This window comes from Canis lupus, chromosome 1 (assembly GCF_011100685.1).
Source record: "Canis lupus familiaris isolate Mischka breed German Shepherd chromosome 1, alternate assembly UU_Cfam_GSD_1.0, whole genome shotgun sequence".
NCBI lineage: Eukaryota > Metazoa > Chordata > Mammalia > Carnivora > Canidae > Canis > Canis lupus.
This window is the reverse complement of record NC_049222.1, coordinates 21,680,322-21,824,500: the sequence shown is the minus strand read 5'-3', so window position 1 is coordinate 21,824,500 and position 144,179 is coordinate 21,680,322. Positions and strand designations below refer to the sequence as shown.

Genomic DNA, 144,179 nt, shown 5'->3' with positions numbered 1-144,179 from the left:
ATGCACATGAGAGCATGAGCAGTGGGAGGGGAAGACAGAGAAGGACAAGCCGACTCCCCACTGAGTGTGGAGCCCTGTGCGCTGCTCAATCCCAGGATCCTGGGATCATGACCTGAGCCAAAGTCAGATCCTTAATTGATGGAGGCAACAAGGCAGCCCTCACTTTCTCCTTTTCTAAAAGTATTATCCTTGAGTTTACTCACTCAGATGTCTCACTCGGATGTTACTCACTCATTCAACTTAGTCTTCAATTATTTTAACTTCTAGTAATGACATATATAATTATTTTCTGTTAGTAATTATCATCTCATTTTTTAATGTTTCTAATTCTGATTTATGCTGTTGTTTTTCCCGATGTGGTTTCATCTCCTGAATATCTTGTAGCTAATTCTAAAATACTAGTTTGTAGTGTTATCTTTTTGTTCACATGTTTTATGGCATGCTTTATATTGGCTGGGGATGCTAGTCTTCTCCTTGAAAGAGGGTGTCAACTATGTCCATTCTGACCTCATTTTGTACTTTTTTTTTAAGCTTTTATTTATTTGAAAGACAGAACATGAGCAGTGAGGAGGGGCAGAAGGAGAGACAGAGGCAGATTCCTTCCTGAGCAGGGAGCCCAACTTGGGACTCGATCCCAAGACCCAGGAGATCATGACCTGAGCCAAAGGCAGATGCTTAACCAACTGAGCCACCCAGGTGCCTCCTCAGTCTGTACTTTCTAATTAAATTCTTTCCAGCTTATCTCTTTACTCAGGCAAAAGACCTTGAGGGCAGAGCATCCCCAGATAAAAAACAAAACTAACCCCTCAAGAAATAGGAACTGCCCTGATGCCAGCCAGCCCCTGCATGACTGACCCCTAAGACAATATTCAATCTGACCTCTACTGCCCACCTGCACATACCCACTGACCTTTGTCCCACATTCTCCTAATATAAACCTAGAAGTATTTTTGGCACTTGGGATTTGAGATGTTAGTCCACTGTTTCCCCAGTGGTGGTCTCACTGAAATAAATTCCTTTCTTGTTTCATCACCCCCTTTGGATTTCTCTGCCTTTTGGTCAGTGGTGAGTGGCCGAACCTGGTCTGTTTGGGACCCGTAGAGCCAGGCACTCTTATACCCCTGAACCCTGGCTACAGCCTCTTCTTTTAATAGCATTGCAAGGAATTTGACCTCTATTCTTTTTGTCGCTCTTTATGTGAGCTTAGTTTTCTTGAACTACAGTGAAAAGCTTGGTCTGGATAGCATTTCAAAACCCACAGCTGCATAAAATTCCCTTTGGTGATGTTTTCCTGAAGGGTCACAAAATATGACAGCCTACGTTTTGACTTGGTTCACCTGCAACTTTGACTTGGACATTCTCTCCCACTTTGTCTCCATTTTCTCTGTACAACTCAATTTAAAATACGATTCCCATGAGTCTATCTTAGTGTGGGGCTCTGTCCTAGAAGGAGGCTTCCGTTGGTCCGTTCTGAGAACTCAGAGGGCAGAAACTATGCAAACTTCTTTGGACATTTCCAAAGAGCCCTTGCATTTATTCACTATTGGGTGTGCAGAGGTCCTCTCAGTTTCAGCTACTGTGCTCAAACAGATCCTCTTAGCATTTCAGTGAGGATCCGATGGCTATTTGAGGATTATCTGGGCCATAGCTGCCCCAGGGCGGCTCCTATACACCTACTAACAGGTGCATCTTGTAGCCGGCATTGATTCATCTCCCTCTATTTAAATTTGGAAATTGATGAGGATATATATGTTATCCATGGAGTTTTGATTTGCTAATCAAGTTTGTGTGTTTTTATAAGGAGAGGAATGAATTTGAGGAGATTCAAAATCTGTGCTGCTGCTATTACCTGTTTATAATCGAAGACTCCTATATGTTAATCTTTTTAAGTAAGTTTCTCGAGGTATAATTTTCATGCAACTTATATAATATACCAGTCTATAATTGTTGACAAATGTATACAGTTATGGAGCCACCACCACCGTGAAAACGTAGATCAGATCCATCACTTCCAACAATTCCTTCATTAAGTATGCCCCTTTTGGTGTCATCTATCCCAAATCTAGCCCTTTGCAACCACTATCTGTGTGTTTGCCCCGATGGTTTATTTAGCCTTTTGAGTCTGGATTCTTTCACAAAGCATAATGCAATTGAAACCCACTCCCCCCATTTTTGTTGGTACTGAATCCTGTAATCGTAGTGGATGTGGCTTTCTCAGACATCCAGTCCTTTCCCTAGTGTTTTGAGACCTTAGTCTAGGTCCAAAGCGATTTCTACCCCTTCCCCAGTATAGGGTGCCTTCCTTACACTCTTGCCCCATGAGGGGTGGGTGGGGGTACAGGTATGTTGCCCTTTCCCTAGCAACTTCAGCCTTTTGTTCCTCCAGAACAAAGGAGCCAAATGGACTTCTGCTTGGAGGCTTTGTCCTCTCCTGCTTGCCTTCTTGCTCCTGAGTGCCAGTGACTTCCAGGAACGCCTAAAGGCAGGTGTGAATTTTCCTCAGGGGTCAATGCCCTAATGGTTCTATACCCTCATGCTAGCCCACATCCTGCCTTTATCTATTTGAAAAACTTTCTGCCTTCTTACAACTTGCATGGAGGCCTTGTCTTCCTGTCATTGTCACAGGAGAAAAGGGTACTCACATGCTGCTTGTCCTTGGCGGTACACATCTTAAGAATTCAAGCTCTTTGGCTGCACTGCAACCTCGGCTCTTTAATGGGTTCAAGAAAAGTTGTGACTTTGTACATTATCTGGCTTTTCCTGTGATTAGTTGGAGGCCATGCCCTTTCCAGTTTTCTACACCTTAAGTGGAAGCCAGAGATGTCAGTATGTTTTTAATACATCTCTTTTCTGCTTTATCAGACAGAGTCGGGTCTTTAGGGACATAGCTAAGAGTCATGATAAATGAAATGAAAAAAAAATTTAAAGGATCATCAAAATGCACTGCAGTTGAATTTAAGTTCCATTCAATCTGATGTGATTGATATTAAAAATAACTGATTAACTATCACTACCCCTCACGCTATCCACATTTTGTGATGTTTCACAATTATCTAAGAAGGCTTCACAAACTCTGACTTCTTGCAGATTTACTACCTAAATGGGTCAAAACAATTTGTCAGCAAGAACATCCTTTGTTTCTTTACAAAGAAAGAAGGAAACAACTACAGCAGTTCGTAATTATTATAATAACACAGCATGGCCAAATTTAACCTTCCTTAAGACCTTTATTTTAACCTGATTGCCCTACTACCGACAGGTTACTTGGCCATAAATTCACTTTTTTATCAGAACAGAAACGGGGACAGCACAGTACCTCGGTGTATCCACTCCTGCATGGACAGCACTCTGAGCTTGTAGGAGAACTGATTTGATGAAATTAGTTGGGTTTAATGGGTTTAATGGGTTTATTTGCGTTATTTCTTTTTGCTATTTAAAAAAAAAAAAATTGTGTTTCCATGGAAAACTATGCCTCATGTATAGTGTACCCTTCTCAGTTATCATGTTCTAGCTGTGTTGATGGTCTTTTTTCATTGTCCATTTGTCAAACCATTGTAAATTGTAGGCAACTGATAATAATTTTGACTTCCTCCACCCTGTGAAAAATTCAGTTTTGTCTCCACTTGCAATTTATTACAACATTCCATTATTCCACATAAATGTGTGGTCTTTTGACTTTTCCATTGAATAGTTTAAACATTTTCCCAGTTCCCTGAGTAAAATATCATGTCATAGGAGTTCAATATTTTATATCTGTATGAATCATGATTTTGTCTTTTTCCTGAAAATTATCCTATCTCACCAATATCACTTTTCTATACTATCTTTTTGCTGGGTCAGTCTTACAGTAGCCCAGCATTGTTATTTATCAGAAGGTTCTTTATATTAAAGAAGATACTACTTTGTGAAGACATGGGTCACAAATCAAGAAATCTTAAATACAATTAAAACTGAAAAAAAAAATTGAATCTCCTTGTGGCTCCAGTCTTTTGGGGAAATTGTTGCTAGTGATTTATGCATTTTAAGGGCCTTGCAAACTGTCACTGATAGCTTTTCGGGCTTTAAACAATTTGTAACACGTGTTCAATAATGTTTGGTAAATTTAATTATAAATATGAAATTTAAAAGTAGTTTTCTACTATATTCTTTAAAAAAATTGGTTAGTTAAATCAAAATAGTCAAGCCTAATTTTTATCATATTAAAATGATATGGGGGACGGACAAGGAAAAGCAAATATACTGAATTCAATGAAAAGTAGTTATATAAAGCAACATTAACTTAAAAATAAAAACCAAACTTTGAACATAGTCAGAACTACCTAATCCCTTAACATTTAAAAGGTTTGGGGGAGAAGTGGCAAAGCTTATTAAAAAAAAAAAAAAAAGAAAGAAAGAAAAGAAAACAAACCTAGCTACTGTTTCCTCCCCACTGAAGCAGAACTGTGAAATTCAAATGGAAAGAATGATCCTGTATTTCTCCTGTGAGGGAATGTGAAGAAGAAAAAGATGGCAAGGCCATCTTAGTATTTCCTCGTCTTAGTATTTTTGTTAACTAATGTCTTTCTGTCTGTAATCAGCTTCTGTATAGGCATTCCAGTTTACTTTTTTCCCTAGTCATATTTTAAAATTAAACACAGATTTTTTTCTCTCTCTCTTCCTGGAGAAATCTGTTTAGTTTCTCCCAAGAGAGATGAGCAGGCACTGGAAGTCTGGGAAGGGACCCAGGATGCAAAGCTGGCAGCCTATTTGCCTGTCAGGGTAATTTAGCACTTGGCTCTATCACGGAGATTATGGTTAACTTTATGATGTAAAAATCCTTTGTTTACTGAAGTAAATCAGCAGAGACTTAACATTTTTTGAATATTTATAGTGTTATCAGTTTAAGCAAAATATTCTCTCTGATTCTAACATTGTCACAACATTAAGAAAGCATCTGTCCCACCTAACCCGTTCTGTTAATAGAGAAGAGGAAGTAGAGCAAGAGAAAGACAAAAAGGAGTCCTAGTCTATTTGAAAATTTTTAAACTTCTCAACTGCTTCAAAAATGACTTATCTTTAATTGCTACTCTTAGTTTAGGAAAATGGTAAATCATGATTCAGGCAGATACAGAAATAATCCTGTGTTAAAAGATTTTACTTTACTTATTCGGTATGAGGGAACCAAACAGATGTTATTACTGGTTCAAAAGAAAAGTCAAAAGAGTACAAAATTATATCATGTAAAAGAATGTCGAGATGAATTCCAAATGGAGACAAAACTGGATTTCCAGAAGGGAGGAAATAATTAAAATCACTACCAAACAGCACATTATTTACCTATCTATTAGTTACCTCTAACTGATAAATAATTGAAAACTATTCAAAGGCAATGAGCAGAGCAAGAATTAATAACCTGGAAGAAAATGCTGTAGATAGTGCAGTTTTCTATTGAAACATATAGAAAAAATTCTGCAGCCATTGCCTATCACTGTAGAATATAGAGAAATGAGACAAAGAGGAGCTGGTGATACCCAATCATTACCAAAGGGGGTTATATTGTACTCAATGTCACTTTTTTAATATTTGCAAAGAACACCCCCCAAAAAAGTTTTATTGATCTACTCTTTTCTTTTAGCACTTCTCCCATGTTCCCAATTTCAGTTTTAATTACTTCTTTCTCTATAAGCAAAGGAAGACGAAGGAACCAACAGGCAATTTGGTGTAAAATCAAAGAGTGAATACATAGTAATAAGAAAATAAAAACGCATACAGTTATGAATGTATTCTGTACTAAAAATCTGCTACTTTGGGGAAATAAGCTTTTCTGAAAGAGCCTCTATTAACTACAAAAAGAAAATGGCAGAAATAAAATCAAGTAAAGTATATTGGGGGTCAGTGATCCATTGCAAATTGACCATCATGAGCTATAAAGGAACCCAATATTAAGTAACAGTAGGCTGGTTTGGATTATGTATTGGTTTATTTGGTTGGTTGATTAGATATTTGTTTTGTTCCACTTTTATGGACACCAGGGACTCTTACTTTACCAGATACCTTCAAGGATAAAAGCTAAGGAAATGAAAATGAATGGGAACTTAAGTGATTAGAAAAAGACCAAAATGTATTTTGAAATCCCATTTTATACAGAAAAAAACACATAGATTATGTTGACAAATGACAAACGATCGGCCTTTTGAAATGGCTGAATTAGATTAGAATTGATTTGAAGATTTTGTGTCAGTGGAATAAGGTAGAAGGCTGAGGGGCAACAAAATCATGATTGGAGATCATGTGTTTGCTCAGGTGGATTTGGGGGTCTTAAGTGGGGCTACAGTGACCTTTTAATATTTTTCAGGTAACTCAAAGATCCTTTAAATCTGCTATTTAAAGTATATATAAAGAGTTCTGGGCAAATTTAATCTATTTTATTTTACTATTATCAAATGGAATCATACTTCTCATAGGAATTGTATGAGAAACCACTACATCCATTTCTTGGCCTGCAAATATAATTTTAAACTACCTAATAAATAGGGGAAGGTGTTTGGAATGGGATGATAAATACTTATGGCTATGTCCATGGTCGGCATTGCTAATTGAGCCCGGCATTCTTTACTACTCAGCTAGGATGTGTTCTCAGAAGTATTTATTTAATACAAGGCTCTAGTCACCTTCTACTGCTAAGCCCTTGGGGTTGGCAGGCAAGTTTAAACCTGTTTGCAACCACTGACAGATTATCAATAATTGATTATATACCACAGAGATCAGAAGTTAGAAGAGCCTCTAAATCCAACACCTGGCTGAGAAAGAATATGAGTTCTATCTTCTATGTTTTCACAAATAGCTTGTTATTAGTTTCACATCGCCTTTGGTTTAAGGTCCATTTAATGTTCTAACAATGATTACTGATCCCACAGAGGCTCCTGCAGGGGTCGTGGAGTAGTATCCTAGGAAACTTGAAATAGCAAGAACTCAAAGGATGGTAAGTGGGTAAATCTGACAATTCCTAATTGCTCAACATCTATATTTAGCTTCTCACAATGGGAGACCACCTCCTCTAAAACTACTCAATTTCAAATTTAGTAGTTTCCCTTCTTTCTTTCAAACTGCGATCAGATGCCATCTGATGTTGGCAGATACTGCCATGTTAAGTCAGCCTCCTATTACCACTCTGCCACTAGGCTTTCCCTGAAGCACGGGGTGCCACAGCACACCAGCTTATCTCTCATATGTGACAAACATGTGTATCTATGGTGATTCATTGGCACCGACTCCTGTATCACTTTTCTTGGTAGCATTGCATAGCAACTCAGCAAACAATTATGATTTTCATTCTCATTTTTCATTCCTAAATATCATCATTCCTACATCTTCTACATGTGCATTTTGGCTCATGTTGGCTTTCTTTTCATGTTCATTTTCCATTTTGCCATTCCCCAACAATTAGAGTCGAGTATTAATCTGTGGGTCAGTCACAAGGTGAGGGTAGTGACACGGGAATCATCCAAGCTGGATGGTGCCAGTGACTTAAATTATGTATTTTATCACATAAGACATATGTCACTAGTCTCCTCTCTACAAAATAATTCTGTCATTGTGTTTCCCTGGAAATTAGCCACAAGTCCCCCTTTTTCTTTCCTTTCAATTTTGTAATGTGAGTATTTGAATCTCCTTTTTTTTTTTAAGATTTTATTTATTTATTCATGAAAGACACAGAGAGAGGCAGAGACACAGGTGAAGGGAGAAGCAGGCTCCCTGTGGGAGCCCTATGTGAGACTCAATTCCAGGACCCCAGGATCACGCCCTGGACCAAAGGCGTCGCTAAACCGCTGAGCCATCCAGGCTGCCCATTAATTTGTTAAATTTTAAAAGGGAAATTATATTTGAGCATCTACTGTTTTAGAACTGAAAACCATAACTTAATCAAAGATCTTAGTCTGTGAAGTCAACTAGATAACACACGTGCACATGTGCGTGCACAGCACACCACACGTACACACACACACACAAAATAGGTGGATGTTACAATGGAGTCAATGTGTTCCATACTTTTAAATAAAGCAGATACAGAGATGAACTCCTGACTTCCTCCTCTGTAGAATTCTTCATCTGGAAAATCACAGGCTGTTAAGGAAAGAATAAAATTGAAAACTCTAATTCAGCTTCCATTCTAAGACATTAGCTAAACACACCAAGTGCACAAAAGTACAGATAGCTGTAAATTGAGGTGAAGAAAAGAAAAAAACAAAACAAAACAGAAACAAAAACAAAAAACCCACCAAGCAATGGAACTAAAACGAGAGGAAAAAACTGTCTTCTGCATTACACACAAAGATCCCCTCGGGATATCTCCCCTGCTGGTATTGAAAAACAAATACAGTCTAGCAATTCTGGAAAGAACCTATTAAGCCAAGAGAGTGTCTCACTACCCATCAGCATCACAAGTTCAAGAGCCCTCAAGCTCCTCAAACAGTTCCTTAAAAAGAGCAATGAACTGAGAAAGCTCCACTGGGGCCAAGGATTCTAGGGAGCTTCAGAAGTAACCAAAAGCAGACATGCCCACCCAGTGCCACAGCTCATTAAGGCGTTTTATATTCAAGTGAAGTCAACAGGAAAAGATCACCAATCTTTTCATGTGAGATGTTTTACCCCAAAGACTGTAGTGAGAGATGAAGAGGGACACTATATCATACTTAAAGGATCTATTCAACAAGAGGACTTAACAATCCTCAATATATATGCCCCGAATGTGGGAGCTGCCAAATATATAAATCAATTATTAACCAAAGTGAAGAAATACTTAGATAATAATACACTTATACTTGGTGACTTCAATCTAGCTCTTTCTATACTCGATAGGTCTTCTAAGCACAACATCTCCAAAGAAACGAGAGCTTTAAATGATACACTGGACCAGATGGATTTCACAGATATCTACAGAACTTTACATCCAAACTCAACTGAATACACATTCTTCTCAAGTGCACATGGAACTTTCTCCAGAATAGACCACATATTGGGTCACAAATCGGGTCTGAACCGATACCAAAAGATTGGGATCGTCCCCTGCATATTCTCAGACCATAATGCCTTGAAATTAGAACTAAATCACAACAAGAAGTTTGGAAGGACCTCAAACATGTGGAGGTTAAAAGATGCTATCCTGCTAAAAGATGAAAGGGTCAACCAGGAAGTTAAGGAAGAATTAAAAAGATTCATGGAAACTAATGAGAATGAAGATACAACCGTTCAAAATCTTTGGGATGCAGCAAAAGCAGTCCTAAGGGGGAAATACATCGCAACACAAGCATCCATTCAAAAACTGGAAAGAACTCAAATACAAAAGCTAACCTTACACATAAAGGAGCTAGAGAAAAAACAGCAAATAGATCCTACACCCAAGAGAAGAAGGGAGTTAATAAAGATTCGAGCAGAACTCAACGAAATCGAGACTAGAAGAACTGTGGAACAGATCAACAGAACCAAGAGTTGGTTCTTTGAAAGAATTAATAAGATAGACAAACCATTAGCCAGCCTTATTAAAAAGAAGAGAGAGAAGACTCAAATTAATAAAATCATGAATGAGAAAGGAGAGATCACTACCAACACCAAGGAAATACAAACGATTTTAAAAACATATTATGAACAGCTATACGCCAATAAATTAGGCAATCTAGAAGAAATGGACGCATTCCTGGAAAGCCACAAACTACCAAAACTGGAACAGGAAGAAATAGAAAACCTGAACAGACCAATAACCAGGGAGGAAATTGAAGCAGTCATCAAAAACCTCCCAAGACACAAGAGTCCAGGGCCAGATGGCTTCCCAGGGGAATTTTATCAAACGTTTAAAGAAGAAACCATACCTATTCTCCTAAAGCTGTTTGGAAAGATAGAAAGAGATGGAGTACTTCCAAATTCGTTCTATGAGGCCAGCATCACCTTAATTCCAAAACCAGACAAAGACCCCACCAAAAAGGAGAATTACAGACCAATATCCCTGATGAACATGGATGCAAAAATTCTCAACAAGATACTGGCCAATAGGATCCAACAGTACATTAAGAAAATTATTCACCATGACCAAGTAGGATTTATCCCTGGGACACAAGGCTGGTTCAACACCCGTAAAACAATCAATGTGATTCATCATATCAGCAAGAGAAAAACCAAGAACCATATGATCCTCTCATTAGATGCAGAGAAAGCATTTGACAAAATACAGCATCCATTCTGATCAAAACTCTTCAGAGTGTAGGGATAGAGGGAACATTCCTCGACATCTTAAAAGCCATCTATGAAAAGCCCACAGCAAATATCATTCTCAATGGGGAAGCACTGGGAGCCTTTCCCCTAAGATCAGGAACAAGACAGGGATGTCCACTCTCACCACTGCTGTTCAACATAGTACTGGAAGTCCTAGCCTCAGCAATCAGACAACAAAAAGACATTAAAGGCATTCAAATTGGCAAAGAAGAAGTCAAACTCTCCCTCTTCACCGATGACATGATACTCTACATAGAAAACCCAAAAGTCTCCACCCCAAGATTGCTAGAACTCATACAGCAATTCGGTAGCGTGGCAGGATACAAAATCAATGCCCAGAAGTCAGTGGCATTTCTATACACTAACAATGAGACTGAAGAAAGAGAAATTAAGGAGTCAATCCCATTTACAATTGCACCCAAAAGCATAAGACACCTAGGAATAAACCTAACCAAAGATGTAAAGGATCTATACCCTCAAAACTACAGAACACTTCTGAAAGAAATTGAGGAAGACACAAAGAGATGGAAAAATATTCCATGCTCATGGATTGGCAGAATTAATATTGTGAAAATGTCAATGTTACCCAGGGCAATATACACGTTTAATGCAATCCCTATCAAAATACCATGGACTTTCTTCAGAGAGTTAGAACAAATTATTTTAAGATTTGTGTGGAATCAGAAAAGACCCCGAATAGCCAGGGGAATTTTAAAAAAGAAAACCATATCTGGGGGCATCACAATGCCAGATTTCAGGTTGTACTACAAAGCTGTGGTCATCAAGACAGTGTGGTACTGGCACAAAAACAGACACATAGATCAGTGGAACAGAATAGAGAATCCAGAAGTGGACCCTGAACTTTATGGGCAACTAATATTCGATAAAGGAGGAAAGACTATCCATTGGAAGAAAGACAGTCTCTTCAATAAATGGTGCTGGGAAAATTGGACATCCACATGCAGAAGAATGAAACTAGACCACTCTCTTGCACCAGACACAAAGATAAACTCAAAATGGATGAAAGATCTAAATGTGAGACAAGATTCCATCAAAATCCTAGAGAAGAACACAGGCAACACCCTTTTTGAACTCGGCCATAGTAACTTCTTGCAAGATACATCCACGAAGGCAAAAGAAACAAAAGCAAAAATGAACTATTGGGATTTCATCAAGATAAGAAGCTTTTGCACAGCAAAGGATACAGTCAACAAAACTCAAAGACAACCTACAGAATGGGAGAAGATATTTGCAAATGACGTATCAGATAAAGGGCTAGTTTCCAAGATCTATAAAGAACTTATTAAACTCAACACCAAAGAAACAAACAATCCAATCATGAAATGGGCAAAAGTCATGAAGAGAAATCTCACAGAGGAAGACATAGACATGGCCAACATGCACATGAGAAAATGCTCTGCATCACTTGCCATCAGGGAAATACAAATCAAAACCACAATGAGATACCACCTCACACCGGTGAGAATGGGGCAAATTAACAAGGCAGGAAACAACAAATGTTGGAGAGGATGCGGAGAAAAGGGAACCCTCCTGCACTGTTGGTGGGAATGTGAACTGGTGCAGCCACTCTGGAAAACTGTGTGGAGGTTCCTCAAAGAGTTAAAAATATACCTGCCCTACGACCCAGCAATTGCACTGTTGGGGATTTACCCCAAAGATACAAATGCAATGAAACGCTGGGACACCTACACCCCGATGTTTATCGCAGCAATGGCCACGATAGCCAAACTGTGGAAGGAGCCTCGGTGTCCAACGAAAGATGAGTGGATAAAGAAGATGTGGTTTATGTATACAATGGAATATTCCTCAGCCATTAGAAATGACAAATACCCACGATTTGCTTCAACGTGGATGGAACTGGAGGGTATTATGCTGAGTGAAGTAAGTCAGTCGGAGAAGGACAAACATTATATGTTCTCATTCATTTGGGGAATATAAATAATAGTGAAAGGGAATATAAGGGAAGGGAGAAGAAATGTGTGGGAAATATCAGAAAGGGAGACATAACGTAAAGACTGCTAACTCTGGGAAATGAACTAGGGGTGGTAGAAGGGGAGGAGGGCGGGGGGGGGAGTGATTGGGTGACGGGCACTGGGGGTTATTCTGTGTGTTGGTAAATTGAACACCAATAAAAAATAAATTAAAAAAAAAAAAGAAAAGAAAAGAATGTGAGCGATCAAGCACCATTAAAATAAGAAGAAGCTAACATAGAACTGGCCAGGTCTTACCCCGCAAAGCACATCGGACAAAGAGAATTCCTTACTGTGGAGGGCCCATTCTCCACTTCATCACCAGCCAGCCTGAGCCCCAGCCCGGATCCGGATCCACAAGCACAAATGAGTTTGATGGGCCCAGCTGTTGAAAAAAGCAGCCTGGAAGAGAACGAAGGGGGGCAGGAGGGCGGTTTGCCGCTTTTAGGCCTTATCCAAGTTTTAGCTTCTGTATTTATTAGCCACGTGGCTCAAGGGAAAAAATTCAGTCTCCATGCCTGTTACTTCACGTATAAATGAGGTTAAAAACTACTTCGCTGCCTTCTTCACTGCATATAAAAGTATGTTGTAAACTGGTTGGTTCTGTTGAATTGACTGTTTTCTTTTTTACATATAATTTAGGATAATAAAATCAGACTACTTGGATTTATAGGAGCAATACACACATATACTAACTATACCAAATTCCACGTTTCTGTTCAGATAGCTGTCACAAGGCTTGAGTGTCACCTAATGATCTAGTTACCATTCTAGCATATCACAAAAGTATACACTCACTCACCTATTATAGCCCCTTGAATAATGCCTAAAGGACATCGTTTCTTTTACTGTTCCCTTTTAGCCCTCACAGGATGTCCACACCTGATATCCTTCAGCCTTTCAAGTAGGGGACACCCCTTAGCAGACTAGATTCAGCCAGCAGACATGAGCAGACCACTTTGATGTCTCCTCTCTCCTACCCGATGGCCATCCAAGCCAAACTGACCAAGCCAAACAGCAGATCTTGAATGATCACGAACCTTTGGAACTATAAGAGAATTCAAACTTCATTATTGGTTTAAATAATTTTAAACCTAATTTCTATCATCATTAATCTTCCCCATATGATAAATGAATAAGCAAATGCTTTGTCTAATTCAGGATACATTTTAAGACCACACATTTCAGCTGGTCTTTGTACAGCCACATCCTGGCAGACTGTAAGCCTCAGTGGGTGATGGCCCCGTGAGGCCAAAAAAAGACCTGCAGACGGTAATCAAGACGTAGTTTCATTGGAAGAACTTACATACGGGGACTCCAGAAGCAGCTGGCTAGACAAGGCATCTGCTGCTGGCATCTATGTGCAGCTAGTTTTTATATCATAGCAACTCAACCTAGCAACTATCAGTGGCCCTTCACTCCTCTTTGCATGGCCAGCATGGCCAAGAAGAGTAAAGCCTGGCTGCTGGAGACTATTCCTTAGAAAGGAGATGCTCTGGGTTGGCCACTCCAGGAGTCCCTGACCTTGAGTATTGAACAACACATTCTTCTGCACGTTATGCTTGATGGGAATATAGAGGGAGGACGGGGTCTTTACAGATTCAAGATAGTGATGAACAGGGGCATTCAGGAGACACATGCACAGTCTCAACCCAGCATATACCATAGAGCTGTCACGTCTCTTACGTCATCCCCACCCCCAAACTTTTCACTGTGAAGTTCAGACATACAGAAGAGTTGACAGGATAGTACAATGGTCACCAATGTACACACCACTTAGATTCAAACTTCGTTTAAATTTTGCCATGTTTATCATATATATTATATTATATTATATTATATTATATTATATTATATATATTATGCACCACATTTTTTGATAAACTTTAGACACTGTGATATTTTATCCCCAAATACTTTACCATGCATCTCCTAAAAGTTATTTTGCCTACTGAACTGCAATTTCATTATCATCTAAGAAAATTAGCATTTTTCCTGATATTTCTGAATAGTCTATGTCAAACTTTCTCAGTTAAATACAAAATTCCTTTTAAAACTTTCTTATATTTTTTGCATTCCTAATTTTTCTTAGAATTATACCTTTTATACTTAAAAAAAAAAAATCTAAGGGCCCAACCAGGGTTTACATATTGCATTTGGTTGCTATGTTTTTTAGTTTCTTTTACTTTAGAATGGCCTCCTCCTGCTTACTTTTTTTTTTCCTTTCTTACTTTTTTTTTTTTTTTTTTTTAATAACATTGACTTTTTGAAGGGTTTGGGCCAGGTGTTCTTGTAAACTGGAAGTAAAAGATTTATTTAGATTCAGCTAATTTTGATGCACATTAGGGTAGGTTATACCATTCTAAGTAATTTAGTAATTTAAGATTGATCCCTTGGTTAAAGTGGTAACCTCCTGATAGTTGTAAACATACATTTTCTCCTTTGTATGATGACTTTTCCATACAAATTTAGGCATAGTCCAATAATCCCTTGCCTCAGCCAATTATTTCATGGAGGGTTGCATGACATTGATTTCTAATTCTGTTCTTCCTTCTGCATTTATTAGCTGTCTTTTTCTTTGTAAAAAAAAAAAAAACAAAAAAAAAACAAAAAAAAAACAACTTTCTGTAATCAGTTTGAAATTAAATCTTTACTCTCAAAAAGACAAAGTAAATGATTAATTCCTTCCCTTTAATTAGCAATTTTCAGAGTAAAGATTTAGTAGAAGATTTACCTCCAAGGGTGGCAAATGAGTTTTATTCTTTTGATTAGCACTATTGGGTTCATAGATTTTAATTTGTTCAATGCTTTACAATCAATTAAAGTCATTATTCTTTTTGATAATTCAAATTATCACAAATTTGGCTACTGGGAATCCCAGCAAGTTCAGTCTTTGAGTGCTTTCTTGTTTTCTGAAATGAAATATCCTAGGTTCACCTGCTCCAGACTGACAATCACCTATTTCTCTAAGGAGCCCTGGTTCCTTCTGGTAGGGAAACTAGGTATGGTTCATCACTACTGGGATGTCATTCCTTCATGAGCCATTTCAGTGGGCAGACCTAAGAAACATGTTAAAAATTACAAATTCAAATTGAAATTTCTAATCTCTTTTATCTTCTCCCAAATATTTTGTTCCAAAAATTTTGCATCCCAATAACACTATCATGTTTACTTTTTTATCCTAAAATATTTATAAAAGTTTCAAATTAACTAGACAAATAAAACTAGTAGTAATGAAACTAGTAAATTCAGTGTTTCTCCTTAGAATATATCCCACTAAGAAAGTACTCTCAGAGTGAAAGTTAACTCAGAATTATTTTTTTCCTCTGCAATTATGTTATCAGATTTATATATAGTTTTATTGTTTCAGTTTATTTTCAGTTATGTGGTTTTTTCCTCTTTGAATTTATCCAAGTCTTGAATACATAAAACATTTATTTTTCTCCTTCCTTATTTTATCCATATATACTGTACTGAACCTTGGTTTTTTCCCTTAAAAATGCGTTCTAGAGGGGTGCCTGTGTGGCTCAGTCTGTTAAGCATTAGACTCTTGGTTTTATCTCATGTCATCCTTTGTAATGGCTGAGGAATATCCCACTGTACACATAGACCACATCTTCTTTATCCATCATCTGTCGATGGACACCGAGGCTCCTTCCACAGTGTGGCTATTGTGGACATTGCTGCTGTGAACATCAGGGTGCAGGTGTCCCGGCGTCTCACTGCATCTGTATCTTTGGGGTAAATCCCCAACAGTGCAATTGCTGGGTCGTAGGGCAGGTATATTTTTAACTCTTTGAGGAACCTCCACACAGTTTTCCAGAGTGGCTGCACCAGTTCACATTCCCACCAACAGTGCAGGAGGGTTCCCCTTTCTCCGCATCCTCTCCAACATTTGTGGTTTCCTGCCTTGTTAATGTTCCCCATTCTCACTGGTGTGAGGTGGGATCTCATGGTGGTTTTGATTTGTGTTTCCCTGATGGCAAGTGATGCAGAGCATTTTCTCATGTGCTTCTTGGCCATGTCTAGGTCTTCCTCTGTGAGATTTCTGTTCACGTCTTCTGCCCATTTCATGATTGGATTGTTTGTTTCTTTGGTGTTGAGTTTAATAAGTTCTTTATAGATCTTGGATACTAGCCCTTTACCTGATGTGTCATTTGCAAATATCTTCTCCCATTCTGTAGGTTGACTTTTAGTTTTGTTGACTGTTTACTTTGTGGAGCAGAAGCTTTTTATCTTGATTAAGTCCCAATAATTCATTATTGTTTTTGTTTCCCTTGCCTTCATAGACATATCTTGTAAGAAGTTACTGTAGCCGAGGTCAAAAAGGTTGTTGCTTGTGTTCTGCTCTAGGATTTTGATGGATTCCTGTCTCACATTTAGATCTTTCATCCATTTTGAGTTTATCTTTGTGTCTGGTGTAGGAGAATGGCCTAGTTTCATTCTTCTGCACGTGGCTGTCCAGTTTTTTTAATCATTCTGAACAAATGTGTATTAGGTATCCCTCATGTAAACAGCATCAAACTGAGCTTTGTTTGGGGAGCTTTCTAAAAACCTTTTTATTAAATAAACCTTATATTCATTAAATTAAGCCCATTTGTATTTACTGATAGAATTCATACATTTGGCTTCATTTCTATTATGTTATTTTATTTTGAATATTTTGAGTGTATTATGTTTGCTGTATTTTTCACTATTGGTTTTTCCTTTGCCTTTTAAAATTTGCTTGGTATTTTAAAACACATATGTGTTTATATATATAACTTTTATTACTCACTTTACATAATGCTCCTCCTCACCTTTGTTATTACTTAATTCAATATTATTCCATTTGTTAGCATTAAATGATATCTTTATTCTCTTGCACTGCCCAAGCAGCATTCACTGAGTTTCTTATACTCTCCCTTTGCCTCTTTCCTTTCTTCACTCAGTTTTAAGTTGTGTTATTTCCTTCTTTAAGAGCTTATGGCATTTATTCCATCTTAGAACCACTTTTATTTTAGGATTATATTTGTGGTGGAACTTATTCAACATCCCATAGTTCTCTGGCCAATTTCCTAATAATCATTTGGTTAAATTTAGCTCATCCTACAGTTAATTCCTTGGGGAAGGCTTATGATTACAATATTTTTGCCAACTTTAAACCAATTTTTGTTTAGCCTTGATAGTAAAAGATGAGCTAGCCTGGACATAAAACCCTTGGCTCTTTCTTAGATTTAAAATGTTGCTATTTTATATTTACTTTGTATGTTCTTATTGAGAAGTCTTTTGTCAATTGTATTATTTCCTTCGTAAATTATTTGGATTTTTATTGTTTGTTTGTTTGCTTGTTTTTGGCTTGGATGCAACAAGAGGAAATTTATTTAAATTTACTTTACTTATCTTTTGATTTTACTAGAATATATCTAAGAATTGACCAATAGGTCTTATCTATCTGAATGCATTTAGTTAGATCTTATTTTATTTAATTGTATTGAGAGAGTTTCTTTAAATATCCTTTCAAATATTAGTTCCGCCATTGTTGTTTTCTTTTTCAGCCACTCCAATTATGTACACAGTGGATCTTCTTTGCCTGTTTTCTCAATTAGTGACTTTTTATGTGATCCTGTTGTTTTCTTTTATGTTATGCTAAAACTCTTTTTATTGGACTTTTATCTCCATAATTGCATTGCTATTTTCTATGCCACTTATTATAATTTAATCATATGCTATTATCCCCTGGTCATTTAATTAATATATTAATAATTAATATAGTTTGCCACATATTCTAATATATTCTTATATTTTTCTTCATGTTTTTGAGTTTGATTATCTCCCTGTTTATATCTTCCTGTTTTTTCATTTCTTTTCTTAATTATCTAATTATATTTAATTTACAGTGTTGAGTTATAGCTTTTTCTTTTCATGCATTCTTCCTGTTGTTATTACCAGTGTTTTTGTCTCCTGCAAATTTTGAGTTTCATATTGTGTTTTCTTCTTATATAAATTCCATGTGGATATTAAATTCTCTTCATTTAAATTTATAATTAGTTTTTATTGGAATAGTAGGCATTCTAAAGGAGGAGGTTGGTATGACTTATTTGGTTTCTTAGTTTAAAAGCATCTTCTATTGCTCTAAGAAAGTACAATTTCTTTAATTAAAAATGACATTTATTGTTGATTTATTTTGGCATTCGTCTGATTCTTAGTGTCCTGTTTTATCATTGATTTTAACTACCATTGCCTCCTTCTTTCCCTTTACCACCATCCCTTCAAGAGGCACCTCCTCCTTTCAACGTGGCTCCCTTTTCCCCAGAAGTGTTATTTTTTTAGGATCACTCAATCTGTTCAATAATCCCAAACCTTTTCCCATTACACTCTTTAGGAACCATACTGTCCTACCAGACTGCAGAATTGTCCCTCAAGTTTTTCAGACTCAGGGTAGGACCCTTTACTTCTAGGAATGAAACCTGGTCAGTGTTATCTGTGTTCTATTTGTAGAACATCACTGAACTTTCCTGCCATGAACACAGTTACTGCCTTATTGCCAAATGGGCTCCAGAGATCACTGTGCTGGTTTAGAACATTCAGTTTCCTTCTTATATTTGAATTTAATTTCCCAGTATTCTCTTCTTTTAGTTACAGTGTAGTTATGGGGTATGGCTTTACTGAAATTATATTCAGAGACTATAATTTAGTCTTCTGCTATCATACTAATGGTTCCATACTCTTAAGTCTCTTTTAATGTAGCTCAAATTCCTCTCCTCTTTTTTCTTTTTTCTTTTTTTTTTTAAATAGCATTCACGTGTTGAAGAAGCCAGAGCAGCTATCACAAAGAATGTAAATACCTTTGAATACCTTATAGAATGATCTGATTGTTTTTTTGTTTGTTTGTTTGTTTTATTTGGCTTATTTCTGAATTGCAATACAAAAATTTCTGAGGGCTCTTCATCTCACTGTATTAATAGCTTCACACCTTCTCTCTTATACCCTATAGCTAAAAAACAATTCCTTCACTTCTTTATATAGAGCAGTTTAACTATTTTTTGGTTGTGGTCTCGTGTACAGCTATATCCTGGGATCTCACCTTTTACATAAAAGGGTTTATTGTAAATAAATCTTGAGAGGAGTCAATTCTCTTCATGAGATAATTTTGGTAGTGGCTTCTGAATAATAATAATAATAATAATAAATAATAGCTAACATTTATTGTTATGTTTTATCATTGCTATTGGCAGTGGTGGTGGTAGTAGTAACTATTGTTAGTGCCAAGGCTATACAAGTACTTTATAAATATATTCCTAACACCTCTATCAAGTAAGTTATATTACATAATTTAATAAATTAAAAAAGAAAAATCTGAAACACAGGAAAGTTAAGTCAGTTGTGCAAAATTATATAGGAAGTTAAGTGAGAGGAATAGGGCAAAATTTAATTTTAGGTCCTGTGGTTTTATAATTCTTCCCACCTTAACCACTGGCATGTACTCCCTCTTCATACATTTTCTTTATTACACAAGGATTGCAAATCACTTTTTAGGATATGTATGTGTACTGAGAAGGGAAGGCTATAACATGTATATACTGATCTGAATTTAAGCAAACAAACTGTCAAGATCACATGTATGCTGGTATATTAGTATAAGTGTTGTTTTTTTAAAAAAAGATTTTATTTATTTATTCATGAGAGACACACAGAGAGAGAGAAAGAGAGGCAGAGACACAGGCAGAGGGAGAAGCAGCCTCCACACAGAGAGCCTGGCGTGGGACTTGATCCCAGGTCCCCAGGATCATGCCCTGGGCTGAAGGTGGCGCTAAAGTGCTGAGCCACCCGGGCTGCCCTAGTATAAGTTTTTTAAAAATCATCTTTAATGATTTAGGTCATTAGAGGTATAGAAGATGATATAACTAATATTCATTAAACAGAGATATAAAATAAGAAAATTAAGCTTAAAATGATACTAATAAAAGCTAAGCCAGAGAGAAAGAACAAAAACTTTATTTTAAAGATAAATATTAAATAAATAAATAAATAAATAAATAAATAAATAAATAAATAAATAAATAAATTAGGGCATCTGGGTGCCTCAGTGGTTGAGCGTCTTGTCTTTGGCTCAGGTCGTGATCCCAGGGTCCTGCGATCAAGTCCCAAAACAGGCTCCCTCAGGGGAGCCTGCTTCTCCCTCTGCCTGTGTCTCTGCCACTCTCTGTGCCTCTCATGAATAAATAAATAAAATCTCTATAGAAAGATGATGGATAGATATTCAGCAATCAGAGAAGCCTGTGGACCCAGGTAGTCTGTGAGGTTGCCGATAGTTTTGAGGTCCATATGACATTTTGCAGAGTCTTGCTGGGACCTTTATTAAAGTAGGAAGGTTAGGGCTGATTGAGACTCCATCTAGAGTTCTAGTTTCACTCAGCTTGACTCAGTAAATTATTTAAATTCTCTGTGCATGGAGATCCTTAATCTGAAAACCAGTGAAATAATAGGATTTACCTCAGAGATTGAGGATATGAACGAGTTAATACGTGTAAAACACTTAGAAGCATAACTGGGGTATAGTAAAGAGTAAGTGCTAGCTACCATCATTTTTGGAGTTCATTCAGTTTATCAGGATGCCTACTCAACATTAAACTTACTTTCATCTTTGGTTTCATGGTCCAGGCTTCCACATCCCTTCAAATCCTGCTGTGTTCTGTTAAGGGAAAGTTGTGAAACTAAACAGAAAAATAAAGAAGGGTACAAATAGACTCTGCTAAGGTCAGCACTGTCTCATTACTGAACTTAAACATACCAGCCCCTGGCTCTTTTTTCCCAACTAGAAAGTCCTCCTTTCTTTATTTTGCCTAGTTCTACGCTGTGTATGTTTATAGGCTTTGCTCAAGACCCATGACATTTTCCATCATCCTGGTGCCCTTGGTGATCTCCCTGCCCTGCAGTGCCTACTCTCAGAATTTGTTGTTCATGGTCTAGAATTTAATGACACACTCTACTGTCTTTTCTCATCTTTTTTATTTTATGTGTGTATTTCCACTACCATTTCATGTATGTACATCTATTCTCTGCATCTGGAAAAATAAACTCTGTGGGGTCAGAGACACTTCAAACTTGTTTACAGTCCCTACAGCAGGGGTAAAATGCCCCCTACTTGTAGGTGTTTAGTAAATGATATTTATTTGTTCCCTTTTTTTTTTTTTTCTAGTTTAAATAGAATCAGAAAAAGCTTAGAAATCTGGTACTCAGGGATCCCTGGGTGGCTCAGCGGTTCCGCACTTGCCTTTGGCCCAGGGCGTGATCCTGGAGTCCTGGGATCGAGTCCCGCATTCGGTTCCCTGCCTGGAGCCTGCTTCTCCCTCTGCCTGTGTCTCTGCTTCTCTCTCTCTCTCTCTCTCTCTCTCTACATCTATCATGAATAAATAAATAAAATCTTAAGAAAAAAAAGAAATCTGGTACTCAGCTAGCCCTGCTAATGCCTTTGTATTAGACTGAGCTCATCCCTTTTGCAGTTTTGTACTTTAGGATGTGTGACGTGTGAGGCTGAGAGAGGTGGATGCCCTCGGAAAAGCCAGTCCAAGGTTTTCTGGAAAATCAACAGGATGTTGGTGTTTAGCAGCACATTTTCTTTATGACGCCACTGAAGAGGGTTGCTTCACTTCTGGGCCTGATTTTGGTATCATTTGAGAACTAACTCACCACCTTATTCTTTCAGGACACTAGTTCATCCTGAAAATGGTTTTGAGCTTCCAGATCTCAGTTCTTGAGGACTGAAACTCTTGTCCTGCACATCTCTTATTTTGGTCCTGGATGAGAAAGGAGAACTTCTCCTGGACGAGAAAAGAGAACTCCCTTATATAGGACTTCTTTTGTTGCCATTGCAGTTATCATTTACAGTGTATTATACAGAATGCAGTGTGCTTTCTTTAAATAAGAAGAACATAAATCAAGCTTAGATTTTATAGTGTTATTGACTACCATTAAATTGCAATAGCCAACTCTACCCATATGGCTTTGAGAGAAAGAAAAAGTGTGTGTGTGTGTGTGTGTGTGTGCGTGCACACATGCCTGGGGTTGGGGACCAGGATGTATAGCAAAACTCAGAACTCAGCACATCTAGCTATCAAGTTCAGGCTGTAGGTTTATGGATTCAAACGTACCAAGTTTCTGAAGTCTCTGCACCAGTGCCAGCTCTGAGCTGATGTTATTCTTAAATAAAATTAAACACTACAAGCCAGAAGCAAAATGTAACAGATATGCCAGCTGTGAGCATACTGTTTGCAGATTGAATTTGGGACCAAAATCATTACATAGTATAATTTATGACAAGTCAAGAAACTGTTTTGACAAAGGTCTTATTAAAAAAATAAGCAGGTACAAAGAAGATCTCTCTTCATTGTAGAGTGCAAACGTTCTACAATGCTTTCTTCCTTCTCCCAGCCATCTCAGTTTAGATTTAGTCAAAGTGGACAATAATTTTCTTTACTAGGAACAAGCAGGACTTAGACAAATAGAAGATACATATCTTTATAGATGATAGATAAATAGATGTTTACATATTTGTCTTTATATAAATAATTTCTTTTTTTTTAAAGATTTATTTATTTATTTGTGATAGACATAGGGAAAGAGAGAGAGGCAGAGTCACAGGCAGAGGGAGAGGCAGGCTCCATGCCGGGAGCCCAACGCGGGACTCGATCCTGGGACCCCAGGATCGCGCCCTGGGCCAAAGGCAGGTGCTAAACCACTGAGCCACCCAGGGATCCCCTAAATAATTTCTTATAATTACAATATATATATTTTTTCTTCAATCTTTCTGGGAACAACAGTCTCATTTAAATAGGTAGAAGGGAGAAGGATAAGGATTAAAACCTTGATTATTTCCCATTTTCCTTGACTGTGAATTATTTGTCCATTTGAATAAATAGGATATATTTAGGCAGCTGAGCTGTACATGTCACTAAGTATTTTTTTAAAGAACCTGTAAATTGCATTTGCAATAATCTTGAACTTAGGGGTGAGGCTATATAATAAAACTGGAAATGGATCCTAAAGCAATTATATGAATGATTCTGATAGTTTTCACCAATTATTTGGGTAGTTCATATATTGGTAGACATGTATTCAGTATATTAAAACTAGTCCTGGAATGAAAATGTTGCTTTAGGAAATTGAACACAATTTTATTAATTGCCTACTATGATATTGCTACTGAGTGAAGCACAAGGAACACAAAATTTATAAGATGCTGCCTTTCTCTAAGTGGCTCAGCGTCTCTTGGGTTATTGCTGTAAGTCCTTCATTCCACATTTCATATGCAGATCGTCCAAGCCTTACAATGGGGTTATGCCCTGATAAACCCATCATAAGTTGAAAATAATATAAGTTGAAAATGCATCTAATACACCTAACAAACATTATAGCTTAGCCCAGGCTACCTTAAACAAGCTCAGAGCGCTTACATTAACTTATCATTGGGCAAAATCATCTAACACAAAGCCTGTTTTATAATAAAGCATTGACTATCTCATGTAATGTATTGACTACTGCACTGAAAGTGAAGAACAGGATGGTGTGTGGGCACCGAGGATTGTCAGTGTACCAGCTATTTGCCCTCATGCTCATGGCTGACTGCGAGCTGTGGCCACTGCCCCTGCTCAGAATCACTGGAGAGGATCCCACTGCATATCACTAGCCCAGGAAAGGATCCACATTCAAAATTCAAAGTATAGTTTCTACTGAATACACCACTTTTGCACCACCATGAAGTCGAAAAATCCCAAGTTGGACTGTCGTTAAGTGGGGATCATCTATATATGCAAGAGTAAATCTTTAGAGAAGTCATAAAAGCATGTGATTTAAAGACAGCAACTATCCTTAATTGTTCAGGGACATGGATTAAAGAGAAAAAATGTATTACTGCACATAAAATTAAAGACATTTCTTTCTTCTATTCCTTTCGACATAAAGGTAAAATATCTTGAAAAGATAGAAAAAATTTTTATTGCCATCTTCATTATTTCATTTACTTGAATATGTTGTTAAATTAACAAAGCCCTAACTACAGTTCAGAAATGACAGAGCTACCAGTTATGTTTGAATAGCATCAACATCTTCCATGTTGCCTAGACACATGTAGGACAACTGAAACTCAATATACATTTCCCAAAAACATTTTAATTCATAATCTCCCACTGCCTTTACTCTGCTGTTGAAGCGCTATTAATTGTAGAGTTTCTCCAAGAATCAAAGAAACACAAAACACAGTATTGGAGGATGTCTTTTTACCTGACTTCAATCAAGTAACAGTCTGTAGATATTGGAAATCCTGAAAATTAAAACTAATGTAATACTTTAAAGTTAAAAAATTAACACTTACACACAAAAATTAGGGTAGACACATTTTCTGAAGAGTTATTTGATTCCACACAGAAAGTTTCAAGAATTGGAAATGTAGTGAACTAATGATACATGGTGTAAAGAGTAACAAAATGCCCACCTTCCTACCAGTGAAAAAGCATCATACGATTTCAAAGGTTCAGGCTAAAACACTATTATAAGGCAAAAACAGTGGTCCATGGCCTACAGTAACAAGCTTGTGTCTTATTATGAATAAATAAATAAAACTTTAAAAAAAAAAAAAAAGAAACATTTTGCTCATCTCCATCATCTTGAGGGCGTAACTTCTAGCATTTTGTAAGTATTAATGCTTTGAAGTTATTGTATCACTTCTTTAAATGTATTCAACAAGATGTAAACAGCATAATAATTTGACACTCACCATCAACCATTTTAAATAAATGCATGAGCAATTTAATTTCTTATTTGTACACTTAAAAACCATATTTTCATTTTACCTCTTCCACAAAAGTGCCATTATAATATAATATTTATATTTGAAAGTATTATTAGGCACCTATAATATATTTTTTTGCAAGAACACTACATATATTTTTTTCCTGTGACCCTGAGGCTCTATGATGCTATAAAAAAATTCATTTGAATTGACTTTTATTATAATTATTATTATACAATTATTCAAAACAAATAAATGCAAAATACTTTTTAACCTCAAAATAGAATTGAAATTGCTTTTCTTAATGATATGGGAAGAAATGGAGATTATGGTCTCTTGATCAGAGGGGATTTTAAATTATTCTTTTATTTGATGCTTTTTAAATTTTTATTTTTTAGAGGGAGAGAGAGCAAACACAATTTAGGGGAGAGGCAGAGGAAAAGGAAGAAGCAGACTCCCCGATGAGAAGGGACCCCAACCTAGGCTGGATTCCAGGGTCCTGGCATCATGACCTGAACCAAAGGCAGACACTTAACCAACAGCCACCCAGGTGCCCCTGGTGCATTTTTTTTTTAAGTATTTTGGGCAGTGGACCATAGTAATAGATGGATGAGATGGAGAAAAGTAAGATGGAATGTGGAGAATTGATTAACATCTCAGTTGTAGATACTCTGCACAAAGCATATGGAAACTAAAATTCTGGAAATTGATTCACTTAATATTATTCATGCCAGGGTACCTCTAAGAGAGTTTCCATGCATTTTCAGAGATAGGAGTATCTCAGTTTGAATTGTTGGCATATGGTACAATTTAGGAAAGCATTCTGGAGATTTTTCTTGCTGGGAGTGGCTGATGTCAATTAAAGAGTTTATTAAATACAAAAAGATTGAGAAAGGAGAGTGGTACTGAACAGCAGGAAGGTCCACCAATGAAGAACTCAACAATATCACAATTTTACCACATTTGACCCTACTTGCTACAACTTCCCTGCATGTTTATCCATTTTGCACTCTTAAACAGGAGACAAATGAGTTCCTTTCAGTCCTTTAGAAGAGATTAAATGAAATAAGTCTAAATATGAAAAGGGAAACAAAATAAGGGAAAATTCTTCTCCTAGGGACATACTCTGGGAAACCTTATTTAGAGAATCATTTATTAGATTTAATGTTTGCTATCTAGGCTTATTTTTTCTTCAGCTAAAGAAATACCAGAGGGCTTCAAGTGAATCATCATTTATCTTATGTCTTGTCACAACTAGACTTAATTATCTTTCTGTCAATTATTTTAAAACCACTTTGCCCTCCAGCCTTGTATGTAAGTTGTGTTGGCATGGTTACCCAACACATTATTCCAAGTGTATTGATCCTCTAACTCTTCAAAGCAATAAATTCCTTTTCTAATACCAGTCCAATCAAGGTTCAAAATTATAGACCATGATATCAATTTCTGGGTATAGAAATTCATTACCATGATGAGCTTTTTGAAACTAATGGCTAATTTCTCTAAATGGCTATTAAAGATTCAACAGAAAGTATTAAAGAGGAAACACACAGAAGTCACCAAGTCTTACAGACAGCTGAATTAATAATGGACCGAAGGATGTCTTTTATAAACATATTAACTGTCCAGAGCAGTATCCCCCAAAAGCCCTGGGCTCCATTCTAAAGCAAATATTCCTTCAAGCAATGAGTACTGGGTTTGTACATGCCTGACTCTATCCTTGCCCTAAATTTGCTCTCATAATCAGGACTTTCTGTTTTTAGGGGAAAAAAAAAAAAAAACGGGTCTTAGAAGTGTATTTTTTGGAAGAAGTATGGAAAGTTAGGAAATACAATTGTTGCCAAGATCAGATACAAAATAAAGCAAAATATAAAGAGAAGAAATGATCTTATTCAAACAACTGCACAGGGAAAGAACCTGGGTTGGGAACAAATGTCCTAACTCAACAGCTATGCCACTGCCATCCTGTCTCTAATAATTGAGATGGTTTCTCTTCATCTCAATAATTGTACATAGAGCACTGGTCTTCATTTGGTAGTGGTGTGACCCCACAAGGGCCATCGGCAATATTTGGAGCCATTCTTGGTAAACTCCACTTTGGAGAGTAGTTACTCTAGCATCTAGAGGGTGGAGACTAGGGATGCTGCTAAACATCCTACAATGAACAGGACAGTCCCTACAGCAAAGAATTATCTAGCCCAACATTTCTACTGCACTAAGACTGAGAAACCCTGATATGCAGGATGGAGAGGTTCAACCAATCCTGCTTGTATTGAGGATTTATTAGAAGATAAAGGGAAAAGGATGTGAATATTTCAGGAATCCATAAAATTATATAATTGATGGTGTTATTAGTATCATATTATTTGTTCCCATTTCCCCTTAGAATTCCTTCCCCCTGACAGAGATCTCACTGCTTTCATGTTTCACCCTTTTCAGAATGTCTCAACCTTGTCCATTCAGCTGTCAGGTCCTTCTCTTTATTTGTTTTTATTTTTTTTAGGTCCTTCTCTTTAGAGCCTGGCTCTCTCTTCTTAATTTCTGTGCTTCATCAAAATATATTTATTAAATATTCTAGTTTCTCGAATATTTTTTGATGATTAAGTTTCTGAGAAACTGCTTTGAATTGATGGCTCAAAATCTGTGATTAATAGTTTAATATATATCTAAATGTAATAAAACCTTTTACACATGAAGAGACCCTAGATTTCATTTTTCGCAGTGATTTTCTAAATGTAGGTGTGTAGAATGCTAGGGTTCTGGGGAAACATCACAAGGGAAACAATGAGGGGTCAACAGAAAAGGTGGAACAGGCTTCTTTCTAAATTCTCTGGCCTTTTTCTTAGTAAAGTGATTCAACTTTTACATATTTGACATATCGTGGCCTTTTGCAAACTTTAATTTGACAAAAGTGTTCCACTAATAAGTAAATATCCCAGAAAGCCTCTAATCTCATCTGTTTCCTTTTTTGTAAAGAAGCAACCTAAGGATCCAGGAGTCTTAGAGACAGATAATAAGAGGTAAGAAATACAACAAATCACAGAACCAGGTTTTCTGACTCCCAGTCCAATGACCTTCCAATGCACCATGTTGGCTCATAGGTAATGATTCCATTTGAACATGAGTCTTTAATGGCCTAATGCAGAAGAATGAGTCATGTGAGATTTTTGGGTGTGGGAAGTGAGAGAGGCATTTTCGAGCAGTCTTGTAGCATCTTCAAATAATACCCAGCATCTCCTGACTCTGCCAATAGTTTGGATTAGGAAGTCAAGTTACCTAAATAAGGAATAAATTAACTCTCTGCTTCTTCCTTCTTCTTTCTCGATCATTCCCTTTTGTGACAAAGGATTGAACACAGTAAGGCCTCCCATGTTTGTCTGCATCGGGTGTCCCCGGAACCAACCCACTTATAAAAATCACCTGGGCAAGGCTGTTGTAGAGCTACCAGGGTCTATGTCTCAGAGTCAGAATCTCCAGGGCGGTGGCCTGGAAATCTGTGTTTTGGCTTTGCAATCACTAATACTACACACCATCAATTAGTTTAAAATGGAAGTTTTTAAATTGCGAGAAATAAATAGCTGATTTGACCAGTCTTTCACTGATATGTCATTGAATCCATTGGTTGTTCTGGTATCCCATAGCCATATTATGCATTGACTGAACTATATCAAGGACAGATCCCCTGCAGAAACGTCCATGCAGCTTCTCCACAGCTGGCTCAGTCCCAGATGGAGCCTCAGGGCCATGAAAACCAGTGCACATGCCACCCCTACTTTTGGCATGCCTCCTATAGGAATTTAAAACCTATAACCACAAATTTTGAGCATCCATATGGCACTTTATATCTGCACAATGTTTTATATTCATTTTTATTGGTTATTTTTGAAAACAACTCTCCAAGGTACATTCATATCATCACTTTCGATGACAGATGAAGAAAGAGAACCACATGGAAGGTCTGGGTCACAGAGCAGGGACAAAACTGGTTCTGTCTCCAGGCATCTGCTGCCTCCACCTAATCTACTCTGTATTGCTTGGCTGGGTGGCCTCTATTTTGCCTGTCTAGATCCATTCTCCTCTGTCTGAGGATGCTGACCTATGTCAATGGATTCCTTTATCTCTTTTTTACATTTGAATTTGGCTATTGTAGAAAAATGGAGATAAATTTAAGGGATGGAGGAAATGATGGTTAAAGCATTTATTTTCCCAGTTCTCTTTCTAGGGGTCACATAAGAAGAGCTGCAAGCCTAGACCAAAGTCACTATTCCTTTAAGGTCATGACTTTCTCCTTGGGATTATAGTAAGGGCTTGCCTCCCCACTGCCTCCCAAGGGGAGATGGTAATCTCCCCTTGCCTCTTCAGGCCTAAAAGTGGTAATGATTCCTCCTCCCCCATTACTAGACTCCTCTCCCCCATTACTAGTGCCTGGGTACTGCATTATTCTTGTTACTTTCCTCAACTCTATCTACACATTTGTAATTATTTCCTTGTTAAATGTTCCTCAAACTTCCCTGAGTATGCCACCTATTTCTTTTTGGGGCCCTGCTGTTTCAATAAATGTCCACCTAAGGCTGCCATATATTTGCAAGTATAACTTGTTTTAAGCATATCTGATATATGAAAATTTATACTTATCAAATCATAAAAGTTTTAAGGCAAAATGAATGTATTCATTTTAGAATTTCATGAAAGCTATGTTGCTTTTACCCAAGGCTTATTTGTGTAAGCTTGTGCATGCTCACACACACACACACACACACACACACACACACTTTTATTTAACCATGGTTTTACCGACCCCCTGAAGCCCATCTGAAGAAGGACCCATGTAATGGACACAAAGTTTAGAGATGGCCTTACATCCGACATCTTCGTTTTATGCATGAAAAATCAGAGGCACCTTGTCCAGGTGAAATGGATAGTTACTAGCAGACCTGCCTCTGGATTTCCAGTCTAAATTTTTTTGTCTTCAATGAACATAAATGTTAAATTGAGACTCGTTATTTTTTTTTAAATCACTGAGGGATTTATGAGAGTAGCATACACCTCAGAACTGTTTACATTTTAAAAGCTTACTTTTAGTGCAACAAGCTAACTAATTCATAAAAGAAGGGACACTTGTAGGTATTTCACAAGAAATACTTCGGGGTTTGGAAGTGGTGATATAAAAAACAGACATTTGGCATTTTAGCTCCTGGGTTATTTGGTGATTAACTCAACTGTGACTTTTATTTTTTGATAAAAGATAAAAGAGCAAAGCACATTTATTTACCCAGAAATGTGTGGGTAAAGCTGCCCTTTTCTGAGAGCAGAGATAGAAGAATAGTAGCAGTGAGCTGCTGTCTCCAAAATCCAGGGGCAGCTTTATGATGATTTATAATAGACAGGGCCAGGATAGGAGATCATCCTCTACTGTTACACCTACTGTCACCTGGCCCCATCTGCAGCTCTGTATACCCCAGGGAACATGGCCATGGGCAACACTGGCATAGGTGAGGAGGTACGTGGGATGACTTTTCCAAGATGACAGCTGTGAATCTTGTCACCAAACTAGGAAACTTGGGGAGCTGCTATTAAGAAGTGGCTGATTATCTGAGGCCAATATAAATGAAGGAGTGGGTTGAGAATTCTCTTATCCATAATTTCAAAGTCAAAGATCTCAGAAAAACAATTGTTTTTTCTACAAGTTTGATGCCAACTCATCTGGAGGCAAAATCTAACTTGAATTGACTTGAGGCTGTTTATATACTATTTAGAAACTATTTTGGGCAGCCCGGTGGCTCAGTGGTTTAGCGCCTGCTTTCAGCCCAGAGCGTGATCCTGGAGACCCGGGATCCAGTCCCACATCAGGCTCCCTGCATGGAGCCTGCTTCTCCCTCTGCCTGGGTCTCTGCCTCTCTCTGTGTGGGTCTCTCATGAATAAATAAATAAAATCTTAAAAAAAAAAGAAACTATTTTTATCCCAATTAACATAAATGAGCATAATTTTCATTGTAAAGATATTATTTTGATTACTGGGTATGGCTTCAGACTCTACTACTGATGTCATAATATATATGGCTTATATATTGTATTACCTTTTTAAAACAATAGATTTTATTTTTAAGAGTAGTTTTAGGCTCATGGCAAAATTGAGAAGAGGCTACAGATTTTTCCACATATTCTCTGTCCCCACACATCTATAGCCTCCCTTTTATCAACATCCAGCACCACAGTGGTACATGTGTTATAATCGATGAACTGGCATTGACACATTATTGCCCAGAGTCCATAGTTTCATTAGGGTTCACTCTTGGTGTAGTACATTCTATCTGTTTGGACAAACATATGATGGCAGGTATCTGCCATGAAAGTACCATGCAGAGCAGGTTCACTGCCCCAAAAATCCACTGTTTTCTGCCGATTCGTTGTATTATCTTTTCCAAAAAAATGAATTCTGAAAAACACCAGGCTCTGAGGTTTCAGATTAGGTATAATAGATCTATATTTTCTATGGGATAGAAGTCTCTGGAACAGAAAGGGAAAAGAAAGACATACTGCTTAGCTGTCTGGTTAGGAACAAAAGGTCATCAAGAGGAACCTTAGAAATCCCCTTATTTTTCAACTATCCATTCTTAATATCTGAAATTCAACAATTTTAACTCATGCCCTAATTTCCTTTAATTTTGCCTGCTGTTAAATAGACTCTAGATGCCACAGAAAGGAAACTTTGAAAGCCCAAGGTCGTTGGCACCTTAGTATAAGTTTCAAAAAGGAGAGGAGCTCAGAAGTAAATCCACTGCCTGATAGAAAAGACGATGTGCCTTTGTGGAGGACAGAAACTAGAAGGTGCTGAAATGGGAGGCCAGTTCATCCTACCAGCTGGGGACCAGTAGATCTGCTCCAGGCAAATAAAAAAATACCCAATTGACCTAGTTAAAAAAATGCATATATATATATATATATATATATATATATATATATATATATAATATTACAGTAGAATTATAATTGTTATAACTATAACACCATTACTAATAATTATAAATAAATTATACATTATATATAAAATAATTAATATTACATTTAAAGAAAAAATGTATATTCACAAGTGAATCTTTGAGGTGAAAACAGTACTCCCACACCCCCATGAGCTGTAGATAATAACCCCATAAGCTCAAGGAGGTCAGGTGACTCACTAAGCTGACAGGAGGACAGGTAAGTCACCTTGGATTGTTACATAAATTCAAATATTGGGGATCCCTGGGTGGCTTAGTGGTTTAGCGCCTGCCTTTGGTGCTGTGATCCTGGAGACCTGGCATGGAGTCCCACATCAGGCTCCCTGCATGGAGCCTGCTTCTCCCTCTGCCTGTGTCTCTGCCTCTCTCTCTCTCTCTCTCTCTCTGTCTCTCATGAATAAATAAATAAAATATTTTTAAAATAATAATAATAATAATAATAATAAATAAATAAACCTCCTGCATTCTTGGATAATAATATTTTCTAAGGCCTCCTAAAAATAAAAATCTGCTACTAATAAAAACAAAAAAAGAAAAAAGAAACAATTCACAGTGCATTTCTTTCCCCTTTTCTTGTCTGGAATATTTGGTAGACACAACTAGAGAAATTTGCTGTGAAGAAAGGATGTCCAAACTGAGAATTTGGGGTTGTCTTCCTCTTTGTCTTTCCTAAGGCAGTCACACTTTAGTAGGTGATTCCCCAAAGTGGAAACACAAAGACCAAGCACTCTTCATTCTGCCTCATTCCAATACCTTCTCTTCCCTGTTCACCAGAGAGTCACATTCTCAAACAGCCTCACCCATGCAAGCGCCATCTACAAATTTCCTTATTCCAGACAAAATCGTATCTGTAGGTATCATTCTGATTAAGGAGATTCATACTAACAGAGAGTGACGTTCGTTCATTCTCCAGCTCATCTGTATTTCCAAGAAGAGCTTGCTAATCATACAGGATTTCTCAATTAGAGGCAGTGTGGAAAGGTGTTTTTTTTTTTTTTTTTTTTTAAGATTTTATTTATTTATTCATGAGAGACAGAGAGAGAGAGAGAGAGAGGCAGATACATAGGTAGAGGGAGAAACAGCCTCCATGCAGGGAGCCTGATGTGGGACTCAATCCTAGGACCCCGAGATCACAACCTGAGCCAAAGGTAGGCACTCAACCACCAAGCCACCCAGGTGCCCCTGGAAAAGATTTTCAAGCAAGGGGATTTGCAGACAGTCATTTTGAGCCTCTCTCTACTCCTCTTCAACTTTTTATTGACCGGGTTTGTCACCAGTAACAAATACAAAAATAGCTTTGAGACAAAAAACAAAACAAAACAAAACAAAACAAAACAAAAAAACACCTTAGTCTCCTCCTTAAATAGTTTTATTAAAAAATTGTATATATAGAGATCCATGAAAGAAGATATTCCTTGGGATAAGGTGGTTGGTATTGATCCTATCCTTTAAATTAATAAATCCAGGGGAGTATTTCTTAAATGAGACCATATTTCTTGCTAGTAAAATTTTCTTTCATATTAATTTTGCACCACAACTTGCTCTTTTTACTTAAAAAAAAAAAAAAAAACCTTCAAAGTTCAAATACTTTGATACAATGAGAGCAGAGTGATAGATTCATAAAGATTAGGACTGCAAGAGGAAGAACCTAAACCAGGGGTTTTCAACCTTAACACTATTGACATTTGGAGCTGGATAATTCCATGTTGTGGGAAGCTGTCTTGTATATTGTCAGATGTTTAGCAGCATCTCTATCCTTTACCCATGAGATGCCAGTATTCCTGTCAGCAAGCTCTCTTGCTCAACTATAGACCTCAACAATTACTTCTTATTGCACTTTCTTGAGACATCGACAATGACTGGAACATTCCAACCACCAGACCAGAAAAACTGATAACAATGGAATGCCCAGAAGACTACACCACACATATCCCCTTCCCTATCCATGAACTAGGGCTGAACACATACCAATACCCCCACCTGTGATCGTGCATCCCCTGCCTCCTCTCTTCCCCCAACCTGTCTCTATACAACTTCACTTGTCTACCTTGCAGGCAGAGAGGGTGGTTGTTATGGCTTGGGCCTTCCTCCTCCCCCAGCTGCCCCGACTCAAAATAAATTTCTCCCTTTCTCTTTTCCAAACCTTATCTCTTGAGTTACTGGCTTCTCTTGTGATGAGTTTATCCAAGTTTGTTTGGCAACAGTGTTGGCCAACCCAGCTAGAGCTGTGCTCTTGATTTGTCCAGCCCCACCTAGGACTCTCCAGGATGGAGCAGTTGGCCACAAAAGTGCCAGAGTTCATCTGTTTTTTTCCTGAGTTATCAGCTATGTTAGATCATCTGGTAACATCACCACCACTGTCACTTGTGACAACCAAAGTGTCTGCAGACATTGCCAACAGTACCCTGAGAGCAAAACTGCCCTAAGTTGAGAATGACTGATACAGTCCATCCCCTTTCTCTGAAGATAAGGCATCTAAAACCCAGAAAGAGAAGAGCTATCACCACATTTACACCTCTAGTTAGAAACAGAGTCAGGGCATCCCTGGGTGGCTCAGTGGTTGAACGCCTGCCTTCAGCCCAGGGCCTGATCCTGGAGACCCAGGATCGGGTCCCACTTCGGGCTCCCTGCATGGAGCCTGCTTCTCCCTCTGCCTGTATCTCTGCCTCTCTCTCTCTCTGTGTCTCTCATGAATAAATAAAATCTTTAAAAAAAAAAGAAAGAAAGAAACAGTCAAGAGTATATCACAAAATAGTCTCAATTCTCAGTCAAGTATTCATTCAAGTCCTTATTTCATTCATTCTGTCCTTGAGAACAATTTTGCTCCAATATATTCTCTCTGGCTTAAGTAGATTTTATATTTGTATCACACGAGTCGGGAATTTAAAAATGCTCTTGATTTCTAAATTTTGAAAGAAGATAAACATTGTCTTACATTTGCTACATAAGGGTGGAAGCTAGGGTACAAGAGAACCAATAGAGTACACACAGACAGCATGCACACACACACACACACACACACACACACTGATTTGGCTTATGTGATTATGGAGCTTTTCAAGTCCCACACTCTGTTGTCTACAAAATAGACACCCAGGAAAGTGGGTGGTAAATTAAGAAGACCTAAGAGGTGAATCCCATGCTACAGATTCCAGTCAGAGTCTGAAGGCTCAAGAACCAGCAGCACGGAGAACAAGAGGAGGCACCTGACTAGTGTCTCCGCCCTTTTGTTCTATTCACACTCTCAGGGGATTAGATGATGTTCATCCACACTGGGGAGGGCAATTTGCTTTATTCAATCTACTGATTGAAATGCTGATTTCACCAGGAAACAGCCTCAAGGACACACCCAGAAATAACAGTTAAGCCAATCATCGGGGCCCCCTGTGTCCCAGTGAGGTTGACATATACAATTAACAATCACAATAAATAAATCCAATAAGCAAAAAAGGGAAGCGAGTAGGGCAAATACATTCAGCCCCTTGTAACTCATCTCATTTCTAGATCCTCATGTCACCTAATGAGTAGTTACTGTTCTATACGAGTTTTGCTTTTCTCCTGAGCATTTCAAATTCCCACACCCAAATCGAAATTCCCACATCAATCCCAAAAACATTTCCTGAAAGAGTAGCAACTTATTATTTCCCTATTCAATTCTCCAAAACGGAAATGCCTTATTCTAAATAAGAAAGAAGTTGGTATCAAGTCCAGGATACACCTAAGGTAGTGACTTTTAAGGTAATTTTCTTTTTAATTTTCAGGGACCCACCCAGCATGTACACAATGCTAACAGTGTTACCTGATGGGTGGCAGTGAAACAGACAGTGCTGTTTCTCTGATTCATGTATCATAATCCTAAAGTGCTCTTGAGTTTTCCCAGAGACCAAACTTCTTCATTTGATAATACAAAGGCATTGGTTCAAGAAAATGCCAGTCAGCCATGCACTATTGCCTGTAACCAAAGGAACATGCTCCACCGTCAAGAACAGAAACTGGGGTGAAAGACAAGGAGAACTGAGTAGTCGCCACTTAGAAGCAGCATTGAATGAGCAAAACAGGACAAAGACTACCTGTAAAGACAATCCAGGTGATCATGCCCTAACATTTTCTGAATTATTCGGCATATGAACAGGGGTTACACAGATTAGTTACAATCAGAAAACAGCACACTGATCTTCAAAGAACTGCCAATCTAGTGGAAGAAATTAGGCCAAAATCTTCGGAAAGCAAGTAACTCATTCAGAAAGGACACAACAAGAACCAACGATCATATCTCGATTGGTATTATGAGCATGAAAGTGAGGCAAGTCAGGTAGGATAAAATAAGAAAACTTCCTGCAGGAAAAGAATTCAGAACCAGCTCATTCAAGATATGAGAGAAAAGTCTCATATTTTAATTATTTTTTAAATAATTTCATTTGAAAGCTGCATATAAATGAAATTGAAATCACACCAGAACAATATATTGTCTACTTTCATCTTTTTGAAGAAGAATCTTTCTTTTCTAATAAATTGAGCAATTCTTCTTTGTCATTGTAGTTTGTATTTCCCACAACATTTCTCTTTATCTCATAATATGGTGTGAATCTTATAGCACTGAAAGGAAATAGATTTCCTGCAAGTGTCCACTTATTTACTCTAAGTAGATGGCAATCAAAAAGTGCCCAAGGATAAGTCCCTGTGAAATGCTGGGTTCTGATGGGGTTCTTACTTGAAGTCATAAGTCAAAACCTCATATAAAGGGAAAAAAAAGCACTAAATTGCTTTTTGTAAGTGTCTCAGATTTTCTTTTGAAAGATGAACAAATGAGTGGAGTTTTTCCTCTCTCTTCTCCCTTCCCACTAGCTAAATGAAACCAGCTATCAAATAGATGAGTGAAGTGTGGGCACCATTTGAAAATGGGTGATACATAATTTTCTACCGAATGAAAACAGCTGAGAAAACATGTTTCATTCATTGTGTAAAATTTATAGTGTCTTTCATTCTGTTGAAGTCCCATAAATTTTTTTGGAAAACTTGCAATATTTCTGTAAGAGCAATCTTATGCTCCATCAGCTGAATCAAGATGTATCATTTTTTTTATACACACCGAAGACTCTTGAAGCATCAGATCTAAGACATATTAAGTGGCCAGATGAGATTGGGAAGAGATAGGAACAAGTTACAGATGGCCTAAGTTAACGTTGTCAACAGAGAATCGAGCTTTTGAGAGCTGGAGTGACAGCTCAGGTGTGTTCCTTCGAGATGATTTCTTAGCTGTTGTTTTTAGGAATTCCATTTTCAAGTCAGTTATGGCAACCACTCAAAAGTATTTCCTAAAGAGAGCATATAATGCTTCCTGTCAATCTAACATTCAGTGGGTCAATGTTTGGTGAGCAAGATATTAGGATAGAATCCTTCAATTATGCTGTTTGAATTGGTCAAATTATGCTTTCCCTCCCCTCCCAGCTGGTCTCAATAAGGGTAAATATCTTGAAAAGGACACATTTGCAAAATCATTGCCACTAGGATTAGGTCTGCTTCAGAGACACATTTAAGCCTTGATTATGATGCAAGAAGAACCGTCTTCAATTGTTCCTGTTATTTAAAATAGGACTTTTAGGGATGAGGGGGTAGGCCAAGAACAGAAATACAAATAAGAATGGAGAACAAATACATAATAACATCATTCCTTTAAGCTCTAATAAAGAATTCAGAAACTACATTTTATAATTACTAATGTAAGCATAAGAATAATAAGTTCTATTAAAGACATCATTTTAAACACTGTTTGCCTTTCCTTAATCTCTCATTGAAATATAATATTCTCCTGATATTTTTATTTGAATAGACAACAATAAACCTCATCTCTAAAGAATTACCTTTCCACTGTATTTTGTAAACAATCACAAATTTGGTGGTAAATGAGATGTTTTGATCTCACAGTAGCTGGACTCAGGAAAATGCTTTTCAGCTTCTTGAATAGCCCATTGTATTATAGGTTGTTAGAACATGAGACAGTAAAAAAAAAAAAAAAAAGAAAGAAAGAAAAGAACATGAGACAGTGTGTCTGGACATGGAATAAAATCTCGCAGCCACATGATACATTGACTTGACATCACAATTCCGAATCCTGAGATGTAGAATTCAATAAATTATTACCTTTTTTTTCTTAATTCTTATGCAACTATAAACATAACACAAATTTATAAATTGAAAACAGAGCTACAAAACCAATAAAAATCGAATAAATGACAAAAATTTAATGTTACATACAATACCTTACTCTATCTATAGTACCATTTACAATGTGAAAATTGTATTGAATAGGAATTTGCACAGAATCATTTGGGTTTGATCTGTCTATTCAATGTTGCATCATTTGATGACTTATTTTTAAAAAATGATATTTCCCATTTGATTTATTGCAAAAAATTTTTAATATGGAATTCATTAAGTGAATCATTATTATTAGACCTACCTCCTTAATTTTTTTCTTACTAGTAAGTGATAATAAATTAATTCATTAAAAGTTTCATCATGATCCTAAATATAAGTGAAAATACATATGGCTGTACTCTCTTTTAAGATCGTGTTCCATGTGTCTGTCTATATGCTTATATTAAGAGTCTGTTTATTGACCTAAACATTCAAAATCCAAGTATTCTCATGGGCAACTCATGGATTTCTAAGAATAAGCTAAGGGAAGTGTTTATATGCAAGTATGATTGCTTCCCTTAAGGCTCTACCTAAGTATTCTTATTATTTTCTTATTCAGACTGTGGCCTATCTTTTTCAGCAGCTGTATTAGTGCTGTGGATATAACACAATCAAGTTTTTTTTCCTCTTTCTTTGCTGGCCATTAGCTGTCAGGTTGGATTATTAAAATTTCCTGAGATGTGGTAGTCCTACAAATAGGAGAAAACATACTTGCATGTTCTTCTAGAGGGCTAAAAGTGTAAAAACAAGTAGGGAGCCATCTCCTTGCTAAACTACCAAGAAGAATTTTCTCCAACTTCAATTATTGTCTCAATTTCCAAGAGAAAATAGGATTTAGCTTGTCCATCTTGCTTCTCTGGACATTGTGGTCCAGAGAGATCATGTGTGTCCCGTCCCTTGTCAATCTTCCCCCAGACATCCTCAGTTATATGTGGATAAAGCTCTTCTTAGAATCCAACCACCTTTGGTCCTGCAGTTTCTGACAGAAGGATGCAGATACTAATTCAGGCTTTGAATAAGAAAGCTGCAAATTAGGGCTTCTGGTGGGGACTTCCCTCAGCAGTCTAAGGTCCCACTTGGACCAGTTACCTACAGGTTTCAGGAGACATTTGCTTCTGCAGAAGCAATAGATCAGAACTGGATGGGAACAGAGGGGAGAAGGATCTCTGGATCCCTCTTTCCCTCAGCCACTTTCTGAGACCTCACAAATTATATATGGGATGATGTATAGACTAGTCACATTAAGCTCTAACAGTAATCTGATCCCTCATCACTTCCATAACACAATACACAGTGCAAATCAAAATCATAACTCTTTTGGTCAAATCAAGTTTTAGTCGATAGTCAACAGAATTGTTTATTCTTTTTTTTTAATATTTTATTTATTTACTCATGAGAGACACAGAGAGAGAGAGAGGTGAGACACAGGCAGAGGGAGAAGCAGGCTTCATGCAGGGAGCCCGACGTGGGACTCCATCCCGGGTCCCCAGGATCACGCCCTTGATGGAAGGTGGCACCAAACCGCTGAGCCACTCGGTCCATTCTTTTTCTAACTTCTTCCCTATTAATTTAGCACACATTATAATTCAAAGAAAAATAACAAAAATATTTACTTCATTGCTTTTTCTATATCTTACTTTAATTATTTCTCCAAGTAATGTCATTGGAACCTGAAAATCTTTCTTTTTTTTTTGGGGGGGGGGGGGGTTGGTTGATTCTATAATTTAATTTTATTTTTCCCCTAACTGCTTTATAGAAATGTTATTCCTGTTGTAACATATATCTGGTAATTTGAAGTCTCCTTTGTTTTGTTTCAAAGCCTTAACCAGTAATAAATTATTAATGTGTTAATACATTAATATTAATATATTATGGAAAGTATTAATGAGAATGATCTATTATTCATGAGAGTGATCTGAGTGCTTGGACTGTAGATTCTCTAATCTTTTAAAAAATGGATTTGTATTGTAAATAAATTATATAAATGGCAGAAAGTAATGTTTCCCCTGATTCTTATAAAATAATATTTAAATCCACCATTTCTATTGGAAATGATATATTCTGTGAAACTAGCATTAATTAACCAATAATTTTTAGCTATGATGACCCACCTGAGCTAAATTAGAATAGAACAGTTTTTCAGATGAATATAATCAAAATACTGACCTAAAATAAAAGAATATAAAAGACAATATTTTTTTTCAAAATCTGGAAGTCAAGTAAATGATTATAATAAACTTAAGACTGAAACTTAGCACATCCAACTTACAAGAATTACTTGTTGTTATATTACTCAGCTTTTTATCTACTATTCAGGGTACTTATCATCACCATGTTAAGCATTTATCACATCTTGAACATTGTATAATGTGATAGAGCACAAAAGAAATATGGGACTTTGTATTAGGGTATGCTAAACTGACAAATACATATCAATCCCCCAGTGTAAGTGTTCAAATACTATTAACATTTATTTTCTCTTCACATATGTTATAGAGCATCTCAGATTGGCAGGGCATTATGCTCCATGCAGTCTCTCAGGGAACCAGGCTAGCAGTGACTCCACCACATTTAATACTGATTATTACCATTTGGGCACATAGAAAGGGGGAAAGAATCATGGTGGAGCACTTATAGAAATGATTATGGCTTAGGCCTGAAAAAGGCATATTAAACTTCTACTCCATTAGCAAGAACTTTGTTTCAGTCACACTCAACTTCAAGGGCAGTTGGGGATTTAATCTCAGTAACTAGGGAGAAAGAGAAAATGGATTTTGGTGGTTGCCACAGAATGTAAGTCATGACCACAAGGAATTTACAATCCAGGGGAGAGAGAATACAGTAACACAAAGGAACATATGTTGAACAATAATTTAACATTAGAGATAATAAATACTATAGACATCTAAAAGAAGGGAAAATCATCAAAATTAAAGCTTTATAGAAAAAAATATATGTCATCTAAAAGTTAGATGTGTTTTCAGCAGAATCAAGGAAGCCCTAACACATTCATGGTAACTGATTAGTGTTTTTATTCATACTGGGGAGGCATAGTAGTAAAGTAGAACTTTGGAGACAAATGGTGCTGAGTTCAAATGCCAACTCTTTCTAGCTGTGTGACCTTGGGCAGGTCATTTAACCAATCAGATACTAGCAAGTTTGGGTAAAACTACATTATCTTCTTCAATTTTTATATCAACCTATATTTAGCTTGTAGCTTCAGGATAAAAACAGGTTATTTTCTTTAATCAGAAGGAGAGGGGACTTGAAAATCCGCTCTTTGATAAGAATCCCAGGAGACATTACAACTGGTCAGTTTACAAACATTGAGAATATGTGATGCTCAATTATTACCACTGTTTTCAGAAAGAAAGCTTGTAGAGGAATCAGAATAGAAATGTCAAAATCAGACAAATTGAGTATGCATCTCGATTCTACAGCCAATTAGCTTCTGAGCCGACTAAATAGCTTGATCTCCCGACCCCGAGATCATGAGCTGAGCTGAATTCAAGAGTTGGACACCTAACCGACAGAGCCAGCCGGGCACCCTTATTAAAATTATATATATATCTCCAGTGCTTGCAATTGCCTAGCTTGTTACGGGTGCTCCAAATATATGTATTTAATGTATGAATGGATTCAATTAATAGTAAATATGATTTTCATACCCCACCATCCATAGTGCAAGAGAGTGTTAAAATGGAAAGAATTCAAACCTGGATTCTAACTCTGACTTTCACAACTTTTAAGTGAAAACTGCTATTTTGAAATATAGTGTATTAATAAAAAAAATTGAGATATTGCAAAGCCAACAGATCAAGAGACAACAGCGGTGAAAAAGATACCTTACTGAAGCACCTAGCTGGCTCAGTTGGTAAAGCATCTGCCTTCAGCTCAACTCATGATCTCAGGGTCCTGGGATGGAGCCCCGTGTCTGGCTCCCTGCTCAGTAAGGAGTTTATTTCTCACTCTCCCTCTGCCCCTCCACCCATTCATGCTCTCTCTCTTGCTATCTATCAAGTAATTAAATATTTTTTTAAAGATACCTTATTACTTATAGTTCCCAAAGAGGAGAGACATGACATACCAGGAGAAGCCATACTGTGAATCATCCAGGTTGGTGAGGAGGTAGAGGGAGAGGGAAGAGCTGTGGGCAGGATCCTTTATTGTGGTTTTAGCAGGAAAGAACTGCTGAGACACAGGTTAAGTGGGTTTACAATTGGCTGGTTTGAGCAATTTCAACAGGCCCTAGAGCATAAGATAAGGGCTGTCCCTAGTTGTCTGGTACCTGGCCCTGGGATGATTAGGGCCAGTGGATAGTAGCTTAGAATGTGAGAACCTGGGATGCCTGGGTGACTCTGGTTGAGTGCCTGCCTTCAGCCCAGGGCATGATCCTGGAGAGCCAGGATCAAGTCCCCCATTGGGCTCCCTTCATGGAGCCTGCTTCTCTCTCTGCCTGTGTCTCTGTCTCTCTCTCTCTCTCTCTTTCTGTGTCTCTCATGAATAAATAAATACAATCTTTAAAAAAAAAAAAAAAAGAAAGTGAGAACTTGATAGAGGTGGTGTTTGGGGTGTGGACTCAAATTGGGCTTTGTTTGTATTTGAAGAGCATACTCACAAGTGTGTTGTTTCCTATCTGTAGGAATTGTTGATCCCTGGGAGGGGCCCTCCAAGGTCAGCAAGGCCCCAGATGTCAAATCAGCTATACAGAAAATAAAGACATGGTTAATACAACTGCTTTGATGGTAAGCCCATTGACATAACCTAATCTCAGATTTCACATCTGAAAAATGGAAGTAATGATGTTTACCTCCAAAAATTGTCAGATAACAGATATGAAGGTACTTTGAAAACACTAAACCCATTTATGAAGATAGTGATTCTTCCGTAAAGGACAGCCCAGCAAGAAAGCATGATCATAATGTATTTTCTTCCCATACCGTCGATGTGTTTGTGGTCATGTGTGCTCCACTCTACCCCATCCATTTTGCAAGACTTCTAATCCTTTTGTGAGAAAGTTGAGTAGAGCAGGAGGGGAGAAGTTAGTTTGAAGCCATGGAGGAGAGACACTAAACAGACCTCATCAGTATCATCCTTTAAACATATAAGGTAAGCAGCAGCCACTGTTATGACATGGACATGAGAGGGGGCCAAACTACATATATGTTGTAGCTATTTGGTTTTTTTGGTTGTTTTCTTTTTTTTTAAGGTATTTATTTATTTATTTATTTATTTATTTATTTATGAGAGACAGAGAGAGAGAAGCAGAGACAGGCAGAGGGAGAAGCAGGCTCCTTGTAGGGAGCCTGATGCAGGACTCGATCCCAGGACCCCGGGATCATAAGCTGAGCTGAAGGCAGACTCTCAGCCATGGACCCATCCAGTTGCCCCACATAGTAGCTTTTTGAAAGCATTCTTTATTCACCATGAAAATTCATTACAAGAAGTCAATGAAAGATCAAATAAAACAGTAGAAATGATAGTAGAGGAATTTTCTAATTACTTAAGGCAATAGAATATTTATATTAAAAAGAATTTATAGAAATTTGATGAGGTTATGAATATTTATGTAAAAATTAAGTGGAGAAAGGGAACTCCCATCCATCAGCATCTCTCATTTCCTCACTCTCCTCATTATAAAGCTCACATTCCATGGTAATCACTAACTTGAGTGTTTGGTCTCAGAGAAGTGGGATATTTCTCTCTTTTCTCAGAGGGCTTCTACTTTCTCTGTGAAGTAGGAATGGGTAGGAAATATCAGAAAGGGAGACAGAACATGGAAGACTCCTAACTCTGGGAAACGAACTAGGGGTGGTGGAAAGGGAGGAGGGCGGGGGGGTGGGGGTGACTGGGTGGCGGGCACTGATGGGGGCACTTGACGGGATGAGCACTGGGTGTTATTCTGTATATTGGCAAATTGAACACCAATAAAAAATAAATTTATTATTAAAAAAAGTAGGAGGGGCTTTCATCTTCTGAGTAGATAGCGGAAGGAAAAGAAAGATTAGAACTTTGAGGGGAGGGAAAAGTCTGAAATAAGCATTATCAGTGTGAGCAGAGAATGTGTTTCTAAGACTGTTGGTTTTATTGAGGATCTAGTCTGCAGTGTAGTGTAACTAATATTCTTGTATATTCCTAACTTCCTTTTCCTCTCCAACCCTGTGTGAGTTCAACTTCGTCCTGAACAGCTAAGCTTTGAGGAAATTACAAATACAAGATTAGAACATCTGAAAACACAGCAACCTTGCTTGGGACCTTCATTATACCTAGAAATCCTATTGAGTTTGGTTGATTCGGTCTCTCCTAAACTCTCCACAAGCTGAATGCAAATATTCCCCTCTTCTCAAAATTCTGACCATTGCCTTTCTATTACCATTCAGTAGGTGAATTTGTAAAGAAAATAGAAAATTTGTCAAAGAGAATGCATGCTCGGTCTCCGTGTCCTTGAGACCAAGCATGCAAACTTACTTCATCTGAAGCCTCTCAGTGTTTTGAATAAGAACTAGCTCCTATCCAAGACCAATCTAGTTCCTTCTCAGGGACATATACTATTACTCTACAATTCCACCTCTCCCTCCCATGTAGTTCCTTCTCACTATTATTAAATGATCTCAATCCGCCCTATTCAAACCAACAAACAGAAAGTAAGGAAAAAGTTCCTCAACTTTTCAATGTCATTTGGTAATGTACTCTTTTCACAACCAAATTTCTCAAAACACTCATTTACACCCTGTATTTTAATTTATTTCCCATGCACCGTCCAATATTTAATCTGGTTTTCTGCTTATTTACTTCCCGGTAGTGTTCTTCCGTGGATCAGCAGTGACCTCCATGGCATTAAAGTCTGTGGATTTTTCATCTTACCCCACTTATAATCAACATCCAGATTTGTTGGGTACACTTTTGTAAGTATAATGATCCTTTGGGGAATTCCTTGATGAATGCTCCTCAGATTATTTTCCTACGGCTCTGATATAATCTTTGCCAAATTTTCAAGTTTGTCTCCCCCTCTTCCTGGGCCAGGAGTTCTTCAGGACTCAGCCTTGATTTCTCATATCTTCTCACCCACTCTTCTATCCCTGAGAAATCTCATTTATAGCTGCAGCTTTAATTACTGTTTATTTCCACAGGACTCCCAAACACCTATCTCCATCCTAAGCTTTTTTCTTAACTAAAGACCTGCATATCCAAATGCCATCTTCTGATTCCTCTTAAATAACTCATAAAAATGTCAAAGTAAACAAGATCAAAACCAAATCTCCTGAACTTGACTTTCTTCTGGAGTTTTCCATTGCAGTACATGGTTCACCATTCACCCAACTGTACAAACCAGAAGTGTAGGAATCTTCACTGATTTCCCTCATACTCTTCCTCAGCAAGCCCTGTGAGTTTTATCACCCATCTATTTATTTAATCTACCCATACCTTTCCTTGCTGTCATCATCACTCTATTGAAGCTACCACCATCTTTTAGTTAACTTCGTCAATAGCACACTCACTCATTTATTTGCATTAACTCTGGCCTCTCTCTGAGTCCCAAGATAACAACATATCACCCTCATTTCCTGACTTTCCCTGATTAAAACTCTTAGGTGGGTTCCATTGTGTTCAGAATGAAGGCAGGATTCCTTAACATGGCTTTCAAGTCCCTGCATGAACTTCCGCCTAACCCCTGCCCAGTTTGGTCACTGCACTCTCTCAACTGGTCCCTGGCTTACCTCCAGACCATGAGCTCACCATGCTCTCTCACAGTCTGGGTTTTGCATACACCTGTCCCTTTTCCCAGACTGTTTTTCCTTCTTCATATTCCTTCAATAACTCCTGCTTATTCTTCTGATCCTGGCTCTTCATCACAGTGTTTATCACTTCTTTAGAGAAGCTTTTCAGAACCTTTTTGACTGAGTAAAAACATTACCAATACCATAATAGAGTTTTATAGCACTGTTTTGCCTCAGTATCATATTTTAGGAGACTTTATTTGATTAATGTCTTTTTTTCCCACAATAGTATAAGTTGCACATGGGCAGCAATCATGTTTGTTTTCCTCTTTATCTTATCACTATCGTTTAACATGGTGTTACATTTCACATGGTTCCGGACATTCATTTAACACACATTATCCATATTTATATTATAAATGAATATGCATAAATGCTGAGCATATTATAAATAAATATCTGTCTATAGATAAACATATATTAACTGAAATAAATATGGGCACTAGAGATTCTCGTCTGAGGTCGTATAGCTAGTAAAGGTCAGATAAGATTCAAACTCAAGTTTCAAAGCCAGTGAGTGGTCTGACACAGACCCATAATTCAAGCATAATTTGTCCCCCTTTACTAAAGGAGATCTTAACCTTGGCCTTCTGTTGAAATCACCTAGGCAGCTTTTAAAAATGTTGATAACCAGGCCCAGAGATTATACTTTGATTCATTTATGGTTGGGCCTGAGTATCTATAGTTTTATAAAGTTGCCCAGGTAATTCTTATACATAGCTAGGGTAAAAAATGTTTGTTAGAATGACAAAACTAAATTAAGCAGAGAGCATAGCCTGAGATGATGATGATAATAATGATAATGAAAATACAGTAAATACAGTTTTAAAAATAGGGAATTAAGAAAAGGAGTGGGGGGGCAGCCCTGGTGGCCGAACGGTTTGGTGCCTGCCTTCGGCCCAGGGCGTGATCCTGGAGACCTAGGATCGAGTCCCACGTCGGGCTCCCTGCATGGAGCCTGCTTCTCCTTCTGCCTGTGTCTCTGCCTCTCTCTCTCTCTCTCTCTCTGTCTCTCATGAATAAATAAATAAAATCTTTAAAAAAAAAAAGAAAAAGAAAAGGAGTGGGAATTGAAGTTAGTGGCCTATGATTTCCCCCTTAATTTCTTTTTAACTAGTTTTTGCTGTTATCCTCTCATACCTGGTTAATAGCCACCAAAGAGTCTTCAGGTCCTTTTACCCAAAACCTGCAAATGTTATCTAATAAGAAAAGGGAATTTTTGCAGATGCAATTAAATTAAGGATATCATATAGCGGGATTCTCCTGGATTCTCAAGATGAGCACTAAATCCATTCACAAGTGTCCATAAAAGAAAGAGACAGAGGGAGAATTAACCCAGACAGAAGAGGAGAAGACGGTATGAAGTAGCAGAGTCTTTAATGATTAGACCTGAAGAAGCCATAGAGGCCAGAAGATGCAAGAAAGAGTGTCCACCAGGGCCTGTAGAGGGAGTGAGGCCTCACTGCCCTGTGAAACTTTCAGGCTCCTGGCCTCCAAAACTTGAGAGAAAAAAACTTCTGTTTTTTAGCCCTTCAAGTTTGTGGAAATTTGCTATATCAGCCATAGGAAAGTAATACACCTGGATTATGATAATGTAGCTAAAATATACTGTCAAACTATAACAAATTTTTCAAAGGTCCTATGGCCTAAAGCAGTAAGAGTAAAGTGACAATAAGGATATTCCTCTGTCTCAGCCTTCTTCTGCTTTTTTCAAACTCCAGCCTCTCTAAATGTTCTTCCTAAATAGTTCTGAGATTCTCCAGAGGTGTCTTACAAATGTCCCAAGACTCAGTTGCCTCGTCTCTTAGATGACATTTTTCATTTCCCACCTTGCATGCTCATATCACTGTGGCCATGTCTCTGATCATTGGCAACCCAATGGCTGCCTCCCAAGAGTGCCACAGATATGGCTGATCTCTGTCGGTATGAATGAAGATTAGGCTAAAACTGGAACCCATGAGCTGGGCCAGTGAGAGGTCCAACTATCTCCTGGATTACACTTAAAATTATAGTTTAAAAGGGCAGCGTAAATTTGAGATAAGACAAATCAACTGATTTCAAAAATACTCTCCACATGTTACAAAATATTAGTGATTTCTCTGAAAACATAAAACCTTATTCTAATTGTTAAATGGCCCATTGCTTCATAATTCTAATGTCACTATTGTCAAGATTTTGGATCCTCCATTGGAATAGAAAAATCTGCATCCCATCATCCATTGTTATTTACTGGATTTTTTTATTTTACAGCTCTTTGTGGCCACTTATAATCCAAAAACAAAGGATTGTTTGGGTTTTACCTATTAACACAACTGAGGAAGAACATATTGAAATGCCACCATTACTTATAAGGCTTTTTCCCTTTAATTTTAAAGGTTTAGTGTTTATTTTGCTTCTTATTATAAAGGAAATCTATTTTTCATTGATAAATTATCAAGTGATCACTCTAAGAACTAAATATACAGACTAAATCTGCCACTTGTCAGGGTCTTTCACTGTTTCTCCACTCGGAAATGATTGATCCCCCTATTTAATGGAAGACACACATGCACATCCTAGAATCAGATCATTAATAACACCACCATTAACATTTTTATATTTAATTCCAGTGGTAGGTGCAAAGCATTTTTCCCCATAAATTTAAACCTCAAATCACACTAATTCCCATTTATCAATTTATTATTCATCCTTAGAACTGATCCTGTAAGTATTTATCTGAACCTATTCCCTGCCTAGGTCTGTAATATCTGGCAATATATTTAATTCTTACATTGATATTCTATAAAACCATGACAATATTAAAAGCATTAGATAAATACACTGCTTCTATGTATGTTAATAATAACAATATTTTATAGACATTAGAACTTCCAATAGTTGAGAGAAGTGCTTATTAAGAAAAAAGTCTTTAAATACAAAATAAAGATTTTTAAAATTTATTTATTCATGAGAGACACAGAGAGAGAGGCAGAGACACAGGCAGAGGGAGAAGCAGGCTCCCTGCTGGGAGCCTGATGGGGAACTCCATCCCAGGACCCTGGGGTCAAGACCTGAGTCAAAGGCAGACGCTCAACCATTCAGCCACCCAGCCACCCAGGCATCCTTTTAAATACAAAATAAATAACAATATAAAACCAAGCCATTATTGTCACTACTAAAGATTATTTTTTTCCATCTCACATTTGCTAATAAAAGACATATTCTGAGAAGATGAGAGTGAGATGATTGATGGGAAAGTTTCTCAAGATTCTGAAAAGAATGCAAGTTCTGGAAACATAGGTCAGCATGAGCAGAATGTGTAAGACAGATGAGAATCCTATATGTGATCCAAAAAATGTTGAAAATGATCCCTGATGAGAGGCTATCTAATGAGAGTAAACAAGGAAGTGTTCTATCCTAAGGCGAATCCTGGGAAACTGAGAAGTAGAAGGGCTAGAAGAGCGGAGGGTGGGATGGGGGTGGGCTAATTCTCATTCTTTTACTGAAAAGGCTGATATCATCAATAAAAATGTAATAATCAGGAGCATCTGGGTGGCTCAGTTGTTAAGCATCTGACTTCTGATTTCAGCTCAGTCATGAGATCAGGGTTGTGAGATGGAGCCCCATGTCAGGCTCCACACAGGGCACGGAGGTTGCCTGGGACTCTCTCTCCCTCTCCCTCTGCCCCTCCATCCCTTAAAAAATTGTTTAAGAATATTACAATCATAATGTCTGGTTTGGCTGATCGGATTGCTGGTGATGAGAGGTACATTTACTCTCTAGCCAAAGTTAGGGTTTGTAGGAACTTTTCTAAATATGTCATCAATGAGAGCTGTGAATTGTTAATGCAACATCCACTAAGTATCTAGGAAGAATTAACCCATTTGCAAGGGGGATTAATTAAAAGATTAGGAACAGGAATGATCTGGCTCAAGATTGCTGAGATAAAAGTAAAAGACAAGTTATATTATTTCTATTTTGGATGTAGAAATGGTGAGCTGAAGGAAAATTAATTATCTTCCCTGGAGGACACCAGAGAACAGAAATAGAAGACAGATTTGACTCCTACCCCTTGCTATTTTAAGAAATTGAAGTTAACCTTGACATGTGGAGAAAATCTTCCACGTTTTGTTTTATTCTACATTTCCTGATTTTTTTAAACTGAAGGCACTAATCACTCTTAAATATGATTCTCCAACTCTCCCTTAGTTTCAGATTCATTTATGCAGTCAACTTTCTAATTGATATCTCTACCTGAATGTTGTGCAGGGAACTCTACCTCAACATAATAAAAATGGAACTGTCCCCCAGAATAGATGCATATGGGCACAAATGTTTATACACACACACACATACACTACAAAACCTTCTTCTCCTTTATCAGTGGGTCACTCAGTGGGACATATACCCAGTGACTAAAGCTGGAAAACTGAGGTACCTTCACCTCTGGCTCCCTTTCCCACCCTCTCCAAAATCCAATTTCTGTCTACACCACTTCATTTTTCCCTTTGAAATCTTGGCAGGCAAGTGCAGGAAATCTCCCCACCACCTACACTCCCCTGCTAAGCCTGTGCAGACATAATTAATCATCACAATACCCATTCCTGTTTATTCCTGAATTCACCACCACATAATTCCTCAAAATAATGCTCCTTGCAGACCTACCAAGAAACTTATCCTCCCAATCCTTAATATTTCTATTTCTTCCCCTCTATCATGACTTCCTCACTTCTGGATTACATTATTTCTTTTATGAACCACTTCAATGACCCTCTTGTCATTCTTCCTGCCTCTGATCTCAAACCTGTATGATTTACTCCCAGTATTGCTGCCAAAAGGATCCCTCTAAAAATGCAAATATGTCTGTGCCAGATTAAAAAAAAAATTCTTATCTGTCATTTCTCCTTTGTAGAATTTGAAATCTTTAGTCACCAGAAGGGAGGTGGGTGGGAGGATGGGTTAAGTGTGTGATGGGGATGAAGGAATGCACTTGTAATGAGCACCGAGTGATGTGTAGAATTGTTGAATCACTGTGTTGTACACCTGCAACTAATATTACACTGTATGTTAACTAACTAGAATCTAATAACTTAAAGTCTTTAATATAGTTTACAAAGTTCTCCATGTCTTTCACATGCCTACCTGTCCAAACTCAATCTCACCACTTTCTGCCTCCTTACTGCCTTAATGCTTTAGTGCAACCAAACTATTTGCAATACCTTAGCTTTTTCATGCTGCTTCCACCATCACACCTTTGCTCATGCTTTTTCTCCATTGCCAGAAACATCCTTTTTACTCCTCGTACTACCTAATTTACTCTTTCTTTACCTTTAAGTCTTAGCTAAAACATTAATTTCTCATAAAATCATTCTCTGGTCTTTTGTATTCCCCCACTCCATAAGCACACTACTTTTGGATTGGGAGCTCCTATCTGTGCTTTTATTGTACCCATCCATGCCTCTGTCAAGGCACTTAAAATATCCCCCTGTGGTTATTTAGTTAGTGATAATATCTCCCTGGCTCCCTCCATAAGGATAAGGACCAGTGCAGGTGAACTTCTTGAGTCGTAAATCTCCAGAGTCTATTTATGAGGGACCCAATAAATGTTTGTTAAAGTCAACTTGGAAGCTAAGGTAAGAATTCCAATATCAAACTTCCCGTGTGGAAGTTGACTACATAGGAATTATTTAATAGACCAGATAAGGAAGATGTGGAATATACACTGGAACATTGTACAGCCATAAAAAAGAATGTCATTTGCAACAACATGGATGGACCTAGCAGCTTTTATGCTAAGTGAAAAAAATCAGATAGAAAAAGACAGACATATTATTTCATTCATCTGTGGAATCTAAAAAACCCCAAGTGAATAAACAAACAAACAAAAAGCAGAATCAGACCTATAAAGCTAGAGAATAAACTGATGGTTGCCAGAATGGAAGGAGAATGGCAGGATAGGAAAAACGAGAGAAGGGGAATAGGACATCTTCCAGTTTGGGAGTGAATAAGCCACAAGAATAAAAGGCACAGCGTGAAGAGTGTAGTCAATGATATTATAATCATGTTGTGTGGTGCCAGATGGTAGCTACACTTATGGTGAGCATAGTGTATACTGTATAAACTTGTTGAGTCACTATGTTGTAGCCTAAAACTAACATGACATTGTATGTTAACTATACTGAAATAAAAACACTTGAAAAAAAAGAAATTATTCAATCGTAAAAAAGAACGAAACCTTGCGATTTGTGAAAGCATAGATAGACCTTGAAGGCATTATGCTAAATGAAATAAGCCAGACAGAGAAAGGCAAATACCAGATGATCTCTCATATGGGTGGCATCTAAAAAGCAAACAATAACAACCACAAAGCTCATGAATACAGGGAACAGGACTGGTGGTTGCCAGAGGCAAGGGGTAGGGGATGGGAAAGAATGGGCAAAAGGGGGTCAAGAGGTAAAATAATAATAATAATATAGTGAGCAATGATATCTCTGGAAGACAGGAAATGAGGAAAGACAGAAACAAAGGTTTGTTGACTAAATCAAATTCTACTGTAATCATCATATTTATAAGCTTTTTAAAAAGTAGAACTTGCCAATCTATGATGTATTTGCTGAGCATTATTTTATAACCTGGAGGTAACTGTTCTTTTTCAGTTTTTTCTAAGCAAAGTTACCATAGCAAAAGCTCAAGCTGGGACAGTTGACTATCAGGAAGCAGAAACATTACTATGTGGTGAAAGGTGTTTCACTTTGCTAGGGCCACCAGAACAAAACACCAAAGACCGGGTGGCTTAAACAATAGAAATTCGGTCTCATGGTTCTAAAGGCTGAAGTGCAAGATGGAGGTGTTGACAGGCTTGTTTTCTCCTGAGCCTGCTCTCCTTGCCTTGCTCATAGGCACTTCTCACTGTGTCCTCACAAGGTCACCTAGTCATCTGTGTGTGTATCCTAATCCCCTCTTTGTACATACACACCAGTCATAGCAGGTTAGCGCTTACCTTATGATCTCATTTACTTTGAAACACTTCTTTAAAGGCTCTAACTCTAGATGCCATCACGTTCTGAGAAACTGAGGGTTAGGGCTTCACCGTATGGATTTTGGAAGAACACAACATATATGTCAAGAATTTTCTTTAACAAGGACCCCCTTAATAAATAAAAATAAGATGGGAATACACATGTCTTAAATTAATCTCATTACTATAATACCTATGAATCAAAAGGCTAGGGTCCTTGAAATGCCCTCCCACAAGGATATTTACGGGCAAGCAATCTAACAGAGCCGGGTGCTAAAACACTTTATCAACTTCTACTTAAGTTCTCTGAATTTAAGCTTCCATTTCTGATCGTTATTTTTTTTTTCTTCTTGGAAAAATCATACGATGGCTATTTACACAATGCTTAAACATCTGAGCGGTGTTTTCCTGTTGTTGGTCCATAGTACCAATTATTTCATTGACTTAAATGCTTTCAGATTGCTGTAACCAGTCAAGCCAGAGACTGTCCAAGCTTGTTAATAAGTGAATTCTTTGGATATTAACATGGGACAATACCATTAGCAAAAACCTCAAATGCTCCAATAGGTTGAGCAATTTGGGTTTATGAACTCAAAACAGACTTGAGAAACTGCTGCTTGAAATTCGTTACAAAATCTAAGTAGTATTTTAAAAAATTAAGTGAGCCAATTAAATTCAGAATCAGTTCTTGAAACGTACTTTCAAAAACTGAAGGCAATTTGCGTTTGTTATTATTGGTTTTTTCCTTATTAGAGAATACATAATTCATTTTAGAAAATCATAGCAAAGAAAGGAATAGAAATTAAACTTACATTTCTCCTAAAATTGTGCAATATTTCTGGGCGTTAACAGAGAGGTTAGGGTCTAAGTTCCATCCTCTCTACAGCAGGGGATTGGCGGGGGGGGGGGAGTTGTGTGTGGTTTTGGCACTAATATTAAATGATATTCATAATATATTAGGTTAAAAGCCATACTTCTAGGTATTTGCCCAAGTAAAACAGAAACCTATGTTCCCACAAAAGCATCTTCTGGAAATATGTAGGGTAATCTTGTTCTATATACTTATTTACTAGTTTCTTTTAAGTAGGCTGCACACCCAGCCTGGGACCCAATGAAGGGCTTGAATTTAACAGTCCTGAGATTAAGGCCTGGATAATTAACCAACTGAGCCATACAGGATCCCCTAGAAGAGCTTTGTTCTTAATCACCAAATCTGGAAACAGTCCAGCTGTCCCTCAACTGGGAAAGGGGTAGACTGTGATATAGCCATACAGTGGAATACTAGTTAGCATCAAAGAGAAACAACATACACAATACAGAGGAATCTCAAATACATACTGCTAAGTGAAAGAACTGACAAGGTTACATACTGTACGGTTCCATTTTGGAAAAGGCAAAACCATAGAGAGGAAAACAGATTTGTGAGTTCTAGAAGTTAAAGAAAGATCGAGGCAGGATTTGACGAAGTTAAAAACAGGCAAAGCATTAAACATTCTTAACTACAGAGAACAAACTAAGGGTTAGCAGAGGGGAGGTGGATGGCAGGATGGGTGAAATAGGTTATGGGGATTAAGAGTTCACTTAACTTGGGCCGCCTGCGAGGCTCAGCGGTTGAGCGTCTGCCTTTGGCTCAGGGCCTGATCCCAGGATGGAGTCCCCCCATCGGGCTCCCTGCGTGGAGCCTGCTTCTCCCTCCGCCTATGACTCTGCCTCTCTCTCTCTCTCTGTGTCTCTCATGAATAAATTAAAAAAATCTTTAAAAAAAAAAGAGTTCACTTATCTTGATGAGCAATGAGTAATATATGGAATTACTGAATCACTATATTGTGATTAAATTAACACTGTATGTTAATTACACTGGATGATTTTATATATATATATATGACACTGTATGTTAACTACACTGGAATTACAATTTTAAGAAAAAGAGAGAGGGGTGTCTGGGTGGCTCAGCCAGTTAAGCATCTGTTTTCATCTCAGGTCATGATCTTGGGGTCCTGGGATCCAAGCCTGCACTGGGCTCCTCCCTCATCGGGGAGTCTGCTTATCCCAGTGCCCCCTCCCCCTGCTCATACTTTCCTCTCTCTCTCTCTCTCTCTGTCTCTCAAAGAAATAAATAAAATCTTTCAAAAATAAAATTAGAATAAAGAGAGATCTTGGGGGATGATTTTTGAGAAGACTAATAGAATTGTTCTGTTTGCACGACTCTATGCATTTGTTAAAACTCCTAGAACTGCACATCAAAAGGAGTGCATTTTACCATATGGAAATTAAAAATAAATTTAAAACATATTATGCCAAGGAGTATATATATGTTTCCCTTAGTGTTTTGTTTATATATATGATAACTCTAATAAATATCATAAAATTGGCACATGCTCATACATGTGTATAAACCATTTCCAGCACTTTGCACGAAATGGAGAGGTTGGCACTGAGGAAGATTAGAGGTCCAGCCCTGCGGGGGTGTCTTGATTTTCATTGTGCATATTATTATATTGTTTGAGTTATCTTTTTTTTTTTTTCGAAGTGTTCTTTTTTATTTTCTTCCTTAGGCCAGCTGCAGCTTCCAACCACAAAACCTCAAAGCACTAGGGATGGAGCAGATGGAGGGGTGGGTGCAGGGTGACTCTCTGAGTTCCAGGGCATGCGGCCTATCCTGAGAGGTCAGGGCTGCAGGAGGCTGGGGGTGGGTGGTGGTTCCTGGCACTTTCCAATTAAAGAAACGCTAAACTAAAAGCATACATAAACATTTCGGGGTTGCAATCTTGGAGCCAATTTGGGTACATTTCCTTTCTTGCCAGACACACTACATACGGTCTTTCCTTGAATATGGATGCAATTAGGCTATAAAAAGTTCCTGCAGGTGACTTGGGCAACAAAAGCGGTATGAATGCTGGGGTTGCAGGCTTTCCTTGGTCCACGGGAGATTCTAACAATTACTCTCTGGTGAGAAGCACAAGCCAAAAATCAATGAAGGTAAAAGCAGAAGGTTGTTCCATGGTGGGAACGGCCTCTGTTTCATCGATTGCTGTCAGCACAATCTTTGGAAGTAAAAAGGACTCTGAAAAATACAGGAGCTTAGTGTCCAGGATGCCCAAGATGGTTGCCAGCCAAAACCTTATAGGTACAGGGACATCTGTTAAATTTTCCATTTAAACTGCCAATGACACATAGTAGAGCTGTAGAATTCACTGGTAATCAAGAAATCCTTAGACAGCATGCTGTGCAACAGGGCTCTGTGGAATCTCGAATGACTGGACACAGTAATGGCCTTCTCTTTCAGGGTTATGCGGGATGCGGGAAAACAGTGACCGCCTCACCGGTGATGCATCCTGTAGACTTTATCATGTCCTGGGAAGGAGATCCTCCAACAGCATCTTAATAAAAAATAACATAAAGATTGGAGATTTTCTTCAAATTCTGTATCGCTGTGTATATGTATATATGAATGAATATACATTTCTAGGTTGTTCTATGCTCCCTTGATTCCTGTCCATGAAATATTTCCCTGGGACATACCTATTTCATTCTATCTTTTTGTAAAGGGAGATTGTTTATATAACAGGTATGAAGGGAAGCAGCTGAAGAATCCAGTGGGAAAAGGGTACTGTTTTTGTGCAGAAACACATTTGTGTATCATGCCAAAAGCTCTCTTTAAAATATTTGCTAGTTGAAGGGGTGCCTGGGTGGCATCTACCTTTGGCTCAGGTCATGATCCCGGGGTCCTGGGATCGAGCCCCATGTTGGGCTCCTCGTCAGGGAGTCTGCTTCTCCTTCTCCCTTCTCCCACAGCTCTTGCTCTCTCTCTCTCAATAAATAAAATCTTTATTTTTTTATTTTTTAAATTTTTATTTATTTATGATAGTCACACAGAGAGAGGGAGAGAGAGGCAGAGACACAGGCAGAGGGAGAAGCAGGCTCCATGCACCGGGAGCCCGACGTGGGATTCGATCCCGGGTCTCCAGGATCTTGCCCTGGGCCAAAGGCAGGCGCTAAACCTCTGCGCCACCCAGGGATCCAAAATCTTTAAAAAAAAAATTTTTTTTTTAATAAAAAAGTTGTTAGTTGAATCATGATGTAGAAAACTTGGAAGAGTTTTGCCATTTTTGTTTGTTTTAACCTTTAATTAGGAAATTTAATTCTCACATAGAAGAGTGCATGGGATATAAATGAAGAACTCCATATTATTATATTTTTTGAGAATATAAATGATTTATCAGATATATGTGCTGTAAATATTTCTCCTAGTTCCTCACTTGCTTTTTTGTTTTGTAAATGTCTTTCAAAAAAGTGTTATTGTTGATTTCCACTAAAAACAACATATCAGGGATCCCTGGGTAGTTTAGCGATTTAGCGCCTGCCTTCAGCCCAGGGTGTGATCCTGGAGATCCAGGATCGAGTCCCACATCAGGCTCCCTGCATGGAGCCTGCTTCTCCCTCTGTCTGTCTCTCTGCCTCTCTCTGTGTGTCTCTCATGAATAAATAAATAAAATCTTAAAAAATATATCAGTTCTTTAGGCTTACAGCATTTTTAGCCAAGCCTAATGTTTGCCTATTTGATGTTTACAAAGATATTCTTCTATGTTTTCTCCTAGAATCATTACAGTTTTAGACTTTATATTGAAGGCTATCAAATTTGTGGGCATAGAGTTTTTCATAGTACTGCTTTATCATCGTTTCAATGTACGTGAGATCTGCATTGACATTCTTTCTTTCATTTCTAATATTAGTTATTTGTGTCCTCTCTTTTTTATCAGTTAATGTGTCTAGAGACTGATCAATTTTATTAACCTTTTCAAAGAACCAGCTTTTGGTTTTATTGATTCTATTGATTTTCTCTATTGATTTCCCATTTTTAATTTCATTGATTTCTGCTCCTCTTTTTATTCTGTCCTCTTCCTTTTCTTCCTCCTCCTCTTCTTTTCTTCATCTCTTCTCCTTCTCCTCCTCCTCTTCATCTTTTGCTTACTTTGGATTTAATTTGCTCTTCTTTTTCTAGTTCCTAAAGGTAGAACTTAGAGTTTTGATTTTAGATCTTTCTTCTTTTAAATATATGTATTCAAATCCCACAAATATTGATGTTACATTTTCATTTAATTCTAAAGTATTTTGAGATTTCTCCTTTGATTCATGTATTATTGTAAAATATGTTGTTTCATTTCCAAGTATTTTTGTTTTTTCTAGATATCTTTGTGTTATTGAGATCTAGTTTAATTCCAGCGTTGTCTGAGAGAAGACATGGCATGATTTCTATTGCTTCAAATTTTGTATAGTGTGTTTTATGGTTTTATGTTTTATGGTTGACTTTGGTAATTATGGTGTGTTTTATGGTTTTATGTTTTATGGTTGACTTTGGTAATTTTTTTTTTTTTTTGGTGATCTTGCTCTTCAAATAATTCATAACTTTTAACTATTGAGAGTACAGTGTTTAAAATAGCTTATTAAAATTAACCTACTACTATTTTGGCCTAACATATATTTTAAGAAAATATTATTAAGTACATACAAACATACAGTGTAGTTCTCTAATAATTCATTTAATGAAAGAATATTTTCATCAAATTCATTTCCTTAAGTTGTAGTGTCTAGCTTTCTCCTTGTTCTCTTGGATTTAATATGCAACCACTTGTTTCAAAATCATTTGCTATCACCAAGGAAATACTGAGAGAAGAGAGTATGAAGCCACATTCTCATTATGATAATATATATCTAACAAATAACTCAATTACATGTTTTTTTTAAGATTTTATTTATTTATTCATGAGAGACACAGAGAGAGAGAGAGAGAGAACGAGAGAAAGAGAGAAAGAGAGGAGCAGGCTCCATGCAGGGAGCCCAACGTGGGACTCGATCCTGGGTCTCCAGGATCAGGCCCTGAGCTGAAGGCTGCACTTAAACCACTAAGCCACCTGGCTGCCCATCAATTACATGTTTTATCCCTTTATTATTTGGTTATTAACAAACCACTGCAAAATGCAGTATCATAAAATAATACACTTCTGTTGTTAATTATAAATCTATAGATCATTTGCACAATTATTGGCATTTTAGCTGGGCTCATTCATGCATCTACTGTCAGCTGATTGATCACCTGTGGGCTAGTTAGTCTTGAAGATGATCAGGTCCTCCCTCCACGTGCTATCTCCAGCAAGCTTGTTCTTGTGAGAGTGGCTGACGTTCAAAGAGAAGTTTGAAACAGTGCCATTCCATAGTCGAAATTGGCACACTATCATTTCTGTTGAATTTATTGGCCAAAGCTAGTAACAAAGCCAGACTAGATAAGAGTTGGGGAAGTAGACCACCTCTTTATTGAAGGAACAGCAAACTACATTGCAAAGGTTGGAGGTAGAAGAAAGGATAAAGAACTTGGGGGCAGATTTGCAATCAGTCAATCGCATACTCAAATCTTTGGGGATGTGCAATGTAATAGAAATGAAAGGGGTCAAAATTATTTATTTTCAGTCATGCTACATGATTCTTCCCCCTTTATTCTTACTTGTAACATGTAATTATATCTGAACTATCTCTATAATTTAGTATAATATTAATGGAATAAATTTTGGAGAAAAAAATATGCAAAAGAGAATGAAGAGGTCATCTCAAACCTACAATTTTTACAAAGTGAACTCTAGGAATGCTTTTATCTCTTTCCTGGTACATAGTATTTAATTTGGAATTCATCACTTAGGATGAGATTATCTAGTGCTGTTAGATTTAACCTGGACTAGCTACTGGTTCCTGGGGACCATGCCAAAAATGCAAATATATATAAAGTCCCAGGGGATGAAGGTATCTAAGACTTGTGTTTAACAAGAGTGAGAGAATTGGACAGAATGCTGGCTCTTAAAGTGCCCTAAGGGACCCTTTGCCTTTGCTGTGACATAATCCTCCCAAGACCTACACCTCTAAATCTCTAATTGCCTGTAAATGACTGGTTATGGCTCAGCCATCTAGGGATTTATCTAAACCCTTACTTAACATCTAAACTTTCAGCCAGTACAATCTTCTGGGAGTTTCATATGTGTTTTGAGAGTTCTCAACTCTTCAGCTGTAATTATATTCTCTTGAGTGCAATAGAGAAGTATTTGGTACTTGTGTTTTTCAAATCCATTTACAGAAAAGACTACAGTCCTATAGTGTCTATTAGATCCAAAAAGAAAAAAAAAAAAAGGTGTGTGTGTGTGTGTGTGTGTGTGTGTGTGTATTTATCTGTCTGCCTACTGGCTTTTATTTTACAATATGAATTAAGATTAAGACAATTTTCTCCTTAAAATTCTTTATTAACCTTACTTGTTTCCCATATGCTAATAAAATTGGTAAAACTTTCTTTTCTCAAGCTATAAAAAAGCAAAATTGTTCTTCAATTAGGTTTTCCCAATGTTCCTTCAGCTTTGTACATGAACATAATACAGCGAGTTACTATTCTATAATTTTATTTTTATTTCTCTTTTAAGATTATTTTCCATTTTTTTCCTTTTGGAAATGTGCAAGAAGAACGAAACTCATAACTTCCTCACTTCCTGTGAGACTTAATGGCTACTAAGGATAATTACCAGCAGAGTATTGTAGGGTATATTAATGTTTCTACGGTTGCCAGAATGAAACAATTTGATAGTTGAAAATTTAAACTATTGAGTTTAAATGGTAAAAGTTAAATAAAAATAAAAATTTTAACAGCTGATGAGGATTGTTAGAATGGAGATAGACTGATAGATGATGGATGGTAAATAGATTTTTTTTGTAGATTTTGTATTTGTAAATAATCATATTTAGGGACTAGCCTATTTTTAGGATTTTTCTTTTATTTCTGTTTTTTATTTCAAATATTGGTTATATTAACAAAGCACCAGGGCTTTAGGTCATAGTGACAGACTCCAGGTACAATTTACTCATGATTCTAAGACTTTGAAGGAAAGAACAATGATTTCATCAGTCTTTCCTGTTGTTCTCTTCTATTATAAATTATGTTTGGGTGAGAAAAAAAAAAGGAAGTTATGATAAATTTTAACTGGGAGATCTCAGAAAGCAAAATTTTGTCATGTGTGTTTGATAAAAGTGAATTGGAGGACTCCTGTCCTGGAAATAAATCCTGCAGTGTGCAATGTAATAAACTGGGCAGGATGGAGAGTTCACATGCGAGTCGGAAGGAGACCCCTTCCCATTCCCACTTCACATTAGAACTCCCAGACTCAGAAAATACGTGCATTACAAACCACTGAAAATTTGGCACAAGTCTATGACATTCCCTACTTATTAGACCAAATAAACATATCTGAAATGTTTTATGCAACTCATGAGGGAAATGGCAGCAATCAAGGAAGGAAGGGAGTTCTAGACTAAATTATTGCATTGCTATTTCCCATGGCCCAGACTCACCTAATAGGTTGCTAACCCTCTGCATTCTTCTGAAAAATCTAAACAATCTCTGCTCATAAAGGAAGATCTGTTGTTAAAAGTCCAAATGCTCTTTACATATCAGGTTGATATAAATTGTACTAATGCACTGGGAACATTAAGGCTGGGCTGTTTCCATTTCAACATGAAAATAGGGAGAATACATTTAGCTGAAAATATAGAGGGGAAAAAAAAAACCCTGAGAAATTGATGAATACTTCATTGATTATTAATTCCAAATCCAAGCTAAAATGATCGAAAAGTACTCATGCCACTCCTTAAAAATGTGCCTTTGAAGGAAAAAGAAAAGGCCCATTTCTAAATCATTCAGAGTCATTTGTATTGATGAAGTTATAAGGGTAGGTACTAAAATTTTCATTTCGTTCTTTTGTATAGTCATAGCTACAGGGTTAACCTTGATTAAGGGTGTTAAGAGTATTTTCACACAGTTTGCCACCCTAGGCCAAAACTGGTGACGTTGATGATGAAGACTTCAAGTCTAAGTCTCGCTGTAATGAACTCACTTACTTCCAAAGTCCCCTTGAGTACGATAGCAAAGTGCAATTGATACTTGTGGTTTTCAGAAGCTCTCAGAGAAAAGAACCCGCTCTTTACAACCCAGATGCAAAAGTGGTATATAGAACATCCCTAACATTTCTTATTCCCTGAAATATGCAGGAATAAGGAGAATATAGTCAAGTATGGCTACATTTTGGCATTATCATTGGCATAAATATAAAATACGGCCCAGCGATAGCAAGAAGCCTTGCTAAGCCAACATTATTTGAAAGGTGCTGCTTATATGGGCCTCTGGATCCAGTAAGAGGTTTTCTTACCTTGATATTATATGATTAACACAAACAAACAAATGAGCAAAAAGTTAATTAAGAAGCAATTAGCCTATTATAGGATAAGCTACATTCCAGTTTTCAACAAAATTAAGTGTAAAAATAGATTGTACACATGTACATATGTAAGAAGTACAGATACATGCCTAGGCATGCATGTGTGCTTGTATGTGTGCATGTACATATTTACAGACAGAGACAGATACGTATCTAAAACCACAAAAAAAATTAAACTGGTAATGAGAGTATTAATTCAAATCCATCTTCAGGAAGGTTATAGGAAGCATCTTTGTTGTGGATTTTCCTTTTTTTCTTTTTTTTGGTTTTGGTTATACATTATCCACCTTCTGCCCCAGGAGCCCGGGTGGCTCAGCGGTTTAGCACCGCCTTCAGCCCAGGGCGTGATCCTGGAGACCTGGGATCAAGTCCCATGTTGGGCTCCCTGCATGGAGCCTGCTTCTCCCTCTGCCTGTGTCTCTGCCTCTCTCTCTCTCTCTCTCTCTCTTTCTCTCTCTCCCTCTCTCTGTGTGTGTGTGTGTCTGTCATGAATAAATAAAATCTTAAAAAAAAAATATGCAACTCCCCTAACACCATTCTGCATCTAAATATTCACCTTCACGCTTTTAAGTATGTGGATTAATTATAGGGATTTCAATCCTAAATCATTTTGTCTGAAACGATTTAAAGTTCATACTTTATTTTTAGTGTCCTTCAAATATTCTTCTAAAGTTCTAGTTATTGATTTCCTAAATTGCCTCTCAAGTCAGAAATTCCTGTAATGAAAAAAATGTAAAGATGTTCCCTGTCCCCCACAATGCTCTCTAATTCTAAAACTGCCTCTCATATGCCTATTATTATATCATCCAGTTGGTGCCTTTCACCACCTTGTGGTCAACTCTCCTTGTATTTTAACACATTACTCAAGTCTGTATCTGGCCAGCTTAGTTATCCAACAGCTCTCTCTCTCTCTCTTCTCTTCTCTTCTCTTTTTCCTCCCTCTCTCTCCACACCCCCTCGCTCGTCTCTCTATATTTCTTTCTTCCCTTTTCCCACTGAAATTATCTAAGAACTAAAGAAACTTGTTTAGAACAAAGAAAATCATCCTTGTTTCTAAATGCCAAGCAAACACAAGTGAAAATTCTGATCCATCAACATTGGCCCCCATTTTAAGGCTACAATTTTGGCATGGAAAACTGATCTCACAAAGATTTGAAGATGTTCTTTCTGAACCTGGTGAGTGCGTTTGTTTTATTTTAAAGAAAAATAACTTCATTGCTTTCAATATTATGATCAGAATATTTGGGCTTCCAAGTATTCATGAAGCTCCCAAGTTAGGATTCATACTTTTTTTTTTTTTGACATTAGCAGTGACTAATATTTATTATGCACTTACCATGGGCCATTGACTGTTCTAAGCATTTTATATGCACTATTCTACTTACCCCTCAAATAGCCATATAAACTATATAGAAATTTGAAATCACAATTTTATTCACAAAATTTATTCATTATTTTGGTCTCCATGTCAGAGTACCCGAATCAGAAAGAGATCTCTCACCTTTGAAAAATGCTGTGCCTAAATAATTCTTCCCTTCATGATGCAGGCAGTTACGAATCCAAGCCACCAATTAGAATTTTCATTTCTTATGAGATGAATTTCTTTTGGGAGTCTCTGGGGGCCTTAGTTGGAGCTATGCTAATCTACCACAGAGGTTCATTATGATAACAGTGAATCTCAAAAGGAAACTGGCTGGTGTTTTGATCATTTTCTTCCCAGGAGGATCCTTATCATTTGTGCAGATTTATCTACCTCTTCCCCATGCTCCTTTCTGTATACCAAGGAAAATTGATGCTTTTGTCAAACCACAAAATGATGCTGTTTCATATTTCCCCTAAAGCAATGGATACCTACTTACCTTAAAATTATTTTTAAGAGGGATAATGCAATCGATTCTTGCCATAACAGCACAAATCTGCTCTATGGTGGCTTATTTTCTGCAGTTTTAGACATAGAAGTAGGGAGCATAATTTTATTCTATTTTTTTATTTTATTTTTGAAAAGTTTTATTTTATTTTGAAAAGTTGAAGAATGTATTGTATTTCACAATATCGTATTTTCAATTTACATTTTCCTTGTAGCAAACTCAAAAATGTTCACAATTAATTTACTATTTAAGAATATTTTCGAATTTAGGGCATCTGGGTGGCTCAGTGGTTGAGTGTCTGCCTTTGGCTCAGGTGGTGATCCTGGGGTCCAAGGATCAAGTTCTGCATCGGGCCCTGCAGGGAGCCTGTTTCTCCCTCTGCCTATGTCTCTGCCTCTCTCTGTGTGTCTCTCATTAATAAATAAATAAACAAATTTTTAAAAAGAACATAGGGGAAAGAAAGGAAGGAAAAATAAAATAAGATAAAAACAGAGAGGGAGGTAAACCGTAAGAGATTCTTAACTCTAGGAAGAAAACTGAGGATTGCTGGAGGGAGGTGGGTAGGGAATCGAGTGATGGGCATTAAAGAGGGCACTGGATGTAATGAACACTGGATGTTTTATGCAACTGATAAATCACTAATTTCTACCCCAAAACTAATAATACATTATATGTTAACTAAATTGAGTAAATAAAAAAAATTTTTAAAAGAAAGATGAAGGTAAAACATTAAAAAACGTATACGGATGTTTTAAATTTGAAAGTATTTTTATTTGTTTATTTTTAAAGAATTTATTTACTCATGAGAGACACACAGAGAGAGACAGAGACACAGAGACACAGAGACCCAGGATCACGACCTAAGCCAAAGGCAGATGCTCAACCGTTGAGCCACCCAGCCATCCCTCCCCTGTTCATCCATTTTGTTTCTTACATTGCACATATGAGTGAAACCATATGGTATTTGTATTTCTCTGACTGACTTATTTCACTTAACATAATACCCTCTAGTTCCATCCACGTAATTGCAAATGGCAAGATATCCTTCTTGTTGATGGCTAATATATATACGCACTACCTCTTCTTTATCCATTTATCCATTCATCCGCCAATGGACATCTGGGATCTTTCCATAGTTTGGCTATTGTGGACATTGCTGATATAAACATTGGGGTGTAGGTGGCCCTTTGAATCACTATGTTTCTATCCTTTGGATAAATCCCTAGTAATGCAATTGCTGCATTGTAGGGTATTTCTATTTTTAACTTTTTGAGGAACCTCCATACCATTTTCTAGGGTGGCTGCCACCCATTTGCATTTCTACCAACAATGTAAGAGGGTTCCCATTTCTCCACACCCTCAACAACATCTCTTGTTTCCTGAGTTGTTAATTTTAGCCATTCTGATTGGTATAAGATGGCTCATTATGGTTTTTATTTGTATTTTCTTGATGCTGAATGATATTGAGCATTTTTTCATGTGTCTGTTCATCATTAGTATGTCTTCTTTGGAGAAATGTCTGTTTATATCTTCTGCCCATTTCTTGATCAGATTTTTTTGTTTTTTAGGTGTTGAGTTTGATAAGTTCTTTATAGATTTTGGATACTAGCCATTTGTCTAATGTGTCATTTGTTAATATCTTCTCCCATTTTGTAGGAGGTTTTGTTGATGGTTTACTTTTGCTGTAAAAGTTTTTATCTTGATGAAATCCCAATAGTTCATTTTTGCTTTTGTTTTTCTTGCCTTTAGAGACATGTGTAGCCAGAAGTTGCTGTGACCAAGGTCAGAGATGCTGTCTGTGTTCTCCTCTAGGATTTTGAATAATTCCTGTCTCATGTTTAGATCTTTCATCTATTTTGAGTTTATTTTTGTATATGTTGTAAGAAAGTGATCTTCTGCACATGGCTGTTCAATTTTGCCAACACCATTTGTTGAAAACATTTTTCTTTGGACATTCTTTTTGTTTTGTCAAAGATTAGTTGAGGGTCCATTTCTGGGTTCTCTATTCTATTCCATTAATCTATGTGTCTGTTTTTGTGCCAGGACCATACTTGATGATAACAGCTTTGTAATACAGTGGAGGTCCAGAATTGTGATGTCTCCAGCTTTGGTTTTCTTTTTCAACATTTTGGTTTTCTTTTTCAACATTCTGGGTCTTTTCAGGCTATTCAGGGTCTTTTCTGGTTCCATACAAATTTTAGAATCATTTGTTCCCACTCTGAAAAATGCTGGTGGTGTTTTAATAGGGATTGCACTGAATATGTAGATTGCTTTGGGTAGCATAGACATTTTAAAAATATATTTTTTTCCAATCCATGAGCATGGAATGTTTTCCCATTTCTTACTCAATTTCTTTCGTAAGAGTTCTACAGTTTTCAGAGTACAGATATTTCACCTCTTCAGTTAGGTTTATTCCTAGGGATCTTATGGGTTTTGGTGCAGTTGTAAGTGAGATCAATTCCTTGATTTCTCTTTCTGCTGCTTCATTGTTAGTACATAGAAAAGCAACAGACTTCTGAAGGGAGAATAATTTTAAATCCTGCCTTGCTAATCCATTCAGTGGAGACTGTGGCAGTTTCTCTCAGCCATTTTCAGGTTAAAGTAGACATAAAAAATTATTATATCTGTATGAGAACTGGGATAAACTGGAATAAATTTGGGAGTATCTATACAGAACTTGGTGGGGAAAAAAATTACATCCTTAATGTAAGATAACAATGTTAGAAAAGTCAAATAAAAGTGATAGAAAGAGTATTAACTATTGAATTTATATAAAACTTCAAAATAAAGACTTTTCATTTTTTTCTTTAATGAGAAACTTGAGCTTTCTTTTATGAAAATAGATTTTTATGTTTGATTTTATGATTAAGCTGCCTACAGGCAATTCCTAATCATGATTTTTATGGTGATCTTTCTCCAAATCCTTGAGAGTCACATCAAATAAAAAACTTTGTTCACATATAGATAATAAAAAAATTTAAAACCATTTTCCCATTTTTATAGCTGCTTAAAAACTAGCAAATTGAAATTATATTTAAAAAATCCAAAAGCACTTCCTTTACCCTCATTTACTAATATAATGTTGAAATCTCTTATAGTACTGCAGGTAGATTTCAAATCCAGAGACTCTTTTTTAAAGATTTATTTATTTATTTATTATTTGAGGGAAGGGCAGAGAGAGAGAGAGAGAGAATCCAGAATCTTCAAGGAGACTCCCCACTGAGATAGGCCCTACCCCCAGTGGGGCTTGATCCCCATCCTGGGACTCTAAGATCATAACTTGAATGGAAATCAAGAGTTGGCCGCTTAACCAACTTAGCTACCCAGATGCCTCCACCAAATGAACTTTTGTAGATAAGATATTCCAAAATAATGGAGAACATCTACAGATAGATTGAGAAGCCTACTCCTACAAGAACACCCTCCAGGAGATTTCTTAGGGCCTCTCTGACTCTCACCCCTGTGCAATTCACCTTGAGCTATATTCTGTGTTCTGAGTGTAAACTCTTCCAGGAGCAACCTGGGCTGCATTAGATGGATGCTAAAGCAGATTTCTCCAAGGTAACTCATCTCCTCAGTGCTTAGCAGGCATATTAGAGCAAGCACTGCCAGATGTGGCTCCTTGAACTCGTGTTTGATGACTGAAGTGTCCCAAAGACTAAAAAGAGTTTTCCAAATTTGGTCCCCAAATCAAAAGCAGCAGCAGCAATAGCACCTAAAAATTTCCTAGAAATGTAAATACTCAGACCCCATTTAAGACAGACACTCTGTGCATATTAACAAGCTTTCTAGGGCAGCCCGGGTGGCTCAGTGGTTTAGCACCACCTTCAGCCCAAGGCCTGAGCCTGGAGTCTCAGGATCAAGTCCCATGTCAGGCTCCCTGCATGGAGCCTGCTTCTCCCTCTGCCTGTGTCTCTGCCTCTCTCTCTGTGTCTCTCATGAATAAATAAATAAAATCTAAAAAAAACAACAACAACAAAAAAAACAAGCTTTCTAGGCTTTTTGAGTCATGCTTCAGTTTGAGAATCAATGGGATAAAGAGTTTAATATTTCAGGGACCATCTCTAATCTATTCAAAGCACAGAAGTTGCAAAGCCCCATGTGGGTTTTATTGTTGCTGTTACTCAAATAATACAGATTTCTCAACTTTTTGTTATGAAAAATCTTCAAGGTGGAAGGCCATATCAAACCTATGCACTGTATAAAAGTCATTATCCGCATTACTCGCTGTATAGCTGCACTGTCAAACTCAGCTCAGTGGCCCAGAGTTTTATGGCTACACATCCCATGCCTATTACATCTGGACAATACAAGCAGATAAGTCCCTGCCCAGGTAATGTTATCCAAGAAGGACCACTAAAACCTTATTCTAGAATTGAAAATTCTAATTTGGGATAGGACATCCCACTTCCAGAATTACCCCTTTAAAATGGGAATATCTTTGTGATACGGAAACGATGGCAATTATCCCTCACCACCTTCGTTTACAAGATTAATTCTGGACACCTGGAAGCACTCTGAGAGAAGGGAATATAGGACAAGAACGGCTGGTATTGGGTGAAGTAGGAAAGAAAATTAAAAAGAGGGTGGAGGAGAAAAATCATAGCACAAGACAGTTTGAATGTGAAGACTCCTCAGCGCGACGTGTTAACAAGCTAAGAGGCAGTGGAACAACAGTCTTGGTTGTTCAGTGTATATTGAAGTGAGAAGTTGAGAGAGAGAGAGAGAGAGAGAGAGAGAGAGAGAGATTTTCACCTGTGAGTTTTCTTTAATGCCAGCTTTGGTTAAATCCATCATTTTCCCTACCATTCACAATGGCAAACATTAACTTGCCCACGTGCACATCACCATTACAAACGTGTTTTCACCTCAGAGAGCCTTGACTTAAGGAAGAATTAGATCAAATAGCTTATTCCATGCCCATATCAGCTACCCCTAGAACATCGGGAGCTGAATTCTTCTCCACACTGTGAAGTGGAGGGTTCAGAACACTGAACTGTGCCGATTTACTTGTTGTCAAGCCATAAACTTCTCTCTAGAATTCTCAAAAGAACTGGGAGAAACTTGAGGATCCCTAGGTGGAATGAGAGCTGATGGAGCAGGCGAGGCACACTAGTGGAGAACACACTGGAAAGTTCACTGCTGTTGGACTTATTTACCAGAAAGCATATGCAGGATTCATTGGTATGTATATTGTATTTGACGTCAGGGACGTTTCTTTTGGTCTCAGGCACTCTGAAAACTAAAACATATTTCAGTTACCTGAAAAGTAGTGTCTCCCAATAATGCATTTCTAACCTTCCATTTCCAGGCTCTATGAGAAACATACGGCTGCCCCCAGTGCCGTGGTCCCTGCCACCACCACCCCCCCCCCCCCCCCCGGCGGCCACCAAAGCCATGTGCTGCACTATCAGGACAGAAAAATTTGCAGCACCGGGTCTGAACAGCACCAGTTTTAAGTCTACACTGACTTGGGCAGAGTTTTCATCAAACAAAACATATAAGAAGATGTGGACAAGACAAAAGTGGAACTATAAAGTGACCCATTGAATGAAACTTTAGTCTCTGCAACAGATGCAGCTCATGAGTCCCCAGAGCCGTATCCAACCCCCTTAAATAGTCACTCTTACTGTGAATTCCATCAAGTGAGCCGATGCCCTGGGCTAATCATAGTTGAGAAGGTATGAGAAAAGGCAGCTGGGAATGGGAGAGGGTGTTTCTCAGTTCTGCTGCCACAGGGCTGGCTGCATTAACCTGCACCCCCCTTCGCCGGCCCCACAGGATCTCAATAGCACCAGCAAGAGAGCAATGCCTTCTAAAGGCTCCGTGTGAGTCCCAACACTGGCAGATGGAATCACGTGCTCTCTGCCCCGTGGTGTGGACCACATGCATAGGCTTAGACCAGAGTTCCAGGGTCCAGTGGGCCGAGGCTGTTTTTCCATCCGTTTTCCACCATGTCCACGACTAGCTCTTTCTTAGGATACCCTAAACCCATATTTACCCGCATCATTATTTTTTCTTTGATTTCTTGGTGCCCTTTCCTGTCTGCTGATCTCTGGGGGTTCATTACGTTCACGATATTCTAACATTCAGTCTCCACCCTCACCCTGCCCCCCCAAAAAAGGAACTGTGTCAAGGTCTTACTCTTTTCTTCCCACAAGTCTTCTCGGTTCATTATGAAAACTTACCTACCCTCTTTTCCAGTAGCCTTTTGACTTCTACACACTGAGACCTAAGGAGGGAGAGTCCTTTTTCACGAGGAGAAAGAAAAAATTCTCTTGTCCCTTTTCCTCCAAAACCTGGGCTTACATTTGCCTTGCAATACTGAAATGAAACTTGAGTGTTTTTTCCAAGTGAAAAATACTAACAGAGCATTTACTTCCAAGGGTTGATACCTCCCACATAGAAATAAATCACCTGGAAACTTTTAAATGGAAACTGTAGCTAAATCCTGGAGAAAATAGGCTTAACTTTCTAAGCATCTGATAACTAAGTGCTATCTCTCTCTCTCTCTTCTCTCTCTCTCTCTCTGTCTCTCTCTCACACACACACACACACACACACAAATAAAAAAAATAGGAGACAGAGCTGATTAGAGGAAGAAAAATATTTTGAGTACTGCTGAATGGCTAGTTGAGTTCAAACACTCAAGGCTAGATTTAATTTTTTCAGGGGTTTTTAACAAGCAAAAAGGGCATATCTATCAGGACATTTCTATTCAGAGGATTCCTTTGACGCCCTTGTATTTGCTTACACCAAATATCACACAACATTCTGTTTGGCAAATCACATCAGTTCTCAGCATTTGTCTTGTATGGTTTCAACTCTCTGTTTGTGGTTTGAATAGCTTTTTTTTCACAGGTATAACCCAACCTAGACCCTCCACCAGTCCATGAGGCAGAGTCTTGAGGAGCTCTCACCTCCCATCGGGCCATCTGCTTCAAGAGGGTGTAGCCTCCAGACCCTCTCACAGCCTGGCAATGACAGTGGTGACAGAGTTCCAGGGTTCAGTGGGCAGAGGCTGTTTCTCCATCCATTTTACACCATATCCACGACTAGCTCTTTCTTAGGATACCCTAAACCTATATTGGCAATGACAGTGGTGACAACTTCCAGTAGGAACTCCATCAGCGCCTTTGAGGAGGATTTTATGGACAGGCCGTTCTGCAGCTGCAACATTAAACACTAATCTGGCACAGATTTTGCACATAGATTTCTCACTGGGACTTTGCAAACAATTTATAACTCTACTTGTTTCAATTCCATAAAAGTCATCTTTTCCAGAAGCATTCACACAGATCTCTGTCAGCCCTGCTTGAGGACGAGAGTTTATCAGCACTTTTTATTGCTATCATCTTCCTGAGAGATGAAAATTTACTAAATGTGTTGTAAATATTAGAGAACTTCAGGCAATAAGAGCAATTTAAACAATATTTACTGAAAAATTCCACATCGATATTTTTGCTAATGATTGGGAATCGATCATCAAGATACTTCCCATAGACAATATTTTCTTTGTTCTATTTTTTTCTCTCTGGAACGCTTTCCCACCAGATGTATCTTAGCCACCCTGCCTTTCTCTTTCAGCCCTTTGCTCAAATGTCACCTTTTGATAAGATCTAACCTGACCACACCGCGAGAATTTACCCCCTGTTCCCCAGAGTTCTCAATCTGCCTTACCTTGTGGTATTTTCCCCCAAACACTGATTATCTTTTAATATAGCCAACAATATAATTATTTAATAAGTCTGATGATTATTGTCTGTCTCTATGTTCTGCAATGAATGCTCGTTGAAAGCAAAGATTGGAGATTGGCCAGTAACGTAGTAATAGTACTGGGGTGGGCATACAGCAGTTTCTCAGTAAGAAATCTGTTGTGTGAATGAATGAATGAATGAATGAACAAATGATAAGCAAACTAAAAGCAGAACAGAATGGCAACAAGTTACTGCTTTTTGGAAAAAGTTTGGTTTGATACTAATCTGCTGAAACAACAAGGTATGATTTAACAATAAGATATGATTTAACAAGAAAAAGACATTGAAGCTGTCAAATGAAGCTACATTTTATTTTTGCAGCTTGTAAATCACCCTTTAAAAGTAAAAGTGTTCATTAATAGTGGAATATATATTTCCCTTATTGGTGGCCTTTTTGAGACCTAAAAATTGTATATATTTAAGGTACACAACTTGATGTTTTGATTTTTTTTTTTTTCTATCTTACCGATCTATAAATCTGGTGATTTTACATGTTTTCATTTCTGGGCAGTCATCCCATTTTAAATTCATTATCATACAACACTGACATAATGTGTTCAATATAAAAGTGACAAAATTAACAATCGAGCACTCTTAAAAGATATTTTGTACACTTTACATTTTTATACATCTTCTGTGACTGTTAGCCTAGGTATTGCACAAATTTCAGTGTATGATATATAACAACATACAGCTGCCTAGTAAACGTCACTGGAAACTCACACACGCCTTTTCTTTTAGAAGCTTTTCGAATACTTATCCTTTCAGAGGATCACCGTGGGCAAATGGCCTTTACAGATTCCACCTATACCTTCTGTCGACAGAGCTAATTATTACTGCTTGGTCACTTGAAATTCCTTCCTTTGTCCTTTTTATATTACCCTCAGATATTTTCAAAAGCATTTGCACAGGAAAATAAAAGTTCTTTTTCAGTTGAACTATACCCTGAGAAGCTCTGGTTTTAATTAGTGGAAAAATCATATTAAAAATCAAGTTTTGAGTGCTAGGGGCTCACATTTTATTATTTCACATGAGTGTAGTTAGGAAATCAGTTGCTAGGCTCTCATCCAACACTTGTATCCTTTGGTAAGAAAGAGAAATTCTCTCTCAGGAATACGTGAGAAAATGCGAAGACATGGCATTTTAGACAGCATACACATACTCTTAATAGAGAAAAAATTAGAAGGGAGAATTGGTGCATTTGGTTCTTTGGAATATCTATCTTCCACTAAGTTTTCGCTTTTCCACAAAATATAGACTCTAGGATACATATGTTAGTGTGTATGTGATTTAGAACACACATCTGTTGTAAAATCAGTCCATCTTACACACACACACACACACACACACACACACACTACTGCAGCCAGTTAAGGAAGTGATAAACCCTAGAACTTTGGTATAAAGGCGAGTTTAGGGAAATTTTTAAAGTTACAACTATAGCATCTTTGGTAATTTAGTTTTTATGTAAGAGTCTGAATCTTCATGGATTATAAATATCATATTTGTATGTCTGTTTTGCAGTCAGTGACAAATGCCCCTTTACTTCAGTAATGAAATGAAGGTAATCTGAAAAGAATTAAGATTCCCTCCCAAATTAACTTACCAATAGAAATGTATCATTTTATTCTAGAAGCATGAGTTCAGGAAATCTTCAAATCAAGAAATCACAAATTTCTGAAATTTGTTAAATACATACATTTTCAATCTTCATTTCAGTGTAGATTTCTGTAAATTGGGAATCAGAACCTTTCAAAATAATTAATTTCCATTGTACTTACCAAAGAAGTGTTGTGGCAGTGGAGTCTCTGATTTAGGGCATCCAAACTTTTGTTAAATCTTGGGGATAGGTGGAAAGAGATTGAAAGCCAGGCATCAGCTATGTTCTAAACATGCCGTCATAGTACGCATGCTGTCCAATTCAAAGTGACTGTCAATTTCCAGAGCAGTCATTCAGAAATTAAATTTCATTTTGAGTGTAAGATTATACCGAGAAAGAAATTTTTGGTTTAAAACCTAGTTTAGAGGTGCCTGGGTGGCTCACTTGGTTAAGCATCTGATTTTGGCTCAGGTCATGATCCCAGTGGGATGGAGCCCAGCATAGAGAAGTCTGCTTCTTCCTCTCCCTCTACCCCCACACCCTGTACTCGCTTGCTCTCTCTCTCTCAAATGAATAAAATCTTTTTAAAAACAAATAAGTAAGTAAAACATAGTTTAATTTCTTGACTCTGCTTAAGTTGACTGCTTAAAATCTATCTAAAAATAAATAAAGGTAACAATTCTTCAAAAACTTGCTGCTTCACCTTTACACATGTACTCATTCAGAACGGTAATATTTTTTATATTTCACAAAAAAAAAAGGTTTTTACACTTTTGCTGGAACAAGTTTTGTGTCTAAGTGCATTAAAAAAATTCCACTGTGAAAGAATTACCCTTCCGATATATATGATCTTTCTCAGATAAAAGTGAAATGAAGGAAAAGAGAGAGAGAGAGAAGCCATCCAAGTTTTTCTCCCTGCCTTTGCCTGCCAGCAATTGCACACAGGAGCTCCACAAACCTCAGGAGAGCTAGGGGAGAAATAAGGCTTAGATTTAATCCCATTCCCTGTTTTCTGCATCCCCAGCAAGTCCTGGGCTGCTACCAGTGCAGCTCAATGCTATAAAATCTGCTGAGGTCCCCGAACCATGCCCTGCCTGTTCCTGCCTGGTTACCACCCTGTGGACAGCCGACTACTTCCTCTAGACTAGACCTGAATTTTAGGATACTTAATGTCAGCAATGTGGCAGAAATTTCAAGATACCAAGGGACCCAGAGACCAACTAAATTGCTATTCTACTGACCCCATAGTCTCTATAAATACATTGCATAACATTTAGATAATCTTAATATCACTCCACCTAACTACAGAATTTGACAAAGTTATTTCCTCCTTCTTCAAACACTTCTCATGGTTTTTATGATACCCATTTACTCGTTTCTTCTTCAAGCTCTGCTGGTTTTCCTCATTTCAAACTATAAAATTTTGAGTGCCCCAGGCTCATTATAAATTCATTCCTTAGGTAACCTAATAAATCCACTGCTGCAAAGACTATATGCACTGACACAAATTTGCATTTGCAGTCCAAATGCTTCCTCTGAATTTCAGGCACCAGATCATTAAATAGCACCAACATCTCCTTTTGGATGTCCAACAAGCCCCTGGTCCTCCATAAGCCCAAACTTGAACTCCAGATCTCAACCATCACCACACCTTCCCATGGTCCCTAAAATACCCCCCAAGGACTTCCTGTTCTTAGGAAATAAAACTCTTTTCTTCTGGATGCTCAAGTCAAAGACACCGCGTTCATCGACTCCTTTATTTCTCTCACGACCCAATCCATCAGCAGATCTTTTTAGCGCTACCTTCAGAGTACACTAAGAACCTTGCCACTTCTCACTACATCTACCACTACCTTAGAAGTCCAAACCATTATCTCAAAAGCCTCCTAGCTGGTCTCCGTTTATCTGCCCTTGCCCACCCTCCACTCCATTCTCATTCTTCATTCAACACACATGTTAGATCACAACACTCCTCCAGCCAAAAGTCTTGGTGGTCCCCCATTTCATTCAGCATCAAAGTCAAAAACTTTAAAAGATCATATATGATTTTCCCCTTGGACTCTATAAGGCAAGTACCCATTCTTGCCAGGTCCATGAACTTGCTGTTTTCTCTCAGGAAACGGTATCCCTACATGTGTAAATAACTCTCTCTTTCACTTCCTTCAGTCCTTAATGTTGATATAACCCTTTCAGAGAAGTCTCCCCAACCACTGTATCTAGAAACTCTCCCCAGCATCCTCTCCCTTAACCTATTATTTTCCCCATAGTCCTTATCACCATCTGGTATATTTATATTTGACCTCTTCTCTGCATCCCTTCCCAGCACTAGGTTATAAACCCTATAAAGACAGGTCCTTTATTCAAGGTTGTATCCTTATGTGTACAATAATGCCTGGTTCGTGGTGGATGTTTTTTCATAAGTCTGAGCCACAGGAAGATTTACTGCCAAGTTAATGGAGCTTAACCTTCACTCCCCTCACTTGACACGGACCTCTTGCAAGTGTTGAGAACTATTGGAAGGTGTTCAGTATTCTAGGTGGTGAGAGGGAGGCCAGGTTAGAATTATGAAATATGTGAGCACGAATGGAAAGTTACCTGAAGGAATGTCAGATGAGACCTCAATTGCTAAGCCTTCAGTAAGTTTTCATGATGTCTTTTCTCATTCTAAATAAATAATTATTCTCATCCCAAATTGTGTTTACATCATTTTGTTTTCTCTTTCCTTAAATGGATCCTCCCATTTATATGAAGCCCCAGAAAACCAGCATCTGCCAAGAAAGATCAGCCAGATTTCCAGGAAGCAGAGAGTAGAAGAGTTTGCTTGCATTCAAGTACCCTCTTCACAGGAAAATATCCAGACCCCAAATGTTCACTCTTGCATCAGAAATTACTTATCCTCATAGCATTTCCATGGTACAGTAGATTTATTTTTTTATTTATTTTTAAAGAGTGAGAGAGAAGAGAGTACAGACCAAGAGGATAAATCTTAAGCAGGTTTAATGCCCAGCCCAGAGCCTGACTTGTCGCTCAGTCTCATGACCCCGAGTTCATGACCTGAACCAAAATCAAGAGTCAGACACTTAACCAACTGAGCCATCCAGGTGCCTCAGAAAAGTGGGCTTTTTTTTTTTTTTAAGATTTTATTTATTTATTCATGAGAGACAGAGAGAGAGAGAGAGAGAGAGAGAGAGAGAGGCAGAGACACAGGCAGAGGGAGAAGCAGGCTCCATGCAGGGAGCCCGATATGGAACTCAATCCCAGGTCTCCAGGATCATGCCCTGGGCTGAAGGTGGCGGGAAAACGCTGAGCCACCCAGGCTGCCTGCAAAGTAGAATTAATTGGCAAATCTCTCTCTCTTCTTTAGCATCAACATTAAAGAGTCAATCTGCATGTACCTTATACAACGAGTCCTGTAGGAAATTTGTAAATATTGCATGTATCTTTGGTTGCAATAATGTGAATTACATATGATAGAATTCATTTTTAAAAGGGAGGGTAAAGGAGCACCTGGGTGGCTCAGTTGGTTAAGCATCTGCCTTTGGCTTGGGTCACGATCCTGGAGTCCTGGAATTGAGCCCCATATCTAGCTCCCTGCTCAGTGTGTGGTATGCTTCTCCTTCTCCCTCCATTCTTCCCCCTGCTCCTTCTCTCTCTCTTTCTTGCTCACTCTCTCTCTCAAGTAAAATCTTTTACTAAAAAAAAAAAAAAAAAAAAAACTTAAAAGGAGTGAATGGTCACAATTTTTAAGTTTCATCTTTTTCTAAAAAGATAAAGCAAGTAATTAAAATATATGATTTTATTTATTTATTTTTAAAGAGAGAGCACATGTGAGAGTTGGGAGGAGGAGGAGAGGGAGAGAACTTTCAAGCAGGAGCTCAACCCCACAGCCTATGAGATCATGACCTAAGCTGAAATCAAGAGTTGGATGCTCAAATGACTGAGCCACTGTCATCCCAAGATGTATGACAAGTATTAAAGAAATCTTCAGGTTCATAAAGGAAAATTTATCCAAACATAATTTCTTTAAATTATGGACTTGTCAGAAATGTCCACATTTTACAGTTTGTGTGTATATTTCAAACAGTTCTAATGTTTGTTTTGCTTTGTTTTCTAAATCATAAGTTCTGCTTTGTTTTTCTTTTGCTTTCCTTGGGTCTTTGTAATTATTGCTTATTATGGTGAACATGAATGGTCAGTTCCTTTATTTTCATTCTTTATTACTACTAATAAAATTATGTAAGGCTAGACATTTGATTTCAATTTGTGTTTCATAAGTTTTAACATGTGTGTTTCTTTAGATGGGGTTTTTGTTTTGTTTTAAATTTATCTTGAAGTTCAAGTATATGGACTTTTGGGTTATTTTTGAGCAAAGAGTTATATGGAAGTATTTTTTTCCCTACACTTTCATGAGTATTGTGTGCAGGAAGGTCTAAGGAGTGAAGACACCAGTAGGAATGAATATACTCAATGTAGCAATATGGGTCTTTAATGCAGAAAACCAAAAATTCCTGGAGAAATGGATTATTCCAATGGGGAACACAATGACCCTGGAACATATTGTACCAGAAAGAGAAGTGAGAGAAAAAAAGATGGAGGCATGTCTCAAGGAGACAAGAGCTAAAAAAAAACAAAAACAAAAACAAACAAACAAACAAAAACTAAAAAAGAGTGAATGGTCACAATCTTAAAGTTTCATCTTTTTCTAAAAAGATAGAGAAAAGGAGTTCCTATTGGCCAAGTCTGGGACGATTTGAACACCCAATTAAGATGCAATAATTGATCAAAGATTTAAAAAAAATAGGAAGACTTAAGTTCATTATGATAACAGGTAGGTAAATAAATGAGTAGGAAAGAAGGGAGGACCTTACTTATAGTGGAATGCCAAATACTGACTGATAAATATGAAGAGGATGCTGTTACTGGAAAATCTTAATTTTGCAGCTATCATAGTAGAGGTTAGTTATGAGAAGACTCACCAATTTATGCTAAAGGTAGAGGGAAATTCTGATGAGCCTAAGGCATGTACACCATTTTAAAGTTCTCCCCACATATTACTCTTTACCACAATGGGAAAAGTAAATAGTAAATAGTAAGAAAATGTAGACCTTAATCAAATGATTAAAATCAACATCACTACCGGAGGGCAAGTGGACATAGTGTGCATCCAGATGTGATATCCTGAGGACAGGATATCACTAAAGTATTATTCTGTCCTGGAATGTCTAATCTGAATCTAACCATGAAAACATCAAGCAGGCCAATAAAGATCATTATATTAAAAAGAAAAAGGTGAAGAGAGACTATCCTTCAAAAGCAGCAATGTCATCAAAGACAAAAACTATGGAAATATTTCAGATTAAAGAAGACATCACAAGGATGCCTGGGTGGCTCAGCAGTTGAGCATCTATCTTTGGCTTAGGGTGTGATCCCAGAATCCTGGAATCGAGTCCCACATTGGGCTCCCTGAATGGAGCCTCTGCCTGTGTCTCTGCCTCTCTCTCTCTGTATCTCTCATGAATAAATAAATAAAATCTTAAAAGAAAGAAGACATCACAAAAGTAATATCAGATGCTAGAATGAATCCTTCACTGGGAGGGAAAAATATACACTATAAAAGACAGTATTGAGTTATCTGACAAAAAGGAAATATGGGTTGTAGATTAGATAAAAACATTGTGTTACACTTAACTTACTGAAGTTGATAATCATACTGTGGATACAACTGAGAACTTTCTTATTCTTAGGAAATATTCATAGAGATACTTAATAATCACTTAGAATTAAAGAGCCTCGATGTATGCAACTACCTCTAACACAGTTCAGAAAAGAGACAGTATATGCATGCACAGGCACACACACGCAGAGCAAATGCAAGTGATGAAAAATAAAGTAAATGGGAAACATTTCACTGTAAATGAATCTGGGTAAAAGGATGTATGAATATTCTGTGTTCTTATTTTTGCAGCTTTTTCCTAAGTTTCAGGTTGTTTTCAAAAAAAATGTTAAAATTCCACAAATGTTTTCCTGAGGTTGGAGTTTCTTTTATATTTATTTTAGATGACAGTTGCTGGTTTATTATCTGATGGTCAGAAATAATGGCCTATAAAGCATCTGCTTTTTGACATTTGTTGGCATCTTCTTTGTGAGTCGATTTTTATAAACATCTATGGACACTTGAAAAGCAGTTGTTCCTAACTTGTAGAAATAATTTTTTCTTTGTTTACAGAAACCTTATGAGAGTTATGGTATGTTGTATGAAGAATTTTTCTCACAAATCTTGTATTTAAAGTACCGTGCTTTATCTTGCTTAATGCTTTTTTGGTTTGACTACCCGATCTAATATCAAAATCCTGCCCTCTGCTTTCTTTGGTTACTACCATCTTTGTTCAATTTTTACTTCAGAGTTAAAAAAAAGTCAACACTTACCCTAAGTCTTTTGCTAAAATTTCACTGATTATCTCTTGAGGACTAATGCTCACCTGTTAGTAGATTTCTCATAAACAATCCATGGGAATGCTTCTTCAGTTCCTCTATGTTTAAAATTGTTTCTCTAGGGGCATCTGGGTGGCTTAGCTGGTTAAGCGTCTGCCTTCAGCTCAGGTCATGATCTCAGGGTCCTGGGATCGAGCCCCATGTTAGGCTCCCTGCTCAGCAAGGAGTCTACTTCTCCCTCTCCCTCTTCCCCTAACCCTTTCTCTATCTCTCCCCCTCTCAAATAAATAGATCAGATTTTTAAAATAAAATAAAATAAAATAAAATAAAATAGGTTTATCAATAGCCCTTTATTTAAGGGACAGCTTGGTGGAATCTAAAATCCTTGGTTCACACTCTTTCGTGCATATCTTATTAGTGTTTTTCCATTGTGTTCTGGTGTTGAGTGTTGAGCTTATACTGTTGGTTATGGTATTTTGGCCATACTTACACAAAACTTGGCGTTTATGAGTTTTCCTTCTTCTCTTACCTTCCAGAGGTGAATTCTGTGGATTTATTTTTCTTCTTTTCTCATCTGTAGTAGTAAATGGGAAGTAGGAATTGAGTTGTTCTCAAGCTTCTACCAGAACCAGAACCTTGAGCAGCTTTGTAACCTCTCATCTTCAATTTCTGCATCCCTAGAATATGGACATCCACTTAAGAAAGTCACATGAGAATTAAATATGACATCTATGTTAGAAACTTAGTGTACTCTTGGTACAATAGTCAATTATACTCAATCGCACATTAGTTCTGTTTAGTCTCTGGTAAGTGTTATGTAGAGACCAAATCTTTATTCAACAAACCATGCCCTGTGGTTTAGGCTCTTCCAGCCACATAAAATAATATTTTTGAGGAACAAATATAGACACAATTTACCTCCTGACATAAAGAATCATGTTTGGTTTTCTGGAGATCTATACTTTAACGACAACTCAAGTTATGTGCCTGAGCCCATGGGGCCAACTACATGCTTTTGAATGAGTTTAGGTTATATCTAGAAGGGGAATAATTAGAAGCTGTGGTATTTGTGTACAGTCTACAATATTTAGCAAAAGTTTCAGTCTTTAAATAGTGAGGATTTCTTAGTGAAATTGGATACTTAATGGTTGAGGCAGTGGGGATGTTACTGAAACAAATGAATCCTAAGAATACCAGTTTCCTTTCGTAAATGAATGCTTACTAATTTTCATATATTACTTTCATTGCTTTTTACAGTTTGACTGCCATCGGGTGGGCACAAAGTTTTCTCCATATAGGGAAAGGCAAATTACAGCACACAACTCTAGATTAACTGTGATCAAGTGACACAGTTGCTAGTGTATTTTTTTTTTTAACTTAACTTCTTCATGGAGAGGATTCAGTGGCCAATTTCCCACAATTTTAACATTTTGTTTTGGAATACACTGATTTTTCCCACAAGGCATTATCAATTGCTTTCTTCCCTCAATTCCTGTCTCACTCATCTCTTCTCCTGAGTTTACTATTGAGGTTGTGGTTTCTTTTCCTCTTCTGTGAAGAAGACAAGAATAGCACATACACATGAACACAGAGAAATATGATGAGTATATATAAAATTTTGTAAAATAGTATTGCTTCCTTCATCTACTTATATAGGATGGCTGAAAACCCCAATCCCAGTGACGCTGTTCATCCATAAATATCTTTGGGACTCCTCTTTGAGAAATTTCTTCAGTATAATTTGGGGAAGCCAACATCTTAAATCCTGTGCTTTCAACCTGAGTTACCATGTTCATTTTCTAGGGCTGCAGCAAAAGAGTACCCAAAACTCAGTGCCTTAAAACAACAGAAATGTATCATCTCATAGTTCTGGTGGCTAAACATCTGAAATCAAGGTGTCCACAGGGCCATGCATGCTCTTTCCAAGGGCTCTTGGGAAAAAATCCTACCGTGTTTCTTCAAGCAATGCTTGGAGTTTACTGCCTCTGAGATATGCATCATGCCAATCACATGACCATCTTCTCCACCATCCCCCACTCCCCACTGTGTCTTCATGTATGCATGTCTGTCTCTGTATCCCCTTTCAGATATCCCAGTCATGTTGGATTAGGACCCAACCAAATGACCTCATTTTAATGGATTACCTCTGTAAAGATCCTATCTCCAAATAAGATTACATTAAAAAGTACTAGGGAAAAAAAAAAAAAAAGTACTAGGGATTAGGATTTTAACACATCTTTTAGGAGGAAGTAATATTCACCTCATAACAGCTGCCTTCTAATAATGATTTTTCTTCTTTAAAAAACTGAAAACTGCATTTAAATGTGAAACATTCTCAGAAATATAATTTGGAGAGGTAATATCCACAGATGCTTCATTTTTAATAGTAGTTAAGATATATATATAAATCTGCCTTAGAATAAGGCAGAGTCTTTTAACTATTGTAAGGAGAAGGGAATGAGTGGTAACATGACACCTGAGTTGTCCTGATTATAAATTGATTCTTTCACATTCATTTAAGATTCCAGGAGCTGAGATCTGCATAACTACCATGTCTAGGCCTTCAAAATAATCCCTTTTCCTAAACTAAGTCTTGAGTTGGGACAGTTTCCTCATTAAAAACCTCACAAACGTAATTATTTCAGTGCCTGAAATAGTTTGTGCCAGAATTTGAGGAGAGAAATCATCAATGCCTCATTAAACGGATCCAACATTGTTAATTCCAAGTTTGCTTAATATGCTCGACTAATGGGTGGATGGGGCAGTATGAGAAACTTCTCACTACCTGGTAAGGTTTTATTTATACCAAACAGATGTTACTGCAATGTCTTGGCACTAGAAAAAAAAAATCTTCATAAAAAAAATACCCTTGTTTGGTAGTTTTGCTGAGCTTTTTAGGTACAAGTTTAGAATATATTATACCAAAGGTTTTTGGATTATATTTAGTTGATGGGAAACCAAAAAATAAAATGTTATAATAGAGTTGCAAGAGAAAGGATTGTCATATTTGGAAGCTTCTCATGTTTATAATATTACTCAAAACACACATGGACTTCAGAACAATATCTCATCCTAATTTTTCTTAAATAACAAGGAGTGACCCACAATCCTAAGAAGATCGAGCAGACTCTAGACATAATTCATTCTCTAGTCCTAGAACAGTTGTACAATAAAAAGATTTCTCATTCTCAAAGGAGAATTACAAAATTTTACAGAAATATATATGTTGACCAACCATGTGTCAAGTTAAAATGATTCCCAATATAGTACAGCATGGAGGGAAAAATTCAAACACTTGGTATTTCTTCAGGGTTGAAAAATACTGATTCAGTGAAAAATTAATGGGAATTCAATGATAAAAGGGCTACGTAGCCAGTAAGTTTGGGAAAGGGGGCCAAGTCATACCTACTGAGACATTCACAAAACTATTGTCACACTAAAGCTTTGGGAAACTCCACAGTGAAGAATTTCTCCCTCTCTCTCTCTCTCTTTCAATTCCTTTTAATTCTAGCATTTTGAAAATCACTTGTCTAGAAAGCCAAATATGCTTTTATTTAACATCCATTGATATCTCACATCCTAGGAAAAGGACAAGCCAGAGTATTTCCTTTCTTATTTTAAGCAGTTTCTAAGACTCATCAGTCCAAGAATAAGCTGAATGTGTGTAGCTATGTCTATATCCACTTCTGTTTCTGTCTGAATTTAAGCATCAGGTGACTTCCTATTTGTTATGCACTTTCTACACTAAGATGGGAAGGAATCTTACATTATAATTTGTATTTTGACTAAAATTCAGTAAAGCAAGCACAAACTCTCCAAGAGATTTGCATTTTAAAACCTTTGATCTCCTAGCCACTTATCTACTGTTTTAGCAAATTCAAACAAGATCAGCAGGAGTAGATTTGATGCGTTTTGGGGGCGGGTAGGAGGCCTGGGCAAAGAGGAGGATCAGGATCATCGGAAGAGGGCAAATGTAGACTTCTCCTCCTCCTCCATCTGTGCTCTAATTGGACACCCAAGTCCTGGCACCGGGCTCTTATGGCTACTGCAACCATGCTTCTCTCCTGCACCCTCCCCAGTACACACCCTCAAGGTCCACCCAGCCCATTTCAACCGGCACTGCAGGTCTCCATGAAAACATGGTTTCCTCTAGGATGCCCTCCTAAAGCCCCAAAGTCTGAGTTAGATTCCCTCCTCTCCTATTCTTTCTCAGAGCACAAAAATAATTTCCCCCATTTTGATACTAATTACATCTCTTTTATACTCATTTGCTTCTCTCTCTCCCCAAGAGACCTGATTTTAACAGTGAGACCTTATCTCCACCACTGCTTATGGTAAGTAACTAGCACAGTGCTTGGCAAGTGAAATGTGCCTAGAAAATGCCTGTTGAGTGTGATTGTCTGTGAACTTCCACTATAGACCTAGCTGGCTCTAGAGTTAAATCTAGGAAATGGGTCAGAATTACCAGCAGGAGTGGCTCAGGCAGGCCCCTTTCCCTCCTTCCTTCCTCTCCTTTCACCCTGACTTTTTTCTTTTCTGCCCTCTACTCCTTTGTCAAAAGCAGTTATTGTTTGCATTTCTTCTGGGCCGGTCCATTTTCCCTCCAGGCACTTCCAGGTCTTTGCCACTGGAAACAGCCCACATTTCCATCTCTTTGGTCTCCTAAACTGCAGGAGAGGGCTAGAGAAGGAGACAGTTGCTTAAGAATCCCTAAGGTGAGAAATGAGAGCTATAAGGGTAAAACCAGAGAAGTACTCAGTGAAAGGGCCCCAAGTGGAGAATAGTAAGGTGAGGTTCTTTACCTTGTAAGGTTTGTTAGGGGTGGTGGTGGCAAAGAGGACTATAAATGTACATTGAATAGTTAGCAGAAATTACATATATTATAGGAATAACATAGACAAAAAAATTATAAATTTGGCTTGTCCATGTAAAAGTAATAAAATACTGTTTGCAATAATGTTATGCTCATTGGGATAATGTATGTGCTTAATTACCATACATTAATCATCATTAAATATTAGAATAAAGTGTTATTTTTACTTGATTACACTTGTTCATGCAATTCACATATAAATATATAAATGCATGCAAGTATAAATTATACAATTACGTAATTATACAATAATGTATTGTGTATGTATATACAACAATGTATTATTCTCACACACGTTTGTTGGGCATTTTCATGCACAGTAAATAGTTTATCTGAATTTAGAAAGGGAATAGCAGAGCTGAGAAGGGAGAATTAAATTTTATAGAAGCCTAAAAAATAAACTTAGAGATCGTATTAGACATCAGATATAGATATAGAAGGAAAGGGAAAGATTATACGCATCTCCAAAGTGTCTATCCTGTAAGACTGGGCGTCAGGGCTTCACTCTCCACACGGGGATGGGATTATAGTGGAGGAAAGATCAGAAGGAATTAGATCCTGATGACAGGACACTTTCGGGTACCTCCCATATCTCAGTATCTCACTCACACTCAAAATACACCGTTACTAGATGTCTCTTTGGCATGTGAAAAATGGAGAAGCAAGAAAGTAAAGGATGGTCCATTCAAGGTAAGCTGAATTATACACCATAATTCAGAGCATTATGGTGTCCATTCAGAATATGACCTCCAATATGGAAATTTTAATTACATTGATAGTCTGATGGAAAAGTGGAATTGGTAAGAGACAGAACATGTAAAATTTTGAGGACTATTACTTCAAGATGGATAAAAATAAAGCATGTTGCAATAAGCAATTTAGGAACCTTGGCCACAAAGCATTGCTAGTTATTTGTAAGTCAAATATAGAAGATACTTAGAAAAGGGCAGGGAAGGAAAGATGGGGATCATTTAGATAGTTTTCAGAGATAAAGAGTTCAGATAAGCAGAGAGCATAGACAGTATATTGAAAGAGAAGAAAAAAGAAAAAGCAATGGATAATAGGTGAAAATGAATGTCTATTATATGTAATAGAAAAATTAGATGGATAATTAAAGATTAGTGAAGTGTTGATAGAAATATTGTACAGAAAAATCTAAGATGTGGAAAGATACAGAGGTAAATAAGCAGATGGATAAAATACTTATGAAACCAGGGATCCCTGGGTGGCTCAGTGGTTTAGCGCCTGCCTTCGGCCCAGGGCATGATTCTGGAGTCCCAGGATCGAATCCCGTATCGGGCTCCCTGCATGGAGCCTGCTTCTCCCTCCTCCTGTGTCTCTGCCTCTCTCTCTCTCTCTGTCTCTCATGAGTAAATAAATAAAATCTTAAAAAAAAATACTTATGAAACCAGTCTACAGCAAATCATTTTTATTTCCTGTTTAACAGACAGAAAAATTGCATTGATGGGGCCCAATTGCTAAGTGGCACAGATTATAGCTTTCCTAGGATACCAGAAGATACTATTACAAAAGATGGAGCTTCCTGATATTTCCACTTGTACATTCAAAGTTGATTGCAGCTTCATGATGAATAATCCCTTCCCTCTAACAGTCAGTGTATATTCTGCTGGAAACTTTTCCACATCATGAAAGAAAATCCAACTATTTGAAGAAATCTGCCTTGACGTCTCAGAAATAAATTCTGAGATCTTAAAATTAGAATCTGCTACCACTTATGACTTTACAATATATATAAGGTCTAGGAAAACCCCAGGAAAGCATACAATAACTATAGTGGCATAATCTATGAGTGTTAATAAGTTTAAGTTCTAGGATAAATAGTAATAGCAAAATCCTTCAAGCAGCAAATTTTGTTAATTTCTAGTAAACCTTGTAATGAAAAGAATAAGTGATCTTTAATTTTTTTTTTTTTTTACTGGAATAGATAAATGGGGACAGGAGCAAAACAGCAAATGAGAAAAAAGATTTATTTGGATATGAGTCCTGTATTTTGGCAAGTAATTAATCAGGAGAATATGTTCCTTAAGAGTATAATTTACCTTGCTTGGCTTTGACTACACTAGAGCAGAATGTTTTCTAACTTTCAAATCCCCAGAAATGAGAAGCGAAAAAGATTTTTATAAAATTCTCTTACTCGTATTTGTGGATTATGACTACTCTAAGTAAGAAATGGCTGGGACAATCATATTTTCTCTTTTCTTTCCTGCTTTATAATTTTCTTTTTTCTCTTCTGAAGACACAAAATTCAAGCCATCAAATGGAACTCTTGGTATTGTTAGTTTTCACTTTTTCCTTTATAAAATTCAGAAAACTGAGATTAACATTTACCAGTTGCCCTCCAAAATTGAAAGTCAATTTCCCAATTTAAATCCTAGACCAGATATTCTCAAACATGGCTGCTGCACATTTGAGTAACCAGAAGAGTTTTTGAAAAAATATGGTGCCAGGGGCACTTCCTCAGAGATTCTGATCAGGTTGGTCCATTGTAGAGCCTGAGTATCAATATATTTTTTTAAGCAGGTAGGATTAATAATTACCACCCTAGACCAGTGGTTTTCACACTCAGAAAAGAAGAAATGGAGGTGAGAGCTTTAAAAAAAAGTGTCTTCCATTTCCCAGATGCACATTGTCCAGGTGTTCTCTCTTTTAAAACTGAACACCTGAGGATGTGACTGGAATTAAGGCATTAGGATGAGTTTCTTGCCTATTTTCCTTCACAACAACCCTTCAAATAGGCTCCCCTCATACCCATCCAGAAGCTTCTAGATATGATGCATTGCCCTGAGGAGTACAACCTCTGGTGCAGCCAAGAAACAGAATATTGGAAATACTTCACTTAAGAGAAGTCTCTAAAAAAAAAAGAAGAAGAAGAAGAAGAAGTCTCCTTTCACCTCAAAATGATTACTCACCTCCGTCCAGCTCATTCAGAGATATGTTTACTTATTAAGTTTAGATCGTTATTCATCAAAATTTAAAATATATTTAGACCAATTTGATCAATTGTGTACTAATTATAATTATGAAGATCATCAATCCAGAAAAAAAGTAGTACATAGAGATTTATGTAGCAGTGACATTAATAGATAGGAAGTCTATATTTCAATGTATTTTCATATTGGACCTGTCCAGAAATATATTAGGGTGATTAGTAAAAGACCTCCAAGCATAAATACATTTTACATTAGCATAAAATTCTGTGGATGTAATAAGATGAATGTACAATTTCCAGAGGAATGGAAAGAATGCGTATTTTATATTGTTAAAGAATAGTTTGGGTTTTTTAGTTTTAGCTTCATTGTTTTAACTTACATATAATAAAATGCACTCATTTAATGTATCACACCAAAAGGTGTCCTTTCTTTTCCATTCCATCTTCTCCTCAACCCCCAAGCCCTGACAACCTCTCGTCTGCTTTAGCTTACTCTGATTTCACACTCTTTTTTATTTCATATAAATGAATCTTAAATTAGAACTTGTGTTTGACTTTTTCACTTATGGTGATGTTTTTAGATGCATCCATGTTGCATCACTCCTTTTGAGTCCCAAGTAGAATATCAGCGAGTTTGTCCATTCCCCAACTAAGAAACATGTGAATTGTTTTCAATTCAGAGTATGCTACAATATTCATTTTCAAATCTTTGTGTGAATATATCTTAGGTTTCATTTGCCTTAGGTAAATATAGGAGTAGGAGTAGGAGTAGGATTCTTAGATCATATATTCAGTGTATGTTTAACTTTGTTAGATTTTGCCTTTTGCCTTCCTGCCAGTAATGTTTGAGAATTCCTGTTGCTTCATATTCTCACCAGTATTTGGTATTGACAGTATTTTTAACTTTAGCCATTCTAGTAGGCATGTTGTAGTACCTCATTTTGGTTTTAATTTGCACTTCCTTGATGACTAGTGATACCGACCATCTTTCTTGTGCTTATTGATCATCTATGTATTGTATTTTATGAAGAGTCTGTTCAGATCTTTCTACCCTTCTCACATTGGTTTTTCTTCGTATTTTTCAGTTGTTAGAGTCTTTAATGTACTGTACATACAAGCTGGTTATTAAATACTTTTTGCAAATATTTTTCCAAGTTATAGCTTGTCTTTTCATGTTCTTAAATTAAGCATGAATTTTGAAGAGCAAAATTTTAATTTCGATGAAGTCCATTTTGCCAATTACTTTTTTATAGTTTATGCTTTTCACATCTTATTTCAGGAATTTCTGCCTAACTCAATGTCACAAAGGTGTTTTCTTATGGTTTCTTCCAGATTTAATCATTTTGACTCTTCGATAAGGCCTATGATCAATTTCTAGTGTCTTAAAAAAGGTTGTTTTTAACAATTTTATTGAATTTTATCATAATTTATGGCAAGAGGATTTTCTGTGTTTCTTATTCCACTGTTCTGAAAACTCTCCCCCAAATAGTTTAATTTATAAATGTTGCTGTTTTCTATTCACCTGAACTCACCTGTAGGTTTTGCAATATTTATACTTACGGTGAAAAATTGTGGTGTCGTTACTGCATATAGAGTTTTCCAAAATTGTTTAAGAAGGTACTTGATGGAACGCCTGGGTGGCTCAGCAGTTGAGTATCTGCCTTCGGCTCAGGGCCTGATCCTGGAGTCCCAGGATCAAGTCCCATATCGGGCTCCCTGCATGGAGCCTGCTTCTCCCTTTGCCTGTGTCTCTCCCTCTCTCTCCCTCTCTCTCTCTCTCTCTCTCTGTGTGTGTGTGTGTCTCATGAATAAATAAATAAAATCTTAAAGAAAAAAGTAAGAAGGTACTTGAGCAAAAGTATTTGAAGAGTTATTCTGAACCGTGATTTATCTTTGGTTCCAATGGCAAATAGGGGTGCTATGTGGCGTGTAGAGTTTTTGTTCTTTAGTATTTTTTCTTTTTTTTTCTGGGCCATTCTCATCTGCTGAGACTTTCTTTTTTTTATTTTTTTTTTATTTTTTATTGGTGTTCAATTTACTAACATACATAATAACCCCCAGTGCCCGTCACCCATTCACTCCCACCTCCACCCTCCTCCCCTTCTACCACCCCTAGTTTGTTTCCCAGAGTTAGCAGTCTTTATGTTCTGTCTCCCTTTCTGATATTTCCCACACATTTCTTCTCCCTTCCCTTATATTCCCTTTCACTATTATTTATATTCCCTAAATGAATGAGAACATATAATGTTTGTCCTTCTCCGACTGACTTATTTCACTCAGCATAATACCCTCCAGTTCCATCCACGTTGAAGCAAATGGTGGGTATTTGTCATTTCTAATAGCTGAGTAATATTCCATTCTATACATAAACCACATCTTCTTTATCCATTCATCTTTCGTTGGACACTGAGGCTCCTTCCACAGTTTGGCTATCGTGGCCATTGCTGCTATAAACATCGGGGTGCAGGTGTCCCGGCGTTTCACTGCATCTGTATCTTTGGGGTAAATCCCCAACAGTGCAATTGCTGGGTCGTAGGGCAGGTCTATTTTTAACTGTTTGAGGAACCTCCACACAGTTTTCCAGAGTGGCTGCACCAGTTCACATTCCCACCAACAGTATAAGAGGGTTCCCTTTCCTCCGCATCCTCTCCAACATTTGTTGTTTCCTGTCTTGTTAATTTGCCCCATTCTCACCGGTGTGAGGTGGTATCTCATTGTGGTTTTGATTTGTATTTCCCTGATGGCAAGTGATGCAGAGCATTTTCTCATGTGCATGTTGGCCATGTCTATGTCTTCCTCTGTGAGATTTCTGTTCATGTCTTTTGCCCATTTCATGATTGGATTGTTTGTTTCTTTGGTGTTGAGTTTAATAAGTTCTTTATAGATCTTGGAAACTAGCCCTTTATCTGATATGTCATTTGCAAATATCTTCTCCCATTCTGTAGGTTGTCTTTGAGTTTTGTTGACTGTATCCTTTGCTGTGCAAAAGCTTCTTATCTTGATGAAGTCCCAATAGTTCATTTTTGCTTTTGTTTCTTTTGCCTTCGTGGATGTATCTTGCAAGAAGTTACTGTGGCCGAGTTCAAAAAGGGTGTTGCCTGTGTTCTTCTCTAGGATTTTGATGGAATCTTGTCTCACATTTAGATCTTTCATCCATTTTGAGTTTATCTTTGTGTATGGTGCAAGAGAGTGGTCTAGTTTCATTCTTCTGCATGTGGATGTCCAATTTTCCCAGCACCATTTATTGAAGAGACTGTCTTTCTTCCAATGGATAGTCTTTCCTCCTTTATCGAATATTAGTTCACCATAAAGTTCAGGGTCCACTTCTGGGTTCTCTATTCTGTTCCACTGATCTATGTGTCTGTTTTTGTGCCAAGACCACACTGTCTTTTGACTTTTTTTTTTTTAATTTTTATTTATTTATGATAGGCACACAGTGAGAGAGAGAGAGAGAGAGGCAGAGACACAGGCAGAGGGAGAAGCAGGCTCCATGCACCGGGAGCCCGACGTGGGATTCGATCCCGGGTCTCTAGGATCGCGCCCTGGGCCAAAGGCAGGCGCCAAACTGCTGCGCCACCCAGGGATCCCGGACCACACTGTCTTGATGACCACAGCTTTGTAGTACAACCTGAAATCTGGCATTGTGATGCCCCCAGATATGGTTTTCTTTTTTAAAATTCCCCTGGTTATTTGGGGTCTTTTCTGATTCCACACAAATATTAAAATAATTTGTTCTAACTCTCTGAAGAAAGTCCATGGTATTTTGATAGGGATTGCATTAAACGTGTATATTGCCCTGGGTAACATTGACATTTTCACAATATTAATTCTGCCAATCCATGAGCATGGAATATTTTTCCATCTCTTTGTGTCTTCCTCAATTTCTTTCAGAAGTGTTCTATAGTTTTGAGGGTATAGATCCTTTACATCTTTGGTTAGGTTTATTCCTAGGTATCTTATGCTTTTGGGTGCAATTGTAAATGGGATTGACTCCTTAATTTCTCTTTCTTCAGTCTCATTGTTAGTGTATAGAAATGCCACTGATTTCTGGGCATTGATTTTGTATCCTGCCACGCTACCGAATTGCTGTATGAGTTCTAGCAATCTTGGGGTGGAGACTTTTGGGTTTTCTATGTAGAGTATCATGTCATCGGCCAAGAGGGAGAGTTTGACTTCTTCTTTGCCAATTTGAATGCCTTTAATGTCTTTTTGTTGTCTGATTGCTGAGGCTAGGACTTCCAGTACTATGTTGACTGAGACTTTCTTAACATGGAATTTATATTAAACACAAGCACAAAAAAATCAAATTTTGATAAATCGAAAAGCAGTGATATGAAAATGTATTTGTGATATATTATGAGAGCTATAGAAGTCTGGACTCATGATCAATCATGAAAATCTCCATGAATCAACATATGAGATCATGTGTAAGTAGCCTAGAATAACAAAACCTTATGGCTTAAAGTCATCCAGACCAGTTTCCAGCTGTGGCTGTATTCTTTTTTATAAATAACTTAGAAGTCCTCTGGATTCTATTATACGCATATTCAGAGTATTGACTATTAGAAAATTCTTTCTTACATTAGGCCAAAAATATCTGCTTCTAAATTTCCATCCATGAGTTTTAGGATTAATCTCTCTAGACACAAAAACAAATTCAGTCTCTTCTTTATTTAGCATTCTTATTATATTTTAAGATGATTGTCATAATCTCCTTTCTCCAGGATGAGACTTCCCCTAGTCCTTCAACTGTTCCTTGGTTTCAAGTAATATTATTATTAACTGATCTCTTTTGGAAGTCTCTACTTTGCATCTGATTCAATCCTCATGTTGGTTCTCTGTACTCTGGCTCTATCAGGCATTACTACTCCCAGCCTCCTCACTCCCTGATATGTCATTTGGCACAGCTGAGCTATGTCATGAAGCTCCGTGTAGATCTGTACTTCATTACCTATAATAATAGCTATTACTCCATATATACCTAGAATATCTATAAAATTTAAGGTATCTGTGCAAAATCCTGTTCCAGAGTTTAAAAATCTAAATGTAGTAGTACAAAGTGGAGAAAACCAGGCTTAATAAAAGCATATGATTGAAAAGCCACAAGGACTTCAGTTCATTTACATGCAATATGACGGAGTTCAGGAATTAACAATCAGCTAGCAACAAGACACGGTAATAGATGCTTTCCTTTCTATAAACCATGCAGGAAGCTATTATTTTTTTCATTTTACATATGAAAAATCCTAGAATCATTCCAATTTCAGCTCTGACAAGTAAAGAGCTTGGAAGTTATCACTCCCATCTTTACAATAAGAAAATAGCTGAACACACGGAAAATCAGTGACTTGTCTTAGACCCCTCCGAGAATTGAGGCAAACTACCCGGGCAAACTGCCATCCTGAAATCTGGAAAGATAGATGAATACAGAGAATCGCAGCTGGGATCAGCTTACCTGGAGCCATAAACTGACAGAAACAGTTATATGACAGCTTTCAAGAATTTTTGGAGGCAGAATGCAGACTGGCTTGAGAGCAAGAAACTCATGGGGGCCTTCATTTTAGCGAGTTTTCCTTCCAGAAACCCTATGGATTCTCACATATTGGATGCTGTATTTTGAGATGTTTTATGTGATAAGCAAATGGATCAATCAGAGGTAACCAATTTCTAGAACAGATTGGTTATACAATACAATAAAAGTGTTAAGTATGCCAAAGATTTCCAGCCTTGATTCAAGAATGCGTTGGCATCACCACGATTCCAAGATACCCAAGAAATAGAGGCTATGTTGGAGCCAGAAGCTCCGTTTCCCAATCTTTCAGGCCTGCTACCCTCTTCTGAATCTTGTAGAAGCATGCCAATGCTTTAGAGAGTCAAAAAACCATAAAGTATTTCTTTTTTATTTTTAAATATTTTATTTATTCATGAGAGACACAGAGAGAGAGGCAGAGACAGGCAGAGGGAGAAGCAGGCTCCCTGCAGGGAGCCCAGAACTATGGGATCACGCCCTGAGCCAAAGGCAGATGCTCAACTGCTGAGTCACCCAGGCATCCCAAGATACATAAAGCATTTCTAAGGGCTCTAAATCTGTTTTGACAAACTGCCAAAACTTTGTAGTTCTATTATGTGGATATGTAAAGATTATGATCATTATGACTATGACCCCTTTAATTCCAGAGTTATCAGAAAAGTGAGAAAATCTCTTCCAGACCTAATCCAGAAGGCACTAGGGAAGAGACAGCTGATGGAAAATTCTATGGTCCTGGAAAATGTTACAGGTTTGGTGGGCACCACTGGAGACTAAGAAGAAAGAAAAAAAACTGGCTATTTGGGGGATTTTAAGATATTTTAAGGAAATCCAAGGAATACTCATCTGGTTAAGTAACATTGGTGGTGATTTTCCTTTTTCCTTTTTTTCTTAGAGTTTTGCCTCTGTTTTATATAGCTAATGTATAATTTCTGTTAAAGACTAATTTGGGGGTAATAATCTCACCTTCCCCTTGTTCGCCTGAGCTTCAAGGTTGATGTCATGTTAAGGTTAAGCATGAATTAAATATCTTTCCTGCATTCCTTTATCTTTTAAAGAATCTCTTTTAAACCTCTACTTTCTTAAAGTTGCCACTTTTCCCCATTAGATAGGGAGGGTATATGTCATTCTGTCTCCTTCATCTCGTGATGAAGAATATAGAGTAAGAACTGCAAGACCAGATATATAGCTAAGTATAACTAGATGACAAGAGTTCTCAAAGAGAAACAAAAAGGGAGATGCTGATCTAGCATCTCCACAAAAAATGTAGACCCCAGTGATAAACGGATTTTTTTCTCATTTTCCTGACATTATGCCCCATAATTATCTATCATATAAGATGGGTTTTTATTTAGGAAAGAGCCAAAATTAGAATGGGATTGTAGACAGTAAGAAAAAAAATGTTTTTCTGTACTTTGTTTATATTATCACACGACCACCATATAAATAATAACAGCGTTGGACTTCGATTGATGGAATGACCAGACACAGACCCCCAAAAAATTAAGGAGGGCAAATTAAATAAAATGTATATGTGTAAAAACATGGAGGAAGCTTAATATAGTCAGGACATGTGGAAGAGACATGTAGGCATGTCAGCTTCTAGGATCAGGAGGTACAGAGATCCCCAAATCTTCCCAGGCATGCGCATCTGTAAGGGTTATTGTCTGTGTGATTAAGGTTCATTTCAGGTTTTTTGATGCCCGGCCATTTTCCATTAAGTCCAGATCAAAATTGCACATAGACTGGTCTGGATTTGAGCCACAATCAGCCCATCTGAGCTGGTGCAGCTTATCGATCTTGGAGTTATGCGATCAATACATGAATGGATTACAAGGCACAGTACAGTTCACTCAGCATAATCACAGTTCACATTTATCATCCTCCGCCTTATTAGGCCAACACAGTTGACTGCAAGTGCATGTCTCAGCACTGCACAGCAGAAGTAGAGCAATGGTCAGTTACCTTTATGTTTCAAAAAGTCTTGCCACAGGGCTTGCCAATAGATGTCAAGGCCTGTTTTGAAGTTATTTTTTTCCTCGGTTGTAAGTGTTCATGCTTCCATTTCTGTATTATCCCCACAAGCAAGATGCAACGAATATATTCTCTTAAGATTCTGATTCAAGCCAGACTTTGCCTTCCTTACTGTCACCTTAGAAGCCCACAGAAGCCTACTAGTAAAAAGTGGGTCCTGGTCCTCCTATAATGCCACCAAGCCTTCAAAATAACGTTATTAGTTCTGGGACCCTAGGAAAGTTGACAAAATCTTGTTTGAGGTCACATACAGTCATTGAGCATCTCTCTACTTTCCACCACAAAACCATGTCTAAGAAAACCCTAAACATACCTGGCACAGAGCATCTGTCTCTCCTATTCCTGCCCAGGAAGATGTTCCACATCCACATCTGCATCTACATCTATCTTACAGGGAGTCACACACCCAGATACACACACACACACACATATATAATATGTATATATGATCACACTTATATGACACCCATAATATGCTATATTATGTAAGTTTTATGTGTTACACTTTCATCATGATTCCCAGGATTAATGAATAAGCATAGTAATAAAAGTTACATCTTATTAAGCAATAATATATAGATAAGCTCATCAGTATTATACATGGTAAAAGCAAAATCCTAATAGATATTCTGAGACTATTGAGAGTACCAGTTTTGAGCAGTGACTAACCCTCTTTATGACTTTTCTAGAAACCTAACATTTTCTCATGCCCACAACAGGTTCAAAGTAAAAACTTCCTAAGTTCAAGTTCCAGGGCCACATCGAGTTAACTCGTCCCAGTCTTGTTACTGGAACAAGTTCACTTCCTTTTATCGCACAGCTACAGAGATCTCTTCAGATGGTTACTTTGGCGAGGGAGTAAGACAGTTAACCTTGTCAGACACCCCCAAAGGACAAACCAACCACTGAAATCCAAGAGGTAGGAAAAGGAGGGTGTGAGAATATGATAAATACATTAGGTTCAGAGCCCTTAGAAAAGACTTGTGATGGTTGACGTGTGTGTCCACATGAAGCGTAAGTTTCTGTGCTTCCCTGGGTCTGCTCTGTGGTGGCCCCCAGGCTTCTAGTCACTTACCGGGCAGAACTGTATCCCTGGAATGGTCTGCCAGACAGGCAAAATTAAAGGTGAGGGGGTAACTCAATCATTTCTGAAAAGCTCATCATCCCTCTCCTCTCTCTGTAGTCCCTATCTTCAGCTGATTAGTTATCTAGCTACAGTAATGCATTCTACGGTGCAAAATATTATTGAATATCACCATTACAACCTCTCTAGAAATGAGCCATTTTGGGGTTGGAACTAGCTTGTTAACTCCAGATGAACTGTTGATCCTAGGGGTTCTTCTTACGTTCCAAAACAACAACAGTTGAATTTTCTCTTCATTATGTTAAGAGGGCACTATCTCAACCAAAATAATTATTTCATATTTTCTGGCTGGTTAATAGTTTTTGAGACTTATCAGGTACCAGGTACCTTGTTAGGTGCTGCAATAAAAGAGCAGCTAAGATGTAATCCTTACCTGGAGTTCACATTGGAAAAAAAATGGTCCTTAAAATCAGCTCTAAGTGTCTTTTTCCAAGGGAGGTCTTAATTCAAAATTTTTAATTTTACTGAATGCTTGTGTTTCCACAAAATTCATATGTTGAAACCCTAACCACTCCCCCCGCCCCCCAATGTCATATGATGACATTAGGAAGTGGAGCTACTGGAAGGGAATTTGGGTTGGATGAAGTCATGTGGGTGGAGCTCCTGTGACAGAATTAGTGTCTTCATGAGAAGGCTCCGCAGAGCTTACTCTCCCTCTCTCCACCCTGTGAGGGTAACAGCAAGAGGGCCGCAGGCTGCCAACCAGGAAGAGAACCAAGAATTGAAATCTGCTGGATGCCTGATGTTGGACTTTCCAGCCTCCAGAATTCTGATAGATTGCTGTTTGATCCACCCGGTCTATGATATCCTCCTACAGCAGGCCAAGCTGACTGGGAAAGGTATATAAAGGAAGACTTCTTACAAATTTTTTTAAAAAGAAAAATAAAGGATGAATTTCAAAGGTAGAGAGACTCATCCGTCATTCACTGCACAGCATTTACTGGGCTCCTGCTCTGAGTCAGGTATTGTCCTTAACACCAGAGAACCGAGCACTCATTTCACCACCATTTTCAGGATAAGAAATAGAAAATTGCCAGAAACTTTAAAAATGGTGTACCCCCCTCAAACTAATCTCTCTGCCTCTGCACCAGAGGTGATTGACGTCTACCTTGCAGAATAATTATCAGGGTTTTGCTTATAATTTTCTCACATAGATTTTCCAAACAATACACTTTTTAGTTTTACAAGTTTTTGAATCTGTATAAATAAAGCCATATGACTTCTCTTTTATTCAAAATTACATTTGTGAACTCCATGATGATACCCATAGCTAGAGTTTCTTTCTCATAGATATGTAATATTTTGTTCTGAAAACCTATCACAGTGTATGTAGCTAATCTACTGATAATGGACATTCATATTATTTCCTCTTTTTTTTTTTGTTTAATAAAAAATGGCTATAAACATTTCTGTGCATGTTTGGGCATGATTTCGTAAGTATAATCACCACTTGGATTTATTCTTTTGTAAAGTACCTATTGAAATCTTCTGTTGAGTTTGTTCTCTTGAGTTTTGCTGTTCCCTAACGATTTGTTGGAGTTCCTTATATATTCTAGATATTTGTATTCCTCAGTTATATATCTTTTCCCAGTTTCTGCTTTTTTTCCCCTTTCGATGTTGTGTTCCTTCTCTAGTGCATTTAGATTATCAGAAGTTTTGAAAATCATAATTTTAATGTAATCATATTTTAGCAATCTATTTTTTTAAAGGTTAGTAGAGTTCGTGCCTTAAAAAGAAATTTTCCTGTCTTGTAATCATGAAGATATTTTTGGATATCAACTTCTGAAAACTTTAACAGCTTTGGGTTTTACAATAGGTCTATAATTCACTTGGACTGGACATTATTACTTATGTTTTATATGATAGATTTTTATATAGATTTGCACAAATCTGCTATTTCCTGCACTCTATTCTTGAATCTCTGACCTTCCATCTTATATGGCTTTCCTTTTGCCTCAGGTATATCCTCCAGGGTTTCTTTTGCTGGAAGTCTAACAGTGAAAAACTATCTCCAGTTCCTTTTAGTTGGCAAATATGTTTATTGCACTATCCTACCATAAAGACATTGTTTGCTGGTTATGCAATTTTATATCAATAGGTACTTTCTGTTAGCACATCATTTCATGGTCTTTTGCCTTCCCTTGTTGCTAAGAAAAAGTTGTATTATGTCTAAGTCTTTCCTCAATGCTTGCTTTTAAAATCATCATATATTTGCTGTCTTGTCTAGTTACCGATTTTTTTTTTATCTGCCTAAAATTTGGAGGACTCCTAGAAATTATAGATTGATGTCTTCCCAGTTCTTAAACAATTTTCTGCCACCGGCTTTTTAAAGATAGCCTTAGCCCATTCTTTATCTTTTTTCCCCTGGAACTCCATTTAGACATTTTGAAGATATTCACGCTCTATCCTCCATATCCCCTAACTTATTTTTTGTATTTTCCAGACTTTTATCTCTCTTTGCTAGATCATAAATGATTTTTTTTAGTTGATAATTTCTTTTTAGTTTACTTGTTTGTTTCAGTTCTACTATAATTTTCCCTTCTTCTACTGGGTTTTATTTTTGATATTATTATTTTTATTTCTAAGAGTTATGTTTGATTCTTTGTCAAATATGTTTGATTTTTCTTTATTGTTTTTGTCCTATGCACGTAATTTAAGCTTGTCTTTTATTTAAGTAGAGTAAGCATAGATATTTTATATTCTGCATCTGAAAATTACAATATCTGAGGCTTGAGGATGTTTTTCTGATGGCTCTTGCTTATGGTACTTTGTGTTTTTCTGTTCTTAGTTATTATTGTGGGAAACATTTAAGATGATTAAGATGAAAACAAGATCCTTAAAGTTCTGCATTTGCCTCTGCCAAGTGCCTGGGGAAATTATCAGACAGCAATCCTCTAACTTTATATTTTTACATCTCAAAGGCAACATAAATTTAAGTTTCAAAGCTGCGTGAGGTCAATCTGGTGTTTACAAATGTTTACTAATGATATCCCCCACCCCATCTCAGTGTCATATTTAGGTAACTAATTTTTCTTGTGGTCCTGCTTGACAGTGGCAGAGAAGATGATCTCTGAATTATTGTTATACACCCATTAGAGTGCCGACTTTAAGATATAAGGGCTTAATATTACATCCTCCACTTTACGCAGGTCCTGGATCTTGTCTTTTTTCCCCAAACTGTGAGAGTTCTTCAAAATATAGCACAAGTTCACAGGCCCAGCAAATGCCTTCATGTGAAAACAAATTTCACTATTTTCTTTACTTCTTTGGGTTCCTGCCTTTGATTAGTTTTTTAACCTGAGAAGTCCTTGCTTTCCTGAAACTCATCAGTTCATTTAATATTTATCCTGGATTATTCTTTCTTAGATGGAGGTCTGCTCAGGTACATAAGCCACAGTAGTATTATTGAAAATGAATGCCTTTTTTTTTTAAGATTTTATTTATTTATTCATGAGAGACACAGAGAGAGAGAGAGAGAGAGGCAGAGACACAGGCAGAGGGAGAAGCAGGCTCCATGCAGGGAGCCCGATGTGGGACTCGATCCCAGGTCTCCAGGATCACACCCTGGGCTGAAGGCGGTGCTAAACCGCTGAGCCCCCCGGGCTGCCTGAAAATGAACGTCTTAAATAAATGTTTAATTCTTTTAAAATCTGTATCCTACCATCCTATATTTTCATTTGGATTATTCAATTTTATCACACTAGGGAAATGGAAAATTTAGCTGAGTTTGACAAGCAAAAGAGAAATCTTTTCTTAACTATTCAATAGACCTTATATATCTAAACATTCCATTATTCCCTGTAAAATTTGGTTTTTAGCTTTCAGAGTTTGTATCACTTATTCTTCTTGGATATTTTCTCAATATACATTTTATAAATTACTTAAATCTCCTTTTTGCTCTTTGACCAGTTAATTAGACTAAATCTTTTAAGACTGTACTTGTCTTCCTCTTAATGATGTTATGTGGTGAATACTCATAAAATATTCTGACCTGATCTCAATTTTAAGGGCATGAAACTTCCAAACGTCTATTTTTATGTCATTTACAATATTTTTTCTAATGTGTTCTAAAATCCATTTGAAATAGGCATATACTTAAAATCTTCCTAACTTCTTCATCCACTGATTCAATGATTGATTGATTCATTCATTCATTGATTTATTCAATTAGTGCTGGGTGGAGAATTCAAAAGTACAAATCTATGTTTGTGGAACCACTAAATTATTTGAGACAGGTATTCTTTTGGCTAATAAGATTAATTGATTCAGTGTGTTTCAGTTAATGTTTTTAAAAGGGGGGGGCAGAAATATGAAGTTTGAAAAAAATTCCACTTAAATTTTGTAACTAACCCAATACTAGCAAAAGCATCAGTGGTGACCAGCAAGCTAGTCAAGTATTGGCTTAAGGTAATTGGTCCAGAGGAAACATTCAAATTTTATCGATTTTAAGACAAAGCCTAACTCAAAGTTAAACTAGAACACAACAGAAATCATGCATAAGTAAGAGTTTTTAGAAATACCCCTTCTGTGCCATCCCTGATTAAAAAGTCAGATTTATTCATTGAAAGAGGAAGTCCCTTTAGGTTGCTCTTTTCTACTCTATTTTCAGGTAACGGAAACAACATACTTATCCTAGTGAAGCATCCTTTTCCACGTCCATATCAATGATCTCAGGCATTCAGGACTTTTCTAGATCTTCTTGAAAGGATCAAAGTTCTCAAAAGGTAGACTCTCTCACCTCTACAAGTCGTTGTAAACACCATCAAATTCTAGATGTATGCATCTTCTTTACGCAACAAGACAGAAAGGGAGAAGAACAGACAGTCATTTAGGTATCTGGGACTAAAATTTTGAACTTTGCTTGTTAATTTTCTTTCTTTGTATTTTTAAGATTTCATTTATTTCTTCATGAAAGACACAGAGAGAGAGAGAGGCAGAGACACAGGCAGAGGGAGAAGCAGGCTCCCCACAAGGCGCCCAATGCAGGAATCAATCCCGCATCCCGGGATCAGGACCTGAGGTGAAGGCAGACGCTCAACTGCTGAGCCATCCAGGTGTCCTTAATTTTATTTCTTTGTTTTGCAACCTAGTAATGTAACAACAGAATGAGAAGAAAAAAGAACTGCTTGGCCTTAGGATTCCTGACACAAACATAACCTGTATTTGGTGTCCAGGGGTGTACCTGTCTGACCTGGTCTATTGGTACAGAACTGATTTATCCTGAGGGGCCAGGTCACTCACCCTGCATAAGGCAACGACATTTAAGAACAGATTTAAATTGCAATCAGGTTAGGTTTAGAGGCTGGGCAACAGAGAACTGTTTGCTTTGTCAAATCAGAGTACCCAAAGGCTCCATGAATGAGCTGAGTAAATCTCTTAGACTTGGCTCATCATGAAGATGGCAGGATACAGAAGCATATTTATCATTCCTATGAAGTTGATGCCCAGAAATCCAACCTAATTAAATACTTTATTTCTGCTTCCAAATTTAACATGGTTGAATAGGTCTAGTCTTTGCCTGAAAATCATCTACTCTCTTCAATTTGTTTTTTTCCCGGTACTCAGAGATTTAACTCTTCCCTCAGAGATTAAACCATTTCCAAGTATTCTGCAGCTTTTCAGCATTCCGCACTAGTGTTTCTGACACAGGATCCTTAACTATAATTGTCAAGACCAAACATTAAATTCTTCATTGCAAGGAAAAAGACAAAAAATGCTGATGTTTTCCATGCATCCAAATTTTAACGTATGCCAGGAGAGTGTCAGAATGTTAATTTGATGAATCAGTTGCTTATATGATATTAAATATATTAATTAGCAACATATCATTTTCTCTCCTGAATGAAAGTGAATCTAAGAAGAATTATACTATGGTAAGATTTTCATTGTTTCCCTAACAATGTTAAGGAGTGCAAAGGAAATTTTTGATAAAGATAAATATCTTTATCATCAATAATTTATTGCTCAGATCAAAGTTCTACTTAGATCTTCTTTTCTCTTTGCCATTCTTATTAACATTTGAATCAGGTAATTCAAATATTCTTATTATAAGACATTAATCCTTATGTAAAAGATATACATGAGCATTGGATTTATTTTGATAAATTTCATAGGCTTACCAACTGGGTCTTTGTACTGGTTACTGCAACCATAGTAATCTCTTCCAGTGTTTAGGGATCCCATAAAGGCTTGTGATGAGTGGTAGCTGCATCAGAGCTTGCTTCTGAAATTATAGTTGCAAAACATTGGGGAATCTCAATCTTAATGTAATGATTATACAAATTAAAAATGTATTCCTTCCTGCCCTTGTTTCTTATTGTATCTCATTAGATAATGCTCTACATATATTAGCTAGCATTCTTATGTTGGATTTTTAAATCTCACTTTAATTTTCTACTCTTTGTGTAAAATAGGTATATTAATTTCCTAAGGTTGCCATAATAATAATAATAATAATAATAATAATAATAATAATAATAAAAGTGGCATAAACTAGGTGGCTTAAAGCAGATATTTATTGTCTTACAGTTTCTAGAGACTAGAAGTCTGAAATCAAAGTGTTGGCAAGGTTAGTTCATTCTGAAGCCTGCAAAGGAGAATAGGTCCCATGTCTCTCTCCTAGCTTCCAGTGGCTGCTGGCACTCCTTGGATTCCTTGGCTTGAAAGGAATTTCTGCTTTAAATTGAGACTTGAAACTGTAAAATTCCTATAAGAAGCATAGGGCAAAAGCTCTTGACATTTGCCTTGGCAATAATCTTTTGGATATAATTCCAAAAGCATAGGCAACACAAACAAAGACAGACAAGAGGGATTATGTCAAACTAAAAAGCTTCCGCACAGCAAAGGAAACATCAACAAAATTAAAAAGCAACCTATGGAATCAGAGAAAGCATTTATAAACCATATCTGATAAATGGTTAATGCCAAAAATATATAAATAACCTGAATAATTCAAAGGCAAAATAAATCCAATTAAAAAATGAGCAAAGAAACTGAATAGGCATTTCTCCAAGAAGACATACAAATAGCCAACAGGTGTATAAAAAGGTGTATAAAAGGTACTCAACATCATTAATCATGAGGAAAATGCAAATCAAAACCATAATGATATATTACCTCACTCCTATAGCTATAGGAGTTATTGTAAAAAATGAAAAAGATCGTAAGAATTGGCAAGGATGTGGAGAAAAGGGAACATTCATACACAGTTCGTAGAAATGAAAATTAGTGCAGCCACTGCAGAAAACTATATGGAGATGCCTCGAAATATTAAAAACCGAACTACCAAAGAATCCAGCATTTCTACCTCTGGATATGTATTCAAAGGAATTGAAATCAGGATCAAAGTGCCATCTGCGTTCCCACGTTCATTGCAGCATGAGTCACGATAGCCAAGACATGGAAGCAACCAACATTTCCATGATGGGTGAATAGATGAAGAAAATGTGGTATAGACATACAATGAAATATTATTCAGCCTTAAAAAGAAAAAAAAAAGGAAATCCTGTCACTGGGCACAACACAGATGAACCTGGAGGCTAAGCGAAATAGTCCAGGTACAGAACAAATAGTACTTGATACCGCTTATATGAGAAATCTAAAATAGTCAAAATCACGGAGGCAGAGATGATTGCCTGGGGTGGTTGCGTGGGGCTGGGAGTAGGGGAAAGGGGCCAGTATCAGGCAAAAGGCATAAAACTTTAGTTATACAGGATCAGTAAGTCCTAGTGCCCTCCTGTACAGCATAGTGCCATAGCTGGCAAATTTTTAAATACACAATACAGTATTATTAAAATAGTAGACCTTGTGTTGAATGCTCTTGTTACAAGAAAATAATACGGACAAGAAGGAAGGCATGAGCAAACTTGAGGTGATGGATAGATTTATGGCTCACATCGTGGTCATGGCTTCAAAGTGTGTATTTCTCTGTAAACCCACCGAGTTTGTGTATCTTAATGTGTACAGCTTTTTGTATGTCAATTATACCTCAACAAAGTGGTTGGAAAAAAAACAAAATTAAAATATAGAAAATGCATTTTAGAACAATTGCAGGTCTTGTGATTTTTGTAAATGTGAGACTCTTACACAACATGAGAAAAAAAAGCCCACCCTAATCCAGTATGACCTTACTTTAGCTTGATTACATTGGCAAAGACTCTATTTCCAAAAGAGGTCACACGCTGAGGTTCTGAGTGGACCTCAAGTTGGACCCAGATAACCTTATTCAACCCAGGTCACTGGGTAAAATCAATCTCTCAGAAAAGAGGAGACAGAGAAATAAAAAGAGCACTAAACTCGCTGGTAGGGGAGGATCCAGGATTACCACCAACTCCTTGCCATGAGGTCAGTACTTTCTGATACAGCACGTACCAAGAAGCTGGTCTGCTCCAAAGGGTTTTCAGAGGGTGACTTTGGCTCTGTCTTCAAACACATATACCCAAAACACTCTCATCAAGGTTTTTCAGTTCTTTTTTTCTTTCCTCATTTTTGAGTAGTTTTTCATCCATAGCTTTCTCGCCCAAGCTCCCAAAACGAGAACAGAGAAAACCACTTTATAGCTCTCGGCTATAGCTTGTGATAAAACCTAGAGGAACTTCAGGGCAAATGGGGGTGCTTGCCATTTTATGATATTGATTTTGATATGCATATGTGTCTATTTGTTTGCTTTTCTCTCTCAGCACTCACTAAACTTATTTTATTCTTCTAATACATTCCCGCAGCAAAAGCTTCAAAGGATCATGCCAGCAAAAATATGACCAAAAAAATTTAGGATTGAGGGTACATCAGGCTCTATTTTAACATGCCTGTGAATTGTCCAACACAGCTCCCAGAAGCATAAAGCACTCTTCATCAGGAAAAACATGTTAGTTTATTATACATTTGGTGCAACTAGCCATAGACAACCATTTTTCAACACAAACTGAAATCAGGAAGCAATTTTATTTTCGTTTTCTGTTGTTTCTCCCATTCCAAGTCAGTCTTTTTCTAATCTGTGGTCCCCTTTTTCTTCTGTGGATGCCTTTAAACCCTGTAACTTATGTCCCCAAAAGATGTTCTGCAGCATTCCACCCACACAGATGCCAACGATGGTGCCACTGTAGCCTCTTCCTTAGACCAATTATTTTACAAATCATTTGTTTAAAAGGGTTCGGGTTAGCGAAAGCAACTCTCCCCATGACTATTACATGTCTCATAATTTAGAAGTTTCCTTTTTTTTTTTTTGGCTAAGCTATCAATATGGTTTAGAATAGGCAAATGATTCTTCTTAAACAATTGATACTGATTTTGCTTTTTGTGTCTCATTTCTAGACTATCCAATTTCTTTTCTCCAGGCATTGAAACAACACTAGCACTCACATTTATGTGTTTTTATACACAACATAATTTGGTAATCAAGTATTATAAGAAGCTATGTTTCTGAAGCATGAAATTGATATATAAATACAGATCTGTGACCTGTAACATCCAATTTTAAGTCTTTTATCCAGAAATAATGCCCTAACAGGTAACTCAAGATTGAACTGTATGCATTCAAAAACACTAAACGTGTAAAGTGAATTTGGGATGATTTATTCATCCTACAGAGCAAGGGAAGATAATAGCATACACATATTTTTAAAAATCTTTATTCCTAAAGTTGGATCTTCTGGCTTTTTAAAAATAATGTCTTATATTAAAGGGAATAAAAGAATATTAAAGAATAAGTATCAACGGGCATGCATTGTGAAATCATTACTAAAATACTTGCTATATCAATTCACGTAACCCTGCTTGGGATCTAAAGAAACACAAGTCTCAAACTGACTGAACATACAGTCCATACAAGAACATGTAGGGGAAACTTATAAATAAATCATGAGCCTTATATTCCGTTGCCCCTTAGACGTATTGCAAGAACCCAGGGCTCTCTGGCTGCTGCCTCTCCACTTCCCAGGCCCAGGGTGCTAAGAGCGCGAGGCACCTGTGCCTTGATATCCTGCCCCAAACTGCAAGCTGACCTGTCCATCCCCGTGGATACTTGCTTCAAAGAAATTGATAGCTCCACCTTTCATGTCCAGCTTACAGATCAAAATTATTTTACACTTAATATCTTTCCTGTGACATGTAAGTATTTATGGAGGTTCCAAAGCCTCAGATAACTCAAATCAACATGTCCTATGAAATCTCAGATAACAGGCTGCGGCCCACAAGGAAGCACCCACACGGGAGGCTCCCCTAGTCCAGGGGAACTGCCTCTCTCGGGTGCATGAGGGGCCTTTCGTTGCACGTAGTTTCTGTCTGCATGTGCCTGGTACAGACGAAGGCAAACAGGTCACCCATTATTTTTATTTTTTAAGATTTTAATTAATTTATTTATTTATTCATGAGAGACACAGAGAGAGAAGCAGAGACACAGGCCGAGGGAGAAGCAGGCTCCATGCAGGGAGCCCGATGTGGGACTCGATCCCAGGACCCCAGGATCACGCCCTGGGCCTAAGTTGGACGCTCAACCAGTGAGTCACCCAGGGATCCCCTCACCCTTTCTTGAAATAATGCTTCTAATATCTACGATCACAGGATGGAAATTAGGGGTGAGGGCGGAGGAGCAGGGCCTCCCCTACCCACCCCCAACCACCTGGATGACGGTCACTCCATCCTGAACACCTGCCCATCCCACCTGAGATGTAAAAAGAGCCGAGCGACAGAAAGAGGTTTGCGCTTCTAACCAGAAAGGAAGGTGAGAAAATAAAATAAACAAGGACCCAGTGGGGGAGGGGCCGTGAGGAGCCGGACGGGGGCGGGGAGGGGAGGATCCTGGGGACAGGAGAGCCCCACCCGGAGGGGAGGCGGGGAGGGGAACCTGGGGACAGGAGAGCCCCACCTGGAGGTGGGGGAGGGGAACCTGGGGACAGGAGAGCCCCACCCGGAGGGGCAGGCAGGAGGGGAGCCTGGGGACAGAGAGCCCCACCCGGAGGGGATGGGGGAGGGGAGCCTGGGGAGAGGAGAGCCCTGCCCGGAGGGGGGGGAAGGGAGCCTGGGGACAGGAGAGCCCCACCCGGAGGGGATGGGGGAGGGGAGCCTGGGGACAGGAGAGCCCCGCCTGGGGATGCTGGGATGTTCCCTCCTCCCGGATCCCTCCCAGAGGGAACGGACTCAGCGGGGACTTGGGAAACCCGGGAAGGGCAGGGGGAACCGAGAAAGGACGGGGGCCTCCAGTCCCGGGGTCACTGTCAGAGGAGGGGCGCCCAGGGACAGCGCACCTACCTCGGGGGTCTGGTAAAGGGCGGGGGGCCTCGGGGTACGCCTGCTGGCGGGGGGGCTCCGGGAGAGGGGGCTGCGTCCTGCTGCTTCAGGGGCCCGGCCTCAGCCCCAGGAGCGTGATTCCAGCAGCGCAGGCCCGGGACCCCAGGGTGCGGGGAGACAGCCCAGGATCCTGTGGTTCCGCCCTGGAGGGTGGGCACAGGACGGGGGACCCTCCTGCCGACGGGCATCCCCGAGCAGTGCAGGCCAGCGCCCTCCCCCGCGGGAGCACCCAGGCCAATGCGAGCTGACCCCAGGGCTGGAGACTGGCCGCCCCCAGTGTGGTTGTTCCTCCTGGTGTCACCCTGTGCACTGAGTGGGGGGGGAGTGTATCTCCCCAGGTGCACACACCTGAGAGCACGGCAGCCCCTCCCCCAGAGACCAGCTGCAAGGACAGGGGGAGAGCAGGTCTGGACCCAGCAGTGCTGGAAAGCTCCAGGGTAGGTCAAGGGACTTACAGTATATAGAACCAAAGGGTACCTACACCCCTTTTTTTTTTTCTTTTTCCAGTACAACTGGTTTTTATATCAGACTATAAATCTCCAATTTTTTTTTCTCTTTTCCCACCTTAACTACATTATTTTACCACCTCTTCATTTTTAAGTTTCTTCCTTTTTGACTTTCATATAGCTATAATGACAGGTCCTAGATATATTTTCCACTTCTAGATTCCTTTCAACATATTCGATTTAATTTGGGGAGATATACAAGATATGTTTTTGGGTTTTATTCTACAATGGTGGAAGCTAATACCTTTTAAAACATGACCGGCAGCACCCAGAACCAGTGGTGTACCGTGCTGGTTCATTCTGTGAGATTACTCATTCCCATTCTGCCCCCCTCTTTTATCTAATTTAGGTTTCTGAGGTCAATGTTGGGCCTTTGATGGGGTCAAAGCAAGACCCATCTACAAGTATTGCTGGTTTATATAAATTTAAGACAGAACAAAATACATTCAGAACCAAGAGGATCACCCTCTAGGACCCCTCAGGGAGACTACAATCTCCTTCACTACAACTTCATCACCACCACATCTCACAGTCCCCTCCTATTGTTTCTTCTCCTTTTTTTCTTTTTTCCTCTTTGCTTTTGCTTTTTTCCTCTTCTTTTTTTCTCTTCTTCTTTGGGATTTTTGACCTTTTATTTTTTACTACTTTGTTTTAAAATTTGTTTTTCATATTAGTGCTCCTTTTGTTTATTTTGTCTGATCTTGTTTTCAATTTCTGGTCTCTGACCTCATCAGAATCATCTAGGGTGAAATTTACTTAGGTCGTGGCTGATATCCTGGACTCAGCCCACTCATACAGCCACTCTGCACTGAGCAAAATGACTAGAAGGAAGAACTCACCACAAAAGGAAGAAGCAGAAACAGTACTCACTGCCACAGAGTTACAGAATTTGTATTACAATTTGAAGTCAGAAAGCCAATTCATAAGCACAATTATAAAGCTACTGGTGGCTCTGGAAAAAAGCATAAAGGATTCAAGAGATTTCATGACTGCAGAATTTAGATCTAATCAGGCCGAAATTAAAAAACAATTAAATGACATGCAATCCAAACTGGCTTTGCAACCCAAATCCTAACGATGAGGGTTAATGAGGTGGAAGAAAGATTGAGTGACATACAAGACAAGTTGATGGAATGGAAGGAAGCTGAGGAAAAAAGAAAAAAACAATTAAAAGACCATGAGGAAAGGCTTAGAGAAATAAATGACAGCCTCAGAAGGAAAAATCTACATATAATTGGGATTCCAGAGAGCACCGAGAGGGCCAGAGGGCCAGAAAGCATATTTGAACAATATAGCTGAGAACTTCCCTAATTTGGGGAGGGAAAGAGGCATTCAGATCCAGGAGATAGAGAGGTTCTTCTCTGCCAAAATCAATAAAAAACATTCAACACCTCTACATTTAATAGTGAAACTTGCAAATTCCAAAGATAAAGAGAAAATCCTTACAACAGCAAGAGACAAGAGATCTCTAACTTATATGGGGAGAAATATCAGATTAACAGAAGACCTCTCCACAGAGACCTGGCAGGCCAGAAAGGGCTGGCAGGATATATTCAGGGCCCTAAATGAGAAGAACATGCAGCCAAGAATACATTATCCTACAAGGCTCTCATCCAGAATAGAATGAGAGATAAAGAGCTTCCAAGGTAGGCAGAAACTGAAAGAATATGTGACCACTAAACCAGCTCCGCAAGAAATATTAAGGGGGACTCTGTAAAAGAAAGAGGAAGTCCAAGGAAACAATCCACAAAAGCAGAGACTGAATAGGTATTACGATGACACTAAATTCATATCTTTCAATAGTAATTCTGAATGTGAATGGGCTAAATTGATCCCATCAAAAGACACAGAGTTCCAGACTGAATAAAAAAGCAAGACCCATCTATTTGCTGCCTACAAGAGACTTATTTTAGACCTAAGGACACCTACACCCTGGAAATGAATGGGTGGAGAACCGTTTACCATTCAAATGGTCCTCAAAAGAAAGCTGGGGTAGCAATCCTCATATCAGGTAAATTACAGTTTATCCCAAAGACTGTAGTAAGAGATGAAGAGGGAAACTGCATCATACTTAAAGGGTCTATCCAACAAGAGGACCTAACAATCATGAATATTTATGCCCCTAATGTGGGAGCCAAGTATATCAATCAATTAATAACCGAAGTAAATAGATACTTAGGTAATATAATACACTAATAGGAGACTTCAACATGGCACTTTCAGCAAATGACAGATTTTCTAAGCAGAACACTAACAAATGAGGGCCTTGAATGACACACTGGGCCAGATGGATTTCACGGATATATACAGAACATTCCATCTGAATGCAACTGAATTCACATTCTTCTCAAGTGAGCACGGAAATTTCTCCAGAATAGACCATATAGTGGGTCACAAATCAGGTCTCAACCAATACCAAAAGATTGGGATTGTTTCCAGCATATTTTCAGACCACAATTCTTTAAAACTAGAACTCAATCAAAGGAAGAAGTTTGGAAGGAACTCAAACACATGGAGGTTAAAGAGCATCCTGCTAAAAGATCAATGGGTCAACCAGGAAATTAGAGAAGAATTGAAAAGATTCATGGAAACTAATGAAAATGAAGACACAACCATTCAAAACCTTTGGGATACAGCAAAAGCAGTCCAAGAGGGAAATAGATCGCAATACAAACATCCCTTAAAAAATTGGAAAAAACTGGGCAGCCTCAGTGGCTCAGCGGTTTAGCACTACCTTCAGCCCAGGGTGTGATCCTGGAGACCCGGGATCGAGTCCCACTTCAGGCACCCTGCATGGAGCCTGCTTCTCCCTCTGCCTGTGTCTCTGCCTCTCTCTCTCTGTCTGTCATGAATAAATAAAAATAAATAAAATCTAAAAAAAAAAAAATTGGAAAAAACTCAAATAGACAAGCTAACCTCACACCTAAAGGAATTAGAGAAAGAACAGCAAATAAAGCCTACATCAAGCAGAAGAAGAGAATTAAAGACTCAAGTAGAACTCAATGAAATAGAGATCAGAAGAACTGTAGAACAGATTAACAAAACCAGGAATTTGTTCTTTGAAGGAATTAATAAGATAGATAAACTATTAGCCAGCCTTATTAAAAAGAAAAAAGACTCAAATTAATAAAATCATGAATGAAAGAGGAGAGATCACAACCAATACCAACGAAATACAAATGATTTTAAAAACGTATTATGAACTGCTATACGCCAATAAATTAGGCAATCTAGAAGAAATGGATCCCATTTCTGGAAAACCACAAATTATCAAACCTGGAACAGGAAGAAATAAAAAACCTGAACGAGCCAATAACCAGGGAGGAAATTGAAGCTGTCATTAAAAACCTCCTAAGACACAAAAGTCCAGGGCCAGATGGCTTCTAGGGGGCATTCTATCAAACATTTAAAGAAACAATTCCTATTCTACTAAAGTTGTTCTGAAAGATGGAAATGGATGGAATACTTCCAAACTCGTTTCATGAAGCCAGCATCACCTTAATTCCAAAACCAGACAAAGACCCCACCAAAAAGGAGAATTATAGACCAATATCCCTGATGAACACAGATGCAAAAATTTCAACAAGATAGTAGCCCATAGGATTCAACAGTACATTAAGATTATTCACCACAACCAAGTGGGATTTATCCCCAGGATGCAAGGCTGGTTCAACACTTGTAAAGCAATCAACGTGACAGATCACATCAACAAGAGATAAAAACAAGAACCATTGTTTCTCTCAATAGATGCAGAGAAAGCATTTGGCAAAATACCACATCCATTCCTGATCAAAACTCTTCAGAGTGTAGGGATGGAGGGAACATTCCTCAGCATCTTAAAAGCCATCTACAAAAAGCCCACAGCAAATATCATTCTCAATGGGGAAGCACTGGGAGCCTTTCCCCTAAGATCAGGAACACGACAGGGATGCCCACTCTCACCACTGCTATTCAACATAGTCCTAGAAGTCCTAGCCTCAGCAATCAGGCAACAAAAAGAAATAAAAGGCATTCAAATTGGCAAAGAAGAAGTTAAGCTCTCCCTCTTTGCAGATGAGACCCAAAGGACTCCACCCTGAGATTGCTAGAACTCACACAGCAATTCAGCAGTGTGGCAGGATACAAAATCAATGCCCAGAAATCAGTGGCATTTCTATACACTACACTAACAGTGAGACTGAAGAAAGAGAAATTAAGGAGTCAGTCCCATTTACAATTACACCCAAAAGCAGAAGATACCTAGGAATAAACCTAACCAAAGAGGTAAAGAATCTATACCCTAAAAACTACAGAATACTTCTGAAAGACATTGAGGAAGACACAAAGAGATGGAAAAACATTCCATGCTCATGGATTAGAAGAAATAATACTGTGAAAATGTTCATGCTACCCAGGGCAATTTACACATTTAATGCAATCCCTATTAAAACACCATGCACTTTCTTCAGAGAGTTGGAACAAATCATCTTATGATTTCTGTGAATAGCCAGGGGAATATTGAAAAAGAAAACCATAGCTGGGGGCATCTCAATGCCAGATTTCAGGTTGTACTACAAAGCTGTAATCATCAAGACAGTGTGGTACTGGAACAAAAACAGACCATAGATCAAAGGAACAGAATAGAAAATCCAGAAGTGGACCTTCAACTTTATGGTCAACTAATATTCGACAAAGGATGAAAGACTATCCACTGGAAGAAAGACAGTCTCTTCAATAAATGGTGCTGGGAAAATTGGACATCCACATGCAGAAGAATGAAACTAGACCATTCTCTATATCAGACACAATGATACACTCAAAATGGATGAAAGATCTAAATGTGAGACAAGAATCCATCAAAATCCTAGAGGCGAACACAGGCAACACCCTTTTTGAACTTGGCCACAGCAACTTCTTGCAAGATACATCTATGAAGGCAAGAGAAACAAAAGCAAAATGAACCATTGGGACTCAATCAAGATAAAAAGCTTCTACACAGGAAAAGAAACAGTCAACAAACCTACAAGACACCCTACAGAATGGGAGAAGATATTTGCAAATGACACATCAGATAAAGGGCTAGTATCCAAGATCCATAAAGAACTTATTAAACTCAACAGCGAAGAAACAAACAATCCAATCATGAAATGGGCAAAAGACATGAACAGAAATCTCACAGACGAAGACATAGACATGGCCAACATGCACATGAGAAAATGCTCCGCATCACTGGCCATCAGGGAAACACAAATCAAAACCACCATGAGATCCCACCTCACCCCAGTGAGAATGGGGAAAATTAACAAGGCAGGAAACAACAAATGTTGGAGAGGATGTGGAGCAAGGGGAACCCTCCTGCACTGTTGGTGGGAATGTGAACTGGAGCAGCCACTCTGGAAAACTGTGTGGAGGTTCCTCAAAGAGTTAAAAATAGATCTGCCCTATGACCCAGCAATTGCACTGCTGGGGATTTACCCCAAAGATACATATGCAGTGAAATGCTGGGACACCTGCACCCCGATGTTCACAGCATCAACGTCCACAATAGCCACACTGTGGAAGGAGCCTCGGTGTCCATTGATAGATGATGGATAAAGAAGCTGTGGTCTATGTGTACAATGGGATATTCCTCAGCTATTAGAAATGACAAATACCCACCATTTGCTTCGACATGGATGGAACTGGAAGGTGTTATGCTGAGTGAAATTAGTCCATCGGAAAAGGACAATCATCATATAGTTTCACTCATAAGGGGAATATAAGAAATAGTGAAAGGGATTATAGGAGAAAGGAGAGAAAATGAGTGGGAAAAATCAGAGAGTGAGACAGAACATGAGATTCCTAACTCTAGGAAATGAACAAGGGGTAGTGGAAGGGGAGGTGGGGTGACTAGGTGACAGGCACTGAGGGGGTACTTGACAGGATGAACACTGGGTGTTATACTATATGTTGGCAAATTGAACTCCAAATAAGTAATATAAAAAAAAAACTTTTGGTAAGTTAAACTGTTTTCAAACAAACAAAAAAATATGGAATTTATCCACTAACCATACCGTACTACCATCAGAGATTATGGACAAGCATGACCTTGCCTAAGAACTGAAACAAGTTCTTGTAAGAGTAATTTTATTATGAGGTCTGGGGATCATTATGTGGACTTGGGTCAGGACTGGGCATATTTCAAAGTGCCAGCAATTCACAACTTAATGCAATTTAAAAAGCAGGAGGGAAGAATCGCCAATGAAAGAAATCAGTACTGCTCTGCATAGCAACGTGAAATGAGATCTCTACTGTGAGTTATACATAGGGCTGGTGTGGGGATTAGCTGGGTTAATGTGACCAAAATGTATGCAACCCAGAGGCATCCCATTAAGACAATAGCCATAAAAAATATTTTTAAACTACTGCTGTATAACTGGAAAAAATAGTGTGTCTCCAACATATTCCAGAAAAGAGAATTCAAAGGGAACCAAACTATGTCCAATCTGTACTGTAACTCTAGAAACTGGAAAACCAAAGCAGGCCGGTGGCCCTGTTTCTTTACCAATTGTTGATCTCCCCAAGGTGAGGTGGATTCAGGTCACCTGAATTAGGTTTTATTCTCAATAGAGAGAATTATCATAATTCAAGATGATGGCTCAAGTGCCAGCCATCACAGCTGAGCTTTCCTCAAGAAGTAGCAGCAGGGAAGAAAGCCAAAAATCCCATGCCAAAAATCACATAGTCATCCTTAAAAATGTTTCCTAGAAGTCCCATAAAACACTTCTACATACCTCTCTTCACCACTAGATGTGAGCAGGTGTAGGAAATGTAAATTTTCAGCTGGACACATTATCCTATCAAATAAATTCAGGATTGTATTGCTAAGGAAGAAAGAGAGGATGATTATTGCTTAACAATTAGTATTCTCAGGCACATTGAACAGAGAATACATTTTCCCAAGGGTTGGTAGAAATTGGCACCATACATGAGAGGAAGGAGGTACTCCTGAAGAGCAGACAGTAGAACCAATTTTAGAAAAGTAGATGTACACCAGGGATTAAATTCTTGACTGTTTTTCCGTTGGTCTAGAAGAAAAGCCTTGTATGGCTTCCAGCTCTAGACAATTTCCCTACCCTACAATCATAATCCCTTTCATCATGTAGTTATGCAGGGGTATTTAAAGAATAAAGGAAAATCCATAGCCACTCCTAGCTGGAGGCGGGGTGAGAGACACAGATGCTGCTTCACAAACTCTTTGCCTAACCCCGGCCACATGCCACCCATGCAGTGGACACAGCCTTATTTCAAAGGGATTGTGTTGAACAGGAGCTGCCATAGTGACCAACGGTAATATGAGCAAGAGGCAGGAGGCCTTCCAGGTGGGGGGTATGAGCACCTGGGGCAACAACACAGATCTTATAACAACAAACAATGGCCAAGTGAACAACAGGGGAGGGGGGTCACAAAACAGGTTCTCCACCTCCTTCTCAATGTGCTAAATTTGATGACCTTTACAGGAGCAACAAAAACTAATTCTTTAGTTATAACCTCCATTCTTCATACCAGAATTATTTTAGCTTTCTACTACTTTATTGTCATTATGACAGTAAGGCAGGCAAATAGTTTTAAAACATTCAAACAATAGAGAGTATATAATTTGAGTAGTAAAAGCATCTCCGCACCCAGCAATTGTCAGTGCCACTCACAGGGATAAACACTGTATATATGTTCTTATACACACTTTCAGAATTTGTATGCATGTACAAAAAATATTTTAATTAAAAAGGATATAGAGAGAAACAATTGCATATGTAGTTTTATAAAAATACCATCATATCATATATTATTCATGTCTGTGCCTTGGAATTTCTTGTAACATATCTCCCAGATCTTTCTAAATCAGCAGGTATACATTTGCCTCAATTAGTTTAAATTCTGTAGTATTCTGTTATATGTATAATATAATAGAGTCGCACTCTATTGACGATGTTTATATTGGTTTTGGTCCTTTTTTTTTTCTTATTATGTTAATGCTGCAATAATCACCCTTGGATTTATGCAATAGGTATGAATGGTAAATCCCTAGCAATTAAAATCTAGGGTTAAAAGATATATGCATCTTTTTAAATTAATGCAATCAAAAATGTTTTGAGTATGTTCAAAATTAATTTTAAAAGATAGTGCCAAAAATTTCCCCCGAAGAGATTAGACCAATTTTCACTGCAATGAGGGTGCACAAATGTATCTGATAACCCAAACTAGGTCATATATAATTTTTGCCAATATGATAGATATGAAATAGTATCTCTTTGTTATGACTTATAATTTATTTATTGCATTTTAGGGAAGACCCATTTTTTTCATCAGTTACCCGATCAAATTTAGTAGAATATCTCCCTCCCACTTACTATAAAAAGTCCTAGAGGGGAGAAGCGGGATTGACTGTTGGGGGTGCACAGAGTTTGTGACAACTATCTCTTTCCTCACTGCTACAGGAGAGCAGGAAGGGAGGGCCCTCTAGTTATTTTGATCGTTTGTGTCAGAGTCACAAAGGATGATTGTGACTTCTCCCTTCTCCCTACCTGCATGTTTGCTGGGCCATGGGCTATAGCCTCCCCTAAGAAAGACAAAGACACCACCTGCCTGGCCCTTTACCTCTACAGGCAGCTCCTGGGAACACGCACAACAAGCCTATCCTAACTGAAGTAATGGTGAGAAAAGAGTTAGTAGTTACCAACGTTGGACTGAAATATTGCCAATCTCTATCTGGTAATGAAGGAGTTTTGACAAAACAAGGTTAGAAATATTTGTTTGAAAACAAAAGAAAAGAGACCTTTCTTATTCATTGTCATTTGAGACTCCTCCAACATTTGCCTACGCATATTTTCCTGTCTATCTATGTGTAAATATGTGAAACTCTGTATCAGTGGTGTTCTAAATGAGCAAATCATCATTTTGCTCAATGCAACCCAATTTTTTTGTTCACTGGAAAATCACCCTGATTATCTTGTGCACTTTTATATTTTCTCATTCTAAATTGCACCTACGGTCTTCCTAGCAACATCTAATTGCTACCTCACTAGCCTGAACTTCAACATGAAATCAAAAGCTCAAAAGTCCCTTTGAAGCAGCCCTAGAAATCAGACAGATAGCACACACTGAATGTGTATGTGTTAAAATACTGACTTTTTATACTAGTTGGAAAGTATCTGCTGTTTGAATTCTTTGTCTCTCCTTCCCATTCTAGCCATACTAGCTCTTCCGACATTCTCAGAACTTCTCCATAATCCAGTCAAAAGCTGGGTTAATGCCTAGATGATCACAAGGCCCTGCAAAGCTACTGCCAATGTCCATTCAGATTAATTACATCATTGCATACTTAAATGTCACCCCTCTTTGAAGGATTATATACATCAACATCTAGATTATTAGAGAAAACATTCAAATGAACAAAGATAATTTTGATTTTACAAAATTAAATTTACCAATTTGGAGTTTTACCAAAATTCTACATTTAAACTGTCTACAGTTAAATAATTTGTTCGTTTTTATAAAGTACATCATTCTGAAGGTAGAAGAAACTGAAGGGATCTTTAGCAAGTTTTTTGTGTTCATTTAAAAACTGATAGCATTGTGCATTCATATGTGGTAAATGAGCCTTTAGGTTCCCATGGTAACTTGATTGCACAAGTAGGAAAAAAAAATCTTAAATAAATGGGATTGCCTGTTCCATATCAATTCCTAAGCTTAGCGTTTCAGCTATTCCCAACCTAGATATTCATCGTTATGTATTCACATATTCTGATAAATTCCCAAGTTGTTGTTGATAAAGGATGAAAAGCAACATAATGCTAAGCATGGTGAATCCTAAGAAAAATCAGTCTTTTGTTGAGTTATCTTGAGAGAGGGACACCATTTTTCTTTCCACAGCACAGTATTTGTTCTACGTCATTTGAGAAATTTCATATACTCCGCAAGTTACCTTCCATTAGCTTTACTGATACCTAAAACACCTAAGTATTGACAGTACAAATATCCCAGTGCTTCAAATGAGTAGACAAAAAGAGCTCCTCCCTGTGTTGAGTTTGTCATCCAAACCTTGGTTCCCAAACTCAGGACTTATGTGACTGATTATACCAAAGTCATCTGGGGCTCTAGTTTAAATAGAGTCCCAGGTCTCACTTCAAAATATCTGAATTATTCATTTGGGGAATATGAAAAATAGTGAAAGGGAATAAAGGGGAAAGGAGAAAAAATCAGTGGGAAATATCAGAAAAGGAGACAGAGCATGAGAGACTCATAACTCTGGGAAACGAACTAGGGGTGGTGGAAGGGGAGGTGGGCGGGGGTGGGGGTGACTGGGTGACGGGCACTGAGGGAGGCACTTGATGGGATGAGCTCTGGGTGTTATTCTATATGTTGGCAGATTGAACACCAATAAAATATAAATTTCTAAAAAAATACATTGAAAAAATGTTTTTAATTAAAAAAATAAAATGAACTTTAAAAAAATAAATATCTGAATTGGAATGTCTAAGAGTGGATGCATGAAATCTGCATTTTTAATAAGCACTCTAGTTGATATCATTGCACAGTTAATCTGCAACATTAATAACCTATTAATTTTTTAATCACTCACAAACTGGTTTGATATTTTTCAATTAACTAATTAGCTGACTGAATTGATCAGTGTTACAATTCAAATAAAAAGGAAAAGATAGTGTGTTGACAGGACAGGTTAGCACCTGACTCCCATAATGCCTTATTGTTAGCAACACATTTTCCCCTCTATTCTATTTCATATTTTTATAAATGTTTTATCACAAGCCACTTCATTAATTTCATCCCCTCCTTCATAGCTCCTGCCCCATGATTTGAGAAACAGTGATTTAAAAAATTGTCTCAAACACCCATGGTCTGACCCAGCCTATTGCAAGATTCTGCTCTAGCAGGATATAGGTGATGCCCTGGCAGGGTTAACTTTTATGTCTCCTCTGGGAAGCTGGTGTGCTTGAAAGATACACCCCAAACCAGGCTGTGATCAAACTAGAGGGGATCAATCTACTATAGAAATATCAATTAGTAGACTGAAATCAGAACAAAATGAAATGGTCCCATGAGCAAGCACAGATGTCCCTTTCAGAGGGACCAGATTTCATGAATCCACAGGGAGGCTCTTCCTTGCACAGCTAAGGGATGGACAATGACCACTTTTATATCTTTGAGTATCTCAATTCTATGCCTCCCATATTCAATCTTCAAACTGGAATTCCTGTTATCAATTAGGTTTCCATTCTCTGACTTATTCATTCATATCCTTACCCCCTAAAATGATAACCAAGTTGTCTTGATTGAAGCTTAGGGTTTTCCCAAATGCTAGACTCAATCATCAGTAAGTAATCTCTTTAATTAATTCCATGGATGATTAATCATATCCACCCATGAGAGCAGGGACTATGTCTGCTTTATCACTTAGTGCTTATAACTGTACTTGGCATACATTGGTGCCTAGAAATTTCACTAGTTTAATCCAAAGAAGGTATCCTAATTTCCCATATCTCTATGTTTTTAGGGAAGGCTACAGTATGTTCTCATGCATGGACATGAAGTATTTAATTTGATTGCCTAAATAAATTAGCACATAGAAAAAGGTATTGAAGTCAATAGGAGAGTCAGGTACTTACCATATGTAAATTCCATCTCTTATCTTGTTGATATATTGGGATAAATATAGGCATTAAGACTAAATCATTTTTTAGGCTTGTTTAGATGAAATTTTGGAATAGCATACATAACGATTTCCTTTAGCATACATAATAGCAAAGCAATAAACCAAAACAAATAAACGAAGCAAACAATAATAAGGAGTCAATTAAACGTTCAATAGTGTTCAATAGTAGAAGATTGGTTAAGTAAATATGGTATGTTCTACTCAATGGAATACCGTTATTCCAGTTATTAGAGTTTATCAAGGATATGAAATAATATCTAATGAAAAGGTATGACATGAAATTATAAATATACTATTTTTACAAATATGCTAAATAAAACACTTATCTAAGGGGAAAAGACATAAACCAAAGAGTAAACAAACCTAAATATTAATAGTGGTGATGCTAGGATGGTAGGGTAGTACACTTTTTTCCTTTTTCTTTTTTCATAAAGTTATTTGCAATTTGTTAGAAGATACTTGTTAATTGCCAAGCCAGCCTCTGTTTTCCTCTACAGGACCCTGGATTTTCCACCAGGTGGTTTAGGCTGAATTGATTTACTCCAGCCCCAAGAGTTGGCCTTGATCGGTGTAAGCTTGCAGCATATTCCATCCCACTAGGCAGCGATTGGTTCAAGAATAAACACATTCACTCAAAAATATATTCTGAGAATTTGTTTTTAGAACCCCATGCTTGCCACCAATTGACCATACAATAGACCATACAATAGAGAGACTATCCTGGATTATCCAGTTGGGGCCCAAATAATCATATCAGCCCTTAAAGGCAGCAAGACATGGCAGAGGCAGAAGTCAGAGATATGTGAAGCGTGAGCAGGGCTCAACTTGCTGTTGCGGGCTTAGAGCTGGACGGGCCACATGGAAAGCATGAGAATGAAATCCTGACATCCTGGATGAGCTCCAAAGCAGGTTCTGCCTCAGACTCTAATCATGAACTCAACTCCATCAGAATCTTGGTTTGTGGCTTCCTGAGACCATCCACAGAGTAAGACCAGTTGAGGCACACTGTGCCCAGACTTCTGATCCATGGACACAGATAATAACAGGTGTTGTTTTAAGCCACCACTAAGTTTGTGGTGATTTATTTGGTAGCAATAGTAACCTCATACAGTAAGTCAATGTTTTATAAGCCTGGGAGAACCATGGTGCTTTAAATCAAAATACAAAAGCCAGAGAAGAGATGAATTTCCTTAGTCTTTCTCGTGAAATAATAATCTTCCTTGCAATTTAAAATAAAATTTGATGAGAAATTTATACTAAATAATAATCTCTTATTGGCAGAGTCTAGAAGAAAGCTACTCAGAGATCAATGGATACATCATTCTTAATTTGAGTGTTTTTGCCTCATCATATAAAATCAAGACAGTTTGGAGAGGAGAAGAGAAGAATGCTATTGCAAATCTGTTTACTGTGATACGTTGTAGTTATAAAATGGACCTTGCAAAAGAATAAACCTTTTTTTGATTAGGTGTAAGTAATTTGTTTTAGGTTTAGATTATTGATTGCTACCAAAATTTGCTCATTATCTATCAGGAAAAAATGTGAATGTCCATTGCAGTAGAGAGCATTGCCCTAAATTCCAAACTGACTCATGTTTCAGCCATAGAAAGTAGTTTCGGAAAACTACTCGGATTACAATCACAATTGCTATAAAAAAGAAAGGAAATCATATCTCTTCTTATTATGTTTTGTGGTTAATAAGTATTTTCTATGGAACAGTTTTACAAAATAAATTAGAAATACTAGATAATTAGTAGTTTTTGTACTTCCTTGAAGATACAACAATCCAGTTAAAAGTCAACACCAAAAACAGCTCCCAACAGATATTCTGAATCCCACAGGGCATTACAAATTATAAGTAAGTTGTCTAATTTTTTCAGTTTTAGGAAAGTATAATTAACATGCGGCACCATGTAAGTTTAAACTATACACCATAAGGACTCAACATTCATGTATTTCTATGCGATAACTTTTTAGTATCTACTCTCAGCAATTTTCAGATACACCACGTAGCAATGTTAACTATAGTCCTCACGCCATACGTTCCATCCTCAGTATCTAATTTATAAATATTTTATCTAGTTAATAGTCTTAATTGTTGAGCTGGGAACCTTCAATTAGTTTGCTCCATTTCAAATTTCTTAGTTCTGAATTGAAAATCTATCCTTTTACACTCTGCCAAGTTTTTTTCCCAAAACGAGAAAATTCTACCCCAGTTTCTAAATTTCTTTCATTCAATGCTTAATAAATTAAGAGGAAATATTAATGTTCTAATGATGCCAATTCATTTAAGGGTCATAATTGTAAAATATACATACTTCCACATTCGACTATTCTCACATCTAGTAGAGCAGGTAACCTATTTTAAAAGAAGTATTTCTTTTTTTTAAAGATTTTATTTATTTATTTATGAGAGAGAGATAGAATGAATGAGGGGAAGGACAGAGAGAAGGAGAAGCAGACTCCCTGCTGAGCAGAGAGTTGGATACATACGGGGATCCATCCCAGGACCCTGAGACCATGACCTGAGCCAAAGGCAAATGCTTATAACCCACTGAGCCATCAAGGTGCCCCTTAACGGAAGTGTTTCTAATGCATGTATAATAAGGAGGGCTCAAATTGACTAGCAATTACCACCTCAATGAATTTCTCTTTCTGGTTAATTCACATGATCATTAAAAGGGCAAACTTCCTTTTATTTGTCAATAACTTGCCTCTGGCTCGCCTAGGTGGCTCAGTTGGTTAAGCAGCTGCCTTCAGCTCAGGTCATGATCTCAGGGTCCTGGGATCGAGCCTCACCCTCTACCCCTCTCCTCCCTGTGCTTCCTCTCTCTGTCTCTTGCAAATAAATACATAAATATTAAAAAAAAAAAAAACTTGCCTCTGAGGAGCTGAAAACTCTGTAAAGATGTAAATGATACTGATCACCAGCCTTAGAAGAAAATTGATTTAGTTAACACCATTTTCACTAAAAGAAAACCCAACTGGTTAAGGATATATGAAGAAATATGAGGGCAGAGCTGCTAATACCAGAACATTTCAAACAGCCTGATTTCACCTTGGGTTGTCAGGTAATTGAAAGAAAATGCACGCTCACCCTAAACTATCTTTTCTGGTGGGTTGTAGAATCTAAATTCCCTTGATAATTACCCATCCATTTCCTGAGTACCTCACCAAATCACTTCCTCCTCTGGGATCCCATAACTCGTACCACCTGAACCACTCACTCAGCAGGTACGCCTTTCTATTGCCAATTACATTTTATAGAGAGATATCTTTTCACTTCTAGTTCATTGTAAATAGGAGTAAAGGGAGAGATGAGAAGGTAATTGGTATTTTTTGAGTGGCTAGTATGTTGCAGGCACTTTTAATATATGGGAAATAGATTTCCTTAGGGCTGCCTAACCCCAGAAAGTTCAAGGCAGTAGCACTCCGCTCAAAGATGCCTGGGCAGTAACTCCGATTTCTCCCTGTAGAAAGATGGAGCCTGTGTGACTCTAAGGTTAGTCTAAGTACCTGGATATTGCAAGTTTTTTAACATGCCCACAAAGGGAAGTAGATAAACTGATAATGCAATTTCTTCCTTTATGTTTATAGAAATACTAATAGCTAGCATTTACTGAGTACTTTCTGTGGGGCGGGCACTATTCTGAAGTACTTTACATGATTGTCTTGTTTAATTCTCTCAACTACAAGCACTTACTATTTTTCTTCCCATTTTCATTTAAGGAAACTGAGATGCAGCAAGGTTAGGTAATTCCTCCAAGGTTTCCTGGCTGGTGAGTGGTGGAGAGTTTGAATATGATCAGCACGGATCTAGAGCCCTTGCAACTAACCACCACCCGTGGGTCCCAGCATAAGTCCCTGGTAGAGAATGGCTGTCATACAGGGAGATATTGAGCTTCCCAGGACTGACAAGACCAACGACACACACAGTATCTTCAGCAGCCGTGGGCCATCTCCTCATGCCTCCAGACTACTGGGGTCCCTTATGCTCAGTCAGGAAGTTGGAACTGAGAGAAACTATCTGACAGTGACACAGGCTTCTGCTTTGCACATTGCATGTCAGCCTTGCCCTGATGAGATTGAAGTGATATCTATAGTGGGTATGCTTTCTTCTGCTGAGTGTGGGCTGGACTTTGTGACTCACTTCAAATGAACAGTTTACAACAGAAGTGATAGGATGTCATGTCCTAAGGACTCTGCCTTCTGTCCTAGGTGTGCTCTTTCTCACTCTCCTGGCTTGTGTTGCTGTATGGGAATCCAGCTGCCATGCCATAAGGCCGCACTGAGGAGAACACTGCCAACAGCCATGGGAGTGAGCTCGGAAGCAGATCCTTCAAGTTGAGCCTAGAGATGACTGCACCTCTAGACAACACCTTGACTGAAGCTTCGTAGGAGACCCCAACAAGAACCATTGGCTAAGCTGCTTCTGAAATCCTGACCCACAGAAACTGTGCCATAATAAATGTTGTTTGTTTTTGTGACTTATTGTTTCACAATAGATGACTCAAACATATAAGGAACGTTTATTATGCTTTAGAGAAGGTGCTAAGCCCTCTGCATCTCATTTGCTTTTCACAACAACCCTGTAAAATAAGTACTATGATTATGATCATTTTACATATTAGGAAACGAGTACAAAGAGCCAGGTGAGGCTCATCTGGCTTAAAAATGGAGTACCTGGGGTTTGGCCAAAGAATGTCTAAATGCAGAGTCTAGCATGTAGTAGGTTTCATTGAATCTGTGTTGATTGATTCAACATGATCATGACCCAAAAATAACAGAACAAACAACAAGCTCTATTATTTATGTTCAATGGTAACAGACCCGAAGGGAGTAGATTATCCCCATGAAGACTTACTTAGTATGCCTCTCTTAATGTAGTGTTCACATGAGGCTTCTGGTTTTCTTCTATGATTAACGCCCTGGGATCATGATCCTCCATACTCAAGAAGGGATATAAAGCTAGCCAGAGAGCCAATAAATAGTCCCTGCCATTTACTACACTTTTCTATAGACATGGAACCATGGCATAAAAGTAGGGGACTGAAGGCAGCATTACTTCTGTGACTCTTTGACCGGTTGATCCTGCCTTGTTCTTCCAGTTTCTGTACCCTTTATCTTTCCATTGTTTAGGATACACAATTCTCCTTACAAGTTCAGTCCCTTACCAGTTCCCAATCTTGGCTTTGAGCCTGAGGCTTAGAGGAAGTTCTGACCCCATATGCTTGGGCTTACCATCATGGTTAGTTGTCAAAATCCAATTAAACATGAGCTAGAATCCTGTAATTGGCCTCTGCCCTAATCACAAGGCTGTCTCTCCATCTGGTTACTTTTAATAAAGGTGTGAACCTATTTTTTCCCTTTATTTTTTTAAGCTTTTATATAAATTTCAGTTAGTTAACAAACAGTGTAATATTAGTTTCAGGTGTACAGTATAGTGATTCGACACTTCCATGCAACACCCAGTGTTCATCACAGCAAATGTACTTCTTAATCTCCATCATCTACTTAACCCATCCTCCCACACAGCTTTTCTGGTGACCATCAGTTTCTTCTCTATGGTTAAGAGTCTGTTTCTTGATTTGATCTCTCACTCTCTCTTTTTTTTCCCCCTTTGCTTATCTGTTTTGCTTCTTAAATTCCACATATGAGCAAAATCATATAGTATTTGCCTTTCTCTGACTGACTTATTTCACTTAGCATAGGATTCCCTACCTCCATCCATATCATTGAAAATGACAAGATTTCATTCTTTTTTTGTTAAAGATTTTAATCATGAGAGAGAGAGAGAGAGATATATAGGCAGAGGGAGGAGTGGGTTCCATGCAGGGAGCCCGATGTAAGACTTGATCACCGGACCCTGGGACCACGCCCAGAGCCAAAGGCAGACACTCAACTGCTGAGCCACCCAGGTGTCCCAATTTCATTCTTTTTTATGGTTGAATAATATTCCATTGTGTATATACACCATATCTTCCTTATCCATTCATCATTTGATGCAGACTTGGGCTATTTCCATAATTTGGCTATTGAAAATAATGGGCTTGAGTGTTTTTTTTTTCTTAAACATTCTATATCCTGTCTATTTACACATTACGTGTGTGTGGCCTACTTTGTCCATGCCAGCCCTAGAAATAAGAGCCCTGCCTGTGTTCTGACCTTTTACCATCCCCTGTGGCCAGCAGACAAGCTTGGATAATTGACTTTTTAATGTAGACAGCCCACCTACCTATCTGCTAAGACTCCCAACCACTGCCTCCTTATAACTGTGCTTTTCCTATAATTGTACTGTCTTTTAGTCTACCTTGAATCTCTACTTGCCTGAGCAGTATTAACATATTATATATATGCCCCTGGGCATTCTTTATACTGTACCTAACACCTTGAACATTCTTTCAACCCTGTCTGGAACAAGTGTGTAAAGCAGCTGATTATTTGTATTAAAGTTATCATTAGAAAAAAATGAAAATATTTGGTTTATTAAATGCCAAGAACTGTGTTAACTCTATGTGCATATCTTACTTATTCCATCTTACATTAAGGTAGTTTGTATTGAATCCATTTTGAAATGAGTGAACTCAGGTTCATAAAACTTACTAAGTTGCCCAGTATCAAAGCCAATCAGGGGAAAAGACAAATATTTATCTCAATCTTCTACTTTGGCTATGATAGAATACCCGGTATCATACAAAATCTCCTGTCATAACAATTATAAAACCTGAGTGAAATTCAAACCAGCTAAATGAAGGCATTGGAGAGCAACCAAGATATCCAGATGTTGAGACAAGTCCAAAAGATGTTATTTTAGAGAGTAAAATGTTTGTTTTCAGGGGTTATGGTGTCAAAAAGTTCCTTCAGTTTTAAAGATGAATAGGTTATGTGACTATAAATAATATTGTATCACACACTTTAAATTTACCAAAAGAGTAAATATTAAGTATTCTTACCACATACACACACACACACACACACACACACACAGGTTTAAAAAAATGCTGTTATTTTTACTCCTCAGGACTTATCCAATATCACAGCAGAGCATAGAAGCTAAGGTTTACTGGTAATTTTACTGGGCTGAGAAGGCAAAAACTGAAACTCAGGATTATTGAGGCAGCCAGGGCTTAAAGGGCCAAACTCTGGAGAATAGAGAACTCCAGGGAAGCAAGCTTTACATACTGGGCACAATTTCCCCTGAGACATCTTCCAACTCATGGCTAAGAATGTATTTGGCACAACATACTAAAAACAAAACATAGCTGCCACAAGGCTAAAGAATAAAGAACTAAGTATATATCTCCTGGCATCACAGTTCTGGGGAAACAAAATTGGAATAAAGAATATGCCAAAAAGGAGCAAACACCAAAAATAGCCCCAACTTTTCAGCTGAACCACTGAAGAGCCAACCTCAAGGAATAGGGAAAGTCTGCAGTAGACACATTTTGATTGGATCAAGGTGACTACCTAAAGTCTACCTGCCAGGAAAAAAAAAAAAAAAAATCCTTTCTGTAATGAATACTATCACCCAGATCCTCTACAAATTTTCTTTTTTTTTTTTTTCCTCTACAAATTTTCATGCTCACTTTTGGCATTTGGTCAAAATATCAGCTGGAGTACCAGGAAACACCAAATGAGCAAAATGTGAGGGGAAAAAAATAGACAAAAGGAAACTCACAGTGATATTAGACTTATACATAGACATTGAAATAATTATGGTCTGTATGCTAAAGAAAATAAATGAAAGGATGGAAATTTCACTCAAGAATTAAAATATATTTTAAAAATCAATGGAAATCCTAAAACTGAAAAATAAAATAATGAATTAAGGATTTGGTAGATGGATTTAACATCAGAGTAGACAGAGAAGAAGGAATTAATTAGCTAGAAAATAGATCAAATTGAAGCACAGAGATGGAAAGGATGAAATATACAAAATAGAGAGGAAGAGAAATATAAGACATAGTAGAAAACTTTAACAAAACTGAAATTGGAGATGCAAAAAGATCACAGAAAGAATAGAGAATTAGAAATATTTAAAGGATTACTAGAAATGGTGAGGCTGGCCTTGAACTATTGAGACCAGAAAAAGAAAGGATGCCAACTATCACCAAATCCATCCAGCATTATATTGAAAGATTGAGCCACTGCAATAAGAAAACAAAAACAACAAAAGAACAGGGAGGGAGAAAGGGAGAGAAGAAGAGAGGGTGAGAGGTAGAAGAATAGAAAAAGTAAAATATGAATATTTAAAAGGAAAGAAAGTTCTCATTATTTGGAGATGAAATGATTGTGTGTGAGAAAATCCAAAAGATTTTACAGATCAACTGCTAGAATTAATACATGTCCTTATCAGGATCTCTCTATAAAAGATCTATTTATGAAAATAAATTACATTTCTATATACTGGCAACAAATACTTTAAGTGTTCCATTTTTTTTTAAGATTTTATTTATTTATTCATGAGAGACACACACACACAGAGAGGCAGAGACAGGCAGAGGGAGAAGCAGGCTCCATGCAGGGAGCCTGATGTGGGACTCTATCCTGGGACTCTGTGGGTAGAAGGCTGGGCTAAACTGCTGAGCCACCCAGGGATCCCCATAAGTGTTTCATTTAAAAATAATAGTATTTACAGGAATAAAATCTCTTACATATCTAGAAATATCTAATGAAAAATGTATAAGACATCTATTGAAACAATTATAAAAAGTACTGAAATAAGGACGCGTGGGTGGATCAGCAGTTAAGTATCTGCTTTCAGCTCAGGGGGTGATCCTGGAGTCCTGGGATCAAGTCCCACATCCAGCTCCCTGCATGGAGCCTGCTTCTCCCTCTGTCTGTGTCTCTGCCTCTCTCTCTCTATGTGTCTCTCATGAATAAATAAATACAATCTTTTTTAAAAAGTACTGAAATAAACTTAAAAGATCCAAATAAATGGAGGGATATACCATATTCATGGATTGTAATACTCAGTATTATAAAGACATCAATTTTTCCAAATTGATTTATAGATAGATCAAAACCCAAATCAATATAGCAGCAAGATCTCTGTTCTGTGTGTGTGTGTGTCAGTAAGTATGGTCATTGACTCTAAAAATATATGAAAATACCAATGGCCATGAAGACCAAAAGCAATTGTCAAGAACAAAGTCACATAATTACAATACTATATATCGATGCTTATTATAAAACTACAAATATTATTTTGTGTATTTTGTCACAAGCATTAATAAAGAGACCCATGGAACAAAATAGAGAGACCAGAACAGACCAACACATATCTGTCACCTAATTCATGACAATGATGCCACTATAATAGAAAGAGGAAAATGATCTTTTCATTAAGTGATGATGGATCAGATCAATATACATAGGTGGGGTGGGGAGGGGATTTTAACTCTATGTCATCCAATGCACATTCATACAATTTCAGATGGATAAGGTAAAACAATAAAGTGTCTAGAAGAAAACATAAGAAAATACTTGTTTGACATTTAGATAAGGAAAAACTATACATTAAAAAGGGCATAAAAATTCACTAACCATAATGGAAAAAAATAGAAAATTAGATTTCCTTAAACTTAAGAGCTTCTATTCATCAAAAGATTCAGAGGAAGACTAAAAAAGCAGACCATAGAGTGGAAAGGATACTTGGAATGCATAAATCTTACAAATAACTCATATCTTCAATACATATTAGGAGATTTAACAGGTCAGTAAGATAAAATAAGATGATCCCATTAAAACTGTGTCAAAGACTTGAATAGGCACTTCAAAAAAAGAATATCAAATGGTCAATTAAAATACTAAAACAGTCTCAGCATCATTAGTCATCAGGGGAATGCTAATTAAAATCATAATAAGATCCGATTCTACACCCACTAACATAGCTAACAATAAAAAAGGAAAGGGATTTGATAAATAACATCAAATATCAACTCCATTATGAACCAGTTGGAACATTTGTACATTTTTGGTAAGAAACAGTTGGGCAGTATCTGAAGTTAAAAACATACAAACCCTATGATGCAGCAGTTCCTCACCTAGGTATATGCTCTTCTGACACGAATACATATGTGCGCCCGGAGTCCCCATAGCAGCATTATTTGTGATAGTCAAACTGGAAACAACACAGATGTCCATCGACGAAAGATATCAGAACTGCAGTGGAATCATACAATGCAGCAGTGAAAAAAATGAAATACTACCACACACAAGATGGATGAACCTCATCAATAGCTAAAAAAGCCATAGACAAAAGACTACATAAAACATGATTCCATTTAGAGGACGTTCGAAACTAGGCTAAATGATTCTATGGAGATGAAAGTTGTGATAATGGTTCCTTTTGAGGGATGTTGAGGGTCGGGCAGCAGAAGGGAGGCTGGTAATATTCTTGATCTGCATCGTGGATTCACAGACATAATTACCTTGTAAAGCTTCATCAAGCAGTGCGTTCAAAATCACTACATTTTATTTTGTGTGCATTATATTTAACAACAATGTTTACCAAACAGAAACTTCCATCTTAGCACCTGTTCTCTCATTGGGCTACGTTGCCTCTTGAGTTCCCTGATGAAAGAAGCCAGGCAATTCTTATTGAGTGGTCTCCATCTATGCCCGCTCTCCGCCTTCTCTCATCTGCTTTACCAAACCTTCCTTCTCAGAGAGTCCCTTTGCCTTATAATAGTCCATTGTCTTCCAGTCTTTCATCTGCTGCCATGCCAGGTCCCTGATCCTACCTCTCTTACGTTCATTACCAACAGGAGCTTGGGCTGAGCAGGGAACTGCAGTGCAAGTGCAGATCTTCAGATGAGATGAGAAAGTGCAAGAAGTCTCCGCTCCCCCTCCCCCCCAGAATAACAGCCTCCAAGGGGAGAGTTCACTCCCGAGTGCTCCCAAACCAATCCAAATACTGCTTCGGCTGCAGGAACATACACAGCACTGAGCACATTGTGGGCAATTTACTAATACTCATTGGCTAAGCCAGGGCATTTTTTGGCTTAATTCTCTGAAAATATCTCCTTTTTGTTTGTTGTTTTTCTTTTTTACTATCTTGTATCTCTAATCCTAGGGAACTTTCCACATCTCAGAGCTAGTTTGTTTGAACTGGAATATGAACTGGGGACTTGACCACAGGGGGGAAAGTATAGTGATTATGCCCATACTCTTGTTAGGAGAAATAGCAATCAGTGCATTTTACATTTAGTTGGCTTACTTTGCTTTAAATTTGCCTCTATATTTAAATCATGCCCGTCTCTAATGCAGTTGGGAGAAAAGGAGGTGAAGGCAAGGAGAAGTTAACAGGAACACAATATTATTCAACTAAATTAGAACTCTGTGGAAAAGCACTGCTGATTACGGATGGTAGAGTCATTCCGGGTGAGCTCATCGATTTAACCTGAACAGCCATGTGCCCGGGCACTAATTTACTCTGATAAAATGTTACTAGTAAAATGATGGATTTCAAACCTAATTCACTAGACCTGGCACATCACAGAGAGACCCTCAGTCAGTGAAACAGCAGACCTCCTACTGTTGCATTATGTCCTTGGAATCCAAAGGCCCCACTGAAGCAAAGCCTATAATGGAATTATCACAGCTTGCTGCCTCTCAATTTCGCATTTATGCCTCCTTCTCCAGTGTCATATCCACATACTAATTACCTGCACACTCTGTTTCATTTAATAATAATCCCAAATAAAGAGGCCAATGCGAAAAGAAGCGAGTAGGGGTGAGGAGAAGAGAAGGGAACGCAAAGACGTAGATTGCTGTGTGCAGTAACGAATAAGGTTTAATCAAACTGGACTACATGCCCAGAAAAACAGCAGAGGGAAGCCAACTGCTCACAAAGGCAAATAAATGCATTTTTAAAAAAATAAATGCATTTTTAAAGTGAATGCTCATGAATTGAGACAAAATTGTGCCTCTATTTCTGTTATTGTAGATTTTTGTAGTAGCTGCAAAGATCACGCCCCCCCCCCCCGCCCAAGGGAAATAGCCAACCGTGCTTTTTGTCCCGTGTGCCTCACATTTTGTTCCTGCAGGCTCATCAGGCCTGGTCCAAACCCAGAATGGGAATGCTGCTTGCTGTTCCCATTTCTGAAGCTGACTCTGCCAACAGGAGGCTAAGTTCAGAAGACAGTTTGTATATGGGTTCCTTAAACCTCCTTCAAAGAGTTCTCTTATTATATGACTCAAACACTGACTACAAGAGACATGCAAACTAGAAGGGCTGATTCTTGCCAGGAATGGACTGAATGTTTGTATCCCCCTCAAATTCATAGGTTGAAGCCCTAACCCCCAGGGCGATAGAGATCGGGTCTTTGGGAGGTAATTTGGGCTAAATTAGGTCTTGAGGGTAGGCCCTCAGGATGAGATTGGGGCCTTCTAAGAAGAGGAAGAAAGGACTCTCTCTCTGTTCACACACATGCACACAGAGGAAAAGCCACATGAGGAAGCAGTGAGAGTTGGCCATTTACAAACCAGGAAGAGCTCTCTCACTAGAATTCAACCCAACCTGAACTTGATTTGGGACTTCTCAGCCTTTAGAACTGTGAGAAAATAAGTTTCATTGTTTAAGCCACCCAGCCCATGGTACTTTGTTATGGCAGCCAGGGCTCATACGCCTTCCTGCCCCTCTAGATGTTTGATGGTGTGTCCTGAACTGCCTTGGTCTGCTTCCTTAGCCCTTATCTTGAGGGAGGAAATTTGGCAGGCCCTTTCTTCCTGCTGTCTCCAGAATATGCTGTGAGTCAGGCTGCTTTGTCTACGGACTTTTCACAAGACTGCAAGGGGTCTTAAGGCATTATGGCTGTGCTTTTGCAAGGAATCCAGTGATGCCGACATGTACTATGGTCTGACACACTTAAGTCAAGGAGAGTGGCCACAAAGACAATAAAGCATTTGAAAGCTCCCCACGTGTGAATAGATTGTTTTTCCCTAACCTTGATATCTGACCATGGATAAGCAAAGAGTTATGTGCCAATCAAACCACACATCAAAATATGGCTAATTCTCTCTATGATCTGGTACATTTTATTTTTTTGAGAGAGGGAGTGTGTGTGAGCAGAGGGTGGGATGGGGGCCAACAGAGTGGGGGGAGAGAATCTTAAGCAGGCTCCAAGCTCATTGCAGAGCCAGACTTGGGGCTTGATCTCATGACCCTGAGATTATGACCTGAGCCAAAACCAAGAGTCAGACACTTAATCAACTGAACCACACAGGCGCCCCTGATCTGGTGTATTTTCAGTACTTTCTCCTCTGCTTTTGGTCACCCTTCCACACTACAACTACATACCTCTCTTTTAGTGAGTCAAATATGTGTTCAAGTATGGGAAACTCAACCTCAAAAATCAAACATTATTATAAGGTTATAAATCCCTCAAAATACCATATATATCTTTACCTCATTATTTGAATGATTTTTCCTCATTTAACATCTTTGCACAATGGGGTTTTACAAACTACATTTTCTATATCCTAAACAGTTTTGATTTCATACTATAATGGCTATAATTTATAAGAATCAACTATATCCCAAGTATGGCTTGAGTACTCTCCATATGTTGTTAATTGAATATTATATTTCATGGATTGGATTTTATTTATCCTTGTTTTGTAGATAAGAAAACTGAGACTCAGAGAATTTAGGTTAATCAATACACATTCAAAAAGAACTACTGCACAATAAAGACAGTGTATGAATTAGACCTCACTGACTTCCAAATCCTTGTTATTTGTTTTATGTCAGTTTTCAAGCCTAAGTATGTGCCTATGGATCCTCCTGGAAGCTTTTTTGTCTTTCACATTCCCAGGAAACTAACCCCCCACCCTTCACCAAACACACACACACACACACACATACATATGCACTTTCATACCAGATTCTGATTCAAGAGGGCTTTCCTTTTGTTTGTTTGTTTAATATCCAACCAATTCTAATGTAGATTATCCCAAGACCACACACTGATGAATGCAGTGAATACCTTTAACTTCTTCTCCCCTTATTTCTCTATCCCACCAACTTAGCAAGTTTTCTCTCACATATATTTTGTTGTATTCAAATTTCTCCCTATGGCCTTAACCTTATGTAATGTAAATACCTCTTTACATTTAAGGTTAAGGGAGTCTGACATCCTTTCACTTACAGGTTAATTACTCTCCTCCTACTCTTGATAATCACAAAATCAACTTATTCACAGAGGAGCCCTGAACTTTTCCTTCTCCTGGCTATAAAATCTTTCAGTGGCCTAAAAGTTTAATTTCATTTAAGTCTTTCCATATTCTGATCCAAGCCTCCTGACATTGTCCTAGATGAGAGAGACACCTATCCCATTTATCTTATTTTTCTAATCTCATCTAGCAATTTCCTTACTCATGCTGTTATAGGGTCTTACATAGTTCTATTCAAGGTCTCCCTGCTTCTAGCCTTTCCCACAGGCAATATACGCCTTCTACAAAGATCATTCTCTGCTTCAAAATTTGCAATATCTCTAATTGCCCTAGAAGGAAATGTAAACCTCCTACACTGATGCCTAAGAACCCCCACAAGCAATCTCCTATTCACTTGCCCAATGTCATCTCCCACTAAAACTTTACAACCTCTCTGCTCACTGCCACCCAAATATGCCTTAATAACCTACCTTTGTGCTCATATTCTATTTTTTTCTGGTCCCTCTTTTTGTCTGCCTAAAGCTACTTCTCCTTAAACTATAACTTATAATACAAGTCCTTCTTCATTTATGAAATATCCTCAGACCACAGCAGTCTCCCCTCTTATGAACTGGTAGTATTTACCACCATCTTTGACTATCAAACACATACTGCCTGGCCATACCTCTTGTAGTGTTGCTCTGTAATCTTCCACATTAAAACAAAAAAATAAAAAATCCTTAATGTCAAGTATCTGGGAATTTTAGGTGAATAAATCTTTTGGTTAAGATAATTTGAATAAGGGGCTCCTGGGTGGCTCAGAGGTTGAGTGTTTGCCTTTGGCTCAGGGCGTGATCCCAGGGTCCTGAGACTGAGTCCCACATCAGGCTCCCCAAAGGGAGCCTGCCTCTCCCTCTGCCTATGTGTCTGCCTCTCTCTGTGTCTCTCATGAATAAATAAATAAAAATCTTTAAAATCTTTAAAAAAATAATTTGAATAATAACCAAGTCATCTCTTAAGGCAACTGGCATAGATACATCATCTCAGCTTTAGTTGACAGCTCAACTTATATTAGTCATCAGGCAAGTGTTACCCATGCAGATTCATTTATGTAACATAATATAGATGTAGTGACTTTCTATTCATCTCTGCATAATTATCTCCTTATTTGTAATCTCCTCATTAGAATATTTGATGTTAATTTCTACACACAGGATGTATAGTAGGAGATAATATCTCTGTAATTACAGAGCTAATAAGTACCCTTAACTCAGAATGTATGGCTTTGTTCAATTTCTGTCAGGTCTCTTTAAACTTATCTTCAATATCACTCCCTACTTATGTAATAGCCTTTTATAATCAAGGAACAAAGTCATATCTAATTGAAATGTAAATTTCAAATAATATAACACTTATTTCTAATATAGACTGCAATAGAATGTTCCAAAAGTTGAAGTTATGCTCCCAGTAACAATTATAATCTCTCTCTAGCAAGGTCAGTGGTGGGACTAAGGTTCTTTGGGATTCTCTGTAGAAGGACAGAGAAGAGTGTAAGCCTAATATGAGATCCAGTGTCTCCTGTGATGTTAAACTTAATTTAATCATTAAGACATCAGAGAATTAGAATAAAACTAGAATAAAATCTAATTAATTAAGGGAAAATCGACTTTTTATTGCCAACAATATGACTCAATTTCTTGGGACAACTAAGGCATATAATCCATGGAGACATACTCATCAAGTATACTCTCTCTTACAAAATGTTCTAAATTGTACTTTATCCAAAGGCCAAAATGAAAATTGTTTTTCCTCTTTGCCATGATCACATTTGAGCTCTTTACAGAACATTTCAGCAACTAAATGGACTCTGATATTTATAGCTAATAGAATGTTTTACACACTGCTTTCTCAGTAGATTTTTAACTATGTATTGAGATGATCTGATTTCCCCTCCTAAACCATCTAACTATGGTAATTAAACCTTTTAAAACTCATTAATATATTCATCTCACATCAATCTCTGAAACCAACCCTCTATTCAGTATAGAAATTTTTTTTTAAGATTTAAAAATCTCTGTTTCAGCATTATGAGAAAGTTGAACTCAACATTCCTTTTAGTCAAGACCCTGTCCCACTTTCTCAGACTCCTGAGAACTAGCCATGCTCCTGGTAGCTCCTTTAGTTCCTGGCAGCTCCTCTCCAGATATTCCTAATTTCTCTTCCTGACTACTTGGAACTGGACAAAATGGCTGTTATTTAGACTTCTACCATTTATTTTCCCACATTTACTATATTATTTAGTAATATTAGCTACTCTAGATATATATATTTATTATATATTATTTTGTATATTTATTTCTCGCTTTATATATTTATTTCTCACTTATGTAAATTCAAAAATAACTGTTTCTAACCAGGGCACAGTGCCTGCTAAGAGAGGTTTGGAGACCAAACTTCCTGCATCTTGTGGACCCTTCCAAGTGTGCTGTGCTCATCTGCATCAATTCTACAGAAAGGAGATAATAGAGAAAGCCCACTTACTTCTAAAGTTTCTTGGCCTACAAATGACATTCCTCACTCTGGTCATTCTCGCTTCTGGTTGAGAACTAGTCATATGACCCTACCTAGATGCAAGAGAACTGGGAAGCACAGGTCGTAGCTGGGAATCCATTTCATAGCAACAATTTTCTATTAAGAAAAGGAAGGAACAAATTTTGGTACACATTTAGCTGATTAAGCTCCATCCTACTTGTCCTTTTCTTTTGGACTGACCTGCTGATCTTATATCAGCTTTCTGGATCCATGAGTTAGTTTTTCCACCCAAAAATAGCCTGAATGCAAATATATCTTTAGACAGCTCTCTTTTTCCAGACACTATCCAACTCTAGTGGTTCTATAGGATGTCCAGTCTTGCCTGTCCTTCCATGGTCTGGCCCATCCTACTCCTTACTAAGCTCTTTATTAAATCAATTTTTGTTAAGATATGTCATATTTTGAGGAATAAGCTCATGAAAAAATCAGGTCCAAAAAAGCATTGTAAAAAATGAAATTTGTGATGTGTGTTTATTGTTTCATTTAATTTCATCAAAGCCTCAGAAACATAGTAGAGAAGGAGAATCAGAGTATAAACTTTCTCATTCAATACTCCTCATAATAACCCATGTAAGAAAGGAGTATTGAGATAAAGGTCAACAGCAAAATAAAAACAAATAAAAATTATTGAATCATCTAAATAGTGAAGATAAAGGCAAAAGAGGACTGTAAGTGGGACCTTTCAAGGATATCCAAATTAAATGAAATTTAGAAGATTTAAGTATATCAGTGATTTAAAGTTTCATAATGTGCATGATTACTAATTTTATGGCTCATTGAAATCTAGAATAAAAGCATAATTACATTTGCTATATATTTGTATTCAATTAGAAATACATGTGCATGTATGTGTGTGTGTCTGAGAGAGAAAGTTCTATATGGAACTTACATATACAATGGTATATGTTAGGAAGGGAGGTTTCACTTAGGACTTAGATTTCTCAGTAGGAAATAATGATGAACAGTCAACCCCAAATTCAAGGTGGAGTCATAAGCATTATTTATTGTGTATTACTCACCCAGGAGTTCTTTATAGAATAAAATACAATATCAAGTGATCGAAGTGAAGGAAGTCCAATTCCCAGCATATACCAAATTTCATACTTTCATTTCAAAGGATTGCAAAGATGCTGCTTGAAAATAAGCATGAGAAACTGAAAACAAATTCCATGAGCACATTTGCAATAATGTAGTAGGTAGTACGTACAAAGAGACAGAAATAGGAAGGAGGAAAGGTCAACTGGGGCCTGGCTTCAGCTCTTCCAGTTATTGGGACTGAGAGTAAGCAACCAAAGAGAATGCCAAGAGAACTCAGAAGGTAGAACATGCTCCTGGGACAGTCTCAGAAAAACCAGAGAGAAGTGGAGAAAACCATGAGAAGTAAAGAGAATCCAGAAATTTCCTTTCCCTAGAGGGCAACAGTTACCATCACCATCTTCAACAACATTAAAGATTCCCCCCAGGTGACTAGAGTCCTTGTCCTGATTCTTCTTTCCTATTATTTATACCAGACAAGCATTCTTAATTCAGCTTTATAAAAAATTTCAGTAGTGTAAAATTACTATATCAAACCTTAAGTGAACAAAGTACAAAGAAATCCTAAAAATAGTTGGGTGAATCCCAGTCTAAAAATCCACGTTTTTCTCCTGCCATCTGTGACATATTGTCCCTTTTCATAGCTGGAATGGAAGTATTTTAGGGGCACAATTTTCCCTCTTCAGAGAATACTTTTCTGAAACTGCTGTTTACATTAAATTTTACACTCAACAAAATCTAGATGGAATACATGACCTAGCTACTAAGACCGAGCACCTCTTACCCAGGATGAGCCCTAACACGCAACACAAACAGCCAAGAAACCTCAGAACTAGGCAGACAGCCATTTTTCTTCTCAGCCACCTCTGCCCACAGTCTTGGATGTTCCTGAATCTTTTCACTCTCTGTCTTCAGTTAAGTTATGATCACAAAACCCCCATAGCCTGCTTAACTCAAGTTACATACTTCTTGACCTATGTATGGCTCCCTTATCACTGATACCCTTTCTAACCTTGGTGAAAAAACATAACTCAATTCCCCTTGCTTCTCTTTCTTTTTATAGCTTTTCCTTTCTTCCCCTAAATGATTTATAATTCCCATCAACTTCTTCCATTGGCTTCCAGGAATATAAAAGAACTATTCCTCAGATTCCAGTGTATGATCTGAAAGCCTAGAAGCCACAGCAAAAGGTTCTAATAGCACATTTAAAGTCATCTAGAAGAAATGCTTCTTTGAGCAAACTCCAATTAAGCTAAAAAGCAATATATTTACATGCATATTGTATGGGCAGTGCATTTATAAGTGATGAACGAGATTAATCAAAGAGATAATGCTAAGATATTTCTTATTATTCAAGTGTTCACAAATAAATGACATTCTTATTCATTAAAATTCAAATTCAGGTAAATAACATCCTTAATTCACAACTGAACTTTAACCATGCAGGTCATAAAAGAAGCTACCAGAATTCTGAAGTAATCCTCAATTTAAAGCTGCAAAAGAAAGTAATTAGGTTGAAGAGAAGCTATGGCTTCAAAACAAGGATTGATAGTCATTTTAAATAACAAAATGTCAATATTTGCAGAAAATTGAGACACTTCACAAATAATAAACAGTGCTATTCTCTCCGTGAATTGTGGGCCAGCTATAATAAATATTGAAATTCAACAATTCATCACCAAAACTATCCTTTATTTCAGCTACTTTCTCCTGGCTGTAAATAGAAATTATATTTGTTGAATAAAGCTAGAAGGAGAAACCTCCCTGTTCTTTATTTTTCTTGATGAATTTGGCCCAGGATAAGAATATCAAATTATATGTTGACAGAGAAAATAACTTGGCATTCTGAAGGACAAAAAGATGTTACAAACATAATTATCTCAGTATCAGCACCACATGGTAATATTGTCAGACTTAAAGGGGGAAATATCCCACGAGACAGAAAATGCAAACAGGTGAACTTGCCAATAGAAAGATGGATCCATGTGCATCTTTGGAATGGCCACGTTTTTTAACCTGTTCCTAATTTTTTTGAGATTTCATATTTATTCATCTATTGTCTTTTATCTGACCATCAGGATGGATTCTCTTTTTCTTCAACTACCTTGGCAGAGCATTAGGTCACTGGTACGTGCTGAGTGATTTTGAAGTTACATCGATATAATATTTGCCAATTAAAAAAGTGGAAAAAATAGCATGACAAAATATTCAATCATTTTACATTTATAGCAAGAAGGAGTCACCAGCCATGTATAAATATTCTCTAAGCTTTACATTCCCACTTCTAACAGGGCACACTGCTGTTACTGGGTGGACTGTGTTGTCAATGCAGAATCAAAGTTGTAGAACAGTCCATCTGTTACTGATAGAGCTGTCAGCAGTTTCCACAGGAAACTCAGTGGCCATCATTATCTAAACATTTTCCCAATATATCTAAATTCAGTATTAACATTTGTTTAAGTCCTAGAATTATGAGGAGGTTTTTGTTTTTGTTTATATTAATCCTATCGCTCTCTAGGTAGTGATGCAAGGTTCTGAAATGCACAGAAAGGCAAGGCAAATTGCCCCTCTCTCCTCAGTAATCACAAGATTTAGGAAAAATGTGTTTACTACCTCTATGGGGGCACACTGAATCCACCATGCTAGGTACAGGGCAGCTATGGATTGAACTGCTCCCTCCAGGGAGTGAGAAGATGCATCCCCCTGTCCAACATATACCATCAAACTGCAGGAGACAGATGCTGGCACTCACAGAGGGACAGCTGTGCTACTAGCTCTCTGGCTGGGAAAAAAAAAAGGTAAGACAGTTACAAAGAAGTAATATAAACAGCAGAACAGAGATTTCCATCCAAATGTTATTTATGATGAAGAGGTGGACCAAATAAAAATTTATGTCTAAAGTGTATTAAGTAAGATATTAAATTCTTATTTTTTATTATGATAAACAGAGTTTCACTGCTTAAAACTTTGATTTGTCTTCATTTCGTAACTTTATTCTCCAGTCAAGGAAAACATGACTCAGGTTGACATGATCCCTCCACCATCTGTGCCAACAGAAATGATAAAAGACCAATTTAGAAAGCTTTCCTTGTAAGCCACCTCCTGGACCTCAAAGGTAGGGCTCTCTCTCCACTTAAATTCCTTGCCCTGGGATCCCTGGGTGGCTCAGCAGTTTAGCATCTGCCTTCAGCCCAGGGCGTGATCCTAGAGTCCCGGGATTGAGTCCCACGTCAGGCTCCCTGCATGGAGCCTGCTTCTCCCTCTGTCCACGTCTCTGCCTCTCTCTCTCTCTCTGTGTCTCTCATGAATAAGTAAACAAAATCTTAAAAAAAAAAATTCCTTGTCCTTTCTGTTTTCCCAAAAGAGCAGCACCAATCACTCTGAAAGGACCAAACTCCTCTCAAGGGTGATTATAGCTAGATTATTGTGTAGGCTATTATACATTTTCACATTCAGAATCATTCCATTTTAGATAATATCGTGCACACTAGGTACCAGATATAACAGTACTAATTAGAAAAGAATCCACCTGGAATTCAAATTTTTCCAAACTACATTAACAGACTCCCCTAATCCATCCCAGAAAATAATACCTTCTACGTATTTACACAAGTCAGAAATTTGTTTAAAATAAAATCATTTCTCCCTCTTCCTTTACCTATCAATCTAATCAGTTACAGATTCCTCTAGATAGCAGCTCACAACAATTTTTCATAATTCCCTAGTCCAACGTCATTGTCTTGGTTCAGTCCTTCATATTTTCTCCATGAAGCATTTTAGTAGCATCTTTGCTGGAAGACTATTCACACTTTTCCTCTGTGTGAATGGGCTGACACTTGGGGGCCAAAATATGCTATTATCTGGGACTCATTGCGAAATTACCATGAACTTTCATACCAAGAGCACCAGCGGAGCCCCCACCTTCAGCATCATTTTCACCATGACTGTGAAGACATTTATCCTGCTGATGGGCGAAGAAGGTCCACGGTGATATGATCAACAAGAAATATTATGAAATGGCCTCCCACCTATGGCATTCCTGGTACTGTCTTCATCTGTCCCTTCTAATACTTCCTTCCACCTTTTATTGCTTCAGTGATTTTCATTCTATGCCATACATTATTTCCTCTCTTTGGATTTTTCCATTCAACAAACTACTCCAAAACTTCATGGCTTTAAATAACTAGGTATTAGCTCGTAGTTCTACAATCTGAACTAGGTTCAACTGGGTGATTCTTCTGCACCCATTACCTGGAGTCACTCATGTAGTTGCAGTTATCTAGAGGTCTGACCAGAGCTCATGATGGCTTCACTCATGCATCTGACCTCAACTGGAAGGAAGGCTGGATGGTTGAAGTCTAGCTAGGCATCTCCCTTCTGTACCCCTCTGTCTCCACCATGGTATCCCAAATTCTTTACAAAATAGTTTAGGACTCCAAGAGAAGAATCTGATAGCTTCCTAAGACCTAGACCTTCCTCTAGATAATGCATTCACATATACAGGTTTTACTTGTCTTTTTATTTTTTTCTTAAGTTTTATTTTTATTTAAGCAACCTCTACACCCAATGTGGGGCTCAAACTCACAACCCAGAAATGAAGAGTGGCATGCTCTTCCAACTGAGCCAGTTAGGCATCCATTAATTGGCTTTTTAGCATCTTGCTCTTAAATATGATCAGATTATCCAGGAGCACCAAGCATTCAAGAAAATCATTTAATGTTACAATCAGGAACTGAAACAAAATAAGAGAAAAAAAATCAACTTGGAGAAGTCATAGATGATACAGAAAAGAAAATAAATAAGTAAACTATAGAAGATAGATAAAAAGAAAATTATCACTATCCTCAGAGTTAAAAGAACAGAATTCCATCTTAAAAGATAAATATTCTTAGGAATACCATTTTAAGAAATAATAAATCAACAGAAAGGTTTAGATGGTAAAGTCAATAAATAGCCCAGAAAAAGATCATAAAATAGAAGAAAAAAATAAATAAGAAAATCAAAAGACCAGCCCAAGAGGTTCAAAATCCCAGAAATAAATATTAAAGAAAAATTGAAAGAAACAGACCATCAAAGAAATACTAACAGTAATAGCAAAAATCTTCAAATTTCCGAATTGAATAGGCCTACAAAATCCTCAGAAAAATGGATAAAATTAGAATACATACACATACATCACTGTGAAGTTTCAGAATACTGGGGACAAAGAAAAATCACTCAAGCTTTGGAAGAGAGAAAAAAACAGGTATCACACAAGGACCAAGTTGCAAAATATCATCAGACTTCTCCACAACCTACTCCTAAAAGCTATGAAAATTGAGAAACATCTTCAAAGTTCTTGTAGGGCCTTTTTTCCCAGTAAAATAAAATTGATGAAATATCTAAAGTGTTTTAATAAACTGACAGGAAGTTAGAGTTCATTATGTAGAGAATTAGGTAGACAAAGGATTATTATCTCTGAAAAACAGAAGTATGTTGCACAGGAAAGAAATACTAACCATAGTATATATACTACATGCTCAGCCAGGCATAGTGTTTGCCAAATATTCTCAATATTTACTAAAATCATGATATAAATATACTGGGAGTATATGGCCAGGGACAGGAAATATACACATGTAGTCTAGGGAGTGAAAGGATAAAAGAAAGTTAAATTCTCATCTTCCATAGTAGGGAGTAAACAGACGATGTTTAAAACTGATAAAGCAAAAAGTAGCAACATGTGCATGTTATTCATAAATACAGAGGTACACATCAAACAGAAAGAATTGAAAGGAATTGCTTTGGCAAGTGGGAAATGGTGAGGGGCAGGGAAATTATTTTTATATCAAGCCTTAGAGAACGGCACGGCTTTTCAATGTATAACTTTGAAAAAAAAAACAGTCAAAAATAATCATCTTTAGAAATTTCTATTGCACATTTTTTTCTACCTTTATTTTATTTCTAGGAGCAGATATTGCTGCTAAGACTTTAAAATACTTCAATTCATTCTTTCATGGCCATTACATTCTTGAACATTTACACTTAGTTTGCCAAATTCTCTTCTCTCTATATATATATATTTATTCCTGGACAATCAGTGCTCAAATGATGTATAAGGTGTCAAAAAATAAATGAATGTGAAGTGATAGATTATCTTTAAATAGGGAAGCTGCCTGATAAAGCCAACAAGTGCACCAATGAAACTATATACCTTGGCAACTGCTCCAGACCTCAAGATCAAGCAAATGTACGGCCCTGTCTTTGATTCCACTTTCCAGATAAAATTGCGTGCAATGAATGGTCAGAGAGTCATAACTATCCTGGGGGAAATTACTGACAAAAGTAAATAAATTCCATACAGCATAGGCCAAATTGTTTTATTAAACTGATTGGTAACATAATGGTGCCTTCCATTCACTGATATGAGGATTGGATTTCTCAAATCCATGAAAATAATTTAATTTCTCAA

General features: G+C 37.7%; 2 long non-coding RNA genes across 2 annotated transcripts; one reads left to right on the top strand and one right to left on the bottom strand.

Annotated features, from left to right (window-relative positions):
- Nucleotides 1-42,819: 42,819 nt before the first annotated feature.
- On the bottom strand, nucleotides 42,820-102,689 carry LOC119870642. The gene is made up of 5 exons (XR_005353044.1): nucleotides 102,583-102,689; nucleotides 101,091-101,249; nucleotides 80,465-80,612; nucleotides 73,685-73,742; nucleotides 42,820-42,903 (listed from the first exon to the last, which is right to left on the bottom strand). It is a non-coding gene; the product is annotated as an uncharacterized LOC119870642 (long non-coding RNA).
- A 14,128-nt stretch (nucleotides 102,690-116,817) lies between these two features.
- On the top strand, nucleotides 116,818-124,409 carry LOC102154621. Its single transcript, XR_005353042.1, has 3 exons — nucleotides 116,818-117,009; nucleotides 123,674-124,050; nucleotides 124,163-124,409. It is a non-coding gene; the product is annotated as an uncharacterized LOC102154621 (long non-coding RNA).
- Nucleotides 124,410-144,179: the final 19,770 nt, after the last annotated feature.